We start from the raw sequence: 144,179 nt of genomic DNA, 5'->3' as shown, positions 1-144,179 counted from the left end.
CAGTCAGGTTCCCTTAAAGCCGGCATGTCAGTGGCCTGCAATTAACAGAAGTTGTCATGCCGCAGTTTATGGCTGCGAGGTGGAGTGTGTAAACATGTCTCGTAACTGGCAGTACCATGCCGCCCGCCTGCTGCTCCCTCTCACACTGCAATCACACCGGTTTCACTGACTGTTTGTAATTGCTAAGGTAAACTGTTTTTTTCTTTCTTCTGCCACGTCCCAACGTGCACTAGTTTGCAAATGACTCTGCCGCTTACAAAACACCTCTGTGATTCCCCAGCACCTCCGTTCAAAGTCTAATTATTACTATGAGATGTGACAGGGGCTGATGTTTCCCTTTACAGCCTGTCACAAATGACCCTTTAGTAAAATGAAGAAGGTTCACATACACTATCCTGCTATTTCTGTCTTCCTTGGCTTGCTGGTATCCCTTTCACATAGCTAAGAGATATTGGGGAGCAGTAAAATGAAAATGACAGAGATTCATTTTGTTTTCTCTAACTGTAGTTCATCCAAACAGGGCCGTCCTAATAGCACCATGGGCCTCTGGGCAAAGTAATGCCCTGGGGCCCCTACCAGCATGCCGTAATTTACACACCTACTCTCAAGAATGAAAGTATAAATAGTTGACAGAATTAAACATATTTATAAGTACTTTCAATAAAATCGATTTTAAACAATAAGAACACATGCTGTAAATCAAAGACTAATCAACACAAAGGGCACAGTACAGGGGGGGGGGTTGGGTTCAGAAGGGCACAATACTGGCATCAGAGGGGCACACTATGGGGGGGCAAGGGTCAGAAGAGCACAGTACAAAGGGGGCCAAAAGGACACAGTACAAAGGGAATCATAAGAGCACAACACTGGAACCAGAAGGGCACAGTACAGGGGGAATCAGAAGAGCACAACACTGGAACCAGAAGGGCACAGTACAGGGGGAATCAGAAGAGCACAACACTGGAACCAGAAAGGCACAGTACAGGGGGAATCAGAAGAGCACAACACTGGAACCAGAAAGGCACAGTACAGGGGGAATCAGAAGAGCACAACACTGGAATCAGAAGGGCACAGTACAGGTTCTGGGATGCTTCCCAGGACAGCTTAGTAAAAAGTGTGACTGTCCCGGCAGATCCAGGACAGTTGGAAAGTAGGAAAGTATGATGTAAAGCAAAATTATCATGGGGCCCCCATGCACCTGGGGCCCCTGGGCAGTGCCCAAGGGTGCCCGTGCATTAAGACGGCCATGCATCCAAAAGTAGATCTAAGCCCAAACAGTAATCTCATTTCATCTCACTTGCTTACTGGGCACTTAAACCCCCCTCAGTCCCAGACCAATTTTCAGCTTTCAGCGCTGATGCACTTTGAGTGACAATTACGCGGTCATACAACACTGTACCCAAATGAATTTTTTATCATTTTTTTCCCACAAATAGAGCTTTCTTTTGGTGGTATTTAGTTACAGCTCGGAGTTTTATTTTTTGCTAAACAAACAAAAAAAGATGCAAAAAAAAAAAAAAAAAAATCATGTTTTAATAGTTTGTTATAAAATTTTGCAAACGGGTCATTTTTCTCCTTCATTGAAGTGCGCTGATTAGGCGGCACTGATAGGCTGCATTGGTGGGCACTGATGGGCTGCATTGGTGGGCACTGATGGGCTGCATTGGTGGGCACTGATAGGCTGCACTGGTGGGCACTGATAGGCATAGTTAAGGCGGCACTAATAGGCACAGATAAGGCGGCACCGATGGGCACAGATAAGGCGGCACTGATGGGCAAAGATGGGCACAGATAAGATGGCACGGATGGGTGGCACGGATAAGTGGCACGGATGGGTGGCACGGATGGGCACTGATAGGTACCACAGATAGATGGGACTGATGGGCACTGATAGGTGGCACTGATAGGTGGCTCTGATAGGTGGCACTGCTGGGCACTGATGGGCGGCACTGCTGGGCACTGATGGGCGGCACTGCTGGGCACTGATGGGCGGCACTGGGGTGCAGCACCTTTGAGGCAGATTTTGGGTGGCACTGTGGGTGGCACTGTGGGCACTGCTGGGTGGCACTGTGGGCACTGCTGGGTGGCACTGTGGGCACTATGGGCACTGCTGGGTGGCACTGACAGGGGGGCACTTACTTTATTTCAGGATGGCACTGCGGGTGGCAGGTGGGCACTGGCAGGGGGCAGGTGTCCGCTTGAATTGCTGGCAGTCCCGAACACGGCCGCCGGCGATCGGCTTTTTTTTTTTCTCAGCGCGAGGAGGAATACTAGCCGATTACCGGCTCCGTTTTATCACATGATCAGCTGTCATTGGCTGACAGCTGATCACGTGATAAGGGGTCGGGATCGACCCCTTACACGGATCGGTGATCAGGCGAGTCTCACGGACTCGCCGATCACAGAGCGCGCCGCGCGCGCCCCTCAGGGGGCGCGCAGGCCGCTCGTAACCGGGACGACGTCAATAGACGTAGTCCCGGCAATCTAGGTCCGCGCTAATGCCGTCATTCGGCAATAGCGCGGATCCCAAGTGGTTAAACTTTAAAATGTAAAATTTTAAAAGCTGTTTTAATTTTTTTTTAAAGATTCAGCTTTCAGTTAAAGAATACCTTGTGATCCTGCCATGAAAATCCTTCAGGCATTTCCTGTTATGGTGGGACATCTCCATCCCGATTATACTCTTGCATTATCACCCTGTCACATGCCCCCTAGGTGAGACTACAGGCAGCTGGGTACACACTTAAATTTTTTTTTTTTACCGTTCAAACAGTGAGATGAATGAAAAAAAACTGACAGATCGCTACACCAACACAAGCACTTACTGGTTTTCCAGCAAACCCGTTCGACAGAAGCTGACCATAATGCCCCGTACACACGATCGGAAATTCCACCAGCAAAAGTCTGATGAGAGATTTTGGTCGGAAAATGCGATTGTATATATGCTCCATCAGACTTTTGCTGGCGGAATTTCGGCCAGCAAAAGATTGAGAGCAGGTTCTCAATTTTTCGGCTGGAAAAAGTTCTGATCGGAAATTCCGATCGTCTGTACATATTCCGGTGCGCAAAATTTCTACGCATGCTCGGAAACAATTTGACACATGCTTGGAAGTATTGAACTTTCTCGGCTCGTTGTAGTGTTGTACGCCACCGCGTTTTTGACGGTCAAAAGTTCAGCAAACTTTTGTGTCACTGTGTGTATGCAAGCCAAACTTGAGCGGAATTTTGTCGGAAAAACCATCCAAGTTTTTTTTTCTGTAGAACAGACAGCAGTACACATGGACCAAAAGTTCCCGCTGAACCGACTTATTTTCAGCCCGTGTGTGCCATGCTTTAGGAAGCTAGTTTAAAGCAATGATGTGCATTGGTGATGTGCAGCTGATGCTAAAGTAAAGCCCCGTACACATGGGCTGAATGTCGGGTGAGATTGCCTGGTTCAATAAAAAACGGCCGACATTCGGCCCTTGTGTATGTATGGCAGCCAGTCTGACAGAAGCTGGCCATTTGGCCCGGTTCTGTCGGACGTGCATGCTGGAAAACCAGCAGCTGACCAGCTCACAATCACTGCTCTCAGACAATTGCCAAATTGAAGAAACCTGGAAAAAAAAAGTCAGTGGCAAAGCGACCACCGTCAGTCAGCTGCATTCATATTTTGGGTATTCTGACAGCTGTGGGTGCCAGATGTCAGAATAGCCTGCAGGAGCACCAGCGGGGACCTGAGAAAAGGAGGATCAAGGCCGCTCTGTTCAAAACTATTACACAAAGCAGGTAAGTATAATACATTTGTTCTTTTTTTTTTATATTTCTTCCTTTACAATCACTTTAAGGATTAGTTAAACACTCTTAGCCCTTGTACACACGGTCGGAGAATCCGTCGGAATGTGTTCTATCGGACCGTGTCGTCGGATAATCCGACTGTGTGTGGTATGCATCAGACTGATTCCGCCGGACTATCCGTCGGACCCAATTTTCCAACTTGTTGGAAATATTTTCCGACCAACTGGTTCAATTGGACATACTCCGATCATGTGTAGAGAATTTTGATCGGACCAAGTGCCACGCATGCTCAGATCAAATTCCTACATCAAAGCTATTGGCTACTAACCTGAACGTAGTCCCATCGTAACGAAATTACGTCATCACGTTCTGAATGATCGGATTTTTCGACAACTTAGTCCGACCGTGTGTATGCAACAGTTTCTGACAAGATCCGACGGGCAAAATCCGACGGACAAAATCCGACGGATTTGGTTGTCAAAGTCTCCGACCGTGTGTACAGGGGCTTACACAGCATTAACATTTGAGGAAAAGTAGGCAGCAAGACCAACCACAAGAACACAATTGGGAGTGCAAACAAGATGCATAGCTCAGGCATAAAGGTTGGTGTTTTTTAACAGCAACTAGATTAAAGGTCACTAAGACCCCTTTCACACTGGGACGGCGGGTCCGTTAGCAGTAAAGAGTCATTAGTTTTAGCGGCAACAGAGGCATTCACAATTCTTCTCCCAGCTACATCACTAACCTGATCTCAAAATACCAACCTAATCGTCATCTTTGTTCCTCGCTAGACCTCCTGCTTTCTAGCTCCCATGCTTGCCTCTAGGACTTTTGCTGAGCCTTACCCATCCTATGGAACGCCTTACCCCAATCTGTCTGATTTATCTCCTACTCTGTTTGCTTTTAGACGATCCCTGAAAACCCTCCTCTTCAGAGAAGCCTATCCCACCCACACCTAACAACTGTACTTTTATTTTCTCTATTAGATCATCCCCCACAGTTATTACCTTTTGTATCACTTGACCCTCCCTCTTAGATTGTAAGCTCTAAAGAGCAGGGCCCTCTGATTCTTCCTGTATTGAATTGTATTGTAACTGTACTGTCTGCCCTCATGTAAAGCTCTGTGCAAACTGTTGGCACTATACACAGTATCTCACAAAAGTGAGTACACCCCTCACATTTTTGTAAATATTTTATTCTTTATTATTGACACTTTGCTACAATGTTAAGTAGTGAGTGTACAGCTTGTATAACAGCGTACATTTGCTGTCCCCTCAAAATAGCTCAACACACAGCCATTAATGTCTAAACCGCTGTTAACAAAAGTGAGCAGCGGTTTAGACATGAAAATGTCCTAATTGGGCCCAATTAGCCATTTTCCCTCCCCGGTGTCATGTGACTCGTTAGTGTTACAAGGTCTCAAGTGTGAATGGGGAGCAGGTGTGTTAAATTTGTTTGCTCATACTGGTCACTCTCTCATACTGGTCACTGGAAGTTCAACATGGCACTTCATGGCAAAGAACTCTCTGAGGATCTGAAAAAAAAAATTGTTGTTCTACATAAAGATGGCCTAGGCTATAAGATGATTGCTAAAACTCTGAAACTGAGCTGCAGCACGGTGGCCAAGACCATACAGCGGTTTAAAAGGGCAGGTTCCACTGAGAACAGACCTCGCCATGGTCGGCCAAAGAAGTTGAATGCATGTGATCAGTGTCATATACAGAGGTTGTCTTTGGGAATAGACGTATGAGTGCTTCTAGCATTGCTACAGAGGTTGAAGGGGTGAGGGGTCAGTCTGTCAGTGTTCAGACCATACGCCGCACACTGCATCAAATTGGACTGCATGGCTGACATGTCATCTTCTTCTAAAAATGATGCACAACAAAGCCGACAAGCAGACTAAGGACATGGATTACTGGAACCATGTCCTGTGGTTTGATGAGACCAAGATAAACGTATTTGGTTCAGATGGTGTCAAGCATGTGTGGCAGCAACCAGGTGAGGAGTACAAAGACAAGTGTGTCTTGCCTACAGTCAACCATGGTGGTGGGAGTGTCCTGGTCTGGGGCTGCATGAGTGCTGCCGGCACTGGGGAGCTACAGATCATTGAGGGCACCATGAATGCCAACATGTACTGTGACATACTGAAGCAGAGCATGAACCCTCTCCCTCTGGAGACTGGGCTGCAGGGCAGTATTCCAACATGATAACGACCCCAAACACACCTCCAATGACCCCTGCCTTGCTAAAGAAGCTGAGCGTAAAAGTAATGGACTGGCCAAGCATGTCTCCAGACCTAAACCCTATTGAGCATCTGTGGGGCATCCTCAAATGGAAAGCGGAGGAGCGCAAGGTCTCTAACATCTTCCAGCTCTGTGATGTCATCATGGAGGAGGGGAAGAGGACTCCAGCGGCAACCTGTGAAGCTCTGGTGAACTCCATGCCCAAGAGGGTTAAGGCAGTGCTGGAAAATAATGGTGGCCACACAAAATATTGACACTTTGGGCTCAATTTGGACATTTTCACTTAGGGGTGTACTCACTTTTCTTGCCAGCGGTTTAGACATTAATGGCTGTGTGTTGAGTTATTTTGAGGGGACAGCAAATTTACACTGTTATACAAGCTGTACACTCACTACATACTTTAGCAAAGTGTCATTTCTCCAGTGTTGTCACATGAAAAGATATAATAAAATATTTACAGAAATGTGAGGGGTGTACTCACTTTTGTGAGATACTGTAAATCCTGTTTAATAATAATAATAATAACATATTGGCTGTTCATTATTGCCTTCCAAAAATATAAATATGTACCAGGTTTTGATGACCCTTTTGAATAAGATTGAATTAAAGTGATACTAAAGTCTAGTTTTTTTTTTCTTTAAAAATAACAAACATGTTATACTTACCTGCTCTGTGCAGTGGTTTTGCACAGAGCAGCCCAGGTCCTCCTCTTCTCGGATCCCTGGCTGGAGCTCCTGCCCTGTCCCTCCTGTTAAGTGCCCCCACAGCAAGCAGCTTGCTATGGGGTCACCTGAGCCGAGCCACAGCTCCCTGTATCTATTTAGACACGGAGCAGCTCCCGCTATCTCTTGATTGGCTAACTGACTTGGACAGCAACGGGAGTCCTGGACAGTCGAGGCACTCATGCACATCGCTAGGTCTAGATGGGGCTCAGGTAAGTATTAGGGGGGCTGAAGAGGACTGCTACACACAGAAGGCTTTTTTTTCTTAATGCATAGAATGCATTAAGATAAAAAGCCTTCTGCCTTTACAACCACTTTAATGTTTTAAAAAGATAAACGGAATGTGAATATACTATTTGGGTGCGTCTTGTCTCAGTGGAAGTCCATGATCAGAGTCCTGTAGACTTGAATTAAGGACAAAATATTGACTGGGTGGCTTATCCTAAAATTGATTTCCTGATAGTATTTGATTGCCGATGTGCTGGTTGCCACATCTGGAGAGAGAACCTACATAGCCTTAGTTGTAGCTATGACTAAGGCTATTGCCAAAACGCGTCAACTTTATTATTTTATTGTCACTCTGATGTACAAATAAACGACACTTCAAGGATCACAGTTTTGCCGGCTCTTCTTACTACTGTTGCATTGGAGTGTGTTGGGACACATCGAGCTTCGGCACCTGTGAGTGGACCTGGTGTATGGATTGAGTTGTCCCTGCAGAGAACGCTGTTACTTTTCTTCTAAACGCGGTAACTCGCACTTAGCTGTGTTTCATTTACAGGCGTTTTTTCATTTATTTTATTTTTCTAAACGCAAATGCGGCAAAGCGCCGATAAATGGGGCATGTAAACACGGCAAAACGGACGGTTTAAACGTAGTTTACTATCTGTCAAGTTAAATTGTTCAGGAGAGGTTGTAAAAACGTCCCATGTACGTGAAGCCTTATATTGATATAATCATGTTTAATAATCGTGTATGTTCGGATAAATGTTACAATGATGATAGAAAGTGAGGCCTCACATAAATTACACAATAGGTCCCTTTAAAACAAATTGCCTTTAGACTAAACCTTAATTTCCTCTACGTGTAGACATGAAACTATTGACACGTTGTGATCTCAGCCTGAATCATAGTTGTCCTCCCCAAGGTCACCCAACTCATGGGGCGCAGTGTTTCGTTGTATGGTCCAGTGCCAGGGCGCCTACGGCGTATGCACACAGACCTGCCCTGCATGGCAGCAAGCATAATGGTTTTAATATTTGTTAAAGCGAGACAGTCTGGCAGGCACGGTTGGATAAGATTGTTTATTCACCTTTTTTTTTCCAGTTTTCTTTTTCTCTGCTAGGTGAATTGATAAGGACATTCTTGAAATTCATGTTGATAACTTATAATACCCTTGTAATGGGGACTGCCTGTGTTAGACATAAACTCAATACAAAAGTGGTATGTTGCTTTCACACTTACAATGTGTTATTTTCACCCTTTGTCCAGTCTGGTGTGATAGATTGATCTTTTGCAGAGATTAATTACTAAAAAGCTATTTTTACACTGTATCAAACTACTTTAACTCAGAGCCATATGTATGTGCAGCCTATGGCATTAGGGTGTACACCCCAAAGCTCAAACACACACTACCGATCACTCACGATGTTCATTCAGGAAGAGAAGGGGCCAGTTAATTTACATATGTTATGGCCCCTTCCCCCACTCATCCTAAAACATCCCTGCAATAACAGATGGTGTCTTGTCGAATACTGCCCCCCATCGGATAGTGTCCGCCCTGTACTGTGCTTGCGCAGTACGGAGGACAAGGAGACGCCAAAGGTCTCCAAAGATGAAGTCCAGGTTCAAGCCCCAACATCCAAGTGGACATAAAATTAGAATAAAAAATTGCCGAGTGAAGCGTGAGGCTGTGCCCAAAGCATGGCGAGCGAAGCGAGCCCGCGAGGGGCCCTCTTACTAAGTGCTGTTTAACATCATCTATCATATGTCCACTTGCATGGAGGGGCTTGAACCTGGACTCAGGGCACAAGGTACTATTAAGTACGCAGGCGCCGTTCATCTTCGGAGACTTTCTGCATCTCCTTGTCCTCTGTACTGCGCAAGAGCTGCGTCTGTCCAATACGGGGCGGACACTATCCGATGGGGGGGACAGTTCTCGGCAAAACACCAGCGGCAGAGGAGGGAAGCTGTCAGCGCTGTGGGGGGAAAGGGGGAGGGCAGGACAATATGGGGGATCTGTGCCACAAAGGGGGATTAGGGTATGCCTTGGCACACCTGGCACACCTTGTATGCACGTCTATGCTCAGAGCCTTTACATTAAGGCTGGTTTCAGAATTGTGCGATCACAGACAGTGATTCGCACTGCATGGCTGAAATAGAAATGGCTGAAATGGCATCGCATTCGCACTAAAATGGTGCAGGACCCTTTTTTTGGTCCGCACTGGAATCAGATGGCATGGGTGTTCACACCTATGCTATCCGATTCTTACACCATTTGACAGTTCGCACTGTGATCTGTGAACCGATCTGGGGGATGTCATTAACTTTGCATTGACACCCCCGGCGGTTTGCAGATGTCAGTGTAAACCAGTGTGCGATTCAGGTGCAATGCGGGAACCGGCACTAAATCGCAGGGTTTCCCGCATCGTACCAGTGTGAACCGGGACTAATAGTGATATTGATATGATTGTTATCTTTAAAAGTGAACTTAAACACAAAAAGTGAAGATTTGATATCTTATGGGGAATATCTAGAATTGCTAATTTTACATAAGCAGTTCCCTGAAAGATTTTCCTTTTTTCTCCTGAAATATGCATTGTGAGATCATCTAAGGCGCTGCTCTCCCTGACTGCTAGTCTCACCAGATTTGAAATGAAATATGGTGATGCCAATAATGTGTGCTGACTGTGCTGTTCTTCATTGCTGGAGTGGAATCTGTACCTGATGATCTGCAGGGCAAAGACCTCCCTGCTTCTGCTTTTTATCCCTCTGTACTTTTTATTCCTCCACCTTTCCTGCTGCTACTTGTATATTCCCACACCATTCATCAGATTAACGGTCATCACAGTATCAGCTCGGATGTGGGGAAGCAAAGCCCTGCAAATAAGAAGATGGCTGTCTCTATCCAGAAGGACAGAATAAGACATGGCAAGTCAGTAATGAGGCAAGATCAGCTGCAGCGAGCCCACTGCTATTTCCTTGTTGTATGCTTGCTTTTTTTTACAACATGTATGATCCTAATCTGCTCTAAATAAACATCATAATATTACAGTTTTGCATGACTATATAGTCATATTTCCTTATAATAAATACTCAAGAAAAGTATACATACACTTGAGTGAAAAAAAATGTACCCAGGTGTCTGTGCAAGGTCATGAAAGGCCCAACTAGCACATATTCTTGAGGAGCACATATACACTCTTAGCAACTGCTAAGAAAACCCTTGCATTTCTAGGTTCTTGAATCCAGTTCCCACCAGGGACAATGTTCAGTATAGAATCTGCAGGTCCTCCTCCTGTTTAAATGGCTTTTCTCAGGGTGCTCCAGAACATACTAGTCCCTTTCTCCCAATCCCAATAGGAATCAGATACTATTAGAGAGATTTAATTTTTTTATTATTTTGAAATAATCAAATTCTCTAATGCTTTAATTTTCCATCTCACCTTCACAGCCACTTTCTATTAATCTTGGACAAACTTCATATTAGCTTCAAACACACTTGGGTTTCTCCCATTAAGTCAGTGTGTTTAAGGCTCCTTTCACACATACTGAGGCCGCCGCTCACAGCAGGGGTCTTGTGCGCCCCTGTTCACCAATTCAGGTGCGAATCAGGGCCTGAATCGGACCAGAAGACGCACAGGACCCTTTTCAAATGCGGGCCATGGGCACCCCAGAGCTGTGTGAACCAACTCTATTGAGAGACGGTCCCACTCTCCTGTGATGGGAACCCACATCCAATTCACATACATGTGAACCCGGCCTTAGGCTTCATTCACAGGGTCTTAGAAAAATGCATCTACACGCGTTTTTCAATCATGGATCTGAACACAGCTGCATTGTTTTCAATGGAGCCATTCACATAGGTGGTAAACATGCACTAGATAAAAGGAAAAAAACTGCGCATAGGAAAATGGGTGAGCAGCCAACACTCCAATACACCACAAAGTGAAACACAAATAAAAACAGTGTAGCGCTCAAATTTTAGTGAAAAAAAAAAAGGAAAAATAAAACAACTGATATATAAAATAGAAAAGGGTAATAACATAACATGTTAGCCCTTGTACACACGGTCGGAGAATCCGTCGGAATGTGTCCTATCGGACCGTGTTGTCGGATAATCCGACTGTGTGTGGTATGCATCGGACTGATTCCATCGGAATATCCGTCGGACCAAATTTTCCAACTTGCCGGAAATATTTTCCGACAAACTGGTCCGATAGGACATACTCCGATCATGTGTAGAGAATTCCGATCGGACAAAGTGCCATGCATGCTCAGATCAAATTCCTACATCAAAGCTATTGGCTACTAGCCTGAGCGTAGTCCCATCGTAACGAAATTACGTCATCACGTTCTGAAAGATCGGATTTTTCGTCAACTTTGTCCGACCGTGTGTATGCAACAGTTTCGGACAAGATCCAACGGACAAAATCCGACGGATTTGGTTGTCGGAATCTCCGACCGTGTGTACAGGGGCTTAGTCCGTCTTGATTGGGTGAACCATAATGGTGTGAATAAAAGTCAACAATAGTGCGTAATTTGCAGTAATAAATCTTGAAAAGTGCTTGATCAAAGGAAGGAAGTAAGGTCAAAGGAAGTAAGGTTGGCATGCTTACCACATAAAGCGGATGCATGTACTGTATAGCACACGGGTCAAACGGGCATGGCGAGGGATGAAGTGGATGGAGCAGTAGATGGAAGGTAGACCCCAAGGCACAGATGATCACACTTCAAACAGACGAACTCCAAAGTATGCAGCAGATGTTAGATCAACCCATTAGCATTGGACATGGAAGACAAATGAATCCACATAGTGTAATTCTGTAAGATCTTTTATTTTTTTTTAAAAAAGAGGGGGTCACACAGGATTTCAGCTAAAACAAGCTTTTCTTTAGGAGGTAAAAAGTGATTGCCATGAACGTCACCCAACGCGTTTCATCCTACCGGACATCATAAACATGCACTGCCTTCAGATCTGTAACACAGAATCCAAAAATCTGCATCTAATAACATGTGCTTTATGTGCTTAAGCGTATAAGTGCATGTATACACGTTTGTAAGCACACCAATTAAGTCTAAACAAATATTACAAATAATGGATCATTATGTACACATACATGTCTTTATGCATATAAACATATTTATACACAAGTATTTCACTGATCATTATGCATGAACATTTCTTCTAGAAAACAATGGGCGATGTTCTTTTCGGAATCCTTGGGTCCTGTCATTCATGTGGATGTTACGTGACAAATACCACCTACCTAAACATTGTTGTTGACCAATACACCCCTTCATGGAAACTGTATTCCCTAATGGCAGTGGCCTCTCAGCAGGATAATGTGCCCTTCCACATGGCAAAAATGGTTCAAAAATGGTTTTAGGAACACAACAATGAGTTTGAGGTGTTGACTTGGCCTCCAAATTCTCCAGATTTCAATCCAATCGAGCATCTGTGAGATTGGCTGTAAAAAAGCAGGGCCTCACCTTGCAACTAACAGGACTTAGGCCGAGTTCACACTGGTGCAACAAACGCTCCGACATTGGGAGCTCCTGTCGCATGATGTGTGAAAATCAATGTTTCCCTATGGGAGCCGTCGTAACTGGTCCAACACAAGTCGGTCCGACTTTGAAAATGCTCCCTGCACTACTTTGGTCCAACTTTGATCCTACTTCAGCCCATTGAATATCATTGAAGTAGGATCGCCATCTTGCCTGATCTGACTTTGGCATGGGACTTGTGCTCTGATAATCTTGAGGGGGGAGTCCACGCCAAATTAAAAAAAAAAAAAACGGCAGGGGTTCCCCCTCCAAGAGCATACCAGGCCCTTTGGTCTGATATGGAATTTAGGGGGAACCTCCTATTCTGAAAAAACAGGGCCCCCCAAAACCAATACCAGACCCTTATTCAAGCACGCAGCCCTGCCGGTCAGGAAGGGGGTGGCGACGAGCGAGCACCCCCCCCTCCTGAATCTGCATGCCCTCAACAGAGGAGGTGGGTGCTTTGGGGCAGGGGGGGCTTCTTCTCTAGCTCTCCGGCCTCTTCTCCTGGTCTTCTAGGGGGTTCCCCTTAAAATCCATATCAGACCAAAGGGCCTGATATGCTCTTGGAGGGAGAACCCATGACATTTTTTTATTTAAAATTTGGTGTGGAGTTCCTCCTCAAGATCATCGGAGCACAAGTCACATGCCATAGTCGGATTAGGCAAGACGGCGATCCGACTTCACTGATATTCAATGGGCTGAAGTAGGATCAAAGTCAGACCAAAGTAGTGCAGGGAGCATTTTCAAAGTCGGACTGACTTGTCTCAGACCAGTTAAGATAGGTCCCGTAGGGAAACATTGATTTTCACACTTCATGCGACATGAGCTGCCAATGTCGGAGCGTTTGTTGCACCAGTGTGAACCCAGCCTAAGCCCAGGTTCACATTGAGGCCGGGTTTACTTGCACAATTTCAAACCAACAATGCAGTCCGACTTCAGGGGTGATTTGACAGACCTCTGTGCGGGTTCATGCACAGATGTCTATTCAAAACGCCCCCGAAGTCTCCAAAAGTAGTACAGGAACTACTTTTGGGAATCGGTGCAGCGCCGCAAGTCAGCGGCACACCGATTTGGACGATGTCGTTGCCGGCGTAGCTGGCGATTTGTCAAATTGCATGTCAAAACGGATAGGAATGTGTGATTAAACCCGTAAGCTGATTGGTTACCATGCATAGCTGCACCAGATTCTGAATGCAACAGTTTTAGTAAATTTCCTCAGCAATTTCCTGTTTTTTAGGCCACAGTTTTGCATCAGAAAACATTACCTTGCTGTGATTATGTCCACTCGATAAGCTGTCCAGCATATAAGCACCAAAAAATGTTTTATTTTGTTCCATACCTCCGCATTAAATATTTGTAACAATTTTTCTGTATTTTTCTAGCCTTTTTCCATGATCTGATCCTACAGTTCCCTACCAAGATTTTCTTTCCTTATCTCCCTATGTATGTAAAGAACCACCTTGAGTCAACGGCTTCTCATGTTTTTGCCTGTTGTTCCTTGTTTTATCTCACTGGCAACCAGCCTCTCAAGATATTAATCAGTGATACTGGAGGTATATCCGCTTTGTTTCAAGAGAAAAGAAAACTAAAATCAATATTTCACATACATACCACTACAACAAAAATCTCTTATCTGGACCACTCTGCTGCAGAATGAAATAAAAAGTGGATATTAATAATCACCTATTAGCCTGTCACTTCTTCAGTTGAGTAAATTTTTTGGTTAAGTGGGCAAGGCAAGGCTTAAGAGCTTTTGCTGTCAAGACTAACAATGTCAGGGTTATATTTTAATCCTTGTGCAATAATTGTTTTTTTTTTTTTTTTCAAATTATTTTGCTATCCACATACTAATATGTGTGGTTGCAATTCCAAAAGATAGTAAAATTTAGCAATAGCTCAACAGTTTGTATATGCGAGCACAATGCCATCCTGTCTCTAACCAGTGGAGAAACATTAATGGGCCATCATTAATAAATAAATGCTAAATATATAAATATAAATGTAAAAAAATTGTAAACATATAACATATTCCCAAAATTCATAAAATGCTTAATGCTTCATACAAAAAAAATAAACGGTAATAATCGCAAATTCATGTGCTGTTATTTGTCCCAATCTGAATAATGATAAGTTTAAGAAAATCACAGTGCTTCACCTGTGCACCTCCTAAATTCTTTGTGCTTCTGGTGATCACCCAACAGTACTCAACCCAAAACAAATCCAGCACATGGACTTTATGAATTTGGGATTATTCCTGTTTCATTTAATTTATCTTTTATGAGTTATTAAGCATATTTATGAACTTTGGAAATATATTATATATTTACATATTTTGACACTATATTTATATAGTTATAATTTTATTCTTTGATTTGTTTATGAATATGAGGCACTTATATGCACTTTAAATGACAGCACAACACACTTCACCCCCTTTTTTTTCATAGTTTAGTATTATTATGTGTAATACAGTGTGCTGTTAAGAATTTGCATATTTCGAAGCAGTGGCTGCTGGTGGTACATTTTTTTTGGGGGGGGGCTGCAAAGAGTACCACCCCAACCCCCCCCAGTCGGCCAGGTGGGTCTGGTGCACTTACCCCATCTATGGTGGGCAGTGCTTCTCCCGGGCTTCACCGGCGGCTTCCCTTGCTCAGTGGCGGTGACGGAATTCCTTTGCCCGGATTTCCTTTCCCCGCCAGAACGCGAAACATGTAGAAGCTTTTGGACGTAGGATTATGTGTGACTGAAGTACTGTCATTGTCAGGAATAGGAATTGTGTATTTATACCTAAGACTTTGAATGTAACTGTACTTACTACTTTTATTGAATTTCTAAATAAATGAGTTATGTATATTTTTACATTAAAATTTTAATTGTCTTTCATGGTATGTACCCTTAAAATCCCACTTCTCCATCTTGTTTACTTTCTAACTTTAAGGGATGTTGGTACCATTATATGTATGATTTATTTGGAGCTGCTCTCTACCCACACTCTTGAATAACAGACAGCGTCCATACTCATAAAGGGGAACAGAGGCCGTTTTACTCTACGTGGATCACTTGTTTCCATTCTGGTTATACCATATAAGTGCATAAGGAAGACTTGACCCATCCTTTGTTCGAGGCTACCAGCCTTGACCGGTTTTACTACACTGAGCTATTCAAGGGACAGAGGGATCATCTCCCATTCTGGTCAGGAGGTGTAGATACACCACAAGCCTTGGCGACTCATTAGGCGTATGTCTTTCTGAGTCCATAAATTCCGGTAAGCCTTCTCAAAGCTGGTGGTGGTTGTCTTCTTCACATACACAATCTCTATGTGATTTTTGCTGATACCATCGGGACTTGCCCTCCTTTTTTGGATTCACTTCAACACTTATTTTGCACCTATGTGGACTTATTTTGATTTTGTTTTTTCTAATTGTTTCTCCCTTGGATTTATTTATTATTTTGTCGCATCATCATATCTACTTTAATGTTCATTCGTTATTAGTATGAGTTTTATATTTTCGTACAACGTATTCGTATATTTATATGGTACACTGGTTCCTATTGATGCACATATTTGATCATCCTGTAGACATACAGAGACCTTTTCACTTTTAGCGTCTCACATATTTTAAAACAAGACCATTTATCAGACAGATATTGCATTCTTAACCAGCTACCATGTAGTGAATTATATACAAAAGGAGGCGCTATGTGTTATCATAGTGAAAATGAAATTTGGCATGTAAATATCCGTATACTAGAGTATAGGCTGAGTGTGCTAATCATTAATTATTCATCATAGTGTATATCAACTAAAATCACATCAATCTTGTATCAAGTGCACAGAGCCCATGCATGCCCACATTAGCAAGTACACGTGCTACCTAAAAAAAGCAAAAACAATTCATAAACAAAATAGAAAGTTTTCGTAAGTCAGCAACCGATAGCTTGATGCCATGCAGTGATAATCCAGTATTCCCAGAGAACGCCAACCTTCACCACTTTAGATCACCCAGATTGTGCTGAAATAAATGGGCCGCCTACCAGACCGGATTGACCACTTAGGGGGTCATAAATCGCTTGTAGCAGAACCTGCTGGCAATGGTAGGTCTTAAACTTCCAGAGAGAAAAACACTTCTTCCCACCAAGGATCATAGAGCGTGTATGAAAAAATATAAACACCAGATATCGTGTAATCCCGTTTATTAAAATAACATAATATTTAAAAAAAGCCAAGTGGCTTGCTTACATCTGTAGTGCCTTTGCCCGGAACAGGGCATGTCCGTTGGCCGTATGTTCCTCTCTCGGTTTCCTCCTTGCTGGCGTGCGTTCCACCTAGCTCAACACTAGGACCAAAGGGACCGGAAGTTGAACGTGACCACAGCGCCTGGATGTATGTTTCGTATGGATTTACATCATCAGGAAGCGTTCATTGGTCACTGGTATTGTATTGGTTTTATAGCGTGAATGGGCATATCATTCAAAAGGGAAATTATTTAAAATGGACACTTAATACAGCCACGGTGCCGGTTTACATTACCTTATTAAATACATACCAAAAAAATTGTTCTTTAATATCATTAGTATATAAGTATATATTAAAAAGCTATATTAAAACTTATATTATAAACACTCTTATGTATATCGAACATCCCTTAACATAAAGCGGACATCTGGTATTAAATGAACAAAAAGTAATCCCATTCCATTAAAAAAATATCTTATATCATTCTCCATCTTTGCCCCTAAATAGAATGTTTAATTAGCTAAATAGGAAAAATTGTAGAAAAATAATAAAAATGTGTATATTTGAAGGTAATAATCCAAATATGTGAACATTTCCAAATCTACTAATTAGTCCTTGGCCAGAAAACAGTATAAATCCAGTTCAATATTGAGACCCAAATGCTGCATACTCTGGAGCCTATACAGCCATTGGGTTTCGTTCTGGGATACTGCTCTGGTCATATGAGTGCCTCTCCAGTGTCTAGCTATTTTGTCAATCCCATAAAAGGTTAAACCCCGAGGATCTCTATTATGATGGATACTAAAGTGTTTTGACACAATATGATTTGGAAAACAATTTTTAATATTGGTAATGTGTTCATTAATTCTTATTCTTAATTTACGTGTAGTTCTCCCCATGTACTAGAGTGAACATGGGCACTCCAGAACATATTTGACATATTTAGAATTGCAAGTAATCAAGGGTTTAATGGTAAATTCTTCTCCTGTTACATTTGAATGGAATTTACTAACTTTTTATCCTGATCTTTTGGCAATATTGCATGCCTTGCATCTAGTACAATGGTAAAAACCTGACCCATCAAGAAAAGTTCCCAATTTTCATTTCTTTGGTGGGGGGGGGGGGGGGGGGTATTTTATTCTTATTGGTAGTTAGAAGAGATTCTCTAAGTGCTAATATTAGATTTTTTTGTTTTCTGTAGGGTTTCTATTGCATAACCCTTTTCTTGAAATCTGTCTGTCAGGACTTGTGCTTGTCTGTGAAAATCATCAAGATTATCACAGTTGCGTCTAATCCTTGTATACCTTTTGGGACCGCTCCCAACCATTGGGGGTGGTGACAGCTCTGAATATTGACAAAGCCATTCCTATCCGTCTCTTTAAAGAAAGGTCTTTGTCCCAAAATGGTCTGAATATTTAGTTAAAGTTAGATCTAAATAGTTTATTGACGTAACACTCCATTCTTCTGTAAATTTTAAACCATAATTGTTAATATTTAATTGTTGTAAAAAAGATTCCAGACTGCATTGGGGCCCTTCCCAATAACATCATCTACGTACCTTTTGTAAAAGATTAGATCCAGATTCTTATCCTTAACCTTCTTGGCGGTATGATTAGTTCTGATTTTAGGTGCTGAAAGTGGTACAATTATTTTGCATGGAAATTTGGCGTTTTATATTGTAGGCCTGCAATTCTTAGGAATAACTCTCTTAAATCTGTCCAAACCAGAGTCGAGCAGACATCCCGGGTATGATAAAATTTATAATATAATAAATAATGATAATAAATAATAATAAAAATTATTCAATAATGTAATCAAATCCAAAAACACTGAAATTTGCTCATTTGCAGAATTGTCGCTGTCATTAGATTTAGTATTTGATGACGGATCTCCCCACAGATCGCTATCGCTCAATTCTGCAAGTGATTATAATTTATTATCGCTGTTTTCTAGTTGGTCTAAAACCACTTTTGACATAAAGGGACACTTTTTGGTTGCTATGGGCAATCTCCAAATTCCAGGCAGAAAAAAAACAGTATTTATAATATAAAAGTGCATGCAGGGCACTGCACAGACCACTAGGGACACAGGGGGTGTGTATTTTTTTATACAGTACTGAAATCTGTAAGATTACAGTATACTGTATGTTTTCTGTGTTTTTACCTTTTTGAATTTGGCGGCGATCTCCGCTCCCGTGCGTCGTAGCGTCGCAGGGAACAGAGCTCGGCGGCACTCGGGCACTGTGTGAATCGAGCGGAGGACAGCTCACTCACAGGAGGACATCGCTGGATCCAGGGGACAAGGTAAGTAACTTCTCCCTGTGTCCTCCCTGTATCCAGCGGTGCGATCCCGAGTCTGGCTCGGGGTTACCACTCGTGGTACTGAAATCCCAGCCAGAGCCAGACTCAGGATCACCGCTAGGGAGGTTAAATATGGTTTATTGTTCCCACTTATTTAGAACTAGGTTTGCCATGCTGGGTGCATAACGCATCCCCATAACAACCCCTTTTGTTTGAAAAAACTATTAAGGGCCCAAACATAGTTATTCCCCATAGCTATCCTGAGTCCCTCTATTAAAAATTAGATTTGAATGTCTGTTATGGAAGTAAATTTAGTTATTGCTTGCATCAAGGGCATCTGGTTGCTGTATATTAATATAGAGGGACTCGATATCCACTGTCACTAATATAGTATGTTCTTTGGTTTTAATCTTTTGGAGCAGAAGGATAAGATCCCGACTGTCCTTAAGATATGATGGACTTAGTTCCACAAGTGGTTTTAAAAAAAAATATCTAGGTATTCACCCACTCTCGAGTATAGGGAGCCGATCCCACTCGCTATAGGTTGCCCTGGAGGAAGGGTTTTCCACTGTATTTTGGGGAATATATACAGCACTGGAGTTTTAGGAGCATATGGAACAAGATACTCCGCTTCTTTTTTGACCAAAAGGTGTTTTTCTAGTCCTTTATTGACCCAGCATGTGAGCTCTTGTTTGAGCCCAAATATGGGGTCATATGGTAATCTTTGGTACGTGGTAGTGTCGTCTAATAATCTTTGAATTTCTTTAGTATAATTATCTTTAGTAAGAACTAATAAACACCCCCTTGATCAGCTGATCTAATTACTAGCTGTTTATTTTCTTCCAACTGTTTAATGGCTTTCCATATAGATTGATTGGTCCTCTGTTTATTTACTTCTAAAGTTTTGACTTCGTGTCAACACCTTAACGCAGTAGTAAACACTGCTTGGTGACTTACACGTAAGCTTATAATAAAGCTTACCTGTAGATACAAGGAATATCTCCTAAATGTGTACTGTTAGGAGATATTGATCATTTCTGCAGCTGGTGATGTCAGCGGTGCATGTGTACTGCACCCTGAGTATGCTGTCCCTTATGAGTGCTGTCGCACCTGTGCACATAAGCAGGAGTGATGTCATTGCGGTTTGGCCATTCAAATGGCCTCAGCCCGCAAACCTGGAAGGAAGACCAGGGGAAGATGGAAACCCTGTCAGGGATGACAGCACTTTGCTGGAGAGCTTTTTTTTAAGGTAAGTCTTTCATAATGTGCTAGTATGCAATGCATACTAGCACATTTTGCCCTTAAAAGGGTTGTAATGTATATTATGCATTAAGGTGAAAAACCTCCCGTGATGCAGCAACCCCCATAGCCCCCCTTTTACTTACCTGAACCCAGTCCTTCCAGCAACTGGGACGAGCACACCCGCTCCAGCCGGTTTCTTGGGTCCTGGTTGGATATATTGATAGCAGCACAGCCATTGGCTCCCACTGCTGTCAATCAAATCCAATGACGCGGGAGGCGAGGGCGAGTCCTGCTGTCTGTGTCGATGGACCCGCATGAGTTCCCTTGAGAGAGAGTGGCTCTCCAACGGGGCACTCGAGAAGAAGAGGAGCCAGGAGCGTCACTGAGGGACCCCAGAAGAGGAGGACCGGGGCCATTCTGTGCAAAACCAACTGCACAGAGGAGGTAAGTATGACATGTTTTTTTTTTTGTTTTGTTTTTTAAAACAAACCTTTACATATCCTTTAACTTGCAGGGGAAGTTTTTCCCCCCAGACTTTACTAACACTTTAAGGGCTAGCACACATGAATTTTAGGCTTGCAAGCAAGTCAAATGCAGATGTCTTTCATTGAATAGGAGTCTGAGATTTGTATGTAATGTTTATAATGCATCTGCAAGACTTGTATGCAGAAGTGAGAAAAAATAAATGTTATACATGGCAATAAATGCAAGCATATACTGCTCTGTTAGATTAACCATGCTTTAAATTTACTCCACAAACTCATGTCAGGAGCAAAACAAAAATTTCTATCTACACAACACCTTAGCCTGAGCCAAATCCTAACCTGACACGCAGGAAAGGTGTGAGCTGTTTAGGACCACACTGGGGCGAATGAACTGTTGGAAGTGTGTTATTGGTCCCAATTTTAACAACTTGCTCTTACCAGCTAACTTTTATCTTTTACATAATTTTACATGTTACACCAGTGTTTAGGGTGTAACACGGTGGCAAGTAAATCCCCCAGGATTAGTAGTTCTTAATGAAATATCAGTGCAGTGATTACGACACACAAGGTCCATTGACACTTTCTCCAGCTCCCCAACTGGAAGTAGGGACCTGGTGGAATAGTCTGCAGGAGCCTGGCATTGCACCCATGATCCATGCGGGTTGCATTGCATTGCAGGCTACTATGCATAAAAAATATGACTGCACATTTATTTTCCTGCATAAATATGTGCAGTTTTTTTTTTAAGGTGGGCTTAGATACTGTACCTCTCTGTGACCAACATAAAACAAGATTCCTATAGAGGTGAGAGAAGTGCCATTTTCATCCAAGGCTGAGAACAATTTAATGTCTAATGGAACAGAGTAGACATCAACAAGCTAGAGCAGAAGAGCAATTCCTTAACTGCTGTAATCTGTTGCTTCAGTAAGATGGTTCATAAAGGAAAATACTGTGTACTTTACCATTATTGACCTCTTTCTAAGTCTAGTTGCCTTGAGACATGATCAAGTGTGAAGGTCAAGATAGGAAGCAAGATATCTGCATATTGGCCATAAACAGCAAGCGATACCAACCCAGAGAAGCGTCAGATAGACTCAACATTTGTAGATTTTTCAGCATGTTGGCGAGCCTCTATAGGTTCAGGTTCACTTCATCTTTTCCTAAAGAGATCTCCCTACATGAAATGGTCCTTTCACTTTATAATATTCCCAATATTTCCATGTGGCCTTGGAGGAACTTTGTACCTAAAATACACTAAGCCTCTGTGTACATTTGTTTGCCAACTGTAGGTAGTTGGCAAATGTCCCGGGAAATCAGCAAAATTAAAATCTCCCTTGTTTTCTTCAATTAATTATTATTTAAACATAACAGACCTAAAATTCATTCACTCGTAGAAAAAAATTAAATTTTGGACAACACACCCAAATTGCGACATGCAAGACCTTCTGCATCACACTGCAGTGCGACACATTGGCGGAAAGAGATTCGGTTTAAAACAATGAATTTTAGCAGAATACACAACAGTGCTTCTGCTATGAAAAAGCCCTAAAGCTGGCCATTGACAGTTCAAACTTTGAGCCATGTATGGGCGGGATGAATGTACCCCCAAGTTGATCAATCTATCAACTTGGGTACAACCAGCCTGTCGGATTTTACATGTGATTATCGCTAGTGGCTGTTAAAGCAATAATCACTGTGTTTTCCCTGGAGGGGATAGGTTTCTCTAAACCCCCCTCCCCCCCCCCCCCCCCCCCCATGGCAGGGTTCATTAGTTTGCAGTTGTTTTGCAGTTTAAGCAATAAGAGCTGGTGATCGAGTCTCTTGTAAAAGCATTCCTTGCAGCTAACTAGCCGCTGGATTGATTTTACAAGCAGCTGGAGCAGACTTTCCGTGGCTTTCTGGAGCTCTCCTGTTCCACCAAAAGACCCGAGCGACCCTGGTCAGAGAGCCAAACAAAGCCCAGATCAGCTTTGATTGGCTCTCGGCTTTGGTAACCTGACATCACTTACGGTTTACCTGGATGTGAACCGCGCCATTTAAAAAAAATCATAAGCATTAGAAAACACCAATCTTGGTGTTTTGAATGCTTTTAACGGCAGGGCAGGGATTTTAGGTCTTATAGACCCCAGATCTCTCCATAAAGACTACCTGTCACTGACTATTACTGTCACAAGGATGTTTACATTCCTTGTGACAGCAATAAAAGTGCTAAAACATTTTTTTTAAAGCAACAGTGTAAAAATGTATAAATAAGATAAATGAATAATTAAAAAAAAATTCAAGTGCCCCCATCCCCCGCGCTCATGTGCAAAGGTCGACAGCAGGCGTCAGTCCCGCGCGCACGCAAACAGGGACCATTTCACACAAGTGAGGCATCAGCCAAAGTCAGATCGTGGGCAGTAATTCTAGCAACAGACCTCCTCTGTAAATCTAAAGTGGTAACCTGTAAAGACTTTCAAAGCGTCGCCTATGGATAGTAAAATGTATGTTGTTTGTTGCTGTTGCTCAGGCCTGCACAATTTTAAAAAGTGACATGTTTGGTATCCATTTACTCGTTGTAACATCATGTTTTATATATTAAAAAAATTTGGGTTATGAATTGTGTTTTTTTTCATTCAAATTCCAAAATGTGTATTTTTTAAAAAAAAATTGTGTTTGAAAAGCCACTGCGAAAATACTGTGTAACATTAAAAATTGCAAAACCCACCAATTTATTCTTTAGCTCAAAATACTGAGTGGTACACAATCACATAACATTTAGATATTTAAATGATCGTTAGTATGGATACCAAATCTTTAAAGTGGTGACCTGCAGATTATTATTATTTTTTTTTTTCAATTATAAGTTTTATTTAAACACCAAATCAGGGAAGATCCCGACAGTGCAGTCAAATATAAGGTACAATCATGCATAGTTGTCAGGTTCATCAGTGTAAATTTGCATATAGTACCCAAGCGGTACACATCACCCCATTAGTATCTAATAAACCGGTAACATATATGGCTATACAGTACCCTTTTTTCATCAGTGTGGCTGGGGTCAATCGGGGGACCTCCCTGCATTTTCCACATTTTCTCTGTGAATCAAGGATAGAGAAGATAGGGGAAAAAAAGAGAAGGGGGGGGGGGATAGAAAGATTAGGAAATTGAAGCGGGGGAAGAACAGAGCGAGGATTGGGTGGGGAAAAGTGGGGGTGAAGAAGGGAAGGGGGGGTCTTGGCCGGAGCGAAGGCCACCACAGGTGATAACGTGCTCCTTCCTATGTTGTATTTGGTAGATGACCACCTATGACCCTAACAGGGACTTTCCCTCATCCGAATATACAAAGAGGTTCCATATGGCCCAGGTAGCAGCGTATTTGTCACTTTTGTGCTGTGCCGTGAGGACTAGGTCCTCTAGTTTCCTAATTTCCTCTACCTTACGCATCCAGTCCGATGCTTTGGGCACCCTTTGTTGCTTCCAGTAAAGCGGAACGCATGCCTTCGCTGCATTTAGGAGGTGGCGAAGCAATGACTTTTTGTATTTTTTGAGGGGGATCTGCTATAGGTGAAGAAGGAAGAAGGCAGCGTCATTCGGTATTTCATAGTCCGTGAATTTTTGAGTAATACGTCTGACTGTGCCCCAGAAGCTCTGGAGATATGAACAGGACCAGAAGATGTGAAGCATTGTGCCTTCCTCCTCCCCACAGCGCCAGCATCTCAGATTATTATTATCTAGCAGTTCATTTTGACGAATGTGTTTCATGCCAGCCAGTTGTCCATCATTTTTGTACCTAGAACATTGAGGGTGTTTAACTAGTCAAATTTTTGATGAAATTTTCATGGAATCTTCTACTTTTCCTACATGTTCCATGTATGGATGTGCTTGGAGATTATTTCATTTTCCATCTTTACAAAATCATACTTGTCAGAAAACCAAAGTCAGACTTTAACACCTAACCCTACTATCCCAACATTAACCAGCTTGGGAAGCAAATTAGTAGCCTGTATTTTTTCAATTATGAAAAATTCCTGTATTACCTAGACAAATACACCTAGATCAATGAGTTTACTAAGGCAAATATACACTACAAAGGGGACACACAATCTGAAATTACACAAATATACCTTTCTTTTTAAAAGAGTTTAGTACTTAAGGATTTTGTGAGATCCCAATTGGCGACCTCTTCAGCACAGGGTCAAAACAAGGTCACCTGGTCAAGAGAGAAAGAGAAAGCAATGGTCTTTGTTCTACTTATCTCTCCTGTCCCTGGCTAACAAGACACACGTTGGAGAGGTTATGCCAGGAAAGGTGACTGCCAGTGACGGGCTTTCAGGTCACTGTTAGGTCATAGGTTAATGGCCCGCCTTGTGACAGAACAAGATTCCAGGGGCAGATTAATGGTGCAAAAAATAAACTGTCTCTCCAGGTCTCTCTTGGCGCAAGTGAAGCCATGTTATGATACATCTCAAGAGCAGCCTAGGAATGAAGTGTTCCTGGATGTATCCTGTACAGGTTTCCAGTAAGGAAAGTGGAGCCATCACAGATCAGTACATCTCATCTTAGCCGTGCCAAGAGATGGCGGGGGTGGCTGTGTTCCAGGGCGTTATCAAACAAACAGCTTTTGGCCTTCATAGAAAGGGGAACCAGAGATGACTCAAGACAGAGTATAACATCCTTCCTGTTATATATTCTTGGAATGCACCTCAACTTAAGTACAAAAAAAAGAGGCTGTGTTCAAACAAAATCCTCTTCACAGTTGTGGGAAGTGTAACACTCACGATTAGCTGACTATGGACAAGTGGGCACGATCCAATCACTGAAAGATTTTTGTTTATGGATAATCTTGCTATGAATATGCATACTTGGATTTACAGTATGTATAAAGGAGGGTGGGTCGAAGTGGAGCCAGCAACTCTATCCAAAAGGGAACAATAGAAGTTGGCCAAATAAATGAAATCAAACTGATCATTTGTTTCTTCTGAAGCATCAGATGTCTGATTCTGGTGTTCATAGATATGATGATCATGCCAGAAATTGGTTGCCGTGGGTGGTAATCATTTAGTCTTTAAGCTGAATTAACAGTCTCCTGCTGGGATGCATAAGTAAAGAGTAATGGAAAGGGCTTTAATGCATACTCTTCCTAAAACTAATGTTATTTCATTTGTGCTGAAGACTGCCTTAGGACAGGATTCAATCCTAGTCTAAGATGGGTGGTAATGTGGGTGGGAAAAAGGAGTTTCTCCTAGTGCAGGGGTCTCTAGACTTTCTAAGCAAAGAACCAGTTTACTGTCCTCCAAGATTCAAAGGGGCAAGGCTTTGGCCAGTGGGAGTAGAAAATGCCTCGGCATCAGTGCCCCATGATTGATGTCAATGGGAAGAATAGTGCCCCATTGTTGATATCAATGAAAAGAATAGTGCCCCATTGATGGTGTCAGTAGAGGGAATTATGCTCCATCGTTGGTGTCAGTTGGTGGAATAGGGCCCAGAGGGCCAGATAATGGCAAGCAAAGGACCAGATCTGGCCCCCAGGCTGCAGTTTGGAGACCACTGTCCTAGTAGGTTGTGCCCAATGTTGGATAATTGTGGTGAACCCTCTTGGAGTTTGGGATGCTGTCTTTTTGGTACAGCCTTATGGTCATTACGAGTTTAATGGTAGATTAAAAGATGTTCATCGGAAGTGGTAAGCAAGCACATCAAGCCAACGCATTTCAGGGGAAAGGATTCCCCCTTTCTTAAGGGCTATCTAGCAAGCTTTGCATATTTCTCCTGCTTGTTAGAGAATCCTGAAGAAGAGGAAGTCCTTTCCCCTGAACATTATTGGCTAAATGTGCTCTTGTTTGCCACTTCCAATAAACATCTTTTAATCTACCAATAAACTTGTATTTCTTTGTACACCGGGCACTACTTCCTTCTTACATTTCCAAGTCTACACGGTGAAACTAATGTTGCGGCACTCTATCTCCAATGCTTGTTACTTGATCAAAGGCACAGGAATATGATCTCTGTTGAAGTGGGGAATATATTTTAAGGTTCAACAGAAATCAAATCGCCAAACTCTAAGTGGCGGTTCACACGAGAGCGACCTGTCAGGCTATTTAGCCACCTGACAAGTCGCACTCCATGCATTGCAATAGAACCATTCTAATCAGTCACTCTAACTTAGAAAAAGGTTCCTGTACTACTTTGGGGCGAGTTCGGATCGGCTTGCATTGACTTCTATACAGAAGACGTTTTGCAAGCCGCACTGGAGTCGCGCTGTACGGGGTGGCTTCAGAGTCAGACCACTTTGAAGCTGCCCCTGTGTGAACCGGCACTAAGGCTTTTGGTCACATGACTAACATAGCAGGGAACCTAGAGATGCATTGTGTTAGGGTAAGAATGGACCCAAGGGTTGCAAATTACCGTTTGTTTGTTTTTTGCACAGATGCATCACTGTAACGCATAGTATTCAGGTAAATAAAAGGCAGCATATAGATGAATGTGATAGTGTTCATTTTTTCTAAGCAATAAAAGAGGAATCAATGCGGTATGACAGTAGATGACCTTCACCTATTTATTATCTCTAGCTATTCCTGGAAGACTGGCCTTGAACTAAGACTATTCCAAAGATTATTAGAGGAATAACGGTGACTAATATTTTCCAGGATGACCCTTGCACCTTGTACCCGCAGCGTATGTGTTTTAGGAAATAACTTCACAGTTCTTCCTTACAGAAACTCTTCACTGAGAGATTGTAGCGGCGGCCATTGCTAATGTGTCCCTCTGCAAATCGGCTTGGCTGTAGCTTCAATACTTTCAGGAGACATTGACCTGTATGTACATCAGGTGTCCTGACTTCACCACCTTTTGAAGTACAGGTTTCATCAGTGCATGTTTGCTTTCATTTGCAGATGATGGTACTACATTTGGTGAATAGCAGCAGATTGTCCTTTTTTTTTTTTTCCTCTCTGTGATTCTAACCCATGGCATGGAAGACTGGAAGATTTAAAATCTGCACGCCTGCCTGTGTACTGATCGGTGCATTAGTGAACATGATAAGGATTTTGTGTTATTTTTTGGTTAGTGGTGCCTGACTTTCCTGTCCCATGGTGACATGTAGAATCTTTTGGCACTTTGCAGATGGTCTTTATCCCAACACTCAAACCACTGACAGCTTCTTAGCAATGGCACATTCCTCGGGCTGCACTTTGTGGAACAGAGGAGATAATTCATCACTGTGCCAGTGTGCCTGGAGACAGTTAGTCGGCAAGCCAGTTCACAGTCACATACTACAATAATTGTAGCACATAGTACCACTGTATTCCACATTACTTCTGTAATCAGAGCTCATATAACATGCATCAGTTTAGATCCTTACAGCAAGTTAAATTGGTCCCTTAAAACAAAAATGGCAGCCTTCTTCCTTTGCACTATATTACCTTTTATTGCATGCTTCAAGTGATGAGAGCTCTGAACCTATATGTTTTCAATGTTACCTACCTGAAGCACTGTGTTGTATTTATACTTTTTATAAAAACATAAATGGCAAAAGATTTTTAGAAAACAACAATGGCGACCGCTCAGATCAATTTATAACTGACAAATGCAAAAGGTATCCATGGCCTGGGGGCACAGAACACAGAACAATACAAAACATTTCCCAGCACATAAACCAAGTATTAACAAAAGATTACACTGCCAGGACACCTGAAAAGCGTGGCCCCTAGCTGTAGCCTAACTGATCCCCTAAAGTGGGACATATATAGCAGTGAATACATTTAAAGTAGGTTTACCTTGGAGTAAGTTCCTAGACTCCATAATGGTAAAATTAGGGATGCACCGATATATTGGCACATCTTCAATCTCTCCCTCTCTTTTGACATCTTCCAACTCTCTAAAACATGCACTAGTCAGCCCGATACTTAAAAAGCCCTCACTGGACCCATCCAATCTTAACAACCTACGCCCTATCTCCTTGCTCCCCTTTTTATCCAAACTCCTTGAACGTCTGGTCTACAACCGAATGAGCGACTACCTTGCTGAGAATAGCCTTCTTGATCCCCTTTAGTCTGGATTTTGTCCTCAACACTCCACAGAAATTGCTTGCCTAAAACGAACAAACGATCTACTAATGGCCAAAACCAATGGACGCTATTCTGTACCCCTACTGCTGGACCTTTCTGCTGTCTCCTCCTCAAAAAACTCCACGCCTTTGGTCTCCATGACTGTACTCTTCGCTGGTTCTGCTCCTACTTATCCAACCACACCTTTAGCATTACTTACAATTCTACTTCCTCCTCTCCTCTTCCTTTCTCTGTTGGGGTCCCCCAAATTTCTGCTCTTGGACCTCTCCTATTTTCAACCTAAACCTCCTCCCTGGTTCAGCTGATAGCCTCCCATGGCTTCCAATACCATCTCTACGCTGGCAACACCCAAATCTATTTCTCTACCCCTCAGCTCACTCCCCCTGTCTCCTCACATATCACTAATTTACTAACAGATGTACAGTGGGGACGGAAAGTATTCAGACCCCCTTAAATTTTTCACTCTTTGTTATATTGTAGCCATTTGCTAAAATCATTTAAGTTATTTTTTTTTCCTCATTAATGTACACAAAGCACCCCATATTGACAGAAAACACAGAATTGTTGACATTTTTGCAGATTTATTAAAAAAGAAAAACTGAAATATCACATGGTCCTAAGTATTCAGACCCTTTGTTCAGTATTTAGTAGAAGCACCCTTGTGATCTAATACAGCCATGAGTCTTTTTTGGGAAAGAAGCAACAAGTTTTTCACACCTGGATTTGGGGATCCTCTGCCATTTCTCCTTGCAGATCCTCTCCAGTTCTGTCAGGTTGGATGGTAAACGTTGGTGGACAGCCATTTTTAGGTCTCTCCAGAGATGCTTAATTGGGTTTAAGTCAGGGCTCTGGCTGGGCCATTCAAGATCAGTCACGGAGTTGTTGTGAAGCCACTGCTTCGTTATTTTAGCTCTGTGTTTAGGGTCATTGTCTTGTTAGAAGGTAAACCTTCGGCCCAGTCTGAAGTCCTGAGCACTCTGGAGAAGGTTTTCGTCCAGAATATCCCTGTACTTGGCCGCATTCATCTTTCCCTCGATTGCAACCAGTCGTCCTGTCCCTGCAGCTTAAAAACACCCCCACAGCATGATGCTACCACCACCATGCTTCACTGTTGGGACTGTATTGGACAGGTGATGAGCAGTGCCTGGTTTTATCCACACATACTGCTTACAATTAAGGCCAAAAAGTTCTATCTTGGTCTCATCAGACCAGAGAATCTTATTTCTCACCATCTTGTAGTCCTTCAGGTGTTTTTTAGCAAACTCCATGCGGGCTTTCATGTGTCTTGCACGCGCTGCCTGCCGATTCGCTTCACTTCCTGATTCCCTCACCTAGAATGGTGGCGGCAGCAGGCGAGCGATCGATCGGCCTCGGCTGCAGGCATTGCTGGACCCTGGGACAGGTGAGTGTCCATTTATTAAAAGTCAGCAGCTGTAGTATTTATAGCTGCTGGCTTTTAATATTTTTTTTGTAGGTGGAATCCCTCTTTAATCAGTGTCATCTCATCAGTGCCGCCTCACAGTGCCACCTCATCAGTGCAGCCTCACAGCGCACATCAATAAAGGAGAAAAATTACTTATTTACAAAATTGACTAAAACATTTTTTTTTTCAAAATGTTTGGTGTTTTTTGTTTTTTTTTTTCAGCAAAAAATAAAAAATAAAAACAGTGGTAATTAAATACCACAAAAAGAAAGCTCTTTTTGTGGGAAGAAAATTATAAAAAAAATTATTTGGATACAGTGTTACATGACCGCGCAATTGTCACTCAAAATGTGACAGTGCTGAAAGCTGAAAATTGGCCTGAGCAGGAAGGGGGAGAAGTGTCCAGTATTGAGGTGGTTAAGCTGGCCATACACTAGTAGATTTTTAAACTAACATTCACACAATAATTCTGAGTATATTTGACAGCTTGACGAATGTTGTTCAAAAGTACTTAACATTCGATTTTGAAATGAATAAACTTTACTGAACGAAAATGAATATCAATTGGACCCCACTAATGATTAGATATCTGAACGAGTGTTACTAAAACAAAAACAATTTGAACAAAATTATACTGGTGTGTATAACCAGCATTACATAAACACATAAAAACTCTGGTGCCAAGCAAACTACAAGTAGTTTTTTTTTTTCAGTGTGGGAGGAAAACACATTATATTAAGCAGAACATATCACTTACAGATAACATGTATGGTAGGACCCCAATCACAATGCTAACCACATAGCCACCATGCAGTAGATTGATATTGCAAACCATCTTATATATACCACATTATATACAGATAAGGTGTGCATATATAAGCCTGTGAACTATCAAATTCTGCCATTACAAACAAGTATTATTTCTATTTCTATTATATCTTTCTTTCTTTCTCTCTTTCTCTTTCTTGCTTTCTCTCTCTCTCTCTCTCTCTCTCTCTCTCTCTCTCTCTCTCTCTCTTTCTTTATTTCTCTCGCTTTTTATCCTTCTTTCTTTCTCTCTCTCTCTCTCTTTCTCTTTCTCTTTTTCTCTTTCTGGCTCTCACACTCTCTTTCTTACTCTTTTCCTTTCTTTCTTTCTTTCTTTCTTTCTTTCTTTCTTTCTTTCTTTCTTTCTTTCTTTCTTTCTCTCCCTCTCTCTCTCTCTCTCTCTCTCTTTCTCTCTTTTTTTTCTCTTTTTTGCTCTTACTCTCTCTTTTTCTTTCTTTCTTTTTCTTTCTTTCTCTCTTTCTCTTTCTTACTTTTTCTCTCTCTCTTTTTCTTTCTTTGTTTCTCTTGCTTTTTATCTTTCCTTCCTTCTTTCTTTCTTTCTTTCTTTCTCTCTTTTTTTCTCTTTTTCTCTTTCTGGCTCTCACACTCTCTTTCTTACTCTTTTTCTTTCTTTCTTTCTTTCTTTCTTTCTTTCTTTCTTTCTTTCTTTCTTTCTTTCTCTCTTTCTCTCTTTCTCTCTCTCTCTCTCTCTTTCTCTCTTTTTTCTCTTTTTCTCTTTCTTGCTCTCTCTTTTTCTTTATTTCTCTCTCTCTGTTTCTTTCTCTCTCTTTTGACTGGTCCAAATGGCATGACAAATCACACCCTAATGTCGGCAATGGAACTGTTCAAATTGGTGCAACTCTTTCTTTTTCTTTCTTTCTTTATTTCTTTCTTTCTTTCTTTCTTTCTTTCCTTCTTTCTTTCTTTCTTTCTTTCTTTCTTTCTTTCTTTCTTTCTTTCTTTCTTTCTTTCTCTTTCTTTTTCGCTCTCTCTTAAAGTGGATTTGTTTGGTGTCTACGATTATCTTTTTTAACATGTGAAGCTTTAATAACACATGAGAGAGCGAGGAGCCTATGGTGTGGATGTGTTTGGAAATATATTTCCTATGCTACATACAGGTATGTAAAGTGTTTATAAATGACCATATTACTGACTAGGAATTAGTTAGAACAAACATTCTAAACTGTATATTATTAGTTATGAAGAATTGTCAGCATGCAGGAAAGTTTCTCCTCATCAGTCACCCGAAACTGCGCTTAGAAGAAGGATTTTGAAGCTGGCGTTTGACATCCCTCTGTGTCTGCACTAAGCATTGGTGGTTTTCATTTTTTTCTCTCCATCTGACAATACATCTCTGAATGGCCAGCTTAACTTTCACTTCCTCCCACACGAGTGTGTTTATCCTTCACTTTCTGGTGGTCATAGTTGCATAGAACAGTATCAGCTTTATTTGATACAGATAGAAGTGGTTTGCCATTGCACTGGCCCTAATACAAACATTGTAAGCTGCATGTTTATGCATTTGAAATAACATTACAGCCTCCATAGAAAAATAGCAGAGTGGGGACGAGCCTGCAAAATATAGCAACAACAAGGATTTAGTTCAAGGTTAGGCTGGGGAACCCTTATCTGATCCATGGCTGTAATTTATCACATGGAAGCCATCATTAGTGTCAAGCTGTTTTATTACCCACTAACTTAACACTGAAAGCTGTTTTATTAAGAGTCAAGTGTGATGTCACTGATGGGAGAGTGATTTACTACACACAGGGGGCTTTGGTGGGAGTCTTGGGGAACTCAGGCAAGGCTGTCCAGTAAAGAGCAGGGCAAGTCCCGATTGGTAGATGAGGAATATCACAGAGATGATTAATATTTTACATTGAATATTCTCAGCCTTGTTCTTAAAATATATAGCATACTTCCCAACTTTCCGAGATGGGAACGAGGGACACCTCTTATCAACAGAATGTTTCAATCAGTTCACATCAGACCATCAGTACGCCATTTGTAAATGATGCGTTTTCTTGGAATTTCAGACACCTACAATGGACTACTTGAAGATAACTTCCCAGTGAGATTGCTGTCTTCTCATTCCTCAAATGCTGGTTGCCTGGCTGTCATGGTGACCCTCTGACTTCAGCGACATAAGTCACTGACAGAGAACAAGTACGCTGATAAGGATGTCTGATTTTTGTGATCACTATACTTGTAAGCAACAGCAGTCTCCGTATTTTACTGCTGCAGGTATAAAGTTTTCCGAGCGCATAGTCTCTGTTAAGCGCTGTTCATACCTATGCAGGTGCAACGGTGTGCCCGCATTTTTGCATGATTTTGTGCATCATACTTATGGCAGGCCATTAATTTGGCACAAGAGAGGGGTATTTTTATTTATTTATTGATGACAGGTACTTATGTAGTGCCGTCAATTTACTCAGCGCTTTACATATATTTTTATTATTGTTATTATTATTATAAAGGATTTATACAGTGCCAACAGTTTACGCAGCGATTTACAATATAAAAAGGAGACAATACCGTTATAATACAATAAAATACAAGAGGATTAAGTGGGCCCTGCTCAGAAGAGCTTACAATCTAAGCCCTTGTACACACGGTCGGAGATTCCGACGGAATGTGTCTGATCGGACCGTTTTGGCGGATATTCCGACTGTGTGTGGTCTACATCGGACTGTTTCTGTGGAGTATCCGACGGACCAAGTTTTCCAACTTGTTGGTAAAATTTTCCGACAAAATGCTCAGATCGGACATACTCACATCATGTGTAGAGAATTCCGATCGGACAAAGTGCCACGCATTGCTCAGATCAAATTCCTACACCAAAGCTATTGGCTACTAGCGTGAACGTAGTCCCGTCGTAACGAAATAACGTCATCACGTTCTGAACGATTGGATTTTCCGACAACTTTGTCCGACCGTGTGTATGCAACAGTTTCGGACAAAATCCAATGGATTTGGTTGTCGGAATCTCCGACAGTGTGTACAAGGGCTTACAGGTTGGGGCAGGTGGTACAAAAGGTTGTAACTGTGGGGGGGTGAGCTGATGGAAGTGGTAGAAGATTAGTTGGAGATGTGATAGGCTTTCCTGAAGAGATGAGTTTTCAGGGATCGCCTGAAGGTAGCAATAGTAGGGGATAGCCGGACCGGTGGAGGTAGCAAATTACAGAGGATGGGAGAGGCTCTGGAGAAATCCTGGAGATGAGCATGGGAAGAGGAGACGAGAGAGCTTGAGAGTAGGAGGTCTTAAGAGCAGAGAAGACGATTTGGGTGATATTTGGAGACAAGATTGGTCATGTAGCTCAGGGCAGAGTTGTGAATGGCTTTGTATGTTTTGAATTTACTTTTGCTGGGTGATTGGGAGCAAGTGTAGGGATTGGAGGAGAGGGTTAACAGATACTGAGTGGTTAGTAAGGTGGATAAGCGGTTGGTAAGGTGGATACATATATATTGCATATTCACATCAGTCCCTGCCCTCAAAGCAGGACCCTTTCTTTAAAATGACGCAAAAGAAGAACGTGATCCTTTATGTAAAATCTCGCTGCACCAAAATGCATGGTACTTTGTTACCATGCTTCTGACACACCACCACGTCTGAAAAAGGGGTGTTCATTTTTTGTGCGTTGCGGAAATGCATTTCCACAACACACGAATGCTAAACTTCTTTTGAAAATGTTACTTGAGGTGATTGTAGCCGTATTCGTGCAATTGTGACAGAGAAGGTTGAGGAGGTGAGTTGCCATCTAGATAAAGGAAGGCCCGTAGATTTGGTGTATCTGGATTTTGCAAAAGCATTTGACACAATTCTCCATAAACGTTTATTGTACAAAGTGAGGTGCATTGGCATGGACCATAGGGTGAGTACATGGATTGAAAACTGGCTACAAGGGCGAGTTCAGAGGGTGGTGATAAATGGGGAACACTCAGAATGATCAGGGGTGGGTATTGGGGTCCCCCAGGGTTCTGTGCTGGGACCAGTCCTATTTGATTTGATCATAAACTAAGTGGAGGATGGGGTAAACAGTTCAATCTCTGTATTTGCAGATGATACTAAGCTAAGCAGGGCAATAACTTCTCCGCAGGATGTGGAAACCTTGCAAATAGATCTGAACAAATTAATGGAGTGGGCAACTACATGGCAAATGAGGTTCAATGTAGAAAAATGTAAAATAATGCATTTGGGTGGCAAAAATATGAATGCAATCTATACACTGGGGGGAGAACCTCTGGGGGAATCTAGGATGGAAAAGGACCTGGAGGTCCTAGTAGATGATAGGCTCAGCAATGGCAGGCAATGCCAAGCTGCTGCTAACAGAATATTGTCATTAAAAAGGGGATTAATTCCAGAGATAAAACAATAATTCTCCCGCTCTACAAGACTCTGGTCCGGCCGCACCTGGAGTATTCTGTCCAGTTCTGGGCACCAGTCCTCAGGAAGGATGTACTGGAAATGGAGCGAGTACAAAGAAGGGCAACAAAGCTAATAAAGGGTCTGGAGGATATCAGTTATGAGGAAAGGTTGGGAGCACTGAACTTATTCTCTCTGGAGAAAAGACGCTTGAGAGGGGATATGATTTCAATTTATAAATACCGTACTGGTGAGCCCACAATAGGGAGAAAACTTTTTCACGGAAGGGAGTTTAACAAGACTCATGGACACTCATTAAAATGAGAAGAAAAGAGGTTTAACCTTAAACTACATAGAGGGTTCTTTACTGTTAGAGCTGCAAGAATGTGGAATTCCCTTCCACAGGCGGTGGTCTCAGCGGGGAGCATCGATAGTTTCAAAAAACTATTAGATAAGGACCTGAACGACCACAACATACAGGGATATACAATGTAATACTGACATATAATCACACACATAGGTTGGACTTGATGAACTTTTTTCAACCTCACCTACTATGTAACTATGTACTGTCTGTGATACTTTTTTTATTTGTACTAACATACAATTTTTCAAGACAATCTTTCTGGGTATGTCCCCTTCTTCAAGGTCTGAGCTGTACTTATTCACAAAAGTTTTAGCAGACTGTTAAAATTTTAAAACAAAAAAATAAAAATCTCTGAGGGAGAGGGAAAAAAAAGAAGAAAAACAAACACATGCATTTCAATGTATATGGCGATGGTAATAAAGCTATCAGCAGAGTTAGTGAGATAAGACAGAGGGAGAGCTATGGGGGGGTGACAGTCACAGAGGGGGTCGTACAACTGTGAATGTTAGAAATGTGGTTGTCATTCCAATCCCCTTGCTTCAGTATTTGATGCATCAGTAACCCAGACCAGTTACATAAATAAGGCGATCTGACTTCTTTGGATGCATGCTTATTTAGGAGACTGTGATTTTTGGGTGGAGGTTAGCAATGGCTGCCCACAAATGTCTCTTTATTGGAATCAAATGGCATTACTTATTTCATATACGTTTAAAAGCTGTCATGTGATTTGTAGTTGCCAACTTCCCATACCATTCCCATGCTGGTTGACTGAGAACAGGCATCAGTCATCACAATTATTTATAAAGTGGACAATATAGAATATATACAGTATGTGTGTGTATATATATATATATATATATATATATATATATATATATATATATATATATATATACAGACATACACTCACCAGCCACTTTATTAGGTACACATGTTTAATTGCTTGGTAACACAAATTGCTAATCAGCCAATCACATGGCAGCAACTCAATCCATTTAGGCGTTTAGATGTGGTTTTGACGACTTTCTGAAGTTAAAACCCGAGCACCAGAATGGGGAAGAAAGTGGATTTAAGTGACTTTGAATGTGGAATGGTTGTTGGTGCCAGATGTTCTGGTCCAGTATTTCAAAAACTGCTGATCCGTTGGGATTTTAACGTATAACCACCTCTTGGGTTTATAGAGAATGGTCCGAAATAGAGAAAATATCCAGTGAGCGGTTGTGTGGAGGGAAATGCCTTGTTGAGGTCAGAGAAGAATAAGCAGACTGGTTCCAGGTGACAGAAAGGCAACAGTAATGCAAATAACCACTTGTTACAGCCAAGGTATGCAGAATACCGTCTCTCAATGCACAACACATCAAACCTTGAAGCAGATGGGCTGCAGAAGCAGAAGACCACACTGGGTGCCACTCCTGTCCATTAAGAACAGGGAAACTGAGGCTACAATTTGCACAGGCTCACCAATATTGGACAATAGAAGATTGGAAAAAACGTTGCCTGGTCTGATGAGTCTCAATTTCAGCTGCGACATTCAGATGGTGGGGTCAGAATTTGGTGTAAACAACATGAAAGCATGGATCCATCCTGCCTTGTTATCAATGGTTCAGGCTGGTGATGTAATGATGTGGGGGATATTTTCTTGGGCCCCTTAGTACCAATTGAGCATAATTTAAAAACCACAGACTGCACTGAGTATTGTTGCTGACCATGTCCTTCCCGTTATGACTACAGTGTACACATCTTCTGATGGCTCCTTCCAGCAGGATAATGCACCATGTCACAAAGCTCAAATCATCTCACCGCTGGATAATGAGGTCACTGTACTCCAATGGCCTCCACAGTCAACAGATCTCATCCAATAGAGCACCTTTGCGATGTAGTGGAGTGGGAGATTCACATCATGGATGTGCAGCCGACGAAACTGATGCTATCGTATCAATATGGACCAAAACCTCGGAGGAATGTTTCCAACACCTTGTTTTAATTTATGCCACGAAGGATTAAGAAAAAGGGGGTCCAACTAGCAAGGTGTACCTAATAAAGTGGCCGGTGAGTGTATATCTACTGTATATATATATATATATATATATATATATATATATATATATATGTAGGGGCTGCTATAGATTACCCCATGTCTCCCTGGTTAGGAGAGAGGCGGCTGGACCCAGACACAGTTCCAAGCACCCTGACAGAGGCTCGGTCTAGATCAGTGGTCATCAACCCTGTCCTCAGGGCCCACTAACAGGCCAGGTTTGCAGGATAACTGAAATACATCACAGGTGATATCATTTGCTGCTCGGTGATTGCAGTATTCTAGTCTACATCTCTCCAAGGTAATACATAAAACCTGGCCTGTTAGTGGGCCCAGAGGACAGGGTTGATGACCACTGGTCTAGAGGATGACTTTTTTTATTTATTGAAGGAAACTTGAACATGAGAGGGATAAGGGTGCAGTATACTCCAAACAAAAGCAACAACGGGAAGACAGTCTCTTCTTTATTCTTCTCTTTCTGACAGTCTATGCTGAGTATGAGAGGGATGGTCAGTTAACCTAGGACCCTATACGAGCAGCCTCAGTCCTTACAGCAACCTCTCGCCCTTACTTCCTCAAGCACATGTACACCTTGGATCCCAAATTAAGGTCATAACTCACAATGTCTTAGGACAGCTGCCGCTCACTCCAGCCTAAATGCGACACTCATCAATGAGGGAGAAAAATAAATCTTCTCCAGACCAGTGTCCCCAGGTGATGCCCTTCACCAAAAATTCCTTTAGGCTCTTTTCACACTGGGCAGACTCCGATTAGGTAAGCGATGGATCTATTCGCTGATCCCCTGCTGTTCTGAACAGAGCAAGCGGGTGACATGTCTGTGTCTGCTTAGTTTATGCAGGGTGGACATGGATCCCCCTGTTCTGCTCTACGGACCAGTGGATGTAGACAGACAGCGGAGGGTGACGGCCTAGACTAAGGGAGATGGATCCCCTTACTTTTTTTAGCAGATCAGATTGGAGGTAGGTGTTAAGGTACGTTTACACATGCCGGTCCATAAGGGTGAATGGAGGGTCCAATCAGGTCTGCCAGAAAAACTGTCCTAATTGGACCCTTTGTGTCAAAGAGGCTTTACTCAAATCTCTTCCAGGCCCTCAGCTCAGCATATGCTGAGGCCTAACAGCAACTCTTCCAACACTCTCTAGCTGTCTTCCAGGGGCAGGAGTCCCAAGAGAAGCGGAACCCCACCTAACATAGGAAGAACACTCCGCCTAGGCCTCCCAAACATTTATCATGTCCCCCAGCCACCTGCTGGGCACCCCCTCTCAGAGATTGGCTGAGGTCTGATAAATGTTCATAACTCATTGGTTGATCCTTAACTGGAAGCTTCTTCCAGAGACAGATAGGAGCAGCCAACCACCAAGCTTAGGGAAACCAGACCACCTCTTCATTGAGTACAGCAGAGCCAAAAAGCAACTACATTTGGCCTGACTAGGGCAGGGCACTACGTACAGTATATATGGAGGGCAGACAGTCTTGTTTGAAGGCTTTCTTATTTGATGCTGACACAGCTTGCTACAATAGATGTCCCTTCTACCCTACTAATGTTCTTCAAGTACAATGTGAGTCTATCAAGTCCTTACCCAGAATTGTCTGAATAATGTCAGCTTGGAAATGCTGACATTATTCAAAATCTTCTTTTCTTATATTTTTTTGTTGGCACAGATTAACTATATGCTTCTTTTTATAAAAATCAGCTCCTGGTGAGTACAAGGGAGGCTGCCACTGCATGCCAATTGGTAGTGTCTGTAGGCATAATATATCACTCAGATCACCACCAATTAATTATTCCTTCTAAGGACATGTCTATACCGGGCTGCATGCTCTTAATATGGGGGGATGGGTGTTTTGGGGCAAGGGCCTCTGCACCTTGCCCCCATGTTGATAGGGACAAGGGCCTCTTCCCCACAACTCTGGCCGGTGGTTGTGGGGGTCCACGGGCAAGGGGCTTATCGGAATCTGTAAGCCCCCTTTAAGAAAGGGGGCCCCCTGGATCTTGGCCTCCCTCCTGTGTGAAGGAGTATGGGGTACCCCTACCCATTCACTCCAAAAGCAGTGAAGTGTTAAAAAAAAACAGAAGATGGTTTTTGACAAGTCCTTTATTAAAAAATGTATAATGTCCCCCCGCGTAGCTTCAATGTATCTTCTTTCTACAGTACCAATGTCTTTGTCCTCGGGTAGTTCTTCTCCCTCTGGTGCTGTCTTTTCTCCGAGCTGTCTTCTCCTTGTGCTGTCTTCTTCCTTGCCTCCGGTTACCGGCTAAAAACAAAATGGCTATGTTAGAAATGGCAGACAGTGGGAGACAACACAACGGAGGAAGGCAGTGTTAGAAGAAGATTTGCTTTTTTGTTTACATTGCTTGTGACGACAATAAAAGTGATAAAAAAATTAAGAAACTGTGTAAAATAAAATAAATTATATATATATATATATATATATATATATATATATATATTTTATTATTATTTTTTTTTTATTGAAAGCGCCCCGTCCCCCGGTGCCTGTGCACAGAGATGGATGCATTATGTAGGTCGCGCACGCATATGTAAACGGCCCCCACATGTGAGGTATCACCACAAGCAATATAGCGAGAGCAATAATTCTAGCGCTAGACCTCCTTTGTAAATCGTAACCTGTAAAAATGTTTAAAGCGTCGCCTATGGAGATTTTTAAGTATCGTAGTTTGTCACCATTCCACGAGCGTGAGCAATTTTAAAGCGTGACATATTAGGTATCTGTTTACTGGGCGTAACATTATCTTTCATACTTTACCCAAAAATATAGATATTATTATTATATACAGTATGTTGTTTGTTTGTTTTTTGCATTCAAATGTATTCAATTTTTTTTTTTCCAGAAAAGTTCCATATGAAAAACTGTTGCGCAAATACCACGTGACATAAAAAATTGCAATTAGCACCATTTTATTTTCTAGGGCTTCTGATATTAAAAAAAAATATACAGTATATAATATTTGGGAGTTCTACGTAACTCTCTAGCAAAAAAAAAAATACTTTTTACATGTAAACCAAAAGTGTTAGAATAGGCCTGGTCTTCAAATGGTTACAATGATCAGCTTTTATTTATTCATGCAAAAGCTTTATCCCAAAAGGAAAAAAACTGTTTGCTGTAACTGATTATAAAGTGTGAGCTGGAGTTTGGCTTCAATTTGTTAGTGTATTTAAATCTGCTATTACATTTAACACTGCTATTACATTTAACACTACCCCCCCCAACTAACAGTGCTGTTGTCTGCTGTGCCTCCTGCTCTCATTCATCCAGAGTTGTGTCTCACTAATATAGATGGTGTGTTACGGCCACACCAGGTGAAGAGCCATGGTTGTCACCCAGTTTGGACTTCAAACATGTCTTCCTCCCTTTATCATCCTGACATGGGGGATTAGAAGTTTACAGAAGATTATACTGTTTGTTCTTTCAGTTCCGCTCACAGAAAGTGACAAGGACACTCTATTTCTGGCAGGATCAACAGATATTTTCTGTAGTTGCTGAATATGTCTGAAGCTAGTGCAGCCGCCTAGGGTTGCCTCCTTTTCTTCAAGCCAAACCCGAACAATTTAGCGGCTCATGGCTAATTATTTTTTAAGGTGGAATGCTGAGGACTCAGGTGGTGTAAAGGGGAACTCTGATGTAAGGGGGTTTCTGCTCATCAAACATCCCACTTACATCAGAGTTCCCAGCATTTCCCCTTAAATCAGGGTTCCCAAATACCCCATAAATCAGAGTCCACAGGGCATCCCTTACATCTAAATCCCCCTTACCTTAGTGTAGTCACTTGCTCGGAGGCAAGAGAGAGAAGGGAGGGTGGGGGAGACTTCAGGTACAGACATTGGATGGTGCACTCACTCATTCAAGGATGGAGGCTCAGGTATCTGCCAGTTGCTGAACTTCAGATTTCCAGCCCCCTGGGCAGACAGGGTTGTAGGGGTGGGAGAAGGAGGAGCAGATCAAGCCCTCTCTCCTCTCCTGTCTATGTATAGAAATGGGACCTGTACACACCCCTATGCACTCGGCGGTTGTGGTGCTCGGTTACTTGGGGAGCCAGAGTCCATTATGAATATTGTGTCCGGGTTTCCATTATGAACACTGTATCTGGGTTTCAGGAGGTCTGAAACCCGGACACACGATTCTAAACCCGAACTGTCCAGGTGAATCCTGGACAGGTGGCAACATTACAGCCGCCACAACTAAGGTCTAGTAAGCTGCAATATATTAAAATGCCTTCTTAGATATCCTAGAGCAGTGATGGTGAACCTTGGCACCCCAGATGTTTGGGAACTGCATTTCCCATGATGCTCCACTACACAGAGTAGCAAAGTGCATGAGCATCATGGTAAATGTAGTTCCAAAACATCTGGGGTGCCAAGGTTCACCATCGCTGCCCTATAGCATTGTTCTCTTGATGATAGTGGTTGCTATGGGTAACTGCATGTGTATTGCTCTGCTAAAATAAAAGCTTGATGTATAAAGAGGAACCCCTTATCACTGCCCTTCAGCGACCTCACTTTTATTTTAAATACTCTTGATGACAGATATATTTGCATGTCATCCTAAACCCTGAGCCCTGGAATCAGAAAAGCCTGAATTTTTTATAGATTTCATTATCAGAGGTTGTAATTTTTTGCCGGTGTCGAACATAAAGGAGAGTCTGGGGCCAAAAGGACTTGTCTCTCTTGGATAAAGGGCCAGTAATGGTACATAAGTATTTCTTTCCTCTCGTCTCTTGCCAAAGCCTGACAGTCTCGGGGTCACTCCGGGGCCACTCACTGTATTTATTAGAAATGAAATTTCCCATTTAAAGTACTTTCTGGCTGGAACTCTCGCAGCACACTTAATGAATCTACGTTTGGGATTTTGCTGGGCGATTAGAACAAATCTATTTGTTTAACATTTCATTGGCACGACTGTTCTCCCTTTTAGGTTAGAACTGAAATCAAGGGATAGGTTCAGTGGATGCTTTAGTTTGTCAAAAATTACCCATTCACAAGGGGGTGAACAAAGCGTTCCTACAACTTTATTCTAAACAGTATACCTATGTGCATGTGATTTTCAGTGAAAACACTTTAAGTTGACAAAACTAGATTGGATTATACACCGATCACCCATAACTTTATGACCACCTACTTAATATTGAGTAACCTAATATTTGCCACCAAAATAGCCCTGACCCATCGAAGCATGGATGCCATTAGACCTGTAAAGGTATGCTGTGGTATCTGACACCAAGCCTTCATTAGCAGATACTTTACAGTTATAGTAAAGCTTTATATTTTTTAACAATAAAACAATAAACATGTCATACTTACCTTCTCTGTGCAGTGGTTTTTCACAGAGTAGCCCCGATCCCCCTTTCCTTGGGTCCCCTGCATGTGCTCCTTCAATCCGACCCAAGGTGGCGCTCCTTCCAGCCAGCCCTCCCTCCTGCCAAGTGCACTCAGGAAATTTGCTCCCGAGCCGCTGCTCTGCTTGTCCATTCACACACAGAGCCGTGGCTTGGCCCATCCCTCCCCTCATTGGCTTACTGGTTGTGATTGACAGCCAATGGTTTCCTGTCAGGAACCATGAATCAGACAGAGACAGAAAAGGCAGTAAAAACCATACCTTTTAATATAGTGGTAAAAATGGTACAAATAGTAAACGTAGTCAAAACATAGCCAGGGTTTGGTAATCAAAGCTGGTAGTCAGTGCAAGCCAGTAAATCAGGAAGCCAGAGACCAGCATAGTCGGAGGCAGCAAAAAGGTTAAGGAACCAGAAGGGAGGTCAGCCAGGCAAGTTTTTAACAGGAATACAGCAGAAAATCTTCAGATATATTGACAAAGGCGAAGGCATGGGAGAAATGAACCAGGCAGTTTAAATAGCCAGAAAGGGCTGGATGAGCAAGAAATGATCACCAGGTAAGGCACTGTGGAACGATGAGTGCTGGCAATTAACTGACAGCTGAGCACTGAGAAGGGAGGGCTGAGCCCAGCCCTGACACTCCCGCTGCTGTCTCAGCCAATGAGGAGGGAGAGTCCCTGCAGAGCCAAGGCTGTCGTGCACAGCACTGGAGGAAGATCGGGGCTCTGGTAAGTATTAGGGGGGCTTGGGGGAGCTGCTGCACAGAGAAGGTTTTTATCTTCATGCATAGAATGCATGAAGGTACAAAACCTTGAGCCTTCAGAACCACTTTAAAGGGGAGGTCCACCCTAAAAAAAACAAAAAAACAAATGCATAAAAAGGCTCCAAAAAAAAAAATCCGCACGTTTCGTTATATTACTGTCTATGTAGTGTAAAAGCTGTGGGAGGAGTTAGGGTGGTAAATTTGGCCATAATAAGAATAACTAGAAAAGCTACAATTTCTGGGGAAATTGTGTGAAGTGTTCTTGCCTCCACCTACTCGAGTGGGCGGAGTAACTGGGTGGAGTGGCTTGAGTGACTGTTGTGTGGTTGGAGTGGCTGGAGTAACTGTGAAAAGTGTTAAAAAGTTTAATATTTTAAAAAGTATAAATAGTAGTAAAAAATTTGAAGAAGTCCCATCATTAGCAAAGAGCTGAACATTTTTTTTTTCAAAAATGTTTTTTTTTTTCAAAAATGATTTTTTTTTTCAAAAATGATTTTTTTTTTCAAAAATGATTTTTTTTCAAAAATGATTTAACAAGGGAGCTAGAGAGCAGGAGGTCCTGGAAAGAGCGGAGGGGATGATTTGGGCAATATCTGCAGATGAGTGATGGTGATGTAGCTGGGGGCGATGTTGTGGATGGCTTTGTATGTTGTGGTTAGCATTTTGAATTTTATATGATGGGTGGGGGAAGCCAGTGAAGGGATTGGCACAGAGGAGCAGCAGTCACGGATCGGTTAGTGAGGTGCATTAGTCTAGCAGCAGCATTCATAATGGACTGAAGGGGGGCTAGCATGCCTAAGGGTTAAGAAGAGAGTGGGAGATAATCAAGGAGTGAATAAGTTGCTTTGTGGTGTCAGTAGTCAGGAAGGATCGAATTCTGTTGATGTTGCAAAGGTTAAGGCGGCAAGATTTAGCCAGTGATTGGATGTGGGGGCTGAAGGAGAGGTCAGAGTCAAGGATTACTCGCAGCACCCTGGCATGTGTGGAGGGACCAATGGTTGTGCTGTTGATCTTAATGGTAAAGTCATGGGGGGGAGACCGGGAAGGAGGAAATATAACAAGCTCAGTTTTAGAAAGATTGAGTTTGAGAAAGTGGCGTAACATCCATACCAATATGTCATTCAGTAAGTTTGAGATCCATGAGGAAATCGAGGGGGTAAGTTGAGGAGTGAAGAGATAGATCTGGGTGTCGTCGGCATAGAGGTGGAATTGGAAGCCATGGGAGGTTATCAACTGGCCCAGGGAAGAGGTATAAAGCGAGAATAGAAGGGGCCCAAGGACAGAGCCTTGGGGTACCCCAACAGAAAGAAGAAGAGGAGCGAAGGAGATGGAGTTGTAAGTGACCCTGAAAGTGCGCTGAGATAGGTAGGAGGAGAACCAGGCTAAAGCAGAATCACGGAGGCCAAGGGAGTGTAGTTTGCTGAGGAGGAGCAGGTGGCCAACTGTATTGAAGGCAGCAGAGAGGTCTAAGCCCTTGTACACACGGTCGGACATTCCGACGGAAAATGTCCGATCGGACCGTGTTGTCGGATAATCCGACTGTGTGTCGGCTCCATCAGACTGTTTCCGTCAGAATATCCGACGGACAAATTTTTAGAGCTGGGCTATAAAACTTTCCGACAACATGATCCGATCGGACTTTGTCCGATTGCGTGTAGAGAATTCCGATTGGACAAAGTGCCACGCGTGCTCAGATCAAATTCCTAGACCAAAGCTATTGGCTACTAGCCTGAACATAGTCCCGTCGTAATGAAATAACGTCATCACGTTACGTGCGATCGGATTTTCCGACAATTTTGTTCGACCGTGTGTGTATGCAACACAAGTTTCGGACAAAATCAAACAGATTTTGTTGTCGGAATGTCCGACCTTGTGTACAAGGGCTAAGAGTATGGAATAATGGCCATTGGTTTTAGCAGTTAGTAGGTCATTGGTGAGTTTTAGTAGGGCATTTTCAGTGGAATGTTGTGGACGGTAGGCGGACTGTAGGGGGTCGAGAAGGTTGTTTTGCGTGAGGTAGCGACTCATTCGGTCATGGACAAGGCATTCAGTGAGCTTGTAGGCAAACGGGAGCAGGGAGATGGATCTTAAGTTATTCAAACAGGTGGGGTCTAGTACGGTTTTTTAAGTATGGGGGTAACCAGTGCATGTTTGTGCGGGGAAGGAAAGGTGCCGGAGGAGAGGGAGAAGTTGAAGATGTGGGTTATGAAATTCTTCTTTATGAGTCCTTTACTGCTATAGTCTTTAAGCTGAACCTTCTATGTGGGGATAATGTTAGCTTTGGATATTTGAGCAGCACTGGAGAGAGCCTGGAGCAGCATTGTTCACAGGAACTTTTTTTTTAAAACTCTTCTAGGATTCGGTTTTTTATGTCAATACAGCCAGACTTTTATGTTTTATTTTAGGTTTACGTACTTTAAATTGATGGAAATTATATCACTAAATGTGTCGGTTTACTAGGATTTTTAGAAAAGCCAGACAAAAATGTGCATCCCAACATCAGGATACAAATCACTAGACATGCGCACTGCCAAAAAATGTGTTTGTTTTCGTTTCATTCATTTTCGTTTTGTTTTTTTGTTTGTAACCACTTCAATACCAGCAATATTCACCCCCTTCCTGTCCAGGCCAGTTTTCAACTTTTAGCGCTGTAACATTTTGAATTACAATTGCTCGGTCATATAACACTGTACCCAAATAAATATCCCAATTTTTTTTTCAAACACATTTTTTCCTCAGTTTAGGCCGATATGTATTTTTCTACATATTTTTGGTAAAAAAAAAAATCACAATAAGCGTATATTAATTGGTTTGCGCAAAAGTTATAGCGCCTACAAAATATGTTATTGATTTATGGCATTTTTATTATTATTTTTTTTTTTTTACTAGTGATGGCAGCAATCTGCAATTTTTATCATGACTGTGACATTACGGCGGAGAGATCGGACACTTTTGACACTATTTTGGGACCAGTGATATTTTTACAACGATCAGTGCTATAAAAATTCACTGATTACTAGACATGTGCATTCATTTTCTTCCAAATGCATTTTTGTCCGAATTTAAGGTATTTTCGTTATTGTTTTGACAAACGATAACGAAAGCACAGAGTCCAAAAAACTAAAGATCTGACATAAATAAATGCTTTATTTTCATTTTTGTTTTGACACAGTTTGATACAGATAGGAGATTCGACGTGACTCTGACAATAACAATCTGTGTCTATTGAACTTGTATCATAACAGTCCATTCACACAGGGGCAACACGACTTCCAGCACGACTTTGGGAGGCAACTTGAGTGTGAATCACAGCGCGACTTACAACAAGACTTTAATGTAAAAAAATGGCATGGGTTCCCCTTCCAGAACATACCAGGCCCTTTAGGTCTGGTATGAATATTAAGGGGAACCCCACGCCAAAAAAAAAATGGCATGGGGGTCCCCTCAAAATCCATACCAGGCCCTTCAGGTCTGGCATGGATTTTAAGGGGAACCCCGTGCCCAAAAAAAAATGTCATGGGGGTGCCCCTCAAAATCCATACCAGACCCTTATCCGAGCATGCAACCTGGCAGGCCGCAGGAAAAGAGGGGGGGCGAGAGAGCGCCCCCCCTCCTGAACCGTACCAGACCACATGCCCTCAACATTGGGAGGATGCTTTGGGGTCCCCCCAAAGCACCTTGCCCCATGTTGATGAGGACAAGGGCCTCATCTCCACAATTGTGACTGGTGGTTGTGGGGGTCTGTGGGCGGGGGGCTTATCGGAATCTGGAAGCCCCCTTTAACAAGGGGACCCCCAGATCCCGGACTCCCCCCGTGTGAAATGGTAAGGGGGTACAAATGTACCCCTACCATTTCATCAAAAAAGTGACAAAAGTGTTAAAAATGAAAGGAGACGGTCTTTGACAAGTCCTTTATTAAAGTCTTCTTTCTTCTGGTCTTCTTCCTTATTCTTTTCTTCATCCTTCAGTTTCTTCCTCCATCTTCTTCTTCCTCCAATCCTCTTCTTCCTCCGATCTGCTTCTTCTTGCTCCGGTGTTCTCGTCCGGCATCTTCCTCCACGCCATCTCTTCTTCATTCTCGGGCCGCTCCGTGCAATGGGAGGCTCCCGCTGTGTGACGCTTCTCTTCTTCTGACAGTTCTTATATAACGGAGGGCGGAACCGTGCGTCAGAGAGGGCGGAGTCACCGGGTGGCCCCGCCCTCAGTTATATAAAAACTGTCAGAAGAAGAGAAGTGTCACACAGCGGGAGCCTCCCATTGCGCAGAGCGGCCCGAGAATGAAGAAGAGACACCATGGAGGAAGATGCCGTACGAGAACACCGGAGCAAGAAGAAGCGGATCGAAGGAAGAAGATGATGAAGAAACCGAAGGATGGAGAAAAGAAGAAGGAAGAAGACCAGAAGAAAGAAGATGAAAGAAGACTTTAATAAAGGACTTGCCAAAGACCGTCTCCTGTCATTTTTAACACTTTTATCACTTTTTTGGTGAAATGGTAAGGGTACTTTTATACCCCCTTACCATTTAACACAGGGGGGGAGGCCGGGATCTGGGGGTCCCCTTGTTAAAGGGAGCTTCCAGATTCCGATATGCCCCCCGCCCGCAGACCACCACAACCACCGGCCAGGTTTGTGGGGATGAGGCCCTTGTCTTCATCAACATGGAGACAAGGTGCTTTGGGGGGACCCCAAAGCATCCTCCCAATGTTGAGGGCATGTGGCCTGGTATGGTTCAGGAGGGGGGGCGCTCTCTCGTCCCCCCTCTTTTCCTGCGGCCTGCCAGTTTGCGTGCTCGGATAAGGGTCTGGTATGGATTTTGAGGGGAGCCCCCACGCCATTTTTTTTTTTTTGGCTCGGGGTTCCCCTTAAAATCCATGCCAGACCTGAAGGGCCTGGTATGGATTTTGAGGGGGACCCCCACGCCATTTTTTATTTTTTTTTTGTTGGCACGGGGTTCCCCTTAATATCCAAACCAGACCCGAAGGGCCTGGTATGGAATTTCGGGGGACCCCCACGCATTTTTTTTTTCTTAATTTTTTTTTTCTTCTTAATGCTAATGCTAACATGACCTGTGTGCAATGCAAATAGCCTTAAAAAAACCCATAGAAGACATACAACATTAGAATCCTAATATAGCTTGTAGTCAAAATATTCGACCGGGAATGTATGATTGCAGCATCATACAGTGAGTTTCGCTGCTCCGTCGAATCTTCTTTAAACATTCGACAGACACCATAAGCCTTCAATGACAGATTCAACCTTAATTCGTTTGGATTTTTGGGCGAATGCAATTTTTTAACGACAAACAAAATAAATAAAAACGAATTTCGGGAGTAACTAAATAAATGTCTTTTTCGGACGAAAACGAAATTCCGATCTGTCTCCTCTCCCCTGACAGGACGTGGATCTGTGTGTTTACAAAGAGGGAAGGAGGGAAGGTTTACACACACAGATCCACGTTCCTGCTCTGTTACGAGCGATCGTGGGTGCCCGGCGGACATCGCGCCCACCAGGCACGCGTATAGGCTTCTCGATGAAGCGTCAGCGCGCACGCGACCCTATACCACCAGGAAGCCGAGGATGTCATATGACGCCCACCCAGGATGGGAGATCCCATCTGTGGACTTCATATAACTATAGCTGGGTAGTACAATGGTTAAGGTCATTGGTTATGATCGAAATTCGTTATTTTGAATAAATTCGGAAAATGGAAAATTTTAATTCGGAAATTGGAAAATTCAAAAATCCAAAAATTTGTTTTCGTTTTATTTGTTTTTTGTTTTTTCGTCTCATTTCTTATAATCGAAATTTGTTATTTCGAATAGAATTTGGAAATTCGAAATCCGTAAATTTGAAAATGCGGAAATCCGAAAATAAGAAAGAAAATCAAAAAATTCTAAAGAACGAAAATCCAAACGAATTTATAAAATCCATAATAACAACTAATAATACCTATTTATTAAATTATAGGTATTGGAATTTTCCTTTAAAATTTGGCTGTTAGTGAGCGTAACGTATACGAATTTATCCAAAGTTAGGAATTATTCGAAATAACGAATGCCCCATCTAAATTAATGTAACGTAAGGAATTGGTTAAACTGGTTTTCGTTAATTTGAATATTCTGTTGAATTTTGAAATGAAAGAAAAGAAAAGAATTGCACATGTCTACAAATCGCTAGAAATCTTGCAGTTTTTGTGCACTTCTTTTTTTTACTGTGAGCTGCAACAATGGCTGCAATGAAATATTATGAATAATAATTGCATTTTGATACATCAGCCTTGTGTAGGTGAGAGTCTGCTGTGGGGTGGTTTGTAACTATCCTTCTTGATTAACCACTTAAGTCCCAGACCAATTTGCAGCCAAAGGACCAGGCCCCTTTTTGCGATTCAGCACTGCGTCGCTTTAACTGACAATTGCGCGGTCGTGCGACGTGGCTCCCAAACAAAATTGGCGTACTTTTTTTCCCACAAATAGAGCTTTCTTTTGGTGGTATTTGATCACCTCTGCGGTTTTTATTTCTTGCGCTATAAACAAAAATAGAGCTTCAATTTTGAAAAAAATGCAATATTATTTACTTTTTGCTATAATAAATATCCCCAAAAAATATATAAAACAAAATGCTTTTTCCTCAGTTTAGGCCGATATGTAGTATATATATTGGTTTGCACAAAAGTTATTGCGTTTACAAAATAGGGGATAGTTTTATGCCATTTTTATCAAAAAAATTTTTTTTACTAGTAATGGCGGCGATCAGCGATTTTTATCGTGACTGCGACATTATGGCGGACACATCGGACGTTTTTTACACATTTTTGAGACCATTGTCATTTATACAGCAATCAGTGCTATTTAAATGCACTGATTCCTGTGCAAATGACACTGGTAGTGAAGGAGTTAACCACCACTAGGGGGTGGGGAGGGGTTATGTGTGACGTTTTGTGTTTTTTTTTATTGTAAGGGGCGTGGCTTGGCATGTGACATCAAACAGGGAACGGACGATCTCAGGATTTTTAGACCAAAAGGATGTCGGTAAGGGAGACAGATGTAAAAAAAAACACCGATTTTTACATAGTGTCCCTGGTTCTACTGAGGCTGGCAACCTTGATGGGGCCCCCTAGTGGCCCGGGGCCCTCAGGCATTTCTGTATATGCTGTATTATATGCAGCATATTCAGTACAACTGATGCATAAGCCATATTGTAATTAAATTATATTTAAAAAAATACCTTTCCTTTCCAAACTGTGGAGATTCAATAAGGCTACCTGGAGGTGATCTACACACAGATGGTGTACAGAACTTAACTAAAAGTTATAGCGTCTACAAAATAGGGGATAGATTTGTGGCATTTTAATTATTAATTTTTTTTTATTAGTAATGGCGGCGATCTGCGATTTGTATCGTGACTGCGACATTATGGCGGACACATCGGACACCTTTGACACTATTTTGGGACCATTATCATTTATACAGTGATCCATGCTATAAAAATGCACTGATTACTGTGTAAATGGCAGTGAAGGGGTTAAGTGTGTCCTAGGGAGTGATTCTAACTGTGAGGGGGGTGGGCTACTACTCGCATGACAGCGATCACTGCTCCCGATGACAGGGAGCAGTGATCTCTGTCATGGCACTAGGCAGAACGGGGAAATGCCTTGTTTACAAAGGCATCTCCCCGTTCTTCCGCTCCATGACACGATTACGGGCACCCAACAGACATCGAGTCCGTGGGACCCGCGGTCACAGAGAACGTGGCGAGCACGCGTGCCCACGATGCCGCATCTTAAAGTGGATGTACCTGTACGCTCTTTTGCCCACCCATGCCATTCTGCCGACGTATATCGGCGTGCAGCGGTGGGGAAGAGGTTAAAAACTAACTATATCTATACATATGCATTATACCTATCTATGCCAGCAGGTGGTGCTGTACTATTATAGTGTATAGTTTATGTATTCTATGATATGAGAGGAAGTATCCTCTGTATCTAAATGTGCACTTGTTTGTGTTCTCTTCCTGTCTGTCTCTGTGATGAGAAAAGGCATGTCATATATTTCTCCATAAAAGCAAAGCTGTTTGCTGTATCCAAGAAGCTTCCAATGCATGATTTCAATACTCAGCTAATACAATTTACTGCCAAACTTGTGCAGTGTCCAATCACAGCACGGGTAGGCAAACCTGGAAGCAAGCCATCAACGGCCATGTATGTGACTATGCCTGTACCTACCGCCCACTTGCAGTATATTTATTGTGAGCGGTTGGCAAGAGGTTAATGAAAAGTTGAGCAAAAGGGGTTTTTAGATCAGTCGAATACCTGCAAAGCAGAATATGTAAACTAATGACCTTCTCTCATTTGGTCCCACTTGCTCTGCTAAATATACAATTTAAAGTTTTGTTTGGTTATATCTGTTAAATAAAGAGAAAAAAAGCTGTTGATTCTGACAAAAAATTCTTGTGAGCTGTGCACAAGGGAGAAGAAGAGATGAGAAATGGAGAAGATAAGAAGAAGGCTGCGCCCTTTGCAATCTATGAGAAGTTAAGTAGGCAGGGCTGATACCAAAAGATATCAAAAGATACTGTGTTTCCGGCTTAAACATGAAGGTAGAAGCATGCTATAGTTCTGGCACATCAACAGTTATTTTTCTATACTTGATGCATGTTGAAAGGGATAAAAAATGAGGAAATGGGCATGCGTTAAAGTGATGTATTAAATATGCTTTTTTTTTATTTCTTTTATTATTTTGACGTATGCTTTACTGGACCCTGAGCAGGTGAGCTGTGCAGTCTGCATACACCTCTGTCCTTCAAAGTTTAATTTCCCAGTTTAACCACTTCCCACCTGGCCAATGTACATATACAGCCGGGTGGGCGCTCTTTCCTTCTGAGTGGACGTTCAGGAATGTCCTTCAGAAGAAGGGGGATCGAGCGTGCCCGCGCAACGGCGTGTTCCCGATGAGCTCGTGTCACCCGGACACGGCGCATCTACAATCGGCAGGAGGGCTCTGTGATTGGCCCTTCTGATCACATGACGGCCATGTCCAATCATTGCCAGCAACCGGCTCTCCTCTCCTCACACGGAAGTTGTCGGTGAGGAGAAGAGAGCGGATCGCCGCAGCTGGTTGGTGATCAGTGAGTATGTGCTTTTTATTCACTGATCACCAACCTAGTGTAAACACACATGTCACCACACAATGTCCCCAAAACACATGTCCCCCACATATGTCCCTCTAAAATCACATGTCCCAATGATTATCTGCACACATATGTTGCAAGCTCTAACGAGCAGGGCCCTCTGATTCCTCTTGTACCAAATTGTAATGTAACTGTAATGTCTGCCTTCATGTTGTAAAGTTCTGCGCAAACTGTTGGCGCTATATAAAACCTGTGTAATAATAATATGTCCGTGATCACCTGCGCACATCTGTACATGATCATTTACGTACATATGTCAGTGATCACACAAAACCAATTATTATACACTTAACGGAAAAAATTTTTACCAAAACCATGTAGCAGAATACATTTTGGCTTAAATTTATGACAACATTTGATTTTGTTGGATTTCTTTTAAAATAGAAAGAAGAAAATATTGTTTTTTTTCCAAATTTCCACTCTTCTTTTGCTTATATCGCAAAAAAATCAAAACAGAGTTGTGAATAAATAGCACCAAAATAAAGCTTTATTTGTGCGAACAAATGGAAAAAAAATTATTTGGGTAGAGTGTAGCATGACCGCGCAATTGTCATTGGAAGTGCGAGAGCGCTGAAAAATGGTCTGGGAAGGAAGGGGGCAAAAGTGCCCGGTATTGAAGTTGATTTTACGTTCTAATAATAGGTAGGCATCATGGAAGTAAAGGTTTTGTTCTTAACAACCATTCAGATTCATGAAGATTTTCTGGTGCTGGTTAGAAAATGAATCAGTGTTGTCATCATCAGTGTGCAATTTTTCCTATATGCAGCACATCTAGCTCAGCCATTCTCAACTATGATTCCTTCAGAAATTGCTAGGGGATCCTTGAACTGTAGCTGATTGACCTCCTATGTGATGGTGCTTACATAGCTCCAGGATCAGTGCCACTAGACCAGCAGCATGACTGCCAGTGATCTTTAAGGCTGGCACTCTGACCACCGCTGTAAAGGTTGCGTTCTTCCCTTTGACCAGTGGGGGCATTTTCCCCATTGGCCCCATATGAAATGGACTTTGTAAAAGTTCCTGGGGACCTGAATATTATTATAGGGGGTTCCTCTGAGATAAAAAGGTTGAGAAAAGCTGGTCCAGCCTATCGTGTATTCTGGATGAGCGCTTATTTTGAGTCAACGCAATTTCAGATCATTTCATTTTAGCACCGATTTCCCAGAGCTCTAAGAATTTGGCACAGGCAGGGTAAAGATTGGGCACACGGCATGGGAGACTTTTACTGCTGATAAGGTAAGAATTCATTGATAGTGAAGCTGATAGTTTAAGGATTATGTGTTGGGGAAAAATTAAAGCAGCTCTTTTCTTCACCAGTATTTACAGAAAGCACTGCCAAATATGAATTGTTCAGCTCATAAACAACTCACTGGTGCAAAATCACTGAACAAGATCTCTCTAAGCCTAAGGGCTCACGCACACAGCAGCTCAAAGAAGCAGCTCCTTCAGGCTTTTGAGCTTTTTTGAGCTCTTATTTTTTCTGCCTGGAAACTGGAAACTCCCCTCCGTGTTAGCCAATATGTCCATGCACACTATGGCTTTTTCAGTCTTCTATGCCCTGTACACAGGATCGGAAATTACGCCAGCAAAAGTCTGATGTGAGCTTTTGCTTGGAAATTCCGGCCGCGTGTATGCTCCATCGGACTTTTGCTGGCGGAACTCCCGCCAGCAAAAGATTAAGAGAAAAGGTTCTCCATTTTTCGGTTGGAAAAAGTTACGATCGTAAATTCCGATCGTCTGTACCAATTCCGATGCGCAAAATTCCTACGCATGTTCGGAAACAATTTGACCAATGCTCTGAAGCATTTAACTTCATTTTCTCGGCTCGTCGTAGTGTTGTACGTCACTGTGTTCTTGACGGTCGAATGTTCAGAGAAATTTTCTGTGTCCGTGTGTATGCAAGCCAAGCTTGAGCGGAAAATCCGCTCATGTGTACAGGGCAGTACAGGCAGGAAAAAAAACCCAACCAAACTCGTGTTTTTGAGAAGAGCTTTCGAGCAGAAAAGGCGCCTAAGTGCTCGAAAACCGCACAAAAAAGAACGAAAGATCATGAAAAAGCTCAAAGAAGCTTGAAAACACAAAAAATAAATAGGAAAAGTGAGCTGAGGGGAAGGTTTGTGAAAAAAATGCTTATGCTCAAAGAAGCTCAAAGAAACCAGATTATGGATTTTGGATTTCCTTCACTTTCAGTACCAGTGACAGTGATCTCTGAGCCCTTGTACACGCGGTCGGACATTCCGACGGGAAATGTCCGATCGGACTGTGTTGTCGGATAATCCGACCGTGTGTAGGTTCCATCGGACTGTTTCTATCAGGCCACGTACACACGGGCGGACTGTTCGCCCAACTTAGTTCGTCAAACAATCCGACAAACAGTCCGCTCAAAATTTGCATGAACGGACTTGACCACACACGATGAACGAACAGTCCGCTGAAAACGAGCGTGATGACGTGTACAGCACGTACGACGGGACTAGAAAAACGACGTCCTATACACTGCAATGCAACCTTCGGTCGTGTAAACCCTTTCTGAGTATGCGCGATACTTAGTCCGTCCAACTTGCCTACACACGAGCGGACTGTCCGCTGAAACCAAGTTTGGATGGAGAAAACCAAGTTTGAACGGACTGTCTTACGGAAATTCCGTAAAACTTTGTTCGTCAGACTGTCCGCTGAAACTGTCCGCTGAAGCCCACACACGAGCGGACTGTCCGCTGAAACACTGTTCAGCGGACTAAGTTGGGCGAACAGTCCGCCCGTGTGTACGCGGCCTCAGAATATCCGACCGCCAAAGTTTTAGAGCAGGGCTATAAAATTTTCCGACAACATGATCCGATCGGACTTTGTCTGATTGTTTGTAGAGAATTCCGATCGGACAAAGTGCCACGCATGCTCAGATCAAATCCTAGACCAAAGATATTGGCTACTAGCCTGAACATAGTTCCTGACGTAACGAAATAACGCCATCAGGTTACGAACGATCGGATTTTCCGACAACTTTGTCCGACCGTGTTATGCAACACCAGTTTCGGACAAAATCCATCAGACAAAATCCAACGGATTTTGTTATCGGAAAGTCCGACTATGTGTGTACAAGGGCTAAGGCACATAGAGTGAACCTCCCTTGTGAGGACACACACACACTTGGAGAGAAAAAATGTAACCTGCTGATGCCGCCTGATATGCGGCCCGTGTATACAGAACATGTAGAACCATTCCTACCAGAAACAATATCCCTACCACAGCCACCCAGGTTCATACATTCACAAATAAGGGGTGGGGACAAATTATAGTGATTGTAAATGTAATTTTTTGAAATAAAATAGCAAACATGTTATAGTTACCTGCTTTTTGCATTAGTTTTGCACAGAGTGGCCTTGATCCTCCTATCCTGGCACCTCCCTCTGCTAAGTTCCCCCACAGCAAGCCACTGGCTCTGAAAGCACTTGTGCGGGCTTGCTCCCAAGCCCGCTCTGTGTGTCTATTGACACACAGAGCGCGGATCTCTCCCGCCTCCCCGCTCTCTCCTCACTGGTTGCGATTGACATCAGCAGAAGCCAATGGCTCCGGCTAATGTCTCTGAGTCAATGAGGAGGAAGAGTGTGAAGACAGCCTCTGCTCATGTAAGTATAGGGGTCTGCATACCTCCCAACATTTTGAGATGGGAATGAGGACACTTACTAGCAAACGTATGTAGGCATAGGACACCCCCCTGCCACACCTCCTTAAAGGAGAATTAACCAAAAACAAAAGGTTAATTAAATCCACCAGGGCTTTTTTTAACCACTACTATTCGTTTATATTGGCTTTGAAAATTTACAAATGCAGCTATTTAGAATTTGGATGAAAGGTTTAGCGCTGGGAAACACTTTTTATAAAAAGTGAATTTATATACAATTATATAGATCAGACCAAAATAAGGGGGGGGAGTGGGACAGAGGACATTGCTCGAAATCAGGGAAAGTTGGGAGCTATGGGTCTGGAGGGAATCTTAATCAGGAAAGGTATTTTGCTTTAATGCAGAGAATGGATTAAGGTAAAAAATCTTTAGCCTTCAGAACCACTTAACCACTTCCGACCGGCGCACGCCGATGTACGTCGGCAGAATGGCACGGGCAGGCAAATTGGCGTACAGGTACTTCCATTTGTATTTGCCGACCTTTGCGTGCGCGTGCCGGTCGGGACCCCCGTGAGTCCAGTCGCGGGTCCAGCGGACTCGATCGCTGCGGGGATACCGTCTTATAGGAGGCTGAACGGGGAGATGCCGATGTAAACATCATCTCCCCATTCTGCCTAGCAACAAGTGACACTGATCTCTCCTGCATGTGATTGGAGCAGAGATCAGTGTTCACTAACACACAGCCCAGCCCCCCACAGTTAGTAACACGCCCCTAGGAACACTTAACCCCTACACTGCCACCCCCTGGTTAACCCTTCACTGCCAGTGTCATTTACACAGGAATCAGTGCATTTGTATAGCACTGATTGCTGTATAAATGACAATGGTCCCAAAATTTGGCAAAATTGTTCGATGTGTCCGCCATAATGTCGCAGTGACAATAAAAATCTCTGATCGCCGCCATTACTAGTAAAAAAATAAATAATAAAAATGCCATAAAACTATTCCCTATTTTGTAAACGCTATAATGTTGCGCAAACCAATCAATAATCGCTTATTGCGATTTTTTAACCAAATATATGTAGAAGAATACGTATCGGCCTAAACTGAGGAAAAAAAAGTTTTTTATATATTTTTGGGGGATATTTATTATAACAAGAAGTAAAAAATAATGCGTTTTTTTCAAAATTGTCGCTCTATTTTTGTTTTTATAGTGCAAAAAATAAAAACCGCAGAGGTGATCAAATACCACAAAAAGAAAGCTCTATTTGTGGGAAAAAAAGGACGTCAATTTTGTTGGGAGCCACGTCGCAGACCGCGCAATTGTCAGTTAAAGCAACGCAGTGCCGAAACGCAAAAAGTGGTCTGGTCTTAAGCCAGCAAAATGGTCCGGTCTGAAGTGGTTAAACATCTACATGTTTTTGGGTGATGGAAAGACACCAAGGCATCATGGAGGAAACAAAATAATAAGTAAGACACACAAATTCTACACAGGTCATCGGTGTATTTCGAATGCAGGACTCTGTCACTGCAAACCAAAAGTGCTTGTACATACCTGGCTAATTTAATTTTGATGCCCTTCTCAGCACAGCCAAAATGACGGTCATTGGACATTGATACTGCATTATGTCATGCTGCATTGGATGACACTCCTGCGTGTTGCATTTTTTTTTGTGCTGACATTAAGTTTGGCATTCAAGTCAATTAATGTGAAGTCCTTCAAAAACACAGTAGGTTGAATTACTAAAGGTAAACAGGCTGTTCACTTCACAAGGGAAATTGCATTTTGAAAAATAATTTTCACCAGAGCTTAGTGAATAAGGTGAATCTCTGCTGACATCCATCATCCAATTCAGTGCAAGCAAATACTTTTTTTGTTGTTTCCTTGAATGTTATTGGGGATTCTTTGCAAACTGAACTTTCACTAAACTCCAGGAAGATTTTAGTGAAGTAAAGTAAACAGCCTATTTGCTTTTAGCAAATCAACCCCAAATGCCTTTAAAATGCTTGTCAACACAGAAGGCATTAATGCATGCCCCTAAATGACCACATGTATTGATAACAATGCATGAATACAATCATCAACCAAGAACGGCTTCCCAACAAATTTGACTGATCTCTGCCATTGCAGTCCTCACTGACCATTTTTCATCCTAGAATGTTGTGTCTCATTCACATACCTCCCAACCTTTTGAGATGGGAATGAGGGACACCTACTAACAAACGTATGTAGGCATAAGACACACCCCCTGCCACACCCCCTTAAAGGAGAATTAACCAAAATAAGGGTTAGTTTTTACCACTACTATGGTAAGCACTGGGAAACACTTTTTGAAAGATAAAACGTTTATTTTATATAGAACTTTATACATCGGACCAAAATGAGGGACAAATGAGGAGAAAGAGGGACAGAGGGACATTGTTCCAAATCAGGGACCATCCCTCCAAATCAGGGACTGTTGGGAGCTATGCATTCATGTTTGTTGAATCTTTGTATAATTATGCAAACATGTTTGCAAGTAACAAAGGACAATTTAATCAACTACCAAGTATGTAGGAGATTGTTCTATTATAAGTGACAGTTACGTGTTAGACCCAAAAGTGTAATTGTTTCTGTCAGGTAAGTAGAGCTCTCAGTAGAAGCAATCTGGCCCTTTACTGACCTCTGTCCAGTTCAGTGCTTGGTTTCCTTTGCATGTGACACACATGCCTTCCATAAAGGTAGAGTGAGTGCTCCCAGCACCCAGGATTCTGGATCCTGGCCCCTCCTCTGTGAGTAGGGGGCTCTGTGCTTTTCTACCACCTATAAATTAATGTGTGTTGGAGGTTTGCAGGGAGATAGCATGGTGATAGAGTGAAATGAGAGTCAGGGCTAGAAGGAGTCAGCAGTCAGAGAGGAGCCTGGCTCGCTCCCTGAAAGATTACTCACACTCCTCTGTGGAGCCCTGCTGCATTCCCCAAAATCCTAACAGCTCCACACTCCTCCTGCTCCTAATGAATCATGTTCTGTAACCTTTACCCCGGCCACCGCCAGGTTAATCTACCAAAATACACTCAGCACTCTACCTTCAAGGAGGGAGAAAGCTCAAGCTTGTGCTAACTGTAAACCAGCATGGGGGCTGCCACGGGAATCATACATTTTTTAAAAAGTATAAAAACAGTAGAAAATTCATGTAGAGGCATATAGCCATCAAACCTACCACTGTAACATTCACTTTTGCATTTCCACTGCTGGTGTGATCAACCATCATCTCATGTCGATGGGTATCTATACTTAAAGAGAAACCCTCACCTGGAAAAAAAGTGCTTGGACGAGCAGCTGTTCACTTATACAGTGTAATGATAGGCTCATAATGGGTGCTGCCACCTTTAATATTTTTTGTAGCATCCAGGCAGGGGTCCAACAGTGGCGTTGGCAGGGAGGGGGGCAGGGGCTGACAGTGGCTAAAGCCTGAGTGGGTCCCCAAAAAGCCCAAGGTCTCGGGTGGGCACTGTTCTATTATAGCCCCAAGCACCGCCGCCGAGTGGGGACCGATCTGATTCAGAGTGCCACCGAGTGTGGCCGAGTCACATAGCAGGTCCCGCCTTCTGGAGGCTGCAGAGCCTATGATGGACATCCCACTGGTCCAGTGGTGGGAGTGCGGGACGTGTGACATCCATCATAGGCTCTGCAGGCTCCAGAAGGCGGGAATTACAATGTGGATGCCGTGCCACATCAATCCAGCTGAGCTGAGCTGCTGCTGCAGGGCACATGCAGTCTGTCTCCTAGTCAGGTAGGTCAGTGTGTGTATGTCAGGTAGGTCAGTGTATGTCAGGTAGGTAGGTCAGTGTATGTATGTTAGGCAGGTCAGTGTGTATGTCAGGTAGGTGAGTTTAGTGGTCAGCATTTATGGGCACTGGTGTAAGCCAGGCAGCAACCAGCAAGTGAGCTTACCCCTCGCCAAACAACCCCACCGTCCAGCCAAAAAAAACACGCGACTGTAGCCCCCCCCCCCCCCCCCCCCCCGTGCCAGCCTTGGACTCAACTCCCCTGGGGCCAAAACAACAGACTCTGTAGCTTTCTAGCTCGTTTGTCACCTCCTCCTATGCTCACCTCCAGGAATTCTCCAGAGCTTCTCCCATCTGTTGGAACTTAATAGAACGCAGTAAGGTGAAAAACCTTGTGGATTTACAACCCTTTAAGTTTGAACTCCAGGTAGATACATAATAAATGTATTTTCTTGCCCATTTATTAGGGGACACAGGATTCAATTGTTCTGCGACAATTCGGTTATGCTGCCATCTTCATAAGGAATTGGACACAAAAAATGCCATGTATAACCCGTTCCACTCCCTCCCACCATGCTTTCGTTTTTTGAAGGATGGACAACTGTTCTCTTTTGATCTGTTTTTACAATTTTTTTCTTTTTTGAGATTATTTTTCTTCTCCATTCAAGACAACACATACATGCTGTTCAGCTAGGCTGCTCTTTATATGCAGCTATTCAGCTCAGCGTATCCTCCGCAAAAGCTTTGTAGGCCATGTCTGGACCTTGCTGGACTGACGATTGCAGGGTCTGCCTGGAATATGATCTTTGGGCACTGAGGTCTACTTGTGGCATTTTCCAGACCTGAGTGCACTGCAGAGTACTTTTTAGGTCCAGAGGCATGGGTCAGCCTCAGGTGTGACCCTGTCTCTGAAGACACCGTAGGAATAAGTTGTATAGGTCAAGAATTGAGAATGACTACATTTATTGCACTATTTGGATTCCATAATCACTCTTTTTTTTTTTTTTTACCTTCACAGAAAGTGTTAACACACTGTACAGTAAAGTGCTGCAAACTCTGTGCTCTATTCCAGCCATTTTAGCATGAGTTAGCTGTTTTCCGCCATTGTTCCTTTTTGTAAAAAGACATGCCGTTTCATCTCCGTTAGTCCTTGCTGCCGCATATAGTGACCAGGCCACCTCTGGCCATTTGAACCTCTCCTGCTCTCAGGAGCTGCTTGGGGAGTACCCAAGGTTTTTACCTGGTGTTTTCAATTAAGTTGCCTTTGTTAAGCAGTGCGACATGTTGAATCGCAAGTGCAAAGGGAGTAGTCCACCGGAATCAGACCTTTCCTGCTCACAATCTACTAACAGTTCCAGGCGGCCTACATTGACCTTCCTCAGCACTGCCGAGACAAGGTCATCTAGCGTCCAGAGCAAGGATGCCAAACTGCGCCCCCCTCTTCCCTTAGGGTTAGGGTCAGGGTGCCCCCATCCCTGCAATAAACCACTGTCCCCTCCTGCCCACTACTTGTCCCAGCATTGCTCCTCAGGAACCCAACACAGAGCCTGGATCATTGTCCCCTGCTTGAATCAATACACTCCTCTGGGTCTTCCTCAGCACCATCAGGTGTGACCCCTCCTCTGAGGACTTCTCAGCAGCTATTAGTTCTCTGCGAGACTTTGTCCATGAGGAGCCGCAGGCAGCTGCCTTTGACGCAACATGTGTCACCTTAAAATTAGAACAACAGCCTGTAGCTTCTGTTACTGCAGTTACTAGTCCGGGATCCCTGAAAGGTCCCAAGACTGTCAAAACTTTAAGGTACACTTCTTTGTTTAACCTGTGACTCTGTGGGATATACACATTTAATCAGCACTTTAAAGACTGCCTTTTGAACCCATTAGGTATATACCTATTTCCAACCCATTATAACTCACAAGTTTCTTGTCATCAGCTTTGCAAGGTGTGTGCCTGAGCTGGTAGACTTGTCCTGTAAAGGAACCTATTTGGTCCTACACAAGGGCAAGCTAATTTTGGGGCCTAGAGCCTTCTTTCTCAGGTGGTTTCAGCCTTTCTCTTAAATCAGGACGTTGTTCTTCTGTCTCACTGTCCGGCTTCAACACATCCAAAAGACATTTCCTTTCACTAGCTGGATGTAGTTGTTGCTGTGTGAGTTCACCTATCAGTCACTGCTTCCATTAGAAAGACTGACTCTCCATTTGTCAATCCTGATGATCTCCATTATGAAGAGCATGTTGTATATGTATGGAGTGCCAAGAGCAGAAAGCAGGGGCACCACATCCTAATAACAATACTAATACCTTGCATCATCACCATGAATGGACTTTTGAGGCGTCCCAGAGAAAATCATTGTAAATTGGGGGGGGGGGGGGGGGGGGATACACACCCCTTTAGAAGTTTTATTCATATCAAGGCTAAAATCAAACATATCAAGGCCTATGCACATATAAAAATGAGAAACTGCCTAGTCAACTTCCTTTCTATAGTCAACTGCTCTCCATCTCTCTTGCTAATACAGAAATGTCAAAATGGGGTAATCAATCCCCTTGGCCTCTATTTACCCATCATAATTATACAATATTATTCTTCAGTGATGGGGCACTATTGCTCCCACTGACTCCAATGATGGGGCACTATTGCTCCCACTGACTCCAATGATGGGGCACTATTCCTCCAACTGACTCCAATGATGGGGCATTATTGCTCCCACTGACTCCAATGATGGGGCACTATTCCTCCAACTGACTCCAATGATGGGGCACTATTGCTCCTACTGACTCCAATGATGGGGCACTATTGCTCCTACTGACTCCAATGATGGGGCATTATTGCTCCCACTGACTCCAATGATGGGGCACTATTCCTCCAACTGACTCCAATGATGGGGCATTATTGCTCCCACTGACTCCAATGATGGGGCACTATTCCTCCAACTGACTCCAATGATGGGGCACTATTGCTCCTACTGACTCCAATGATGGGGCACTATTGCTCCTACTGACTCCAATGATGGGGCATTATTGCTCCCACTGACTCCAATGATGGAGCACTATTCCTCCCACTGACACCAATGATGGGGCACTCTTCCTTCGGCTGACCCAAAGGATGGGGTGCTATTCCTTCCACTATTACCAGACAATTACTTCTCCTACTGACCAGCATGCAATATGTAATAATTTCTACCCCCACCGACACCCAAGCCTGAAGCATTATTTACTTCCAATTACACTGGGGAATGTTCTACTCCCACTGGCCACAGTCCAGCCTCCCTAAAGTCTGAAGTAAACTGGCCCTTTGTTTAGAAGATTTGGAGACTCTTGCTGTTTAACTGCAGCAGAGAGAAATCAGGTCTTCTGACCTGGCAGACAGGGCTGTGCTATGTGTCTGAGCTGGGGATATGTCAGGACTGGATAGACAGAAATACAAATGCTCTCTCATATGTATTTTATCTATGTGTTTAATTTTCACCTGGAGATTAGCTGGTGTAAATGTTCAGGGTAATTTATAGGAGATTGATATTGCATTTTGTTTTGACTCCCTTGTTTAGCTTAAGGTTTAAATGTATGTACTGTATATATATATATATATATATATATATATATATATATATATAAAATATATGTGTGTGTGTGTGTGTATGTGTATATATATATATATATATATATATATATATATATATATATATATATATATATATGCATATATATGTGTGTGTGTGTATATATATATATATATATATATATGCCTTTATGAGTGATAGGACTGCTTATATTGGAGGGGAAGTCAGCTGTGTGTGAGAATCTAGTTCCCCACAATAGAACTCCAACCTTTTTTTTCTGTTGTGTCACTGAGATGAGAGGTGAGGAGGATCCAATGAGAGCAAAGAATACCTTTTGTAACTTCTATAAATGATATCCACATATAATTCCAAGATGAATTCATATCATTATATAATGAATATAGTTTTTTTTATAATGAGTGTAAGTGCACCTTTGAGGTGAGGAGTTGCATTAACCAACAATAAGTCTCTGGGATTAGTGATAGCAGATCTTTTTTGTATAAAATCAAAGTACCTTTAATAGTGGACTGAGGAGGGGTTGGCAGTTTTGATTGTGTGTATTTTCCAGTGCTTTTGTTGTTGCCTTTGTCTTTGTTGCCAAGATTTGACAGGGCTTTATGTGTCTCTGGCACAGGAAGTGCGAGAAAATCTTTGGGATAGAGGCAGCAATATAAGACTGACAAGGATATTAAATCTTTTCTATTTCAAACAAAAAAAAAAAAAGTCTAGATTTTTTTTCCATATATATATTTTATGTTTTTTATATATTCTTTAAATGTTTTCCATTTAGTGTTCACAGACATTTCAAATGTATTTGGCTTGCTTCACATATATAGAAATAAAAGCAAAGCTTTAACTGATCTCAGATTGAATTTATAGTTTATGTCCATTTATCCAAAAATAACTTTTTTTTTTTGTTGGATAGTGACAGGTTAAAACACATGACATGACAAGGCATGGTCAGTTTATTATTTGCTGTGTACAGCCTGTTGGGGAGATTTCCCTTTGTTCCCCTTCCTGTAAACTTATAAAGTAAAAAAACACTGGAAGCAAAAAAAAAAAAAAATCTCTCCAAAGTAAGGCAGCAGAATAAGTGTCCCCATTAGAAAATCCCCCTCTTTTCATGTTCCAGTGACAACGCACAGTTTTTGATTTCCCATCATTATATAAGAATGTACATCTTCCCAGCAAGGACAGCAATAAAATCATGACAGGTGGTGTAACCTCTACTTATTGTATACAAGTGTAAAAAAAAATAAAAAAAATAATAATAAAAAATATATATATATGTGTGTGTGTGTGTGTGTGTGTGTATATATTGGTTATACATACACCTTAACTGAACTCAACATGCCATGTACATATTTTTCAATGCAGCTAATTATACTCCATTTGGAAGTTTCTTAGTAGTTGATGGGTAGACACATCTATTTATTATAGGCTTTGTGTTATTGCTCCCAGGTTTGGATATAACAACAATATACCCAATTTAATCAGATTTTTTTTAAATGCATCAACGTGTAATATATCAGAATTATTCAGGACTGGTATGTAATGGCAACAAGTGAAGTCTGTTTGTGTGAGAAAGTTTTCACAGTTTTTTTCCATAACTTTTATACATATAAATTATGTTTTATACACGTGTAGTGCATGTATAAAAATATCTTGTTTTTATATGTATTTATTATACGTTATATGTATTCAAATATATTGTTGTTAATATCAAATAGAACTGTGTGTTAGCCTATGCTGTTTTACTAGAAACGATTTTTTCCACAATACTGTAAAAATAAATATTGGATTATTATTTTTCTATCATTGCTGTGTTATCTTTTGACAGTCAGTAACTGCGATCATTTCTATGTTAAGTATAATGATGTTTTGTAAGATTAATATTCAAATGACTTTCATCTATGTAGTATTAGCAATAAATACAGTTGTATATACTGCATACACTCTGTATATACTGGAAAATGACACAGGAGTACAAAGGTATAATACATGCGGGTGGGCGATTGATGTTTTTATCTGAGACACAATTTAGAGTCATTTCTTATGTATAATATTGAGAATTAATTCACATTATTTTTCTATAAGTAATATATATTTTTTTACTGATAGTGCTTCTGTTTTATCATAAATCTCTAGTGTCTCGAAGATGTGTCCGTCTGTCCTTATCTCATCAATATCTAACATTTTATCCATCTACCTCTCTTGTTTTATTTTCCTTTCTCTTTATTTTTTTTTTTTTTTATTCCTTTCTCGTTTCCTTCATTTTATTTCTTCTGTATTTCTTTCCCTTCTTTTTCTTTCTTTCTTCGTTTCTTTTCTTTCTGTGTAATCCTCAGTATACCAGGGGGAGATCATGTAAAGTTATGACCCGAATGGTATCTACAAGGTGATTATTACCTGCAGTTAATCTACAGTGTGACATCCCTGTTGGCGGACTAGAAGTAACAGCATGACCGGCCACCTGGGGGATATTGGGGATGCACACACCTATTGCTCTCCATCAGTAGGGGTCGCAATGTGAACAGCCCATTTGGCAAGTGTTGTTATATTGAGCAACATTGTTGTTACTGATTATTATAGAAGGAGCAATCTGAATGTCTCCCCATATAGGACCAATGTTTATCAGAGCAATTGTGTCTATCTCCACACACTGACGATTGATGTCTGTCTACCTCCAATGGCGTCTATCTACCTCCATAGAAGGAGCAATGGTGTTTGTCTACCTCCATAGAGAGAGCAATGGTGTCTGTCTACCTCCATATAATGAGCAATGGTGTCTGTCTATCTCTATAGAGGGAGAAATGGTGCCTGTCTACCTCCATACGGGACTGTCCCTGATTTGGAACAAAGTCCCTCATTTGTCCCTCATTTTAATCTGATCTATATAGTTGTACATAAAATACAATGTGTACCTGTAAAAACATATTTTTCAGCGCTAAACCATTCATTTGATTTCTAAATTGCTGCATTTGTAAATTCCAAAAGCCAATATAAAGGAACAGTTTTGTTAAAAAAAAGCATTTGTGGGTTTAACGATTCTACTTTTAAGTGGTGTGGCAGGGGGTCTGCATACTTTTTCTGATAGGTGTCCCTCATTCCCACCTCAAAAAGTTGGGAGGTATGCATGGAGGTTGGGAGGTATGTCTACCTCCATAGAAGGAGAAATGGTGCCTGTCTACCTCCATAGAGGGAGCAATGGTGCCTGTCTACCTCCATAGAGGGAGCAATGGTGCCTGTCTACCTCCATAGAAGGAGAAATGGTGTCTGTCTACCTCCATAGAGAGCAATGGTGCCTGTCTACCTCCATAGAGGGAGCAATGGTGCCTGTCTACCTCCATAGAAGGAGAAATGGTGTCTGTCTACCTCCATAGAGAGCAATGGTGTCTGTCTACCTCCATAGAGGGAGCAATGGTGCCTGTCTACCTCCATAGAGAGCAATGGTGTCTGTCTACCTCCATAGAGGGAGCAATGGTGTCTGTCTACCTCCATAGAAGGAGAAATGGTGTCTGTCTACCTCCATAGAGAGCAATGGTGTCTGTCTACCTCCATAGAGGGAGCAATGGTGCCTGTCTACCTCCATAGAGAGCAATGGTGTCTGTCTACCTCCATAGAGGGAGCAATGGTGTCTGTCTACCTCCATAGAAGGAGAAATGGTGTCTGTCTACCTCCATAGAGAGCAATGGTGTCTGTCTACCTCCATAGAGGGAGCAATGGTGCCTGTCTACCTCCATAGAGAGCAATGGTGTCTGTCTACCTCCATAGAGGGAGCAATGGTGTCTGTCTACCTCCATAGAAGGAGAAATGGTGTCTGTCTACCTCCATAGAGAGCAATGGTGTCTGTCTACCTCCATAGAGGGAGCAATGGTGCCTGTCTACCTCCATAGAGAGCAATGGTGCCTGTCTACCTCCATAGAGGGAGCAATGGTGTCTGTCTACCTCCATAGAAGGAGAAATGGTGCCTGTCTACCTCCATAGAGGGAGCAATGGTGTCTGTCTACCTCCATAGAGGGAGCAATGGTGCCTGTCTACCTCCATAGAGAGCAATGGTGTCTGTCTACCTCCATAGAGAGCAATGGTGTCTGTCTACCTTCATAGAGGGAGCAATTGTGTCTGTCTATCTCTAACCTCTATAGAAGGAGCAATGGTGCCTTTCTACCTCCATAGATGGTGCACTAGTGTTTGCCCTCACAGAAAGAGTCCTATACTGCCACAAGAGACATAGCAATATCTACTAAAATGTGTGTATATATATATATATATATATATATATATATATATATATATATATATATATATATATATATATATATATATATATACAGTAGATAGAAATAATTGGTTCCTTTCCAGTACAATACATCTTTGTGAGTCCTCTTTCCATGGATACAGAACCTAGCCATCCATGTATCCATCACATACAGTATAATACAGTATGCAGCCCCTCAGTATGCCTGGCTGTAGATAAACAGGCCATACTGATTAGATTAGACTGTCTCCGGGTCAGTGGGATATAATGTTGTCTTCTTCCTGTGTGTAACCCGGGGCTCTCCCCATCCCAAGGCCTGCGGAGTGCTGGGTGACAGGGGACAGCTGCTGTGCTCACTTGTCATACAAACCGCTGGGCTGCTCAACACTACCAGTTCTAGGTCATTGTATAGTAAATGACTGCAAGCAGCAAGGACAGGTATTTGTATAGATGGGCTTTTCACAAATGCTGCCCATTGTTCACCATTCATTCCTTTGCCCCCCCCCCCCCATCAATCTAAGCAATCACCTGCTTTATCAGACTTTTTCTGTAACCTCTGCTAAATACAAGTTTATCATTCTATATAATCACAGACACAAAGCATTCTGTAGGGTAGAATATTGTTGATGATAATGCCATTTCAGTAGTTTATGACATATAGAAGAAGATAAAACACCTACGTGAATGTGACATACAGAGAAGGGTGTATTATAAAAGGCCATCGATATTATGGTATAGAGGGGTTGCTTTACTAAAGGCAAATAAACTATGCACTTTGTAAAGTGCAGTTGCTCCAGAGCTGGGGTAAATCTTCACTTTGGAAAGAATACTCAATCACATGCAAGGAAAAAAAAAAAAACAGTATTTTTGCTTGCACATGATTGGATGGTGGAAGTCAGCAGATCTACTTATTTGCTAAGCTCTGGAGCAACTGCTTTTTGCAAAGCACAGTCTATTTGCCTGTAATAAATAAATTCCATAAAGTCGGGGGCTGATTATGATTACACTCTCACATACTGGGGTTGATTTACTAAAGGCAAATCGACAATGCACTTTGCAAAGTGAAGTTGCACTTTGCAAGTGCTCCAGAGCTTAGTCACTGAGGTAAAGCTTCACTTTGCAAAAAGTACCCAAATCATGTACAGAGTAAATAAAAATAATGCATTTTTTGTGTGCACATGATCTGATGATGGAGGTCAGCAGAGCTTCCCCGATCTACTTATCTCTGGAACCACTGCTTTAGAAGAGTGCAACTGGATTTTACAAAGTGCACAGTGTATTGGCCTTTAGTGAATCAATTCCAGTGGGGGATGTTTATATTATGGCACATGGGTTATTGGTGCGGTGTATTATCTTTAGGAGATGGTGTCCTATGAAGCAGAGTACATGGACAAAACAAATATACTGAGGTCCTTCAATATCACACAATGTACAAAGACAGCAAATGTCATCCATGTCCCATCCGATGTATATCTCCCACTCTATAGCAACCGCAATGTGCGCATTGTCACTACATTCACTTCCCTACCTAATATTTTCATTTATGAAATTTACAATACAATAGTATGAATGTATTCCCTCATAGACTTGTTTCCTAAAAATCTTTGGAGGTGTGTGGAGTATACTGTAGGAGGCAGAGGTGTGTGGAGTATACTGTAGGAGACAGAGGTGTCCATCCACAGGGGGGCCGACCCGACAAATCACCTTCTATCATAGAAATACGTTCGGGTACAAAGAAGAGGGAACAGTATTGCAGGAATCCTGGAGTCGCAAATAAAGACTATTGTTTGAGTTAAAAAGGTAAAATAAAATGAGTATCTTATTTACCTGTCACTGCCAACTGACTTATGGGCTAAAGGAAAAAAAAACAAGAAAAAAAAAAACAACTTCTATATCTGATATATATATATATATATATATATATTCATTCCTATACAATATGTATACAATATATATATATATATATATATATATATATATATATATATATATATATATATATATATAGACAGATATGTACTATATATATACACTATGGTGTTAATTGATCCTGTATGTGCGCAGTTATGTACCCTATCTAGATAGATAGATAGATATGTACTATATATATATATATATAATTTTTTTATTTTATTTATATATATATACACTATGGTGTTAATTGATCCTGTATGTGCGCAGTTGTGTACCCTTTCCATTGTTACAATGTGTCCAGCAGCAGTAGGAGTGTTTGTTATTGTCTGGGTGACACTGTATCACTATGTATATATTCAAAGGCTGACTTCAGTAAACATGATCCCTACTGTTCCAGCTTTCTGTCACAAATAAACAATCTTTTCCCTTGTGATAACCAGTAGAAAGGCCTTCAGACTGGCGCAGTGTGATCTCAGAGATGGCGACAGTTGTCCTTCCAGTTCCTCCAGATTAGTGATGGCCGAACGGTTCGCCCGGCGGTCGTTTCGCGGCGAATTTCCGACTTTCGCCGTCCGCGGGTTCGAACGCCTTTTTCCGTCGTTCGCCCCGGCGGACTTACGTGTTTAATGTATACAAGAACTTTAACCTTTCGTGACACGTTTATCATGTGTTACAGGACAACCAATTGAGACATGACAGCTCATGGACACTTGGACATTCCCCCTAACCTATAAATACACCCGATCCGGTGGCCATTTTACATTCTTTCTTCTGTCACTGTAGGGAAAGGATCCTGTGTGGAGTAGGGACAGAGAAAACGCTAGCTATTTGGTACACAAAAGTTCTTTTCAGGACTGGTATAGGTGTTAGGTCAGCAGCCTGAGTTTCTTTTGTCAGTTTAGATAAAGGGACAGAGCGCTGTATGCTGCTATTTTAGGGACAGCTCAGCCAGATTAGTCTTTCTTCATCATCATCATCATCATCATCATTAGCTGTTACTATCAGGTCCACAAAAGAGCTGTTCCAGCTAATCGTTCCAGCCTACTCTTTTTTGCCAATTTGTATAGGGACAGGCAGGAAGCAGTGTGTCAGGCAGTGAGGATAATTTTAAAGACTTGCTGTTACTATTAGTTCCACAAAGGTTCTTTTCAGGACTGGTATCAGTGGTACGGTAATAGGCTTGTACACGTATAATATTCTTTCTTCCAAATATAGAAAGAATATTATACTTGACTGCTGCCCTTCTGCTGCAGTCTGCTAATCATTCACAACTCACTTGTTCCACAAAGCTCTTTATCAGGACTGGTAACTTGGTCTGTCTAGGGTGCTACGGTACATAGGCTTGGGTGCGGTACAGTCTGCTGTTCTGTAAGGACCGCTATCGGTCCACAATACATAGGGTTGCCGTGCACTACTGCTGACCGCTGCCCTATACTGCAGCAGTCCTTCATTGGTATAGGGACTGACGTACAGTCTGCTAATCACTAACACACAACCTGCTTGGTCCACAAAAGTTCTTATAAGGACTGGTAACTTGGTATAGGGTGCTACGGTACATAGGCCTGAGTGCAGTACAGTCTGCTGTTCTGTAAGGACCGCTATCGGTCCACAATACATAGGGTTGCCGTGCACTACTGCTGACCGCTGCCCTATACTGCAGCAGTCCTTCAGCGGTATAGGGACTGACGCACAGTCTGCTAAACACTAACACACAACCTGCTTGGTCCACAAAAGTTTTTATAAGGACTGGTAACTTGGTATAGGGTGCTACGGTACATAGGCCTGAGTGCAGTACAGTCTGCTGTTCTGTAAGGACCGCTATCGGTCCACAATACATAGGGTTGCCGTGCACTACTGCTGACCGCTGCCCTATACTGCAGCAGTCCTTCATTGGTATAGGGACTGACGTACAGTCTGCTAATCACTAACACACAACCTGCTTGTTCCACAAAAGTTCTTATAAGGACTGGTAACTTGGTATAGGGTGCTACGGTACATAGGCTTGAGTGCGGTACAGTCTGCTGTTCTGTAAGGACCGCTATCGGTCCACAATAGATAGGGTTGACGTGCACCACTGCTGACCGCTGCCCTATACTGCAGCAGTCCTTCAGCGGTATAGGGACTGACGCACAGTCTGCTAAACACTAACACACAACCTGCTTGGTCCACAAAAGTTTTTATAAGGACTGGTAACTTGGTATAGGGTGCTACGGTACATAGGCCTGAGTGCGTTACAGTCTGCTGTTCTGTAAGGACCGCTATCGGTCCACAATACATAGGGTTGCCGTGCACTACTGCTGACCGCTGCCCTATACTGCAGCAGTCCTTCATTGGTATAGGGACTGACGTACAGTCTGCTAATCACTAACACACAACCTGCTTGGTCCACAAAAGTTCTTATAAGGACTGGTAACTTGGTATAGGGTGCTACGGTACATAGGCCTGAGTGCGTTACAGTCTGCTGTTCTGTAAGGACCGCTATCGGTCCACAATACATAGGGTTGCCGTGCACTACTGCTGACCGCTGCCCTATACTGCAGCAGTCCTTCAGCGGTATAGGGACTGACGCACAGTCTGCTAAACACTAACACACAACCTGCTTGGTCCACAAAAGTTCTTATAAGGACTGGTAACTTGGTATAGGGTGCTACGGTACATAGGCTTGAGTGCGGTACAGTCTGCTGTTCTGTAAGGACCGCTATCGGTCCACAATAGATAGGGTTGACGTGCACCACTGCTGACCGCTGCCCTATACTGCAGCAGTCCTTCAGCGGTATAGGGACTGACGTACAGTCTGCTAAACACTAATACACAACCTGCTTGGTCCACAAAAGTTCTTATAAGGACTGGTAACTTGGTATAGGGTGCTACGGTACATAGGCTTGAGTGCGGTACAGTCTGCTGTTCTGTAAGGACCGCTATAGGTCCACAATAGATAGGGTTGACGTGCACCACTGCTGACCGCTCACCTATACTGCAGCAGTCCTTCAGCGGTATAGGGACTAAGAGTTTTGTCACAGGGTCATTTAAAAAATGACATGCAGAGGAAGAGGCAGGCCCTTCCGCAGGGGTGGTAGGGGTAGGGCAGGAGCAACAGGCTTGAGCCAAAGTGGGAAGTTGCAGAAGGTGCGTTCAATTACTTTAAAGGATGCACCAGACTTGGTTGAGTGGCTCGCTCAGCCTTACTCTTCTGCACCCTCCTCATCCTCTCGATCTGCACCCTCTTCTTCACTCTCTGCTATGTGCACCCCCAAAGACACTACCACCAACAACACGACCACCACCACCACCACCACATACCTTCCGCTTGAGTCACTGGAATTATTTTCCGATCCATATCAAGAGGACATTTCTGATGCGCAGCCACTCTTGGTATTGGATCAGGAAGAGGAGGTAGCAACAAGCGCTACTCAGCAGTCTGACGCCAGTACCCAGATCAGCCCAAGGAGGAGGTTGGTCCCCGGTGTTGCTGCCTACTCTACTTATAGCGGTGGGGAAGGTGACGTTGATGATGACGTGTCTAGTGATGTCACGTGGGTGCCCACAAGAGAGGAAGAGGAGGGGAGTTCAGAGGGAGATATGGACCAGCAGATAGGGAGGAGAAGCAGCAATGACTTACATTGCACAGCAGGGACAAAGCAGACTGCAAATGTATCAGGAGCGAGTCATCGACCATGTACGGTCACATCTGGCGCTCCCAGGACACCGGCACATGGCTCCGCAGTGTGGGCTTTTTTTAACGTGTCCGCTGCTGACAATAGCGTTGCCATCTGCAATCTTTGCAGTCAACGCGTTAGTCGCGGTAAGCCCAATACTCACCTAGGGACGACCGCCTTAAGAAGGCACATGAGCAGCCATCACCGAGCCCAGTGGGAGCAACGGAACACACAAAGCCACACTGCAGGCTCTCACCGTCCAGCCTCGTCTTCTACTTCTCCTTCTCCTCTCTCCTCACAATTGTCCTCCACTCCACCTTCCATCACGCCAAGCTCACATTTTTCTGCAAAAAGGCAGGCTTCCGTGGGCCTAATGTTTGAGCGTAAAAAAATGATGACGCCGGATAACCCTCTTGCCCAACGGTTGGCGGCTGGCTTGTCAGAACTCATAGCCCGCCAACTACTGCCATATAAACTGGTGGACTCGGAGGCCTTTCGCAAATTTGTGGCCATTGGAACACCACAATGGAAGGTCCCAGGAAGGAAGTATTTCTCAGAGAAGGGCATCCCAGAGCTATATGGCCATGTTCAGCGGCAAGTGAATGTATCTCTGGCACACAGTGTCGGTGCCAAGATACATCTGACCACAGACACGTGGTCTAGCAAACACGGGCAGGGAAGGTATATCAGTTTTACTGCCCACTGGGTGAACCTTCTGACGGCCGTCAAGCATGTAACCCGTGGCACCCGTGTAGATTTGGTTTTACCGCCACGGATTGCATGCAGGCCTGACTCTTCTTCTCCTCCTCCTACTCCATCCTCCTCCCTCTCCTCCTCAGCTGCCTCCTCCTTTTCCGCTGCTAGCGTCTCTTCCACTGCACCGCCCAAGCTCCCCAGAACCTATTCCACATGCCAGGTGAGACGTTGCCATGCCGTGCTGCGTCTGTTGTGCCTGGAAGCAAAGAGCCACACTGGCCCGGCACTCCTTTCAGCTTTGCGTTCACAGGCAGATGAGTGGCTAACACCGCTCAATTTGACAGTTGGTAAAGTGGTGTGTGACAACGGTGCCAATCTGCTTAGCGCATTGAAACAGGGCAAAATCACGCACGTGCCGTGCATGGCACACGTCTTAAACTTGGTCGTGCAGCGATTCCTTGTCAAATACCCTGGGGTCCAGGACATCTTGCGGCAGGCAAGGAAAATCTCGGCCCATTTCAGAAGATCTTACACGGCCATGGCTCGCCTTGCTGACATTCAGCGGCGACACCATCTGCCGGTCAGACGTCTTATTTGCGATTGCCCGACGCGATGGAACTCAACCTTCTATATGCTTGATAGGCTGCTCCAGCAGAAACGTGCAGTTAACGTCTACCTGTATGAACTCTGCGAAAGAAACGGTTCTGGGGAGCTGGGTTTTTTTTCACCGCGCCAGTGGCTGCTCATGCGCGACACATGCAGACTTCTGCGGCCATTTGAGGAGATCACCAAACTGGTCAGTCGCAGCCATGGCGCCATCAGTGACATGGTACCTTATGCCTTCTTTCTGGAGCGTGCATTGCGTCGTGTCATTGATCAGGCTGTGGAGGAGCAGGAGCGGGAAGATGAGGAAGTCGCAATGCTGGATGAATTCCCAGGGGGGGCTACTCTATCTGAGACAAGTCAACAACAGGAGTCTGATGAGGAGTCAGAGGAGGATGGTGCCGGGGCGGATGAGCAGGAGCAAGAAGAGCATGCTTTAAACCTTTCTGGGATCCCTGTTGTGCGAGGATGGGGAGAGGAGAATGAAGAGGACGACATTATCCTGGATGATGAGCAGGAGCCAGGCCACCACACCGCTTCCACTTTAGTGCAAATGGGGGCCTTCATGCTCCAGTGTTTTAATAGGGACCCCCGTATAAAAAGCATGAGGGTCAAGGACCAGTACTGGGTGGCAACGTACTTAGACCCCCGGTACAAACACAAAATGGCGGAAATGTTACCGCCGTCGCAGAGGGCTGTCAGAATGCAGCACTTCCAGGCCTTGCTTCGAGAAATGCTGCATTCTGCTTTTGCGTGCGCTGGCAGAGGAGCAATTCCCACTCCCAGAGAAGGATTTGCGGGTACCAATCCAACAGCGCCTGCAAGAAGAGGCCGGTTTGAAGATGTGTTGGTGACTTCGGATATGAGGTCATTCTTTCAGCCGACCCATCGACAGGTGTCATCCGGATCCAGCATCAGGGAACGCCTAGACCGTCAGGTGTCCGACTACATTGGGTTAACGGCCGATGTGGACGCTCTGAGGAGTGATGAACCCCTAGACTACTGGGTGGGCAGGCTTGACCTCTGGCCAGAGCTTGCCCAATTTGCAATCGAACTGTTGGCTTGCCCCTCATCCAGTGTCCTGTCCGAAAGGACGTTCAGCGCAGCAGGGGGGATTGTGACCGATAAGCGTACTCGCCTAGCTCACCACAGTGTTAACTACCTCACATTTCTAAAAATGAATGAGGCATGGATCTCGGAGGAATTCAACACATGTGATCAGTAGACCATGTATATGTCTATAAACAATTTTTGGAATCAAGCACACAGACCTTCTTAATTCATTTGGCTCACTTCCCTGACCCAAAAAAGCACACCGTACTATATGCCCCTACCCTCCTCTTTGAAGAGGTTGAGCGGTGTCATATTTCTACTGGGGCTGCTTATTATGAGGGGTTCCCACCATCCCTGTGCTGTGCTGACTTCCTCCTGGGTGTTCTTATTATGAGGGGCTCCCACCATCCCTGTGCTGTGCTGACTTCCTCCTGGGGGTTCTTATTATGAGGGGATCACACCATCCCTGTGCTGTGCTGACTTCCTCCTGGGGCTGCTTACGGTGCTGCTGTCAGCGCTGTATGTCACGGAGCTGCTGTCAGCGCTGTATGTCACGGAGCTGCTGTCAGCGCTGTATGTCACGGAGCTGCTGTCAGCGCTGTATGTCACGGAGCTGCTGTCAGCGCTGTATGTCACGGAGCTGCTGTCAGCGCTGTATGTCACGGAGCTGCTGTCAGCGCTGTATGTCACGGAGCTGCTGTCAGCGCTGTATGTCACGGAGCTGCTGTCAGCGCTGTATGTCACGGAGCTGCTGTCAGCGCTGTATGTCACGGAGCTGCTGTCAGCGCTGTATGTCACGGTGCTGCTGTCAGCGCTGTATGTCACGGAGCTGCTGTCAGCGCTGTATGTCACGGAGCTGCTGTCAGTGCTGTATGTCACGGAGCTGCTGTCAGCGCTGTATGTCACGGAGCTGCTGTCAGCGCTGTATGTCACGGAGCTGCTGTCAGCGCTGTATGTCACGGTGCTGCTGTCAGCGCTGTATGTCACGGAGCTGCTGTCAGCGCTGTATGTCACGGAGCTGCTGTCAGCGCTGTATGTCACGGAGCTGCTGTCAGCGCTGTATGTCACGGAGCTGCTGTCAGCGCTGTATGTCACGGAGCTGCTGTCAGCGCTGTATGTCACGGTGCTGATGTCAGTGCTCTGTATTACGGTGCTGCTGTCAGTGCTCTGTATCTCCTGCACCCTCTTGTTTGCCTACCCTGGTCCCTGACCTTCCCTCTCCTCCATTGCCTTCATTAGCTCCATAGTCCTGAATTGTCAGAACAATTTCCCAAATAAAAAAAAAATGCTTGTAGTTATCGATCCCAAATTCACCTCATACATGTATTATGCTATTGTCCAGGTGGTGGGACTACGTGCTACCCCCTAATAATTACCCCGTGGCCGCAAATTCGACCTAAAGGTTTGCGAAATTCGCCTCCCATTGAAGTCAATGGAGCCCGCGGCGAACGGTCGTTTTCGCGAACGTTTGTGTCCGTTCGCGTTTCGCGTTCGCGAAACGTCCCGTCGGAAGTTCGTCCATCACTACTCCAGATCCCTGAATGACAGGCTGGGACTGAAGGGGGTGATGGAAGTAAATGTGCTGCCCACAGTGCCCACAGCAACCAGTCACATATGTGTGTGTAAAATTAGATTGGCATTTGGTTACTGAGTGAAACAGATCTGAATTAAATAATTCTCCGTTATGGTTCCTATGACCATTAGTATAGTGATTTGTGCTCTCACAGGTATGAAGTTCACCGAGATAGTGGAAAATATACAGGTTTTTCGCCTTCCTCTGGATCAACTGTGGGCATAGGATTGTGATTGTATGGTTTTTTTTTGTGTTTTTTTTTTTGTTTTTGTTTTTGACTGAACTGGATGTATTTGTGTCTTTTTTCAACCTAACTATGTAACAATATCTATATTGAAATGTGTATATGATTTGATTTGAGATTTGAATGTGTAGTATAGGTCAGTTCCGTCTGTATTTGAACTTTATCATAAATAATGAATTGAGCACCATATGGAACATTATAGGCCCCACATAATTAATACATTGTGGCACATGGGTTGAGGTGTGAATTTTCTTGTTTAGGAAAAGTTTTCATTATTTGGTAGTAGAAATGTAGCTGAGACCAAGACCATGATTATATGATTGGAAGTTGGTACTTGCTGCTAACAATACCGTTTTTAAAATGTGCATTGGGTCCTCCTGAGTATACAAATACATTCTATTGTTTGTAGTAATATTAATATCGTTCTGACATCCAACTCTACCTTATGATACATAAATATGCCTAACACTACCTTATGAGACATTGATACATATGTCTACCGTATATCTTTCCTAAGTGTGTCTAATACATTTGTAAAGGACTGCATTTGGGTTTTATATCAACAAATATTTTAATTATTTGTAAAAAAGAAAAAATGTAAAAGCTCAGTAAATACACAGTAGAAACTGTCGACATCAGACCTCCAATGTAATTTATAGTGTGAAATCAGGAATTCTATAAAATGTCTAGTCAATGGATGAAATGGCCCAATATTCACATACTGATACATGGGGGTTATTTACTGAAGGCAAATCCACTTTGCACTTGGAAGTGCAGTCGCTCTAAATCTAAGGGGTAGATCTGAAATGAGGGGAAGCTCTGCTGATTTTATCATCCAATTATGTGTAAGCTAAAATGCTGTTTTTTTATTTTCCTTGCATGCCCCCCTCAGATCTACAGCGACTGCACTTCCAATTGCACTTGCAGTGCAAAGTGGATTTTCCTTTAGTAAATAACCCCCAATGTGTTTTCTGCAACTTCAAACTATTGTATTGTCCCCAATTCTCTTCCTTATATAACAGATTAAAAGTACACATTCCCTATATGATCACAGCGTGTATTGAAGAACTGTGTTCACATTGTTGCAGATATGAAGACTTGTCGTTGTACACTCTATACAACCACACCATATACTGCAGATAAACCCACACTATGTATTCAACACCAATATACTGGACATTCACATCTTATTTCTTACCCTCTGTTAGAAATGACATCGTGTGTCCTTTTTATTCCATAGTGTATTCTAGCATTTTATAGTATTATATATTATAGTAGTTTAAAATAATAATATATGTATATATAATAAACAATCATAGGATGATGGTACCTAACCATATCCAATGTACTTATATATATTGAGGCAATATCTCTCATTATATGTATGTGCATATACATATATAGATATCTATATATATATATATATATATATATATACACACACACAAATAATTAGTATAGATATATCACACATATATATATATATATATATATATATATATATATATATATATATATATATATATATATATATATATATATATATATATATATATATATAAACATTTGTTTTTTACACTGTGGGGGGAATTTACTAAAACTGGAGCAGAGACAGATTCTGGAGCAGCTGTGCATAGTGACCAATCAGCGTCTAACTTCAGCTTGTTCAGTCTGACCTTTGGAAATGAGAGCTGGAAGCTGATTGGCTTTTATGCACAGAGTTTATCTGTTCAATCCCCCTCTGTATATACTTGTATAGATAATATATTGTGAGAAATGCTCTTAATTGTTACATATAGCCCCCAATAAAGAAATGTATAAATAAAAAGTAAAACAAAAATAAAATAAAAAGATATATCCCCCCCAATACTGAATGCTATATGCTCTATACATTGCACAGTGTACATTCTGTGTCATTGGAGGGAGAAAATGCATAGTAGAGTCTCTGACATTACACCCTTCATACATATATATATATATATATTCATTCCTATACAATATGCTCTGTACATTGCACAGTGTACATTCCAGAGAGGAAATGCAGGGTAGGATCTCTCTGTATATTTATATTCCTATACATTACACAATGTACGTTCTATGGGAGGGAGAAGATGCAGGGTCTCCCTGACATTATCACCCCCCCAGTGGGTACACAGTGCTAGTGGGTGCAAGTTGTCAGCATGTTGCTCTGTCCATAGACGTCCAGGTTGTCCTGCATAGGGATGCATAGCCTGTGTGAGCTGAGCTCACCAATCCCCAGGGACAGCAGGTCCTGTCACGTGACTCTGCCCATACAATTGCCCTGCTGTAAAGTCTGGCACAGTCACTCGCACTCACAGGTCAGCGCAGCACAGCAGAAGCAAGCCGCCTTCCTGAGGATTCTCACCCGATCCGGGCGTCCTACTCCCTGCAGGGTGACCAGCAGAGGAATCCTGGAGCCTGGGACAGACTTCTCCAACTCCTGCAGAGCCCAGAGCAGAGTGAGTACCTCTCTTCCCCCTGCAGCCCCATATCTAAGCAGCTGCCCTTATCTGTCAGATAAACCAGGGGAGGCAGATCCGGATAAAAGTGCTGGAAGATCAGCAAGGACACTGATTTACACCGCTGCCGCCTGATAATGTGCCGCATAATGAGGGATGGATCGCTGTTATCACAATACAAATGTTTGCGCTTGATGCACGATTTATACCCCGTGTTATCAGGAGGGTAGGAGCTGTGTGAGTGCAGCACCCACTCAGTGTCCCCAGCACAGCCAGGCGGAATACACCGATGCCAACTGCACCCATCCTTAGGATCTGGACGCAAATTGTCATTTGCAACCATTCTCCTTCTTGCTAGTTATGGAATGGCAAGTCTCACCAAGCTTTGCCAGGCTCACAGAGAATGCCCACATGTCCCCTTACATGGGCACGGGAAACCTTTAATTTTTGAAGCAAATTGCAACATTTACCAAATATTCCTTTTGTGTAGGAGGGTGACCATTCAGCTATTCAGCTATGATAGGACTCAACGTGTTTTTTTTTTGTCCTATCAGTGAGGAAAAAATGCCCAAAACTTGATATATATATAATTTTTGGAGATCTCAATATGCCATTCCATTCATTGCTAGGATAGCCAAATACTGCAGGCACTGGGATGTGTCCTTGTAGATATGACACAAAATGAAATGTGTTTTATACCTGGAGGGGGAGAATTTTAGTTCTATGCTTGCATTATTTTTATTTTATTTTTTTATATACAAATAAATATTTGTGGCAAGCTTCTTTTCCCCTCAATTATGGGTCAGCCGAGGCCTTCTAGTCTGGGTGTAGGGTGACAACCTACATGTCTTAGTAGGAAAAGAGTACCCACGCTCTTAAAGGTTTCACATTGCAGTTTGCATATTTTTCCCCAATAACAGGTAACCCAGAATCGTCCATCTTTTGGGGGAACTGAAGATAGGAGGGTGCTCTGGGGCTGGAAGTGCATGTTTGTAACCCAGAATCGTCCAGCTTTGGATGAACTAAAGATATGAGGGTACTGTGGGGCTGGAAGTGCATGTTTGTAACCCAGAATCGTCCATCTTTGGGAGAACTAGAGACATTAAGGTGCTCAGGGGGCAGGAAAGGCATGTTTGTAGGCCAGAATGGTCCAGCTTTGAAGGGAGAGACCTGGGGGTGCTCAGAGGCTAGAAATACATGCTTGTAACCCATAATCCTCCAGCTTTGATGGAACTAGAGGTCTCAGGGTACTTAGGGGCTGGAAAGACATGCCTGTAACCGATAATCCTCCAGCTTTGGGGGTACTAGAGATCTGAGGGTGCCCAGAGGCCGAAAATGCATGCCTGTAATCCAGAATCATCCAGCTTTCGGGGAACTAGAGATCTGAGGGTGCTCAGGGGCTGGAAGGGCATGCTTGGATATGTGGGGTGCCAGCTGTGCCATGAGTGTTGGTGTTGAGTGTATTGTCCCCCAGAAGTCAGTTCCCTCCCACAGCAGAGTTTAGAGAGTCTTGTTAAGTTTCTTTTTCTTCACACTGTTGCAGGTACTTGTCCTCAGCAGATCTGGAAGAGGGATCTACGCCTGGTCCTGGGAGAGGGGATCTTACCAGTCCTGGAAGCCCGGAGAGCCTTTATTTCCCTTTTTTGTTTTCCATCCTTCCATTGGATCTAATCTGCACTGAGAGAAGATGTACCAAAGCCTGGCTCTCACCTCCAACCACGGCCAATCCGCCTATACTCATCATGACTCGGCCAACTTCCTCCACCCGACCACCAGCCCTCCAGTCTACGTGCCCACCAGCCGGGTGCCCGCCATGCTTCAGCCGCTGCCTTACCTCCAGAGCTGTGAGAGTGCCCACCAAGGGCACCACCTGGGCAGCCACCCTGGGTGGCCACAGACGGCCAACGAGAGCCACACTTTCAACGGCAGCAGCCCCCACACCCCCTCGGGGTTCACCTACTCCCACAGCCCACCGGTGGGCAACAACACTGGCAGGGAGGCAGCCTACCACCACCAGAGCCCCCTGATGCTAAGCGGGGGTACCCGGGAACAGTATGGCAATGCCCTGGTGCGTTCAGTCAATGGCTCTTACTCCACGCCGTACCCCTATGTCAGCCCGGAGATGGCACCTACCTGGGCATCGGGGCACTTTGACGGCACCATGCTGCACACTTTGCAGGGAAGATCGTCCTTGTCTGGCAGGAGATCCAGTCTGGGTAAGTATAGTCCAGGGGTGGCACACATCCCTCATTTTATACTTAGCCTATAAATAATTCAGAAGCATGACTTACCTTTACAAATGTATTTTATACTAGTAGATAAAGGAAATCTGCCAAGAATATTAACGCCGGAATCATGTATTACATGTTGTGTAAGAGGATATTATTCGTGTATTTATTTATATATTAGTATCTTATTGTTTTCTTCCATATCAGTATATATATATATATATATATATATATATATATTTTTTTTCCTTCTATATCAGTTTTAAGGTATACCTGTTATTGTGCATTATAGAAGCATAGGGGATTATTATTAGTAGTAGTAGTAGTAGTAGTAGTAGTAGTAGTAATAATAGTAGTATTCGTAGTAATAGTAGTATTTGCAGCCTATAGTATTATTATTATTAGTAGTAGTAGTAGTAGTAGTAGTTTGTAGTAGTATTTGCAGCCTATAGATCATGTTAATGTTAGGAGTGCTTTTGTACCATCCCCCAGACTTCTCTAGTGCACTATATTTGGGAGAAAGTGTTCTGGGAACCCCTAAAAATCTCAACTCCCCCAGTCCTTGTAATAATAGATTCAGCCCTGTTCTTTGAACATTACTTATATTAATACACAATGCTATTTTCCTTACTATGTATGTCAGCTTGTAACACACCCGGCATTGCATATTATGTATAGAAGCATAGCAGATTATTATCAATATTATAAACAGCCTATAATGTTAGGGGTGCTGCTGTACCATTCTCCTGACTCCCCCAGTGCATACATATTTGGGGGAAAGTGTTCTGGGACCCCCTGGACATCTCAGCCCCCCCTCCCACCCAGTCCATGAAGAAACAGATTCAGAGATTTGAATATTGCTTATATTAATACACAATTCTATTTAGTTTGCTATGTATGTCAGTTATAAACCATACCTGGCATTGCATATTATGTATAGAAGCACAGGAAATTGTTAGCAATGTTATTTGCAGCCTATACACTTGTTAATGTTAGGAGTGCTGTTGTGCCATTCTCCAGACTCCCCCATTGCACAGTATTTTTGTTAGAAAGTGTCCTGGGAACCCCTGGAAGTCTCAGCCCCCCCAGCCCATTTAACAGATCCAGCCCTGTGCTTTGATCATTGCTTATATTAATACACAATGACAGCTGCTTGAGTTAGAGGATAAAACAAAACATTTATCACAGTGCTGGCAGTGTGTGTGAATTCAGATGCATATTAGTATTCTTCACCTAGTAATTATAATCGTGAATAAGAAGGCAGAGGTGGGTTCTATTAGATGAAGGAGCAGCCCCCTATATTGCAATCACAGGAGGAAGAAGGATAAAGAAAACCATTACTGTCAATTTTGTTTCGTTTTTCTGTAACTTCACTCTCAACTATTGGATACAACTTAAATCTTGCAAAATGTAATCCTCATATTCTATGAAAAATCTGAATTTGACATATAAGAGAAGATACATCACACATGATAGAGATTATAAATACTACACGAATGGGAAGATTGCAATGTGTAGTGTGATGATGGGAAAGGTCGGTCAATCATAATTTAATTCTAATATCCTTTCTTACAATTCTTAAATAATCGAGTTAGATCTTAAATAAAACAGTTTTGTTTTATCAGACCTTATAGTCATTTCAGCTAGAATCACATTTCCTGTTATTATCTATTCTGCTAGTAAACCGAATCGTACATAATAACCATTGATTTGTATTATTGTGTCATGTCATCTGTCACCACACACACACACACACACACACACAGATTTCCTGTATTTTCAGCATTGAAAAATCACAGCACAGGGAAATCTAAACATTTTTATTGAAAGGTGTGTAGTTAGAAAAACAGTATATACTTCTATATACTTACCTAGAAAAATTCTTATACACCGCACAGATAAAATAAGTCGTTTTATTTCCTATATATTAGTGTCATTACAAAAATAAAGCACTTCTAGGAAAACAATGAAAATGCAATCATACAATAACAATTACATTCTGATTACAATATTCTAATCTCATTCTAATATACACTTTGATTAGAATGCCCAGTATGCGTGTATATACATTACATAATTACTAACAGCAATCTCTCTGTACTTGGCCTTTGGCCTGATCATTTATATACCTGCTATTGACTTGCTAGTATTTCTGAGCAGATAATTCCTCCTATGTGGCAATGGAAGTATTTTATCTAACAGAGAGCCCTGATAATATTCAGCGCCCATTGACAGCTGCCTGTCCCTGTGCTGGACTGTAAATACCCACAAATGTCTTCTTATCTAATCCCCAGCCTCTCCATGTCAGGGGACTCTCTCCACATCGTCTTCCTCTGTATATGTCATCTCCATTATGGACGGGAATGTTCTCAGGTGTATTCTTGATTTTTTTGTCTAAATACAAAGTGGGCAACATCTACTTTATGGGGCTGATACTAGAGAGTGCAAAATGTGGTGCAGCTCTGTAACCAACCAAGTGAGCTCTGACAAAACAAACCTGGAAGATGATTGGTTTCTATGCAGAGCTGCACTCCAGTTTTAGTAAATCACCCCCTATGTGTAACTACAATGGTAACTACTTGTGTAGGAGAAATCATTACAAGCTGTAAAGAGTTGAAAATATGATTAATGGGGCTTTTATCATTTTAAAGGTGTCCTTCCATTGACAGGGAGGCTTGCAAGTTTAACACTTCTCGTCATACCCATGAATATGGTATATATATATATATATATATATATATATATATATATATATATATATATATATATATATATATATATATATATATATAAAATTGTGTAATATTAATTATAATAATATAAATATCATAAACAGACAATTAAACAGTATATACGTATTATAATATGTGTGTATTATAATATATATATATATATATATATATATATATATATACATATATATATATATATATATATATAGAGAGAGAGAGAGAGAGATACACACACATATATATATATATATATATATATATATATATATATATGTGTGTGTATATATATGTGTGTGTGTGTGTATATATATGTGTGTGTGTATATATATATAGTAATAATTGTGCAATATTATTATATAAATATCATTTATTATATTATTATATATATTATATTTATTAGATTATTATATAAATATCATAAACAGAAAATTAAATAGTATATGCTTATTTTAATATGTGTGTATTATAATTACCATCCTGCATAGTAACTATTTTAATTGAAAAGGACATTATTTACAGCAGGAGTCTTTGTATAGCAGCAAACATACACAAATAATAATAATGATAATAATATTGACTAGCAGTAAGCTGTGAAAATATATATTAATAATAATAATGACTGGCAGTAATAAAGCTGTGAAAACAAATAACAATAATAATAATGATAAAAATAATAATATTGTCTGGCAGTATTAAAGCTGTGAAAACATATACTACTACTAATAATAATATTGACTGGCCGTAATAAAGCTATGAAAACATATAATAATAATATTGAATGGCAATAGTAAAGCTGTGAAATAATAATAATAATAATTATTATTATTATAATGACTGGCAGTAGTAAAGTTATGAAAATTGATAATAAAAATAATAATAATAATAATAATGACTGGCAGTACTAAATCTGTGAAGACGTATAATAATAATACTAATAATAATATCTGGCAGTTATAAAGTTGCGAAGACATACAATAATAATAATGACTGGCAATAATCAAGCTGTGAAGACGTATAATAATAATGATAATAATAAGTGGCAGTAGTAAAGCTGCGAAAACCTATAATAATAATAGAATTGTCCAGGTGTGGTAAAGCTGTGAGGGGTATAGTAAGGTGCGGTGAGTATCCCCTCCAGGTTGTACATAGGTGTTATATATAGGTGTTGTAGATCGGTGTATATAGGTGTTATATATAGGTATTATAGGTGTTATATACAGGTGGTGTATATATGTGTTATACATAGGTGTTATATATAGGTGGTGTATATAGATGGTGTATATGGGTGTTATATATAGGTGGGGTACATAGGTGTTATATATAGGTGGGGTACATAGGTGTTATATATAGGTGGTGGGAGAAGTCGGTATGTCGGGTGGGATTAGGACTAGTCGCCGTTCATGTTGCCGGTCTCTTGTACCTTTAGCACAGTGGAGATCGGTGTCGTTGTTTGCCGGGATGTGGAGGGAACACATTCATAGAACAATGTATTAGTAGCGGTTGGACACAACAATGTAACAATAAGTGGCACTTCATCTCCTACAAAGTGACTGTATGGGAGGTAAAGACTCTACAAGCCGCGGCTGGGTCGGGACAGCCAGACATTCCGGCCCGGAAAGGAGCACTCACTGCGGACTGTAGTTCACCGGATCCCCGGCCTCAGATCACTACACATCACTACACATTCACACCGAATTCACCCAATCTGCCGAATGTTAGACTACTTCTAAATGTCCCCTATAGACTGCTCATAATATACTACTGCGAGTAGACTACTATACTACTGCGACTACCGCAGTAGTATATTATACTCGCAGTAGTATAATATACTACTGCGAGTATAGTAGAGAATTAATCGTAGTAAATATTAGTAGAAGCTGTAATGAAGTCAGTAGTATAATGCTAATCGTTTGTATTCTGTTGCAGTAGAATGTTGAATTCTTTTGCTGGATATACATTTAGCTTTCATGTAACAATGTTATTGTGTTATTAATGTACATAAAATATTACATAGTAGCAGCACTACAATGATGAATACACTCTGTATATTTATATTTGTATTGCTGCTACTTTATAATATTCTATGTATATTAATAACACAATAACATAGTTACATGACAACTAAATTTATATCCAAAGGAATTCAACATTCTACAGCAACATAATGTTATTATAGCACAATAGTGTAGTATAGTATACTGTATATAGTATTGTATTAATATTAGTAAAACATATGAGTAGTTTAAAAAAAAAAGTGTATTATACTTTGTTTATATCTTACATTGTTATTCTGTAATGTTGATTTCCTTTATTGGATATAAATGAATGTTGCATGTGTTTGTTTTAGAATTATTTATTGCATGCTACTACTATTACTACTACTACTATTTATTGCATGCTACTACTACTACTAGTAGTAGTAGTAGTAGTAGTACTAATAATTATAATAATAGTATGTGCTATTAAACAGAGATGATGGTGCAGGGTTGTGGACTCTCCCCATATTTACCCTCAATTTTTGGGGTATGGAATTCTACCCTATAAACCTCCTTTGTTTTTCATTTATAAAAAAATATGTAAAAAAATAAATAAAATGAAGCAGATAAGTATTGAAGAGGGGTGCAGGAACTTTAAAAAAAATAAAAATAAAAAGGATTAATACATATATTTTTAGAAATAAACAGAAACCTTCTGTTAGAGAGGACGATCTTCTCTAGGTCAGATTAGGTTAATTCTGTCAGTGTACACAATGTAAAGCCAGCCAGACACTTTGCAATCTATTGAAACTTCTTTGGAAATAAGACTATGTAGCAGAACCCCTATCAAAAACTATCCACTCAGTTTGTATCTGGTCAGGTAGGCTCTCATACTACATTGTTTTTGGTTGAAGAGATTGTTCAATCAGATTGTAAGGTATATGGCTAGCTTAACAACTACAATCAGACTGGGTAACTAAGTCTATGGTACACCTGGTGATACCCCCCAGCCAATTTTCTTGGGATGGGGGTTAGTGATCAGAAAGAAGGAAACCTGGTGTGATGGTACTTCCCTGGTGAACTGGATATTGCCATATCACACCACCCCTGTGCCCTGCATAGCCTATAAACAAGCAGCCATCCCATGTGATAATTGGTGTTTAGGGGTGTGCTGGTTGGCACAGTTTTCCAAGGAAAGACAGATTCTGCCTACATGACTTATCTTTCCTATGTCTAGTACACACGATGAGAAAATCGGACAGAAATAACCGCTTTCGGAGGGATCATTATGATAATCTGATCGTTAGTACACAACTTTCGAGAGCTGATCACGACAGTTCATGTGAAAACATCCGGCGGGACAAACATGAAACTTTTTTCCTATGATAATAGAACAAATGATTTTTGTGTAATTATTATAGTATTTGTACGATAAAAAGGCTTGGAAACGAAGGAATACAATACATCACTTCTGAATTTGGATTCTGTCGTGTGAGGATTTACGTAAAGGCCCGTACACACGATCCAAAAATCAGATGACAGATCGTCCGTTTTTCTTTGCATGCTAGTCACATATCGAAAATGAAGCGTTTACTAAAGTTATGAAAATTCTCATATGACAGAATAAAAAAATCAGAAGTGATGTCAAGTGTTGTAGTGTATTTGTATTTTATTTTCAAACAACAACTGTGCTGATCAGGGTGGATAGAAATCAGTGATTTTCTTATTTAAATCAGATTTTTTTTTATTTTTATTTAAATTTTTTTTGGGATTTAAATTGATTTTCTTTTATTTTTTTATCAAATTTATTTTAATAAAATGCTTTTGGAGTAAAAATATATGTAAAGGTAGTTTTCTATTTTAGATAAAACAATAATTTAGTTTATTCAGCATGAAATGGAGCTTAGTTATGTAGCATGAGGCTGTATATTCTGCAATATTTACATTTTTGGTAAACTCATTCGATGAATCCAAGCTCTGCAAGCTGAGATAACATGCACTGCATTGATGCATTCACAGAATTTTACAGTAGCCATGAGATAAAACAGTCCAGGAATATTCCTTTATCTCATTGTTTTGCAAATCTTTGTACACTACAAACTGTATGATTGAATCGGTTCGGATATCACTGTTTTACTAACCTGACAGCTTATTATTCTAAATGGGAAACCTTCGTTTTGTTTGCAAATATTAAATATTGTAGCTACCAACAAGAATAAGTCCTTATATTTAAAGAACACCTGTCATTTCGGATCCATCATGGCAGCGCCTGTTAGCGGGCGTCCACTCACCTGCTGCCGCCACGTCCCTCACCATGTTGTGCCATTAAAGTGAATGGGACTGTCGGTGAGTCAACAGCGGGTCAGATTAGGAGGAGCCGCTGAGGGACAGAGATGACGGTTGCTTTTTAAAAATTATGATTTAAATCAAGCCTTTTTACTAGTGATTTAAATCACGATTTAAATGGACTTGATTTAAATCAAATCCACCCTGGTGCTGATTAAGCGAAAATTGTACGAGAAACATTGTTGTGCTTCTCCGATCAAATATTATCGGATGAACTGTGGTGATCGGCTCTTGAAATCTGTGTACTAACGATCAGGTTATCATACGATCGCTTTGAAAGAGGTATTTTTTTTATCTGATTTTCAGATCGTGTGTACGGGTCATAACTCTAGGAACCTGCTGGTTTTCAATATGAGACTAGCATGCAAAAAAAGAATAATAATATATATAAAAGCAAAGAGTAATCCGGCGCTCCCTATATAGTGAGAAAGGATTATATAGTGAGGCAGCGGATTACTGTTTTTTTATATATATTTTTTTACATTGTAGTCCCTTTGGGGGGACCTAGTAGGGTAGGCTGCACACCTATTGCCCTTTTTTTGCCTAAGCGAGGTTGTTTTTATATTAAAAAACAAAGCAAAACAAAAAAAAAAAACGGCCAATCATTCACCCAATATTCTTTTTGTGTGTACTAGACATTCGTGCCTACCTTAATAAATAAGCTGTATGTACTGTTAGTGTCATTGTACTAACATATTCCCACATTATAAATGGCCTAGCCATAGGGATCTCCTAAAATAAATATATACAAGGCAGCCCAGTTATCCAAAGTTACAGGATGATCTATATGCTGTTCATCAGATTCCCCCGTGATAAATGGGGAAGAACTTTGGAGTTTTGAAAACAGAAAACTTCTGTAGAAAATAATGGACTTTACTTGGTGAGAACATTTTTTAGCTTGTGAAAATTAACCACCCAACATGTTTATTAATAGTCAACAATTTGGGAAAGAAGACTGAAATCTATGAAGATGTAGGCAAGCCATGATGCTCATGCTGCTGTGGAACTTCAAGTCCCAAGAGGCACTGATAGACTCTGACAGTCCCAGGCATGACCCCCTATAGAGGCAGAGGCATGATGGGACTTGTAGTTTCACCACAGTTGCCTACCCCTGACCTACAGGGCAGTGAGAGGCACGCTCTGACCTCCCCGAGCCTTAAAGAGGAGCTTTTCCCAAAAATAGAGCTTTTTTTTGGTGGTATTTGATCACCTCTGTGGTTTTTATTTTTTGTGCTATAAACAAAAAATGGCCGACAATTTTATATATATATATATATATATATATATATATATATATATATATATATATTTATTTTATATATATATATATATATATATATATATTTTATATATATATATATATATATATATATATATATATTTTTTTTTTTTTTTTTTTTTTTTAAATCTTCCTTGTTTACATGGGCAGACCACCATTCTGTCTCTCTGCTTGATTGATTGAAGTCATCACAACTTCACCTTATTAACTTGAACATACACTCTTATGCCCCATACACACTATCAGTTTTTCTGGTGAGTTTTTCCTTCAGATTTACCAAAACCATGTAGTGAAGGGCCTGTCTGATTGAATACAAATTGAAGCTCCTAAGGTTTGACCTCATATATGTTTTTGGTAAATCTGAAGGAAAAACTCAGCAGAAAAACTGATAGTGTGTATGGGGCTTTACACTTGATTGTTCACCTTGCTAGGTGAACAACATGTAATGCTTTTAAAAGGCAAGATGCTGTATTGTCATTTTACTGTCTGCCTTCATATTGTATATAAATCCTGTATTATAATAATAATAAAAATGGTTTCTATGCATAAGTGGGCCATTTTTAATGTGAATGGCAAAGTAAAAGAAGAGACCTTGGTTACTCCTAAACATATAGCAAACCTAAAGTTTGTTATATGCACAGTTGTGTCTCTGAAAGGGGGGCACAGAAGCTGCTTTGGAGGCCGACTGCAATCATTTTATGGTCCACATGTCATGCAAATCAGATGTGGTTCAAAACGCACCCAATTTGCATATATGTGAACCGGGTCTAAAGCCTCGTACACACGATCGGATTTTCCAAAGGGAATTGTGAGATGACAAGCTGTTGGCGGAAAATCCGACCGTGTGTACGCTCCATCGGATAACTGTTGTCGGATTTTCCGCGGACAAATGTTGGACGGCAGGCTTTAAAATTTTCCACGGACAAATGTGTGTTGTCAGATTTTCTGAGCGTGTGTACACAAGTCCGTTGGAAAAAAGTCCAAAGTACAAAGACACATTTGTGATGCGGTAAATTATGAAATCTCCAAATGCAGCACACAATTCTCTTCTTCTTTAATGGGATAATAATGAAGCTGCTTTGCTGGTGATACTGATGGAGTTCTGCCAAACATATTTTAAAAGGCTTTTATTTTGTAGTGATATCAAGAATAATATTATTATGCTTGTTTTTTTTTGTTTTTTTTTTTGGGCAAGTTACCACAACACCATTATCCCATCGTTTTTAAGAGCAAAGATACAAAAATGTTGGTGTCCCTTTTTAATTTTACATTGTATTTTTTTAAATGTAACTGTCTACTCCCAAACTGTCATTTGAAGTAAAACACGTAGCCAAGTATTATTCTCCACAATTTTTTTTATTGTGTATTAAAAAAAGAAAACAAATAAAATTAGACATGCTATCTGCCAATAGAACTTAACCAAAAAGTGCATTCCATGCATCCAAAAATATAGAAAATATACCAAAACAAATCATTATTCAACCAAAACATAAAATAAAAGCCTCATGCATGTGTCCTTCTTAATATAGGGGGTGAAAGCAGGGGTCCGTCATCCAGAGATAATTCCGAAAATCTTCCGGATTATTCTCCTGGAGCTCCCGCAGCAAATGCATATGACATAATTGGTCATGATTAATAAAGGAAACAATTTTTGGTCCAAGAAATCCTCCTCCCCCTGTTCCTAGGCTGGACTTGGGTTAAAGCAATAACTCCAAGGCCAATAATAAATAACACGTTATCTCCCCCAATTCCGCAACATGGCTGGTTGACAAACAGCCATTCAGAAACGAACTGAAAATCGCAAAATGAAAAGTGCGAATCAACACTCACCAAACTTCTACTAACACAAAATTAGCAGAAGGAGCCCAAAGGGTGGCACTAAAGAGCTGAAAAACCACGTAGTACGTCACTACATTCGTATTTGTTGGCTGACAATTCCTTGCTGTTTGTATTCAGGACAAGTTCCTGGCCAATGCCCTTCGGACAAAAGTCTGAGGTTTTGTCTGCGGAAAATACGATCGTGTGTACGAGGCTTTACTCTAAATGACATATGTCTTTGTCTGCATAGATGACATAATTTCCTTCCTTATTCAATAAATCTGTTGCAGTAAAACAAGAACACAGTATTGTAGAGTAAATGGTAATAATCTAGAACTTGTTTTTGCTTTTTATATGTACGCTTTCATTACTGAGTGATCAAATAAAAATCAACTGAAATCTGAGAGAAATATGAAGGCTGCCACCACTGATCGCTTACTGAAAATGTTTGTTGCCTGGCCATCTCTGGATGCAATACTTTCTGAGTTATGGACCTGGAATAAGCACTATTGATCTCCACTTTTAGAAGAAGTAGTCAGCAATGGCAGCCTCCATGTTTTTTTCTCAGTTCAGGTTTCCAGCTATATCAGTGGCCTCCAAACTGCAGACTGTGGGCCGGGTGTAGCCTTTTGCTTTTCTTTATTTGGCCCTTGGGGTACTATTCTTCCCACTGATGCCAACAATGAGGCACAATTCCTTTTACTGACATCAACAGTGTGCATGATTCCCCCTGCTGACACCAAATGTATGTCATAATTTCTCCAATGATAGAGAACTATTCCTCCCACTGACACCAACAATGGGGCACTATTCCTCTCACTGACACCAACAATGGGGCACTATTCCTCTCACTGACACCAACAATGGGGCACTATTCCTCCCACTGTCACCAACAATGGAGAACTATTCCTCCCACTGACATCCACAATGGGGCGCTATTCCTTCCACTGACATCCACAATGGGGCGCTATTCCTCCCACTGTCACCATCAATGGAGCACTATTCCTCCCACTGACACCAACAATGGGGCATTATTCCTCTCACTGACACCAACAATGGGGCGCTATTCCTCCCACTGTCACCAACAATGGAGCACTATTCCTCCCACTGACACCAACAATGGGGCACTATTCCTCCCACTGTCACCAACAATGGAGCACTATTCCTTCCACTTATACCAACAATGGTGCACTTTTCTTCCAACTGACACCATTAACAGCTTCCAGACCAGCCAACACAGTTATGCTGCGGCAGGTTGGCTCCCCTGCACAAGCCGTCTTAGCTGTACGACGGCTCTTTAAGACGCCTCCAGTGGCGCGCGCCTGCCAGAAGCATGTCCCCGACACTTTTCCTTCCACTTACACCAACAATTTTCCTCCTAACGACACCATTATTGGGGCACTATTCCTCCCACTAACACCAATGACGAGGCACTATTCCTCCCACTAACACCAATGATGGGGCACTATTTCTCCCACTAACACCAATGATGGGGCACTATTTCTCCCACTAACACCAATGATGGGGCACTATTTCTCCCACTAACACCAATGATGGGGCACTATTTCTCCCACTAACACCGATGATGGGGCACTATTTCTCCCACTAACACCAATGATGGGGCACTATTTCTCCCACTAACACCAATGATGGGGCACTATTTCTCCCACTAACACCAATGATGGGGCACTATTTCTCCCACTAACACCGATGATGGGGCACTATATCTTCTACTGACCACAGGTGCCATGTAAATCTTTTACTTCCACTAACACTTAGCTTTTCTTATTCTCACTGGCCAAAGTCCAGGCCCCCTAAAGTCCAAAGGGCAGTAAACTGGCCCTTTGTGTATAAAGTTTGGAGACCCCCGAGCTATATACTAGAAGGTTTCATGAAGCTGGGAGCTTCACAATTCATTGGGTGATTTTTCAAAATGTCCCCTGCGTGACAATGTAATCTCAGTGTGGACAACGTCAATTTACTTAGTGTTAATTAAATGCTGCAGTGATCTTTTCCCATTGACATCTATCTTTTAAAACAGCGAGCAGCTGGTATTGTATGTGTTTAGTAAAAGATTTAAATGGAAAATAATGTCAATTCTCACTGGTAGGGCCTGATCCAGTTGTGTGTTGTCCAGTATATACATATTATAACTTTAGGGATAACATTGCTACATTGGCCATACATGGTCAGACCAATCTGTCATGGATAATCTTGGCAGATTGCCTATTTTTCTGTTGCATCACTTGGAAAAATTGCCCCCTAAGGACCTTTCGATTGCCCGCAGTGTGTACACAAGTCATTTGGCTGCCTGGCTCTCTTGGCTGAGCTGGCTTTGACAGGTGGAGATAAGTGGACAGCTACACTTTGGTTATCAGCGAATGATCACTGCAGGGGAGTAATTGACCCGAGATATTAGCCATGTCAAAGTGATCAGCCTGCAGAGTGAGGTTACACAAGGCAGCGGACAGCTCTGATTCAGTCATCAGGATTTATATAGAGTCAGGCCCTTCTTCAGCTCACTGTTTGCTAATTAAACCCTATTCTTCCACCTGGGAGTGAGGTGATCAGTCCCTGATAGGGAGCAGGGTGCTGTGTGCAGGGCATGGCCAATACAGGCAGTAGCCATAGGATGTGCTTTGTATTCTTTGCTATTATAGTCTACTTTGGCACATAAACTGAGTATTGTCTTATAAAACACTCTCTCTGTCTTTCTCCCAGTTTCTCTCTTCCTTTTTCACTTTTCTTTTGTCTCTCTCGCTATTTTTTTTCTCTTTCCTATTCACTCCCCACTTCTTTATCCCCTACCTTCCTTTCTTGTATCCTTCCTTCCTTATTTTTTTTCTCTCTCTCCCTCACTCTCTCTTTTTATCTTTCTTTTTCTTTTCTGTTATACCCTTCCCCTCTTACCCACCCTTTAGCTCCTCCCTCCCTCTCTTTAGCCTCTCATTCTTTCTTTTTCTCTTTCTCATTCTCTCTTTTCCCCCCTCACCCTCCCTTTTTCTCTCTATTTCTTTCTCTAATGCCACGTACACATGACCTGACTTTTTGACGGTCTTCCCGACGGACTTTCAGCGGAGTTCCGTCGGACTCTCCGAATGCACAGACTTGGCCGCACACAATCACACCAAAGTCCAAAGGATTTGAACGTGATGACGTACGACCGGACTAGAATAAGGAAGTTCATAGCCAATAGCTGCCCTAGCGTCGGTTTTTGTCCATCGGACTAGCATACACACAAGCGGATTTCTTGATAGGAACTGGGTCTGGCGGAGTTCTGGCGAAAAAATTTGAAACATGTTCTATTTCTAAAGTCTGTCAGATTTTTCGACAGCAAAGGTCCGATGAAGCCCACACACGATCGAATTGTCTGACGGATTTGTTCCGTCGGACCTTTGCTGTCGAAAAATCTTCTTCATTTACTTTTTTTCCTTTTCTTTTTCTTTTTTTCTTTCCCTTTTTTTCTTTTCTTTTCTTTTTCCCTTTCTTTTTTTTTTTTTCTTCACTTTTTTCTACCCTCCCTTCTTTTCTTCTTTTCTCTCATTCTTTTTCTTTTTTTTTCTCCTTTTATTCTTTTTTTTTTTCTTTCGCTTTTTTCTTTTCTTTTCTTTTCTTATTCCCTTTCTTTTTTTCTTTCACTTTTTTCTACCCTCCCTTCTTTTCTCTCATTCTTTCTCTTTTTTTTTTCTCTCCTTTTATTCTTTTTTTTCCTCTTTCCCTTACTCTGTCCCTCAGTTTGTCCCTTTCTCTCTAAATACGTTTTCACAAATGAAGCTACATTGTAAATCTAAAACAATCTAAAACATAAAAAAAAAATGATATATATATTTTTTTTAAATTCACGATAAAAGTCCTGAGTAATACATTATGAAAAATTCATGTTGCCCGTCAGAACAAATCTCTTCTATACGTTTTGTACAGCCGGAAATACGGAATGCTGCAAATAGTTCAAAATGGAGCGTAGAATGAGTTGAGGCTTGCGTCGTTTCTTTATTCTGGACTCTGATATTGAGTAGAAATTAATCAAAATGCTCTCTTCATAGGAATATTGTATTTAAATTAGAGGTAAAGGAAATGTGTATTTTAGGAAAAGGTTTAAAGGTCAGTCTCAGAAGCTCCAGTATTTTTGGTTAAGGTAGTCCCTCATATCTGTCTCATTAGAATGTCAACTTCATTTTCAAAACACCACTATAAGGAACCTGTCATAAGAGCATTACAGGCACCGCCATTGCTGTTTTTTTTTTTTTTTTTTTAAGAAATTGTAAGATTCCTGGCCGTTAAGGTCATCCTATGACAGATGTTTTAAGCTGATGGTTTTCCCCCTTTTACATTTGCATGCAAACTTAACAAGGCTGCAATTTGTTGGATAACTTATTGAGAGTACTCTATCTTATTTCATTTTGTAGCTGAGCTATCTAAAAAAATTAGCTTTCACCGTTCTGAGGAAAAAATTTGAAACATTCAATAATCTAAACATACACAAATGTACAAAAAGTATAAATGAACAAAGTGTTTTTTTAGTTTTTATTAATAAAATGTATAATTAGTATGGTATTTGTTTATGTGTTGTAGAATTTGGAGGGGGGAGGGGTTATGTTAGGTCAGCCCTCAGTGGTGGTGTTTTGGCCCCTGCAGATTTATCCTGCTAAATTTGGTACTCTATAACAGTGGCATAGGCGTGTGCCAGATGTGCCTGGGCACACCCTAATCACTGATTCTGCTGATTCTCCCTGCTTCCTGGCACCCCCCGTCTCCCCCTGCAGTGCTGCCAGCTTCTCTCCTCTCCTGCCAGCTGCTTGTTTCAGGATGGAGAGTGGGGGAAGGGGCCGGTAAATATTTAATTTACCCCTTCCTTTTCTGAATGAACACAGTGAGTGTGATCTGTACCGCTCCTGTGTTCATTCTTAACTGAAGCATAGTAAACTGTGTTTTGTTTGGTCTGTTTAGACCCTTGATATTTCACCAAAACACACTCAACGGGGCTTCTTAAAAGTTGTAAAAAAAAAGATAAATAATACTTTTGAAAAAAAGAATTACAAAAATAAAATTGTAAAAAATACTAAAAATAAAAAAAACTACTTACACCGTCCACTGCCCTCAGCTACTCTGCACCTTCCACTTCTCTGCTGATTTACACGCATGTGTGTTTGTGCTCTGGGGTGCACACCCTAATACAATAGGCTGCGCACACCAATGAACGGTGGTCTTCTAACTGTGGCCCAGGGGCCAGATGCAGCCCTTTGCTTGCCTGTATCCGTCCCTTGGGACACTTTTCCTCCAACTGACACCAATGATGAGGCACCATTCCTCCCACTGATACCATCAATGGGGCATTATTCCTCTCACTATTATTATAATACTACAGGTTTTATATAGCGCCAGCAGTTTGCGCAGTGCTTAACAAAATAAAGGCAGACATTACAGTAACATTACAATTTGGTACAAGAGGAATCAGAGGGCGCTGCTCGTTAGAGCTTACAATCTGAAAAACTAAAACCAATGATGGGGCATTGTTTATTCCCAGCGGCCACAGATCGGCCCCCTAAAGCCTGAAGGACAATAAACTGGCCCTTTGTTTAGAAAGTTTGGGGACCCCTGCTCTAAAACATTGAAGGCCGATTTGTTTATCCTATAGTTTCAGTACTTACCTGGAATAAGCATGTCGCCAGACGTTCTAAACGAATTATTGGGGTTGATCTACTAACCACTTGAAGACCAAGCTTTTTCTGGCACTTTTTGTTTGCAGTATTTTTTTCCTAGAAAATTACTTATAACTCCCAAACATTATATATATATATGTGTGTGTGTGTATATATATATATATATATATATATATATATATTTTTTTTTTTTTTAAGCAGAGACCCTAGGGAATAAAATGGGGATTGTTGCAATTTTTTATGTCAGATATTTGCGCAGTGGTTTTGTGCGAGTCAGTGAATAAAAAAACAAACAAACACAATATATATATACACCAGTTGGGTTGTGGCTGATAGCTTTAACACTTGAATGTCCAATCACATGCTAGCACTTTGCTAGCACATGACTGGGTATTTAAAGTGGCTTCGATTTATTTAATATATTTTGCAAACATACACTTTACAAAATGAACATTTGCTTTGCTAAATTATCAACCTGCGGTATATTCTTTAAGCAAATCAACCCCAAAAGGTATTGAAGCCTTAGGACAGTGATTCTCAACTCCTGTCCTCAGGACCCACTAACAGGCCAGGTTTGCAAGATAACTGAAATCCATCACAGGTGATATCATTTTCTGCTCAGTGATTGCAGTATTCTAGTTTGCATCTCCCCAAGGTAATACATAAAATCTGGCCTGTTAGTGGGTCCTGAGGACAGGAGTTGAGAACCACTGCCTTAGGAGGATCATGACAACCATGTAGCTTGCAGCTTCTAGAATTCATATCCTCGAAATCAGAAAGCACAGGAATGACTTCTAAGGGGTGAAATTACTAGAGGCCTTGTGCTGAAAACGTCAGGACTGGACAGCAATAATCTGACATCTGTGGGTAATTTCAGAGATGCATATTTGCTATAATGGACTTGAAAAAAAATCTACTGGATCAGCTTGTAAGTCCCGTTGTTTTTTAGTGATATTAGTACAGTGCTGTGGAATATGTTGGTGCTATATCACCGATTAATCATAACTCTGCCCCCAGCTACATCACTAACCTAGTCTCAAAATACCAACCAAGCCACTCTCTTTGGTCCTCCCTAGACCTCCTGATCTCTAGTTCCCTTGTCACCTCCTCCCATGCTCGCCTCCAGGATTTCTCCAGAGCTTCTCCCAACCTTTGGAACTCCCTACCCCAATCTGTCCATCTGTCCCCTAATCTATCCATCTTTAGACGATCCCTGAAAACCCTTCTCTTTAAAGAAGCCTCTTCTGCTTCTAACTAATACACTGTTTTACTTTCTCCATCAGCTCATCCCCCACAGCTATTACCTTTTGTATCAATTGACGCTTCCCTTTTAGATTGTAAGCTCTAGCGAGCAGGGCCCTCTGATTCCTCTTGTACCAAATTGTAATGTAACTCTAATGCCTGCCTTCATTTTGTTAAGCGCTGTGCAAACTGTTGGCGCAATATAAATCGTGTATAATAATAATAATTTGTGTGCACAGAACACACTGTCCAGGCCTCTTTTCATTCATTTCAGTGTCAGGGTCGTCTTCAGACAGGAAGATGCTCAGGGATTGTTTCACATTGACTGGGGAATCTGCCCCCTCCTCCCACTCCCATGGTCTGTCATATGTCAGCCGCCGAGGCTAGGATGATAGATTTGTATTGTAGGAGCTCACCGAAAACTGTGTCCGAACCCTGAGCTGCGAGCCATGAGCATTCCATCAGCTCCAGCCTGCCTGTCGCCAGCAGTCAGCGCCGAGAAACTATGTGATGGAGTTCAGGAAAATTTCCAAGCCCCCTCCTCCTTTTATCATCTTACAATAACATTGGAATAATCTTTTATTGTCCAGCTGGGGGGGGGGGGGGGGTGGGGGGAGAAGAATGGAGGAAAAAAACACAAGCTGTGCTGCGCTTAGATGTAATGGAATCAGATCAGATAGAGAGTCAACCAGAATCGCCCATGTTGGCATAGATCAAGAACTCTGCCAATAGTGCGGAGATCCTAAGTTTACCAATGACTTATGCTTGCAAAACTAGAGTGCCCATAGCTTTGTTCATGAGGGTATTCTGGTGCAGAGGCGCAACTTGACCGCACACTGGCTTTGCCTCCATAACCCTAAACGCACAGCCAAAGAGTGGTGACTGTCATCTCATGTCTGGGACCACCTTCGTGCTAGAGCAGTGCTAACAAATTAAGACGTTCATAGGCCCAATGCAGTACTCAAGCTACTGGTTTTTATCATAGGAAACATTATCCGATTATCCGCTTACCCCCTAAGAACACAGTGCACCCTTTGTACTTATTAAAAGAGATGAAACCCTTACATTTATAAGTTCCCAAACTGATTGTTTAATAGTATAGTGAAAGATAGCAGAACGATTTTATGAACAAAGAAAAACAGCAATGAAACTCAGAGACATGGGAGACGCTCTGTCCCAAGCACAGATGACCTTCTGTGAGTAATTCCATTGGAGACATTACAGGCAGTCTCTAGTAAGCTTCCTGCAGCCCAAAATGGCTGATAAGATTAAAAGAAATGCATTGAAGTTTGGTCAGAAGTTTTTAGGAAAGAGCGGCCTTGACACATCTGTCTGTAATATACAGTATATACATAGAATGAGTGCGCATCAATACAAATTCATGTCCACAAACATCAAGTGAAAAATTCAGGACTGAATCTTCTAAAGACAAAAAAGTCCTGGAATGAAGTGTAAACATTCAACCATCCACCAACGTGAATATATCTTGAAGAGACGACCACAACACTTGTGCCCTTTACCACAAATAAGGATGGCCTCTTACCAAGTGTAAAAGATCCCCACCACAAAGATCAACCAGGCATGTAGCAGACCTCCAGACATTCATCAATGGCAATAAGGAAACGCCAACTTCCAGCTTCAATTATTCCAAGGATCAGCATGTCAGATCAGGGCACATCTCACAGAGAAGAACAGAGGCCACGTATAGTGTAAAACCACCAAACTATTTATTTAAAACAGTAGACAGGTACTTGATGAAGGAAAATACAGCATATCACAGCAGTTACCAAAGCCTCGCCGTTATCCACTCGGCGGGCGTGCCTCCACAACCCGTTTCACCGTTAAACAACATCTTCCCCCCTAGACATGACAGGTCAACATCTTAATTTGATGGGATCAAGCTACAAGCTTGCATCTATTGGAGAGCACTCAACTCTGTCTGCTGTCTGGGGGGGAAATGGTTTATTGAATAGGTTAAAGCCGAGTAAACCTGAGGTGTGACCATTTGCATTCAGGTAAGAGTATGCCTGAACATCTCACCACCCCGGTTATGACTCCTGATCCACCGCTGCAGGATGCCCTCTCCAGCACTGGTCCCACCATGTAAAGATGTTCAAAACTACTCATCTCATGGAAGAGTTAGTTGCCTCAAGCAGAGACACTTGTGATAGATTCTGCCAAACCTGGTTTCACTGTACAGTACTGAGTTCTATATCACTTTGGAATATGAAGCTCTTATGCGTACTAGTTTTCTACATTGAGAGGTTTGATTTACTTGTGAGGATGGGGACTGGGGCACTGGGTTGGGGGAGGGGTGCTGCCTTTCTACCTTGTCCAACTGGAGCCCTCATGGCTATTACCACCATTACCACCTTTATTAATTCTCCTTTGATTGCTCTTTGTTTTTGACATATTTTTAAAATGCATTCATACATTGGTGGACATATCACCTCAGATGCATTCTGCACCTGTTGGATAGGACTTTATAGTTACTGTTACTTTAGATGGTTAGTACTTGTAATAACCAGATTTTTGTTATTGTTTTACTGTCAAATGCTGGCCTATCAAATGTACATAATAAATTAAGAATGCAAAAAAAAAAGGCACCCAAAACATTTAAGTCAGTTTTTGCTAGGATTAGGAAGCCATCACACAACTTTATAAACCTTTCTCGTGGACATATAATCCTTTTAAAATGAATGCTCAGACCCTTGCAGATGTGGATTACACTTAAAGTGTATATAAACACAAGAACAAAAATGTAATATATTGCAGTGTTACCAGCCCTTGGGTGTGATAGCTGAATTAGTTAATTTTTTCAGGCTTTTTCTCATTATTTTTTACCTGGTGATCCTGCAAGTAACACACTTTATGTCCTAGTATGGCAAGGCTCCCTCACTGTACTATATCTATGCAAGAGCCATGGGTGTCACTAGCAGTACTATATCTATACAAGAGCCATGGGTGTCACTAGCAGTACTATATCTATATAAGAGCCATGGGTGTCACTAGCAGTACTATATCTATACAAGAGCCATGGGTGTCACTAGCAGTACTATATCTATGCAAGACAGCCATGGGTGTCACTAGCAGTACTATATCTATACAAGAGCCATGGGTGTCACTAGCAGTACTATATCTATACAAGAGCCATGGGTGTCACTAGCAGTACTATATCTATACAAGAGCCATGGGTGTCACTAGCAGTACTATATCTATACAAGAGCCATGGGTGTCACTAGCAGTACTATATCTATACAAGAGCCATGGGTGTCACTAGCAGTACTATATCTATGCAAGAGCCATGGGTGTCACTAGCACCAGACACCTGGGGGCATGTGGCCCACATCTGTTGGTGAGTGCCCTGGGTTCCTTGCAGTGTTTTTTCCTTACATGCTATATATCACTTATGCAGCTGATGGCTTTGGTCATCTGTACTGTCTCCTACCCCTGTCCCCTGCACTCCGTGTGTGTCCTACTTCTATCCCCTGCATTCTGTATGTCTCCTTCTCCTATCCCATGCACTCTTTGTGTCTCCTACTCCTGTCCCCTGCATTCTGTGTGTCTCCTACTACTGTCCCCTGCACTCTTTGTGTCTCCTACTCCTGTCCCCTGCACTCGATGTGTTACTTACTTCTGGCCTCTGCATTTTCTCCATTACTTCTGATCTCTCTGTTTTGTGCGTTACTTGCTCTTGACATATCCACTTTTGAGCATTACTTGTTCCTGACCTCTGCAAACTCTGCATTACTAAAGTTTGGCCCCTGTAAAGTGTGTGTTACACACGCCCATCCCCTGCAATCTCTGCATTTACACCTGACCCCACTGTTAGCACAATTTGAGATGGCAAAATTCACCACAGGGTGCTACATGAACTGCCTCATTCCTCTCTGAGGTTAAGTAGTAAGCGCTAACCACAGCCTGGAACACATGAACTTTTACTGTACCCCGCACTGTCTGTGATGTTGTTTGCTTGAAGGATCAATAAAGGTGAAGTGTTGCAGCAAATTCTGGTATTGTTTTTGTGTGTCTGCTAGCACCTTCACCTAAACCCTGGCTACTCTGTGGATGAATGGTCAATGTGCTTATCTGAAGCAGCTTCCTCTTCTGTGCCTCATTCCTCTCCTTTGGCTGCCCAAGGGTGTTCCCAGACTTTCATAATCCCAGCAATGCACCTGTTTTTCACCCTAGAACAGAAAGTGTTTTAGGACTACAACTTGCCCTCTTTCCTGATTTTCAGAACTTGCGGGGGGAGGGGGCTGTTCTGTAGTTTGCAGAGGAGCACTAGGGATGGTAACACGAGATAACACTGCAGATTGCATAGGGCACAGGGCAACACTGGACCTCTGACAGGGACAGTAGATATTTTGTGCACTTACCAAACAGATATAACAGTTTAAATTATATATTTACCATACCTTTAGGAAGCAAGGAAGAGATGTTTATTGCTAAAGGTTTACCCAAATGTTAAAGTATAACTAAAGGCAAAACTTTTTTTTTTTTTTTTTTTTTTTTTTTTTAGTTTTGGATAGTGTAGGGAGGGATTTGAACATCTGTCGGTTTTTTTCTGCCCCTGTTAAGTAGATTCACCCTCTTTATTTAACCTGTTTACCATTATCATTGAAAAGGAAAGCTAACGAAAACCCCACTTTTTGGGTTGACCCCAGAAATGTAATAGAAGGGAAATCTACCAATGAGGACACTAGTTTTGGAGACCCCTAGGTCCCCAAGGAACCCCCTTTCATCCTTCCCTTCATTTGTAGGGATTTCCTCTCACTTGCTGTTTGGGTATGGGACATTTGCTCTATCTTATTTTTATTGCTGAAACTTAAAATAAAATACAAATATACTTACCTTATTGGATACCGGGCACTCCTTTAATCTTATTTTCTTCTACATTATGCACAACGTCGACCTTAGGTAGCAGCCCAAGCCCAAACAGGGCTCACCAACACCTATTTTCCAAACTGGGCACGGACCTCTGGAAACGAATCCTTTCCATCTGCCCACACCCTACCAATCTACAACACTGACTGAGTCAGTTCAGCGTGAGCTACACCCATTCTTCTTTCCTATGAGGTAGACCCGCATGATGCTGAATTAGAGCATCCAGAAAGATCAAAGCTAAGCAGGTGGAAATGTGCAGCCCTTTAGGACAGGGGTGCTCATGCTCAACCTGTGAGCCTCCAGCTGTTGGGAAACTACAAGTCCCATCATGCCTCTGCCTTTGGGAGTTATGCTTGTAATTGTCAGTCTTGCAATGCCTCATGGGACTTGTAGTTCTGCAACAGCTGGAGGACCAGAGGTCGAGCATGCATGCTTTAGAACCTCACAGTGGTGTTGTTGATGAATGCATGCATTTTTACATTGTCAATATTTTTGAGCATGCTGACAATTATATGATTGACATTGGGATTGTATGATATTATATATTTTTTTTCTTTGTGGTTGAACTGGATGGACTTGTGTCTTTTTTCAACCTGACTAACTATGTAACTATGTAATTGCAGACTTCCCTCACTTCCAGAAACGTATTGGTTTGTTTGCCAACCTGTGTATCTGTTAGCCCTTGTACACACGGTCGGACATTCCGACCACAAAATCCGTCCTTTTTTTTCCGACGGATTTTGTCCAAAAATGGTGTTCCATACACACGGTCGGACAAAGTTGTCGGAAAATACGATAGTTCGGAACGTGATGACGCTCGTTCGTTGCGACGGGACTATGTTCAGGCTAGTAGCCAATAGCTTTGGTCTCGTAATTTGATCTGAGCATGAGTGGCATTTTGTCCGATCGGAATTCTCTACAAATGATCGGACAAAATCCTTTCGGATCATGTTGTCAGAAAATTTTATATCCAGCTCTCAAACTTTGTTGGCTGGCCATTCCGATGGAAAAAGTGCGATGAAGCCCACACATGGTCGGATTATCTGACAACACGGTCCAATCGGACATTTTATGTCGGAATTTCCGACCGCGTGTACAAGGGCTTAGAATCATAACCTGATAAGTAGGGTTGCACTGATACTAGTATCGGTATTGGTATCGGTGCCGATACCGAGTATTTGCACAAGTATCGGTACTCATGCAAATGCACTGATATCTGAAACTGATTCTTTGAGGCTCGATTCTCTGAGCTGTCAGTGGGTCTCCCCTGTTGACAGCTGAAGTGTTAATGAAATCCGGTAATTGGAGCTGTCAAAAAAAAGCAGCCGGCAATGTTTATTTATTAACAACTACTGAAACACTAAAATAAAAAGAAACATTGTTTCTTTTTGAATCTTTCTGTTTCTTCATCTGCAGATCAAAGCAATGAACAAATGTTCCTCTGTGTTTTTTTTTTCAAGTATAAATTTTTATTAAACACCGCTCAAGGGAGAGATCCCGACAATACGAATCAATGCATAATTACGTACGAAGCTCTTGTACAACATAAAAATAATACAAATAGTATCACATGGCTAGGTATTTCACATCAAACTTCCATTAAACCTGGATAACGTATAGGGCCACGTAATACCCCATCGTAACAACTCCTGACCAAAGATGGGAGCCTCCCTTCCATTTTCCACATTATCCTCAGGGGAAGGGGGAAAGAAAGAAAAAAGAGAAGGGAAGTCCCAGGATGTTCCTCTGTTTAACTCCTTATAAACCCTTAATTTACTCTAATCAGCCTTAATTAACTCCCTATTTTCCTCCATTTAATTATTTTCCTGCTTTGTTTTTTTTTTTTTTTTTTTACGTCTATTTTATAAACGATAAACAATTAAAACTTTTTTTTGTTTGCTTTGTTAGGGAATATTTTTACACATATATATTAACATATATTTACACATTTATTTCACATTGAAAAAGTGCAAAATTAAAAAAAAAATCTATTTACTTCATTCGTAAATAACTTTTCAATGCTTTGTACCATTGCTGACAGCTAAATTGAAAACAAAACAGTTGCGGTAGGTAGCGGTAATTGGTATAGGCGAATACAAAAAATAAAAAGTATCCGTACTCGTAAAAAAAAAATTATATCGGTGCATCCCTACTGATAAGCTCTTCAAATCTCCCAAGCCTATTTGCAGGTTTCAAAAGCAAATTGTAGTTTTTATAACTGGCCCTTTCATTTGGTGCATTTGTTCATTCTCCGAATGCCATTGTACAGGGGGCTAGTGGTGTATCACTCACAGTGAATACATGTTAATGAAGGAGTGCTTGGCCACAGAGTACATTCTTCATGTAGCACACAGAAAATATTGTCCTTCTGTACATTAGAGTCAGGTCACCCCCTTCACCCAAATAGTGATTACAACATTTAGCATTAAGTAGAGTGCAGCTGACATGTGACAAAGATGTAAGTGCACAGTGTGTTCGCTGAGAGGCTGAGTATACCGGTTATTAAAGCCGTATCGAGAAACACACTTCTGGATAATCTGTCATTGCCACATCTATCTCTAACGTTCACAAACTGTCTTGGGCTTTGAAAGCGAGTCCTGGAAAGTTTTTGCACCTATTAATATCCTTTTTAATGTACCGATTGCTTAGCAAAGTCCTTCCATTTCTGTTTGTTGGGTTATACTATCCTCACTTTATGCCTTTTCAATTTGGTTTGAAATTATACTAATAATACTTAAAGCGGACCTCCACCCTGAAGTGGAAGTTCCGCTCATCGGATCCCTCCAGTGCCACAATCGGCACCTTTCAGGGGGGAGGGGGGTGCAGTTACCTGGATAATCCAGGTATCTGCACCCACTTCCGGGACAAGACCGCTGCAGATGCCCTGCCCCCCCCCCCCCCCCCCCCGTTGTGTTGTGGGAAACACACAGTTCCCAGGACACAGCGGGGACCAGTAGAGACGTGCAGCGCGACTCGCGCATGCGCAGTAGGGAACCGGGCAGTGAAGCCGCAATGCTTCACTTCCCGATTCCCTGACAGAGGATGGTGGAGGGGGCAGCAGAGAGACAAACAATTGCTCGTCATCTGCCACCGACATCGCAGTCAGCATCTGCAATATTTGTAGCTGCTGGCTTTTAATATTTTTTTTAAAAGGTGCAGTTCCTCTTTAATAACAAAAATGTCATACTTACCTGCTCTGTGCAATGCAGTGTTTTGCACAGAATAGCGCCGATCCACCTCTTTTTGGGTCCCCCGCCGGCTCCTTGGCCTCCTCCCCAAAAGTTCAGCCTTTAGAACAGCTTTAAAGTGGAAGTAAACCCATGGATTTAAACAGTTAAAAAAAAAAGGCATGCCGGGAATGCTAACTGCACATTGGCTCTGCTCTCAGCCAAACTATCAAACCATCCAGTGGCTGGTGTCATAACGAATCACATGTGTAGCACCATAGCAGTTGAAGATTAAACAGAGGCAAAGATGGCAGCTTCCTTGGCTGAAAACTATAGGGGAGTTTACTACCACTTTAAAATATATTTAAAAAGACTAAGTCCCCCCTGGTACTGTGGGACTTTAAGGGCGAGCGTTTAAAGACACAATATATTAGAAACATAGAAAAAATTATTATTTCAGAAAACAGTATGATGGTCTGAGACAACACCATACACAAAATAGTACGTGATATCCATATATAATATGAGAAAACAGCACTTCTCCTATGGCCCGATGCGTTTCTGGAAATTCAGGGTGAATCCCTTCTTCAGGGTGATAGAGGAGATGATAGGTGGAGATACTGTGGAATAGAGAAAACAAAGTCTAGATTTCTAGAGTATAACAGGGCAAACATTGTGTCAAACATGGAAGCATCACACATGAAAGACACATGTACATGCCAGTACTATATTCAAGGAGTTGAATATTTGTTAAAAAGATTGTTGAGATGGCGCTGAACGGGTATAGAGACACATATCCTAAATAAAGAAAATCACCAAATAAAAGGCAGATCCTCTTGGCTCGAGAAATCTCTCACAAAGATCCCCAAAAAACGTTAATGCTGCGTAGACACGGCCAGAATTTCTGATGTAAACAGTCCAATAGGAGCTTTTCATCTGATTTTCCGACTGTGTGTATGCCCATCGGTCTTTTTCTGTCGTCATTTCCGACGGTCTTTAGATTGAGAGCCTGTTCTTAATTTTTCAGACGGAAAACCTTTCTATCGGATTTTTTGATCGCGTGTATGCAATTCCGACACGCAAAATTCCGATGCATTGTCGGAAAGAATTCGACGTATGCTCAGAAGCATTAAACTTCCCCTTGATAGTGCCGTTGAACGTGTTGTATGTCGCGGTGTTTTTGACAGTCGGAATTTGGTGTGACCGTGTGTAGGCAAGACAGTTTGAGCGAAATTCCATCGGCATTCCAACGGGAAAACCATCAGAGCTTTTTCCGACGAGGCATTAGACATTTAAGACTTTCAAATATACGGTCTCATCAATATGTGTTTAATGTTTTCAAAACATTGCTTCTATGTTCAATTGATCGATAAAAAAAATGTTACCTCAAAATGTCATATGTGCCTACTGTATCATGTACTTGTATGTAAAGCATTGTGTTCTCTCTGTATTGCTTCCTTTGTGTGAAAACCCTGGTGGTCCCTCTGCTTTCCTATTGGAAACTGGCCACGCCGGGCATGAGAGCATGTCTCAACAGGGGTTAAGCAGGTAGGCAGAATGATGGCAGTGAAATACAGAGCTCCCTCTAGTGATTTACCTACAGATCACTATCTTTTAAAAAAATAGAAAAGTAGCAAAGACCAAGTAAAAATGTGAGTTAATAAAATGATATCAATGTGAGTCTGTGCTTTGCAGAGGCAGAGAAAGTGAAAGGTTCACTAGTTTAATGGGAAACAGTTACATTTTTGGGTTTAGCTTTGCTTTAAGTTAAACATTTGAATAATAACAAAACATATACACTCTCTGGAAATACACTGAGCTTCCCCTGTATTTTTTTAAAGTGGTGTTCCACACACAAAAAGAACAAATGATTAAAATTCCTAAAAAAAAAAAAAAAAAACCTTTGGAAATTTGGATTCCAGACATTACATTTTGATCAATAACCTGCTTTTGTAATATAGGTACAAGTAAACAAATTTTCGGTACACACTTTGCAGCTTTTTTTTTTCATTCAACCAACCTGACAGATCCACTCATCAACACAAGTGATGTTGATGTGAAGATCTCTCCTGCTGAGACCAATTGGTTGATTTACTAAAGGCAAAAAGACTGTGCACTTTGCAGTTGCCCCAGAGCTTAGTAAATGAGGGAGAGCTCTGCTGACTTCCATCATCCAATCATGTGCAAGCAAAAATGCTGTTTTTATTTTCCTTGCACGTGATTGGGCACTCTTTGTAAAGTGAACTTTAACGCATTTACTAAGCTCTGGAGCAACTGCACTTGCAGGGGGAAACTGCACTTTACAAAGTGTACAGTGTATTTACCTTTAGCAAATCAACCCCCATGGTATTCTGACAGGGTGACCCCCACCAGAGTACACTGAATAGCTCTTGCGGCCATTGGCTTGAATGCTGGTTTTCCAGCATGCCAGTTCAAAAGAAGCTGGTTGTTATACCGGCTTCTGTAGAACAGACAGCTGTACACATGGGCCAGACGTTTTTGGCTCATGTGTACTGGAATTCTTGATAATCAGAAATCAATATAGAGCAATGACTACTGGTGTTTTTAAGGCAAAGAAAGTTTAGTGAGACCGAGTGACACTGGGAGGGGGGCTGACCTGGCCTATAGCCCCGAGTGGCCCCCCAAAAAGCCCCGGGTCTCGTATTTCTCATTGAGAATTATTAGCCCCAAGGCCTAGGGTTGACCAGGAACTCGTGGCTATAGTATGCAATTTGCACACATCCAAGGCTGGACTGGCCTACTGGGAAATCTCCTGGTAGGCTACCTGCCCTGAGGCCAATACTGCTTGGCCCGGGTGCCGAAGTTCAAGTGCCAGAGTCCTCCCCTTCCACCTCCTCTACTTGTTTTACGTCACACACAGCGGGAACCTCCAGCTGTGTCACAGAGCTTAGGTCTGAAAAGTTCGACAGCCGCTGTAACAAAGTCCTGGCTCCTGTGATAGACGGAACACTGATCCAATTGAATCAGTATTAAGGTGTGATGTGTATCATAGGAGCTGGTCTAGGAGATGGGACTTTGTTACAGTGGCCACCGGGATACTCAAATCCAAGCTCAGACCGTGACACAGTGGGAGATCACCTCTCTGTGTGTGATCCATCCAGGCACTTGTAGGCTGCATTGGTGGGCATTGGTAGGCTGCATTGGTGGGCACTGGTAGGCTGGATTGATGGACACTGGTAGGCTGCATTGATGGGCACTTGTAGGCTGCATTGGTGGGCACTGGCAGGCTGCATTGATGGGCACTCCTAGGCTGCATTGATGGACATTTGTAGGCTGCGATGGTAGGCTGCATTGATGGACACAGCCTGCAGTGGTGGGCACTACGAGGCTGTATTTGGTGGGCACTGGTAAGCTGTATTTGATGGGCACTGATGAGGCTGCATTTGTTGGGCACTGGTGAGGCTGCATTGATGCATTGATCTCTTGTGTCATGTCTGTAGTCTCTGGCCATCTCTTGTATTGTGTCTGTAGTCTTTGTCCATCTCTTGTATCATGTCTGCAGTCTCTGATCATCTCTTGTATCATGTCTGCAGTCTCTGATCATCTCTTGTATCATGTCTGCAATCTCTGACCATCACTTGTATCATGTCCACAGCCTCTAACTATCTCTTGTATCATGTCCACAACCTCTGACTATCTCTTGTCTTTTATCATGTCTGCAGTCTCTGAGGGGGAGTCTGGAGAGGAGTCAAGAGTGAGAGCGCCGCCGGGATGGGGGTCATGGGAGAAGTCAGATGTGTGTGGACTGTGGAGAGGAGACTATAGGATAAAACCAGAGCCACCAACCTGGAGCCATCTGACTGAGCCCTGCATGGTGCACCTGAGAGGAGGTCAGTGACAGTGCCGCCAGGCCAGTCTGGGGGGGAGGGGGGAGATCACTGATGTAAGGGGGAGGGGGTGAATACAATAATGTAAGGGGGCACTGATATAAAGGTTTCCCCCTTATATCAGTAACCCCCACCCCCCCCTTACATTAGTGTATTCTTTCTGTGGAAGGTGCTCTCTGGTCACCAGAGTCCCCCCCCCCCACGTTCCCAGAGTTCCTGGGGTCCCCCTTGATGATTGCTCCACTTTTAGCACTTTAAACCAGAATTTGTTCATATATACCGATATATATATATATATATATATATATATATATATATATATATATATATATATAAAGCACTATGTGCTTTCATATCTGTCTTATCTATATATAATACACTCTTCAAATGTGATTTAAAATGCAAAAGAAAAAAATTGTAGGCATTAGTTAGTCTTTAAATAAGGGAGATAAAGTAAAACTGTCTTTTGAGTCAGTATGGCATTAACATCAACATTTCCCTGCAGGTTATGGTAAAATGTTACCCATGGTGTAATGTATGATGATCGTTTGTAAAAGCAATCATCTACACAATACTAGTGACCACCGTGAATCAAGAGCAGACAGTTGTAGACACAGAATTAAGCTATTTGGGGTGCATTTGATCAGTGGGAGTACAAATGGTTTATGTTGGCTGTAAGTTTTCACTTTTTCCGATCACATTAATATCTAGATGTAATTGTATCAAAATGCAAACGTTTATTGTCCTATTTAATCGTGAACAATTCGTCTTCATACAACCAGTGAAACTTTCATAGGAGAAGAAAAAAAGCCAGAGGGCCGGCACATTACCTTGGTGTTTGAGTATTTCCTGCCTCCCCCCTATACATTGAGACAAACTTCAAAATGGCATTTGTTTGCCATGTACACCCCAGTCTAGTAGACGCAGGAAAAGTTATTTATGACTGTTAAAACCGCAGCAAAAATGCAACCCAGAACGTATGGCCAAAGAAACGTTCTCTCTGTGTGAAAGAAAACTTTATAGCATTCCAAATTATAGCTTTCAGAAATACAGTATATTTGCCATTTTTCATTTCTCAAAAAGAGAGGGAGGCTGAAGTCGTTTTCAGATTTTTCAGGTTACATGAGAAAGTGATCAGCGTGTAAATAAACTTAATCAATGTGTTAATGTATTCAAAATGTTTCTTCGTATTTGTATTTGCACCCAAGGGAATTGAGTATTACTGTAGTTACATACTGTGCTGCTTGCTTACTTGCTTAGCTGCACAATGACTTACCTTAGTGATTGACTTACCTTGCTGCAAGTGTACCAGAATCTGTGCTCTTCAATAAGAAATACCTGATAGACACATGACTAAGGCTGCCTCAGTATTAGGTCTTGTCAGGTAACTTGTTATGCCGCGTACACACGATCGTACATTCCGACAACAAAATCCCTTGGGATCTTTTCCGACGGATGTTGGCTCAAACTTGTCTTGCATACACACGGTCACACAATGTTGTCGGAAATTCCGAACGTCGATAATGTGGTGATGTACGACGAGCCGAGAAAATTGAATTTCAGTAGCCAGTGCGGCTCTTCTGCTTAATTCCGAGCATGCGTGGAACTTTGTGCGTAGCAATTGTGTAATGAATTTTGTTGCCGGAAAATTTGAGATCCAGATCTCAAATTTTGTGTGTCGGAAATTCAGATGGAAAATGTCCGATTGAGCCTACACGCGGTCGGAATTTCCGACAAAAAGCTCCCATCGAACATTTTCCGTCAGAAAATCTGAACGTGTTTTTGTTCTACTCATGGCAAGAAAATTTTATTTTTCTTCCTGTAAATGAAATAGTATTGTGTATTAGTTTGAATTGGATTGATTGATCCTCTTTGTCATAGTTTTTACTCATAGAAACATAGTAAAGTGACGGCAGAAAAAGTCCATCCAGTCTGCCCTTCTTTTTTTTTTCTTGTAAACTTTATTGTCTGAGTATAGGTCTATGTTTGTCCCAAGCATGTTTGAAGCCATTTGCTGTTGACTGTCTCACTACCTCTGCTGGTAGTTTATTCTAAGCATCAACTACATCATGTGACAGGCTCAGCAAGGAAGTAGGAGGAGGAAGAAGGACATACGCAAGGCGTGGCCGCGGCGCTGGAGGTGTTTCCGGTGGGGTCAGCTGCAAAAAAAAAATGCCAGGGCTTTCCTCACCCCCGGGAGAGTCCAGATGGTGCCACCTCTCTAGGGGGAGTCACCCGGGTGCAAACTGCACCCCCTTAGCAGCGCCACTGACTACCCTTTTAGTAAAATAATACTTTCTAAGATTAGTTCTGAACTTTCCTCTTGTTAGTTTGAGGTCATGTCCCCATGTTCTTAATTTTGGTTTCATTATGAAAAACTGCCCTCCTGAACTTTATTCACCCATTGATTTATTTAAGGCTGGGTTCACACTATCTTCACATGCGGTTTAGAGCAGGGGTCCGTTGCATCCCCATTCACTATTTCAGGTCCAATTTCAGCCTGAATTTTTGGCTGAATTCAGACCTGAAAGGGACCAAAAGATGCACAGGACCCCTGTGCAAATTCACAGCGGAGCCGTAGCGGAGATATGTGAATCAGCTCCGTAGAAAGCCAGTCAAAATATCCTGCTATTGCAAACTGGATGCGAGGAACCCACATCCAATTAGTAATAGTGTGAACCCAGCCTAAAGGTTTCAATCATGTCTCCCCTTTCCCTTCTTTCCTCCAGACTGTACATATAAAGTTCCGGAAGTCACTCTCAATATGTTTTATCCCCCAAACCTTTCTCCATTTTTGTTCCCCGCTTCTGGACTCGTTCTATCTTGTCCATATCTTTCTGTAAGCGAGGTCTCCAGAACTAGACACAGTATTCTAAATGAGGTCTCACTAAAGATCTATATAGAGGAATCAGAATCTCCTTCCTCCTGCTGGTGATCCCTCTTGTGATAACTAAAGATCTATATAGAGGGATCAAGACCTCCTTCCTCCTGCTGGTGATCCCTGTATTGATATCTAAAGATCTATATAGAGGAATCAGAATCTCCTTCCTCCTGCTGGTGATCCCTCTAGTGATAACTAAAGATCTATATAGAGGGATCAAGACCTCCTTCCTCCTGCCGGTGATCCCTGTATTGATATCTAAAGCTCTATATAGAGGAATCAGAATCTCCTTCCTCCTGCTGGTGATCCCTCTAGTGATAACTAAATATCTATATAGAGGGATCAGGACCTCATTCCTCCTGCTGGTGATCCCTCTATTGATATCTAAAGATCTATATATAGAGGGATCAGGATCTCATTCCTCCTGCTCATGATCCCTCTATTAATATCTAAAGATCTATATAGAGGGATCAGGACCTCCTTCCTCCTGCTGGTGATCCCTCTAGTGATATAAAGATCTATACAGAAGAATCAGGACCTCCTTCCTCCTGCTGGTGATCCCTCTATTGATATCTAAAGATCTATATAGAGGGATCAGGACCTCATTCCTCCTGCTGGTGATCCCTCTCTTGATATCTTAAGATCTATATAGAGGGATCGGGACCTCATTCCTCCTGCTGGTGATCCTTCCAGTGATAACTAAAAATATATATAGGGGAATCAGAACCTTCTTTCCCCTGTTGGTGATCCTTCTAGTAATATAAAGATCTATATAGGGGGATCAGGACCTCCTTCCTCCTGCTGGTGATCCCTCTAGTGATATAAAGATCTATATAGGGGGATCAGGACCTCTTTCCTCCTGCTGGTGATCCCTCTAGTGATGCATCCTAGAATTCTATTCGCTTTTCCCACTGTCTGGTGACACTGTTTGCTTATTTTGCAATCATCTAAAATAAGTACCCACAAATCTTTTTCTTCTCTAGTGCTGTAGTCACGGACTTGTAAAATACTGCAAGGATCAAAGTCTCAAGGGCAATATGCATCACTCATAGCAGCTAATCAGGGTCTATCTTGTGCTGATGTGACTTCAGTCAAGTTAATTTTATCTGGTTTGCTGTGGGCTACTGTACTTTGAACTTAGGGACCATTCACACTTATGTGTTACGTGGCTTATTGTGATGTGGTGCCATTCAGAAGCACCTAGCTGGTGTACTGACATGCGTTGCTGTCTATGGCCAGACAATGCTGTATATATCTTTTTTGTTGGGTTGGGAGACCCATTCGGATGATTGGGCTGCCCTAATGCAATGCATGTTAACATGTGGCATAACATGGCACAATAATGTGAATTAGTCCTTGGGCCTCTTTCACACGGGCCAGATCCAGGTTTTCTCAGCAGGGGATCAGGCCGCTGATCCCCTGCTGAGCTGAGTGGAGCGGGTGGATGACAGATCTGTCTCCACTCCACTTATGCAGAATCGGACATGGACAGAGCCCACTCTGCTGTAAGAGCAGTCGGATGTAAACGGACCAGTTGTCTGTTTATACCCGACTGCCCTCCGATCCGGCAAAAAAGGGAAGGAAGAGGATCCGTTCCCCTCAGCCCGGCTGGATCCAATCGGAGGTAGCCAGGTGTAAACTGAAAGCCTGTCCGTTCACATCCAACTGCCCATAGAGGAGAATGGAGGGTCCGATCGGGTCCTGAAAAAAAGGCAGGTGGATCCAATCGGACCTTTTGTGTGAAAGGGGCCTAAGTGTTTTGCTTCTGGCAAAAAAACAAATACTGTTTTACTTTGCAGAACAAGGAATGTTTTATTCAATATTCATATTTATTTGTTTTATTTATTACAGGTACTTATATAGTCAATTTATGCAGCGCTTTACACATACTGGATGTACATTCACACCAGTCCCTGCCCTCAAGGAGCTTGCAATCTAAGATCCCTATTTCACATTCATACATATATTGGGGCCAATTTAGACAGCATGTCTTTGCAGGGTGGGAGGAAACCGGAGCACCCAGAAGAAACCTACGCACGCACAGTTTATTTGCTTTTTTATGTAGCTTTTACGGCCTGCATGTTTGTATTTTGATATGGTTTATTTCTTTCAGAAATGTATTGTATCATCTGTCAAGTTAATTTTTGTTAAGGATGGGTTTCAGCAGATGACCCTGATATGTTGGTAGAAGCAATACCAAAGTGTTTGGTATCAGACGATAATGAAAAAAATGCAACACTGATGGTAACACAAGTCTGAAAGGGATGTCCATAGGAAATTAGCAGTTTTTGCAGATGATCGTTTATGACAATGTAAGGCTTACTGAGGCCAAAATAAAGAACATTGCAAAAAAAAAAAAAAAAAAAAAAGCAGCACTGCTAGAAAGTTATTTCAGTTGCAACCCAGTAACCAATTTTGCTTCTTGTTATCTCACCAAAGATAAGCTAACTCTCAGTTCCATGCTGCCATGCCTACATACAATTATACTGTGCCCAATCTTCCACTAGAGATGACATACTACAGGGTAGCAGAAGATCCTCTTTTATTAGTGGAGCTTTAGTGGAATTTAGTGGAATTTTATATACCTGCTTCAGAGCTGCACATCTTTTGAGGAGCAGCAAAGGTTCAAATCCCTCTATATTGCATTAACCATAAGAACACAATGGGAGTTATTTACGAAAGGCAAATCCACTTTGCACTACAAGTGCAAACTACAAGTACAAAGTGCACTTGAAATTGCTCTGAAAGTGCACTTGGAAGTGCAGTCGCTGTAGATCCGAGGGGGACATGCAAGGAAAATAAAAAAACAGCATTTTAGCTTGCACGTGATTGGATAATAAAATCAGCAGAGCTTCCCCTCATTTCAGATCTACCCCTTAGATTTACAGCGAATGCACTTCCAAGTGTACTTTGCACTTGTAGTTTGCACTTGTATTGCAAAGTGGATTTGCCTTTCGTAAATAACCCCCATAGTGATCATCAGAAAAAGAATGAGTGATGTTTTAGATGCAGATAGTGTATATTTTCTGGAAAAGCTTTGATTGTCCTGTAACATCTAATTACTGTAATTCTCCACAGAGTTCCTTGAAGATTTCCATGCTGAGGGCAGGGAATGCGTCAACTGTGGTGCAATGTCTACGCCTCTGTGGAGACGAGATGGCACTGGACACTACCTGTGTAATGCCTGCGGACTGTACCACAAAATGAATGGAATCAACAGGCCACTTGTAAAACCTCAGAAAAGGCTGGTAAGAGACCTCCCTTAAATTGCAAGAAAATTTGTAGATGAAATTAAATTCAATAAAATGTTAGCGATATGTTTCACAGATTTCAGCCTAGTGCTTAGTAATCCTAAAGAAAACCTGTAAAGCCCCATACACACTATCCGATTTTCTGCTGGTTTTTGTCTTCAGATTTACCAAAACCATGTAGTGCAAGGGCCTGCCTGATTGCATACACATTGAAACACATTGAAACCTCATATTATATGGTTTTGGTAAATCTGAAGGAAAAACTCAGCAGAAAAAATGATTGTGTGTATGGGTCTTTAGAAGATAAACATGAGACTATCATTGATGACTTGTTTTAAAGGTATAATCTCTGTGGCTGTCACCTGTAAACTGCTGTCTTCAGAGACACCAAGAGGTCAGCCTTTCCTTAAGGAATGGTAGCAGTAAGTGGTGAAAATCCAGCACATCTAATTGGTTCTTTGTCTAAAATTGGCCATAGATGGATAGAATTTTGAATGGAAATTCTTAGAAAAAGTCTTAGGAAAATGTGTGCGAAAATTCTCAGAACATTCCTAGAATATTTAAATGTTTTTGGAAAGATTACAAAATTTAGCATTTTGTTCCTTTGAAGTTTTTCGTCATTATGGTCAAAAATGAACATTGAATTGACACACTAACATTTATAAAAATGAAAAAACTTTGTTAGACAATTATTTTCCTGAAGAGAATTATGGAATTTTCATACTTGCCTAGGTGGATGTAGCATCGCTCTCAGCTCTAAAGCTAAGAACCAAGCGATCAAACACGATCGTTAAGTTCCCAGTGCTCCCTAAGCAGAGGGCTGGTGACTGTCAGTCCCTGTTCTCTTCTTTGCCCCCCCCCCCCACGCTCACTGGAGCTCTGGGCTGTGGAGGGGGCGGGAGTGGCTGGCTCAGGCTCTCAGCTGCTCGCCAGGTGCTGGTCCAGGCACGTGGGTAGATCCCAATCATATGGTCACGATCTTTCCCGTGCCTGGACTAGCTCTGTGACGTCAGCCGACAGCGTGCTTCAGCCAGCTGTCTGCTGAAAACGGGTCACAGGAGTGCAGTCCTATCTGCATTCCTGTGACCCGTTTTCAGCAGACAGCTGGCTCCACAGGAGAAGTACAGCCAAACAATCTTTGGCTGTACTTCTCCTTTAAGCCGGAAATAGATGATCAAATCTCGGCGGGTTCAGCAGGGACAGGCCGAGATTTGATCCATCTATGAGCAGGCTGATTGTACCCAACTCGATCGAACGATTGAGTTGGGTACAAGAAGTATGTCGGATTTTTAGAATGCAATAATTGCCAGCAGCGGAAATTGCATAATCTATGGCCTGCGTAAGAATTTTGGTTCGAAATTCTATCCATCCATGGCCAGCTAAAGACAAGTCTACATGACTTGCACAGCAACAACTGACATCCAATATAACCATTGCCCAATCCAATGGCAATCAGCCAGTTCTTTAGTCAGTCCTCTTACATACATGGGTTGGCCATACAAAGCCTAATTTTTGGAAGCAATACAACTTGTTTTAGCATTACTTGAAGCAATCTTACAATATGTAGGTTTTTATAGTTTAGCAATCGGTCATTTGCTAGTTCCAGAAGTGTTTGGCATTGCAAATAATGTTTGTCCAGCATGCTGAATACCTGTGACTACAGCCACAAAAGGCGTATAGGTTTCCCCAGCTTAGTGTATTAGGCAAAGACATTTTACTGGGGAGGAATTCCCACAGTGTTCCATTGCTTCTATTGCTGCTATTACTGGTAAGCGAGCTGCTTTTAGCCCTGACACGAGCCAGGGGAGGTGTCCATAGTACACCTTTGAAACGACAGTTGCTTTAGATTAACACCAAGAATTGCAGATTTTTTTCCGAGGTGCTAGATATTTCCCATATAGATTGATGTGTGAGGCTAATGAGGTTGTCAAGGGCAGTGATCTGGAAAAGCTGCAGTCTATAAAATCGCTTTACTATGTCCTCTCTGGAGCATTAGTGACGTTGTTATGAGCTTCTGGAGAATCCATCTAAATTTAATGCAATGCAGCAAAAGAGCACCAACAATAGGCCCTGTATGAATGTGTATAAAGGAGTAGAATGTTCACGTTCTCTTTTTTTATTTTTTATTAACTAATCTGGGCCAGGAAGATCTTCAAGCATAAACCCATTTTTGTTAATGTACACAGCAGTCCGATGAAAAATATTTACGTTCAGACTGTCTGGGGAGGCACAACCTACCTTCTGGTGACCCTGACTTTCATCCTAGTATTACTCTTGTGTCACTGAATGCCCTATATCAGTGGTCTCCAAACTTCGGCCGGGGGACCAAATGTGGCCCTTTACTTGCCTTTATCCGGCCCTTAAGGCATTGTTCAAGCCACGGACACAAACAATGAGACGTAATTCCTTCCACTAACACCAATGATGGGACAGTCTTATTCCCACTGAAATCAACGATGAGGTACTATTCCTCCCACTGACACCAACTATTTCTCCCCCTAATACCAAAGGTGGGGCATTGTTTTCTCCCACTAGGCACAGTCTGGCCCCCCTAAAGTCTGAAGGACAGTAAAGTGGCCCTTTGCTTTGAAACTTTGGAGACCCCTGATCTATATGACTAATCTCCATGGTAGTCTGTATTCATATAATCTGAAAGAGCCAGAATCCGAGTTTGCTAAAAATTAAGTGTATTTTCTGATTCATAACACTGCTCAGCATAGTACCCTGTTTCCCCTAAAATAAGACCTAGTGTGATTGTCGGTGATAGCTGCAATAAAAGCCCTACCACCCAAATAAGCCCTAGTTAAAGTCCTTGTAGGTCTTCTTTTCAGGGTAGGGCTTATTTTTGAGGAAACAGAGTAGGGCTTATTTGGGTGGTAGGGCTTATATTGCAGCCAACACCGACAATCACGCTAGGTCTTATTTTAGGGGAAACAGGGTAGTATGAGGTTGCACAGAATTATGCAACAAAAGGTCCACCCAGAAGGACGTTGAAAAGCCTGCTTGAATCTTGCTGCAGTGTGTAACCCTCAGATTCATTTTAAACTGAATACACTTGCAGTCACAATCGGGTTGATTTATTAAAGGCAAATAGACTATACACTTTGCAAAGAGCAGTTGCTCCAGAGCTCAGTAAATCAGCAGACGCTCTGCTTCCTTCCATCATCCAATCATGTGGAAGCAAAAATTCTGTTTTTTTTGTTTGTTTGTTTTTGCTTGCACAGGATTAGGTATTCTTTGCAATGTGAAGCTTTACCTCATTTACTAAGCTCTAGAGTGACTGCACTTGCAGAGTGCACAGCCTGTTTGCCTTTAGTAAATCAACCCAAATGCTTCCTGAGTGGTATTAGCATATAGATCAGACCAAAATGAGGAACAAATGAGGAGGAATGAGGGACAGAGGGACATTGTTACAAATCAGGGACAGTCCCTCCAAATCAGGGACAGTTGGGAGCTATGGTATAAACATATAGTAACATACTATGAAAAATGTAGACTTTTGCAGCCCAGGTCTCTCTACCTTTACAAGTTCAATCCAATATGTTCTGTGCACCAACGGTTATATTTTTTTCTAGTCAATAAAAGGAACTAATAGATGCCTGATGTACTGCCGGAGGTCGCACAAGTGTGCACGTGGCCTTTACAAGTACCGACGATTTTGACCTGAGCAATGAATGAGTTGAGCAACGTTTGCTTGTCCCCTTGCATTACCTTATCTATTACAAAGCTGTAGAATGTATAACAGGCCCAAGAGGAAACAGAACATGTGTTCAATATAGCCAGCACCACTGTGTGCTTATTGTATACTGAGTCAATATAATAATCAGCAAACACAAAGTAGATCTAATAGCAGGATAATATAAGGAAGAATACTGTCTGCAGTGGGGAAACAAATAATGTTTAACTAATACACCACAAACAATTCAAACATTATAGTAATTGGTTATCAAGCAAGCGGGGTACAAGGCAATTACATATGGGAAGGAATCAGTGGAATAGCTTAGCAGCAGTTGAAAGAGTCCTTCCTGCTAGATGACATGACCCATTATGTAAATACGGCACTGTCTGAATGTCCTTCCTGTCTTCTATTCAAAAATCATAGATATGTGCCATTGTTAGCAGGTAAGGAAACATAATTACTTCTACGCCAGCTTAGATTGTGCCGACTTCCACTGGTGTCACTTTATCATGTTGTTAATAGCAAACAGGAACTTTAAATATAATTTGCAGCCAAAGGAACAATGGAGTGAAACACAGTAAATGGGGAATATGAATGAATCATCAAGCCATATGATAAAATAAATAAGTACAAATAGAGCTACCCCGAGGAGCTCTTAAATAACCCAGTCCATGGTATCCAAAGTAACATAATTATTGCATTCATATTCAATGCACCAAACAAACTATAGTCCAATCATGGAAATCTCCCATACTATGTTCATCAGAGGTTAAAACACAAATAAATGGCACGCTGATCAATGAAAATTAACAGCTACAGTATTTTGCAAAAGTTGACTTTATTGATATCAAAAATAGCTAAAAACATCCAAGCATGGACAGGCAGGGGAAAAAATAGGGTGATGCATTTCACAGGAAACGTCTTGTTTTGTCAAAAAACATGGTTTTGACAAAGAAGTTCCTTGTGAAACGCGTCAAATTATTTTTCCCCTGCCCGTCCGTGCTTGGATGTTTCTATCTATTTTTGATATCAATAAAGTGAACTTTTGCATCGTATGGGTGTGCAGCCATTCGTCCTTTCTGATTTCCATTGATCTCTGCTAGCAGTGGCAGGGCGCGACCCTCGTCATTCCCATCATGCTTTGTGGATTATAGCCTGGATGATTCACCTGTGAGCAGAGGTCTCGCTCTATATCTACAGTATTTCTTTAGATAAACATGAGAAATTCCTAAAAATGTGACCCCCTATGGATAGCCTTATCACACATCTGAGAGCCCTGAGTATATGACAATAACCAAAAGGTTTCCCAACTCCCAGGGATGAGGGATCCCCCTCCTGTACCTCTAAATGTCTCTTCATCACACCCATATTTAGTCTTAGCGGACTTTCAATAGTTTTCCTTCTTGGTTTTCTAAATCTTTCTCCTTTTCTGTGCTCTCTCATTTCTTTATGGTAGTGCAGATATAACTAATTACCATACCAAAACTACTTAGGTGGTTTAGATTTTGGCCATCTCTGGCTGTTCCCTCTGAAGATCGACTTCTGTAGAACTGGACAGTTGGAAAACCTTTCTCTATCAACCGGCTGCAGCTGATGGTGATCAGTGTATTTAGACAGCGGAAGTGTCCCTCTGTCAGAGCACAGTCACACAGCGGGGAGGATTTCTATATCGCAACTCGATTGTGTGGACGGGGAGATCTATTTGTTTTGTTTCTTTTTTGATTTTGTTTCAATCGGCCCCCGAAAAAAAAAAAATGGCATCTATGGCCAGCCTTAGTCCTACCTTGCTAAATATGTAAAGCTGTACCAAAATCTAGATTGGCATATATTACAGCTCCCATATATGGAACAACAATGGATATCTAGTCGGTAATGCTATCCTTACTTTGTATCATTTAAAGAGGATCTTGCATTATTTTGATACTCTATTATTGATCTATGTGGACCTTGTACTGGCATTATACCATTGAACTGAACTAGTACAATTGGGCACTATTCCTTCTACTGACACCAAAGATGGGGCACTAATAATTTTCCTAATCCCAAAGATGGGATATTGTTCATTCCCACTGATGCCAGGGTGTTTTCTATTCCTTCCACTGACACCAATAATGGTGCACTGGTCCTTCACTGACACCAATAATGGTGCACTGGTCCTTCACTGACACCAATAATGGTGCACTATTCCTTCAACTCACACCAAAGATGGGGCACTAATAATATTCCTAATCCCAAAGATGGGACATTGTTTACTCCCACTGATGCCAGGGTGTTTTCTATCCCTTCCACTGACACCAATAATGGTGCACTGGTCCTTCCACCGACACCAATAATAGTGCACTATTCCTTCCACTGACACCAATGATGGGGCACAATTCCTCTCACTGACATCAACGATGGGGCATTATTCCTTTCAACTGACCTTTCGTTTTCTGGATAAAATTTTGCCCCAGGCTCCTTCCAGCGTGACCAAAAGCCTTTGATCACATGTTCATTGCTGAAGACAAAGGACCATTCCATTTGAACATCAAAACTGTTTTTCAGATCACACAATCTATTGCCTAGGCTTTGGGGGTACATGAGGAGCAGCGAAGGGTGCTTGGAGCACCATTTTTCGCAAAAAAGTCAAGATTTTCAGCCATTCTTTTGTTCTGTATTTAACTATCCCATCATGATGATTAAAGCAGCATTAGATTTACTTTCATTTGATCCATATTTTTAGAACATGATTCTTCTATGTGAAACAGAGTTCATTCATCCAAGTTATTTAATACAAACGTTCACATTTCCACGTATATGTATCAGCCGGAGACAGTCCAGAAAATCATAATAGAACCTCATATTTGTACGACCGATGCGCTGTTCTTTTTAATATAAACAAGCGGCCCAGTTCAAAGTTAGAGAGCGAGGTTCTTGCAGACAAGGTCAGAACGTTGCCAGGGAAATGTGACCGGCCCCCTTTCGTTTAAAGTAAACTGAGAGGAAATTAGGAGTAAAATATGGTTGTTCTCCTGTCCTTGACAAGCCCCTGGGCCTTGCCATCGTCCATCACTAGCGCTGGAGATTTAGGGTTGAGGGAGGAACATTTGCAGAGACAATATTTTTGGAAGCAGCTAATGGAGCCTCTGCCTTTCTCTGCCTGTCTCCAGTTCTGGAGCTGCCGGTTGATGGAGCATTAACCCCTTCCTGGGCCTTTAAAGTCTTGCAGAACTTCAAGATAAAGATTAGAACTTTGCGCAAGAAATGAATCTGCTCTAACATAGTGACACTTAGTATTCACTGATTGCAGAATTTGCTGCAGTTCTTCAGAGTCAGAAAGGGGTATTCAGTGGTCCATTCCTACCTTCTTCAGGTGGCTGGCTCAGTACACACAAGCTGTTTGTCTCGATGTATGCTCTGTTCTGTTTTAATGAGTGATGCTTGCAGTGTTTGCCAGGCATTTACTGTACGCTACATCACCAGTTCAGATCAATGGCTGCCTTGCTCAGGACAACGCAGGAAAGGGAATTGATTAATATATATGAAAACAGTGGACCTGATTATAATTAGGTTCATGGAGTTGTGTGAAACTATTTTATGTTGTATATATATATATATATATATATATATATATATATATATATATAAAGATTAATATGTCCTCTTAGTAATATAAAGTGATATTAATAAATGGCACTTTTTTTTTTTATATAATAAACATGTTATACTTCCCTGCTCTGTGCAGAGGTTTTTGCACAGAGCAGCCCAGATCCTCCTCTCCTTGGATCCGCCGCCGGCGCTCCTGGCCCCTCCCTCCTGCCAAGTGCCCCCACAGCAAGCAGTTTGGATGTGGGGGCACCCGAGCAGGCTCGCTTCCGAGGTGCTGCTCTGTGTGTCTATTCAGACACAGAGCCGTGGCTCGGCCCTACGCCCTCTCTCTTTTCATTGGCTCACTGGCTGTGATTGATGGCAGCTGCTGTCTCAGCCAATGAGGAGGTAGAGTCCCCGAAGAGCGGTGGCTCTCATACACATTTTCTGAATCACGATGGAGCTCAGCTAAGTATTAGGAGGGTTGGGGGGCCTGCTGCACACCGAAGTATAACATAAAATGCACAAAGGTAAAAAAAACTTGAGTCTTTAGAACCACTTTAATTGTGGATTTGTTAATTGGTTGGGGATAGTTTTTAGTGGTACACAAACATCCTACTTCTTGTATCCACAAAAAAAAGTTTGGCCTGCAAAGCAATATGATTTATTAATTTGGCAGTGAAGAAAAATGCCCACTGCCGGAGGTGACCAATTTGTGAATATCCTCCCTACAGCCCAATGAGAGTTCTGGTCATCCTATTCATGAAAATGTGGGTGAATGATGTGTGGGGGAATGACACCACAGGCATTCTCTGTCAGGGCTATCTTAATGCATAAGCACCCCTGGGCCCTGCTCAGGGGCCCGACGATAATTGCATTACACCAGATTTGCCAACTGTCCCGGATTTGTCGGGACAGTCACGTTTTTTTACTAAGTTGTCCCAGAATGACCATGTCCCAGGCAGCATCCCGGAACCTGTACTGTGCTGTCCTGATCCCAGTATTGTGCCCTCATCACCCCCCCCTCCTTTTATTGAAAGTACTAATAATAATATATGTTCAATCTCATCAGCTTTTTATACTCTTTTTATACTTTAATTCTTGAAAGTAGGTGTGTAAATTGGGGCAGGCTGGTAGGTGCCCCAGAGCAATGCTTTTCCCAGAGGCCCATGATGATATTAAGACAGCCCTGTTGTCTGTACCATTGTCCATCCAGCATCATTTGAATTAGATAAATCCAGGCCCAAGTTCCTGTGGATGAAGTTTGGTCATCTCAGGCAAAGTAGTCATCACGGGGCTTCATGTATAAAAACAAAAAGGAAGGGAAGTAGAGAAATTGGCAACAGTTCAGGCAGCCTCCATTCTGCTATGAGAGAGGTCATACTTGCCGATGTTCTTGGCTGTACCTTTTGAAGAGGACCTCTAACCATAATGGGGTTGATTTACTAAAACTGGAAAGTGCAAAATCTGGTGCAGCTCTGCTTGGCAACCAATCAGCTTCTAACTTACAAAAAAAAAAAAAAAAAACTGGAAGCTGATGATTGTGCCCCAAGTTTTTGGTCAAATTTGGCCATTTAGTTTTCTATTAGATTGTAGAGATTGTGTTTCATTCATTACATTTTTATTGGGTTCTAAAGATAGAGAAAATTGAGTACTGTCCATGATACTTTTTTTATTTGCACTAACATACACTTTTTCAGGACAAGCTTTTAGGGTATGTCCCCTTCTTCAAGGTCCAAGGGATCTCCAGCTGATTGACCGTCTCAGCTCTGTTCTTGTGTGCTGTGTGAAGGGGTGTGTTTCCTATCCCTCCAATCAGCTCTCAGAGCTCTCTTCACTGAGAGCTACAGAGTGTAATTTCAGCTCCAGCTACAGATAAACTGGTACAACTGATGTAGGAGGATTTGTTTTAGCTCTGTATCACCTGAGGCCAGTTCATTGGGTATATGTGGGGGTTTTCAACCACTTTAAAGTGTATGTAATGTCAAAATAGTTTTTTTTTTCTCAGTTTTGGGCAAGGAGAGGAAATTTTAAAAGCCTTGTCAGGTGTTTATTGCCATCTGTGTCCCTGCTGGGGAAGAGGTGTTCTCTGTCAGTGATATATAAAATCCAATATTTTAGAGCTGTCACTGTAACAGGAGGTGAGCGGAATTCTTCCAGTGGGGATAACTGTTGCAGTGACAACTGTATGAAGCCAGCCATAGATGGATGGAATATGAAGCCAGCCATAGATGGATGGAATCTTAAGCCGGGCAGAAATGGATCGAATCTGAAGCCGATCATAGATGGATCAAATTTGAAGCCATCCATAGATGGATCAAATCTGAAGCCGGCCATAGATGGATCAGATCTGAAGCCAGCTATAGATGGATCGAATCTGAAGCTGGCCATAGATGGATCGAATATGAAGCTGGCCATAGATGGTTTAAACCTGAAGCCAGCCATAGATGGATCGAATCTGAAGCCAGCCATAGATGGATTGAATCTGAAGCCGGAAATAGATGGATCAAACCTGAAGTTGGCCATAGATGGTTTAAACCTGAAGCCGACCATAGATGGATCGAATCTGAAGCCGGCCATACATGGATCAATTCTGAAGCGGGCCATAGATGGTTTGAACCTCAAGCCAGCCATAGATGGATCGAATCTGAAGCCGGCCATAGATGGATCGAATCTAAGGCTGGCCATAGATGGTTTGAACCTGAAGCCAGCCATAGATGGATGGAATCTTAAGCCATTCAGAAATGGATTGAATCTTAAGCTGAATATAGATGGATCAAATCTGAAGCCGATCATAGATGGATCAAATCTGAAGCCGGCCATAGATGGATAGAATCTGAAGCTGAATATAGATGGATCAAATCTGAAGCCGGTCATAGATGGATCAAATCTGAAGCCGGTCATAGATGGATCAAATCTGAAGCCGGCCATAGATGGATCGAAAATGAAGCTGACCATAGATGGTTTGAACCTGAAGCTGGCCATAGATGGATCAAATCTAAAGCCGGCAATAGATGGATCAGATCTGAAGCTGGCCGAAGATGGATCGAATCTGAAGCTCGCCATAGATGGATCGAATCTGAAGCTGGCCATAGATGGATCGAATCTGAAGCTGGCCATAGATGGATCAAATCTGAAGCTGGCCATAGATGGATCAAATCTAAAGCCGGCCATAGACGATTTGAACCTAAAGCCGGCCATAGATGGATCAGATCTGAAGCCGGTCATAGATGGATCAAATCTGAAGCTGGCCATAGATTAATCGGATCTTGGCCGGTTCAGGAAGGACTGACCGAGATTCCATTCATCAAAGGACAGGCTGGTTGTACTGAATTTGATCCATCAATTAACTTGCTGGCAGCAGTAATCATTGTGTTCAGCTGGCAGGAAAGGCTGCCCTTCGGCAGAACAAAATAGCGTTACAGGAAGGATTCTGTCATCAACACTGACTATGTTGATGGGGGAATAGGGCAATTATCTTCCTATCAATCTGTGGTGGAAGGAAAGAAATTGCATAATCTATGGCCTGCTTAAGAGGGGATTCTCCTTTGCTTTGGAGAGATAGCCTCTTACATCATGTATTTCCTAGAGGACTAAAAAGTTATTTTTCCCCAACAGGATACGAAAGACAAAGAAAGAGTTTTAGAGTGGAGAAGCTTTAGAACCTCTGTAGAGTAATGCCCTGTACACACGGTCGGAACTTTCCGACGGAAAATGTGCGATTGGATCTTGTTGTCGGAAAATCCGGTCGTGTGTGGGCTCCATCGGACATTTTCTGTCAGAATTTCCGACACACAAAGTTTGAGAGCAGGATCTAAAATTTTCCAAAAACAAAATCTGATCGTTTAAATTCCGATCGTGTGTAGACAATTCCGCCAAGCATGCTCAGAATTAATTAACGAGACGAAAGCTATTGGCCTGTTTATAGCCCCGTCGTACGTGTTCTACGTCACCGCGTTCTGAACGATCGGATTTTTCCGAAACTTTGTGCGACCGCGTGTATACAAGACAAGTTTGGGCCAAAATCCATCTGAAAAAATCCGATGGATTTTGTTGTCGGAATGTCCGACCGTGTGTATGGAGCATTAGTTGGAAATCTGTTTCACCAGACAGGAAGTAAGGGTAAATCTCTCTAGCAGAGTTCCAGATAGCGGTAAACATCTGACAGGGGTTCTATCCCTCTCCAACTCAATCCAAAACTAAGAAAACAAGTTTTGACTTGACATACACTTTAATCTTTCCTTACTCTATCCAAAACTGAAAAGAAATTGGCTAAACACTTCGGAGAGCTCCCTGCCAGAATTCCCAGCTCCAACCCCCGCTGCATTCTCCATGCTGTGAAAAAATATAAAAACACAAAAAAGAGAAGTGAGACCCTCTAGTAATGGCTGCAACAGGTCCTTTGCTGTTTTATAAGTCGCCTATTACAGAAAAGCCTCCACACAGTTAACAGATTGCCGTCACACCATTCTTCATTGCTCTAAAGTTACACAGTGTTGCCATAGCAAGGAACGCAAGGAAAAATGAGGTGTGATGGCGTTGCACGGCCGTGGCTGTAATTTTTCCCCTTTTTCCACCATCTTTCTTTCCACTTTCTCATTGTGAAATGACACATTCTCATGAAACAAGTCCACTAAATCAGAGTTAGCCATGTTGTAATGCGGCTTTCAATGCATTTGCTATGATTTGTTGCTAGGTTTAGGGGCGACGTGGTGTTTTTAGACTAGTAAAGTACATCTTGTTAAAAGTAGATGTAAATCCTTACTGGGCGACATTTCTTTTTCTCCATGTATCATAAATAGTCGCCATGTTTATTTTACATAAAATACTGTTTACATTTTTTTTTTCATCCTTACCGTTTATTAGTCCTGCAGATCTCCTGCAGCCTCTTTTGGCAACTTCATGTCTACATGTACTTGCTCCATCATTGTTTGCACATTAATGCTCTAGACCAGTGATGGTGAACCTTGGCAACCCAGATGTTTTGGAACTACATTTCCCATGATGCTTATGCACTCTGCAGTGTAGTGGAGCATGATGGGAAATGTAGTTCCAAAACATCTGGGGTGCCAAGGTTCCCCATCACTGGTCTAGGCTGTCCTCCTGATGATAACAGTGGGCCATGCCTGTGTAATGTGTCAGTATTATAATGCAAGAGCATGTTAGGGGCCAGCTGTTCCCTCATAATAGGAAGTACATGAACACTGACCTTCAGGGCAGGGGCACCAGGTATTATTCTACTGAAAAACGCAAATTAAAAAAGATGTAAAATGTATTTTTAAAATAACCTAAAAATGTTAAAGCTTATAAGGAATTTGAGTTAAAATTGTTGTCAGAAGAGCCTTACAAGAAACCATCTGTGTTTCTCATAAAGCGGAGTTCCACCCAAAAATGTAACTTCTGCTTTGAATGAAAGTGACCATCTGACATGCCACATTTGGCTTGTCATTTTTTTCTGGGGGGGGGGGGGGGGGGAGCAGATACCCTCTTTTTAGAAGGATCCAGCTCCCACTTCCTCCCAGGGTACCGCGGCTCCGGACGTAAGTTCACCTCTCCCCCCTTCCTCTCGACAATCATCTGGGACTCTTAACAGGTCCCAGATGATTGGCCGGCCAGTAATAGTGCCCAGCACGGCTCACGCATGCACAGTGCGTGCCCGGCTGTGAAGCCACAGCCGGGCACCCACAGCGATAATGTTGGCACCGCGGAGAGGAGCGGGGCTTTGTTCGCCCTCATTGCTGGACCGTGGGACAGGTGAGTGTCTCCGATTAATAAAAGTCAGCAGCTAGACTTTTTGTAGGTGCTGACTTTTATATGGGTGGAATTCCGCTTTAACAGCCAATCATCATTTCTTTTCCCCTAGAGCACATTAAAGTGATATTAAACACACTGTTTAATTCACATTGTCCCTTCTATTTCTGTATATGGATGATGGCACTGTAATTATTTTAATAATAAAAAATCTATGTACCTTTTTTCTAATTGATATACAGCTGACACATGACCCAGAGCTTTCCCAGCCTGTCTGCAGGGAAAGATCAGCAGGAGGAGTTTCCAGTACTCTGCTGCTGGTCACAAGTTCAAAATAAAAAAAACAAAAATAAATGTCAATAAACTGTTTAGATGTGGAATACAGAGGAGTACAAATAAATACACTGTTTTAAATTGTCATATAAATATATATATTTGAAATGAAATCTTTATCATTTTGTGGAAATAACATGGTGCAGGCAGATTTCCTGCAGTCACAGGCTGTGCCACACCCCCCTTTAGCTTGTGTCTTAGAATAAGAGGGAGGTGAAGTTTCCATCAATCTACATGTAATATCCCACCCTTGCTGTGTTTAGTCGGTGAGTGAGCATGGAGGAGGAGGGAAGGAATGGGCTGTCATTTGCCACTGTGTATACGCCCACATGTGTGACTCTATAGCCAGATGGGCTGCTAAGACGTGATAGAGAGGAAATACTCAGCATAGAAACTCACTGAATAACTCTGAGCATGTGCAGAGTTGCCACTACAGCTGCAAAATCCATAGCTGAACTGGGGACATGAACAGAAGGGGGAGATAGAGAGCAGCAGGATTTCTGCAGAATATAGAAAAGGAATCTTATAGTGACTGAGTGAGTATGAACAGCATATAATACCCCATTTATTGATATTTTTTTTAGGATGTGGGTTTAGTGTCACTGAGCACCATTAGGCTGATTGTTATAAAGTATAATACCAATTTAAAACATGTTGTTTTCAAAGCATGCAAATCCCCAAACTTTCTCTCTTCCTACAGTCTTCTTCTCGACGTGCTGGACTGTGCTGTACAAATTGCCACACGACCACCACCACTTTGTGGAGGCGAAACTCAGATGGTGAACCAGTATGCAACGCCTGTGGCCTTTACATGAAACTACACGGGGTAAGAATCTGTGTTACAAGATGGCTTCTAAAAGCATTTTACTGCCATATAAGGATGGCTGGAATATATAAAGCTTCTTGGTAATGGCCAGGTACTTTGCAAAAGCATGCAGAAAAAATGCAACCCAACTCCAGGTACTTCCCTATTCAGTGTACTATAGAAGCCACAGGGATACGTTCTCTATGGATACCTGTTATGGAAAGAGCAATATGTTCTTGTTTTTCCATCTACCATATTTTTCCAAAACTTCTGTTGATATTTTAGATACTGCAAGTGGGGACGTTGCCCATTATTACATGCTTCTTTCAGGAAGTGTTTTAAACTTAAAAGTGTAGTCAGACTATGTGATAGCCTGTCCTATATCCCACCAAATGTCCATGTTTTGAAGGTAACCTTGCATACACAGAAGGGAAGTAGTTCAGTATTTAGATTTTTTGACCCTCGTAGTCCTGTGCAACCAATATGAGCACAGACTTTGACAACAAGAACACATTTTTAAAAAAGCCCTAACTTCTAAGTCCAATGATAAGGCTGGTCATACTACCTAATCCATTGTCCACCAAAATTTTTCATCTTCACCTAATCCATAAAATAAACCTTTAATGTGTAGGCTTCCTCTTAACACATAAATGTAATACAACCATCCCCTGAAATTTTTATCTTAACCTGATCCTAACATTTAACCCAATCCTCCATCTAACTGTAGCGCTTAACACTAATGCCCCGTACACATGAGTGGAATTCCGCTCAAGCTTGGCTTGCATACACACGGTCACACAAAAGTTCTCTGAACTTTCGACCATCAAGAAAGCAGTGACGTACAACACTACGACAAGCCAAGAAAATGGAGTTCAATGCTTCCGAGCATGCATTGAATTGTTGCCGAGCATGCGTAGGAATTTTGCACGTCACAATTGCTACAGAACTTTTTCCCTACCAAAAAATTGAAAACCTGCTCTCAATTTTTTTCTGGTTGGAATTCTGCCAGCAAAAGTCCGATGGAGCATACACACGGTCAGAATATCCGACCAAAAGCTCTCATCGAACTTTTAGTGGTAGGATTTCCGATCCTGTGTACGGGGCTTAACACTAAGTTAACCCCTTAACACATAAAAGTTAATATATTCTTAAACTATCCTTAACCAGAATACCCCTTAAATCTTAACTATTAAAGGTTATCTCAATAGAATTCCCCATGCATGCTATGCAAAACAGAAATGGGGGGTATCTATCCTGCTTGCTATTTCAATCAGACAACCACTGCTTCCACGGCTGTCAGGATACCCGAACAGTTACTACAGCTGGTTGGTGACAATCATTGTTTGGTTGAGCATTTTCTGTCTGGCTACTTCGATTTTGAGATCATAGTTTGTCGAGCTGGATGGTGCTGGCAGGGCCACCCATGGCTCAGATTTCATCCTATTCATTAGAAAGTGGATGACATTTTAGCCATGTATCGCTTTCTAACCCCTAACATTGCATAAAACTTACCTTATTAGTGCTGAATATATCCTCTTGAGCTTAAAAACGGAGATCTCTGCCCAAAGACAGAATGGTTTAGGACAAGGATCCTCAAACTATGGCCCTCCAGCTGTTGTGGAACTACACATCCCATGAGGGATTGTAAAACTCTGTAGTTCCTGAACAACTGGAGGGCCATAGTTTGAAGACGCCTGGTTTAGGAGTAGGTAGAGCTTCATGAACTAGTTTTGTTAAAATGCAGTATTTGCACAAATTTGACCTGTTTTCAGAACTTTAGAACAGGTTTAGAGAAAAAGTGATAACTTTAGAGAGAGCCAGGTAAATTTGGAAACAGAGCAGAGAAGAAGAGAAAAGGTTAGTCACTAAATTGTTAAACACTAAATGCAGTGTTACCCCACCCCCTGCACACATTTTTAAAAAAATGTTAATTTTCTTTTAGGTTCCTCGACCTCTAGCCATGAAGAAAGAAATCATACAGACACGAAAAAGAAAGCCCAAAAGCGTGAAGGGAAAGTCTTCCATAGGTAATCCAAGACATCCAGACTATGGAATTAATTCTTTAACTCATAATAAAAAGTGTATTGTGCTATTGTCCACTCCTCTTATTTCACTTTCCAAATTGTTCCCCTGATGCAGTTGTTTTTTCCTTCCTTTCGACCTTCCATCTCTAATTCCAATTTGATATGCTCTTCCAGGGTCATCAGCTTCGGCTAATACCTCACCATCCTCAGTTACAACAGACACCACACCGGTATTAAAAACAGAACCTGCTCTCTCTGTACAGTACTCAGGGCAAGGAATGGGAGCTACTTCGCAGGTAAGACACCCAAATTCACAGATGGTGGCTTTCTTTATTCTCAATATTAAAGTTTAGATTGCCCATCGAATTACACCTGGTATTTGATTGCAATAAACAACATAAAAAAACCTTCCCCTTCCTTAATTTTTTTCTATAGATCAAATGTGTACAATTATTATTATGATTATTTTAATGTTTAGTTACATGAGAACAGCATCTTTGTGCATAAATTATTTCAAAATCATGGCTGTTGTATACAAGAGATAGCAGAAAAGTATACTGTAAGTAATATTTGCTGTTGTGAAAATAAATATGCTTACATAATAAGAACCTACAGACCTGATTTGTAAGAATGAAAGACTACATTTTTTTTCTTACTTGTAAAAAATAGTTTTCCTTTAGTATAATTAATCGAGGGCTGCAGGTCTAATAAGTAAAATAATAAAAAGAAAAAAAAATCTAAAATGTGTTAAAATTTGTATTAAAAAATGAACAGAAGGCATGGCGGTACGCACCCATAGCTGTACCCAATTAATGGTTGTTTCGTTATGGAATTACATATGAAATATGGTCAACTATAAACTTCTGATTGTTAATCTTCCCAGCTAGCATAATAGCCCCAATGGTCTCATGTATTATTTTGTTTTGTTTATAGGGTCAAAGCCAAACAGATGATCTTGTACCTGGGTCCCATGAGCTAAAATTTATTTCAGATGAATACCCCTTCAGTCAAACTGGTTTGAGCCAGCAGTCAGGACTTAATGTTCCTCTTCGTCAGGACTCATGGTGTGCACTAGCACTTGCTTAAATTAAAACTGCTCTAAGGCAGAGAGACAGTTGTGTCTGAACTAGACATGTGCCAAAGGGGCTCTTCTCAGCACAATACTCTAAAGCAACACAAGATGGGAACTTAGGGGTTACAATCAATGGCTGCAAGTCTGAAAACCTCAGGAAGAACAGATGTTGTGGGTATGATGTCTGGTGTTCCCAGCATCCTGCGCCTCAGGAGGAGAAGACCACTTTCCCCGAGGAGGATGTAGCGTCTTGTATGAGATCCAGAAGGTGATGGGACGGGGTCAAGACAATCACAGTTAACAAACAAAAAAATTTTTACAATTTGCCTTATTTTGGAAGCCTTAAATTGTCACGGCGGCAGGGGAATCTTCTTAACCAAAATCCTTGATGTCTTCGACAATCAAAAAAAGAAAAAAAAATTGGAACTGGAGATTATCAAATGGCATAAACACTACTTCAGCCCTTGGGACAAAATACAAAGGACAAGCATTCCTAACATAGCCATTTAAAAAGATATTTTGCCAAGTGCTGATTACTTCCCTTTTCATACCTTAAGTGCAATTGGTTTCACTTTCCAATAAAGAGTGAAAATGTGGGGCAGAGATAAAATTATTTTATCTAACTATTGGCACAAAGTTGTGTGCACTTTTTACCTGTAAATTACATGTTTTTCTTCAGTTCGGGTTTATTGTAATAATTGTTGATTGATAAATTGCCAGTTTAAGGCAAAACTCAGAATGTGTAATAGTTTTCTTGTGTGAAATTTTTGGTTGATCTTTGAAGGAGAATGCTAGCTAAAGCATAAACCATTGAATTCTTTCTTTGGGTTTGCTATTTTGAAGGCCTTAATATAGTCTTTCGTCATGTGGCATGTGCCCTGTGCCAAGTGTGCTGCTGGTTGCCTTGCTGTATTAAAAATGTCGATCTTTCAAAATAAATTCTGGCTAACAGGATTTTGAAGAATGGAGGAATTCTAACAACATTCGCCTTTTCAGTTGTATAAGTGATCTTTTTATAAAAAAAAGTTTTTTCCTGACATTATAATGGCTGAAGACATATTCAGGACAGCTAGGAAAGAGATTGTCCTGTGAGGTGCAAACCTTGATTTAGGAAACGTGTTTAGTATGGATTTGAGCATGTGATTTGATGCGAACAGAAGGAACAACTTCTCACACTTACAGTACTGTGCAAAAGTCTTAGGCAGGTGCGAAATAATTCAGTAAATTAAGAATGCATTCAGAAATAGAAGTGTTAATAATTAATTTTTTATCAGTTAACAAAATGGAACATAAATTTAGAGAAGAAAAATCCCAAATCAAATCAATATTTGGTGTGACCCTCCTTTGCCTTCAAAGCAGCATCAGGTCTTCTAGGTACACTTGCACATAGTTTTTAACCACTTCAGCCCCGAGCCTCTTTTTTTACACTTGGTTTTTACAAGTTAAAATCTTTTTTTTTTGTTGCTAGAAAATTACTTAGAACCCCCAAACATTATATATTCTTTTTTCTAACACCCTCTTTTTTTCTAACACCCTCAAGTCCTACAAGCGTACTTTTTATGGAAAAAATACACTTTTTTGAATTAAAAAATAAGACAACAGTAACAGTTTTTTCAGAAACAGTTTTTTTAAAATTGTGAAAGATAATGTTATGCCGAGTAAATTGATACCCAACATGTCAAGCTTCAAAATTGCGCCTGCTCGTGGCAACAAACTTTTACCCTTAAAAATCTCCGTAGGTGATGTCTAAAAATTTCTACAGGTTACCAGTTTTGAGTTACAGAGGAGGTCTAGGGCTAGAATTATTGCTCTCGCTCTAACGATCACGGTGCTAACTTATTTGTGTGGTTTGAACACCGTTTTCATATGCGGGCGCTACTCGCGTATGCGTTCACTTCTGAGCACAAGCTCCTCGGGACGGGGCGCTTTAAAAAAAACATTTTGTTTCCTTGTTTATTTTACTTTTAGTTTTGTATTTTGACGCAATTAAAAAAAATGGGTCTTTTATTCCTATTACAAAGAATGTAAACATCCCTTGTAATAGAAAAAAAAGCATGACAGGACCTCTTAAATATGAGATCTGGGATCAAAAAGACTTCAGATCTCATATCTACACTAAAATGCGATAAAAAAATAAATTAAAAAATCTCCTTTAAGAGCTATGGGCGGAAGGGACGTTTGACGTTGCTTCCGCCCTCCCATGTTATCGAGCCGATTGGGGACCATCTCTCCTCAGTCGGCAGCCAGCCAAGCATGGGAGAGGAGATGATCGTCTCCGCCGCTGCCCATGGTAAGTGTCGGAGCATGGCGGGAGGGGGGCACCTCTCCCACCGCTGATAAAAGTGATCTCGCTGTGAGTCTGCCGCAGAAACCACTTTTATCCCAAAGAGAAACACACGCCGCTCCTGAAAATACTGGGGTTATGGCAGCTAGCTGCTGCCATAGCCCTGGTATTTAGCATAAAACTACAGAAGGGTACAACGATTTGCGTGAAGTGGTTAAAGGAACTCAGCAGGTAGGTTGTTCCAAACATCTTAGAGAACTAACCACAGATCTTCAGGCTGCCTCAAATCCTCTATCTCTTCATGTAATCCCAGTGAGACTCTATGATGGGGAGATCAGGGCTCCGTAGAGGCCAAACCATCGCTTCCAGCACTCCTTGTTCTTCTTCACTCTGAAGATAGTTCTTAATGATATTGGCTGTATGTTTGGGGTCGTTATCCTGCTGCAAAATAAATTTAGGACCAATCACATGCCTCCCTGATGGTATGGCTTGATGAATAAGTATCTGCCTGTATTTCTCAGCATTGAGGACACCACTGATCCTGACCAAATCTCCATTTGTAGAAATGCAGCCCCAAACTTTCAAGGAACCTCCACCATGCTTCACTGTTGCCTGCAGACACTCATTATTGTACCGTTCTCTGGCCCTTTGCCAACAAACTGCCTTTTGCTACAGCCAAATATTTCACATTTTGACTCATCATTCCAGGGCACCTGCTGCCATGTTTATGCATCCCAGTTCTCGTGTTTAAGTGCATAGGACATGGAAACAAGGCTAAGTAACTCAACCAAGACTGCCCAGTACTGTATAATTCAAGGTAAGGTCATTACTGGATGAAAAACAAGCCCTTCCTTTTATTAAAAAAGCTTTTTGGTGCTTTTTATTTTTGGCTTTTTATTCTCTTTCTTCTTTTGGCTATCTGTGAATAAAAAAAAGAGAAATCGAAGGAAGCCAAAGATTTGAAGGTTTCCTCATTGGACACCACCAGACTCATTTTTGTTGTTGTCTCTGATTACTAGGCATTTGCTAGTGCTAGTGGCGACTAGCTCAGACGTCAGTGCCAAAGTGAAGTACAACACTGCCAACGTCATCTAAAATCTTCAGCGTCCCTTTAGCGGAATGAGGATTATCCCTAAAGTAGTCCTCTTTGAAGATTGCATTTAGGCCCTTCATTACATATTAGGGCTCCAAGGCTGTAGAGAGGAGTCATTGCAGGACCTCAGACTGATTTATATTGTATAGTTAGTTTGTGTTTTGGAGCCCTTGGGAATAGGATGTTGCCTGAGAAAAGCTTCTCCTTCCCCAGCAGCATGCATTTTTTTTTTTTCGTCCAAACTGCCTCCAGACAGACTCACAAAAATGATTTTGCAAACAACGTCTAAGCATTATCTAGAGTGAAGAGACACAAAGCATCATAGTTTTTTCTTTTTGTTTGACAGCCGTGTGCTGTGAATGTGTCTCTTTACCGTCTGCACATTAGTATCATTTACCTGTCACCCCCCATGATTTCTCCTGCAGATAAAAGTCGCCTCCACACTTTCACTAAACGACTCACTAAAAGAGACCTTCAAAAGGGCGACTACAGCTTCTTATCCTTTTTATTAACTGTGGAAGAAAGAAAGCAAGGCCCTTCCAATCTCAGCCTTTGTCTGACCTCTGCACCGGTGAAATAGCTGGTGCTGTTTTCAGGACTGAGGATGTAATGCACATGGAAAGGTGGATTTCACTTAGAATTTATATGCCTGCTCTCACTCCACAGGATAAATCAAACTGAATTAAGGTTACTAGTCACAAGAAATTAATGGCGTTTTTCTTCCCTTTTTTTGGCTCCGACAGCAGCCTTGCTCTGAAATTTTTTTATTTTTTTTTTCTTGAAGGTTGCTATGAAATATAGTGTCACCATATTTTTACTATGACAGGGTTTTTTCTTGCATGTTTGTGGCTTGTGTTAGGGGTTATAGTGTAAATCCATTTTTAAATGTTCAGTGATAAATGCAGCATAATTACACTGCAACTTTCATCGAATAGCTGTTTCCCATATGACTGTTACTTTTTCTCCTATCTCTGACAGATTTACATATTTACCTCCTTGCCTGCAGAGATCCCCCATTTTTAGCTGTCCTTGGTTTTCTGAATGAACTGTCTTTCCACCAGTGACTACACTTCTCCAACTTTTCAAAGAAATGTGTGGGAGGCAATAATTTTACACTTTTGTGTGCCACTTCCAAAATTCAAGACAAAACTCTTAAGATACCCCTAGTGGTGGACTTTTAAGGCATGTACAATAACTGTCCAAAAAATTCTTCTAAGGATTCGAACAATTCGAATTTTATTGAAAAAGTAAAAAAAAGGTAGAAAGATATATAAAAAACAAGGACTGTATTAGATACACTGAAAGTCTGTACATATATAAATTACTGAGTATCCTACACGTTTCGGAGAAATTAAATCTCCTTCTTCAGGGAATATGTACAAATGTAAGATATAATCTATTGAAACAGAGAATAGAATGTATGTTAAACAAGAGAATTTTAATTTTAAGAAAAATACATAAAATGCTTCACTATTGTAGTTATCACTTACATTTTCAAAACAGTGTGTTGTAAAGACATTCCATTTTAAAAACACGAGGGAAAGCCAGGGTAGTTGTTGTCAGTGATTGTTCTGCCCCCTTGAGGTCTTCCCGTAAAGTCACTCCAACATTTGGAGTGTTATATGATTTTTACTTAAATCATACATTTTTGTACAATTTATTTAATTCTTTCTCGAAAATGTACAGGTTTATAAACTGTACATGTTTTCCAAAAAAAATATTTATTTCACTGATACAAGACAAATTCATGGCATTCAGTTGCCATATTTTACTGGGGTTTCAGCACTGTCTTCGTGATCAGAAGCGCCCTGCTGGAAGAGAGAAGAAGGGGGTATATCTCTCCTGTGTGAGCCATTCCTAAAGCTGATCTTCCTGCTAATTACATAGTTTGTCAGGTTGAAAAAAGACACAAGTCCATTTAGTTTAACCATAAAAAAAAAAATACAATTAAAAATATCATCTCATCCATAACAATCCCATATACCCAATCCTATACCCACAGTTGATCCAGAGGAAGGCGAAAGCCCCCCCAGAAAAGCAGGATCCTATTTGCTACAGCAGGCGAAAAAATTCCTTCCTGATCCCAGAGAGGCAATTGGATTTTCCCTGGATCAACTTTACCTATAAATGTCAGTACACGCTCTTTCTCTTGCAGCCGCCGCCATGCCTACTAAGCTAAGTAAGACTAGGAAGCTCCGTGGACACGTCAGTCATGGCCATTGTCGTGTTGGCAAACACAGAAAGCATCCTGGTGGTCGTGGTAATGCCGGTGGTTTGCATCATCACAGAATCAACTTTGATAAATACCACCCTGGTTACTTTGGTAAGGTCGGCATGAGGCATTACCATCTGAAGAAGAATCAGCATTTTTGTCCCACAATTAACTTGGACAAACTGTGGACTTTGGTCAGTGAACAGACCAGACTGAACCACACCAAGAACCCAGAGGGACCAGCACCAGTCATTGACGCAGTGAATGCCGGTTATTTCAAGGTGCTCGGCAAAGGCAAGCTCCCCAAGCAGACAGTCATTGTAAAAGCCAAGTTCTTCAGCCGACGTGCCGAGTAGAAGATTAAAGGTGTCAGTGGTGCTTGTGTGCTGGTAGCATTAAAGCTGTATGAAACAATTAAACTTCCATTCTGTAAAAAAAAAAAAAAAAATGTCAGTACCCAGTTATATTATGTACATTTACGAATGAATCCAGTCCTTTCTTAAAGCAATCTACTGAGCTGGCCAGAACCACCTCTGGAGGGAGTCTATTCCACATTTTCACAGCTCTTACTGTGAAGAAAGTTATTAAAAAATTCCAGTGAAATAAAACGGACAAACTGTGAAATCTTTGTCCGTTCTTCCCCCTTGCTGTGATTGACAGGTGATTGACATATCTCGTGCACTAGCCTAAGACATGCATTATTTTTTAATTCCCAACCCCACTCCTTTCTTCAGCAGCTCTGCAAGGATTGGCTGTTCCACATCTCAGCATGATTTGGCATGCTGAAGTCATGTGGGGACTTTTCTGGGTTTTGACTGGATGTTAGTGATCATAGCAGAAGTTCAGTGTAAGAAATACACGGGAGAAAATGCATGTTGATAAGGGGAGTGTAGAGTTGGACGGGGAGTCTACTGACATCACGACTCCACCCACTGAGCCCTGGAAAACAGACCCACCCACAAAATCTGCAGTTTTTCGGGTCTCATAGCAGACAGAGGGGAGACATTTTACAGATAAGTATACATGCAGGAGGCATTTATATCCTTTTAGATAACCAATATTGCAGTAGTTTAGAAAGGATGAGAGTGAGTTTACATCCACTTTAAGTCTATTTCATAAGATCAGGTGTCAACAAAGCTGGTGCTCTTCCTGAAAGCTCGCCACCTGCTGTCTACTAATATGAAGTCTGCATATGTAATAGGTCAGCCCTCAAAATTTCCACCTGCCTGTTCGCATTAGGTGAGTGGAAATAAGCTGAGGGCGAGTGTGGAACCACATGGAGGGGGGGGGGGGGGTTGGTGGTCGCCGCTGGCAGGTGGGGTTGAATGGGAGCTGATTTTGTTAATAGGAAAAGTTAACTTTGCCGCTCCCCTGTCCAGTGCTGTGCTCCGCTGGAGGTCTCTGCATCCTAAATCAGTGAAAGTGTCATTGGTTTTCATTTTTTGTATGCTATAGTTAATATAGCATTAAAATATTTACTTAACAAGGCAGCCAATCATATTTTATCCTTATTTTATTTCAGATCAATTACATATGCTTTATGTTAAAGTTGTTGTTAATATTTATTTTCGTAACTGAATTCTGCATAAAACATTTAACAGTGTCATTTCATAGGATCCTTTACGAGGGCGTGTTTAGGGGCAGAATTAGGAGGCGGTGCAGAGTAGGGGTTGGGTGCGGCAACTGGTGGCAACTACTCAGGACTTTAAATTTTGAGCCCTGTAATAAGTAATGTATACCTAACTAAAAGAAACATAAACAGTTTTAAAAATGTTAGATTCTGCTCTTGAACGTAAAAGAAAAAAAATGGCAAGATATGCGAGATATAAACATTTCTAATAAAAAAAAAACTGATTTATGTACGATATATTGTGTTATAAATGGTATTAGGGTCTTTGCTAAAGTCAAGGTTTTTACAGTAAAGTGATTTTAAGAATGGAATTATAGAAAAGAATGTGACAAAGTTTTAAGGTAAAAGCAATTGTGAGAGTATATCAAGGTCATACAAAGAGATGAAGTTATCTGGAGAGCATATCTAGTGACCCTCAACCCTTATCAACAGGAGCAGCAGAAGACAATCTTATGTTACACATAATGAGAATATCAGACGAATGATAATCGATTTTTTTTGCATGCTAATCTCATACCAAAAATAAAAATAGGTTACTAAAGTTACAAAAATTCTCATACGACAGAATAAAAATTCGGAAGTAATGTAATGTATTGCATTGTATTTGTGTTGTATTTTGGGGCGAAAACTGAAAATTTTTGTGTTTATCCCTTCGAAAAATATCGGATTAACTGTCGTGATCGGCTCTCGAAAACTAGGTACTAATGATTAGATTATCGTACGATCGCTTAGAAAGAGGTATTTTTCGTACGATTTTCTGATTGTGTGTTTGGGCTTATAGGGGACAACTTATTCAGGCAGTAATACAGACCATTAAAACTACAGGACAACTTGTACAGGTACGTATGCAGACCATAATTATGCAGTGCAACTTGTTCAGAGAATGGTAGAGACCATATTAAAATGTTTTCAGGGAGTGGTACACACCACGTTATTACTACAGGACATTTTTTCCATGAATTAAAGGGGTTGTAAAGGTTCGGTTTAAAACAAATAAATAAATAACACACGTTATACTTACCTCCTCTGTGCAAGGGTTTTGCTCACAGTGGCCCCGATCCTCCTCTTTTGGGGTCCCCCAGCGGCACTCCTGCTCCTCACCGTATCGAGTGCCCCCTCGGAGACCCGTATTCCGAATGGACACCCAATCGGGCGCACTCTCGAGTCCAGTGTCCAGAATCCAGTGGTTGATACCCTCCCCCGGAAGTGCTCCCGGAAGTCATCGTATGACCTGTGATGTCACGTGCACTCCATGTGCATTCCGCGCTGGCCCCAGTTTCTTCCTGATGGCCACAGGATGTTCCCAGGGCCGAGAAACATCGATCCACAGCCCAGCTTTTCTGTAGCACCACCGGACAAAGTACCGTATTTTTCGATCCATAAGGCGCACCTGACCATAAGATGCACCTAGATTTTAGAGGAGGAAAACAAGAAAAAAAAATATTCTGAAACCAAATGGTGTACCAAAATATTTACCAGTGCCCATGAAATGCAGCCTGACCTGTGCCAAATAAATGCAGCCTTACCAGTCCCATAAAATGCAGCCTGACTTGTGCCCATTAAATGCAGCCTGACTTGTGCCCATTAAATGCAGCCTGACTTGTGCCCATTAAATGCAGCCTGATATGTGCCTATTAAATGCAGCCTGCCTTGTGCCCTTTAAATGCAGCCTGACTTATGCCCATTAAATGCAGCCTGAATTTGCAGCCTTACCTGTGTCTATTAAATGCATCCTGTTCTGTGTCCATTAAATGCAGCCTGACTTGCAGCCTTACCTGTGTCCATTAAATGCCGCCTGTTCTGTGCCTGGGGACTGGCGAGGACGTCATCACAGTCACCTGTCCACCTGTCACTCAG

The 144,179-nt window shown here is 41.8% G+C and overlaps 1 protein-coding gene, 1 long non-coding RNA gene and 1 pseudogene across 6 annotated transcripts; 2 read left to right on the top strand and 1 right to left on the bottom strand.

Moving 5' to 3' along the window:
• Positions 1–39,911: 39,911 nt before the first annotated feature.
• LOC143936026 (uncharacterized) lies at positions 39,912–80,553 on the bottom strand. The gene is made up of 2 exons (XR_013263603.1): positions 80,415–80,553; positions 39,912–40,089 (listed from the first exon to the last, which is right to left on the bottom strand). It is a non-coding gene; the product is annotated as an uncharacterized LOC143936026 (long non-coding RNA).
• GATA5 (GATA binding protein 5) lies at positions 80,420–135,842 on the top strand. Of its 5 annotated transcripts, none has more exons than XM_077460299.1 (8): positions 80,420–80,557; positions 82,101–82,773; positions 111,576–111,743; positions 117,700–117,869; positions 131,903–132,028; positions 133,950–134,034; positions 134,206–134,327; positions 134,965–135,842. In XM_077460299.1, the coding sequence occupies exons 2-8, from the start codon at positions 82,245–82,247 to the stop codon at positions 135,115–135,117; spliced, it is 1,353 nt and encodes a 450-aa protein (XP_077316425.1). In that variant the 5' UTR covers positions 80,420–80,557; positions 82,101–82,244; the 3' UTR covers positions 135,118–135,842. The 5 variants fall into 5 exon arrangements, with proteins under 5 accessions (XP_077316425.1, XP_077316430.1, XP_077316428.1 ...); XM_077460302.1 differs by lacking the exon at positions 80,420–80,557 and adding an exon at positions 80,705–80,794; XM_077460303.1 differs by lacking the exon at positions 80,420–80,557 and adding an exon at positions 80,765–80,783.
• Positions 135,843–140,611: 4,769 nt separating this feature from the next.
• LOC143936025 (large ribosomal subunit protein uL15 pseudogene) lies at positions 140,612–141,140 on the top strand (annotated as a pseudogene).
• Positions 141,141–144,179: the final 3,039 nt, after the last annotated feature.

This window comes from Lithobates pipiens, unplaced genomic scaffold (assembly GCF_037356315.1).
Source record: "Lithobates pipiens isolate NorthernLeopardFrog02 unplaced genomic scaffold, aLitPip1_a1.2 Scaffold_28, whole genome shotgun sequence".
Classification (NCBI taxonomy): Eukaryota; Metazoa; Chordata; class Amphibia; order Anura; family Ranidae; genus Lithobates; species Lithobates pipiens.
This window is presented reverse-complemented; position numbering and strand designations above follow the sequence as displayed.

What these genes read in the sequence shown, in the direction of transcription:
- GATA5 (XM_077460299.1), top strand. Translation starts at nt 82,245, where the DNA reads ATGTACCAAAGCCTGGCTCTCACCTCCAACCACGGCCAATCCGCCTAT. An exon ending in GAAGGGAAAGTCTTCCATAG is followed by an intron (nt 134,035 to 134,205) that starts GTAATCCAAGAC and finishes ATGCTCTTCCAG; the next exon opens with GGTCATCAGCTTCGGCTAAT. An exon ending in GAATGGGAGCTACTTCGCAG is followed by an intron (nt 134,328 to 134,964) that starts GTAAGACACCCA and finishes TTTTGTTTATAG; the next exon opens with GGTCAAAGCCAAACAGATGA.